This window comes from Peromyscus leucopus, chromosome 19 (assembly GCF_004664715.2).
Source record: "Peromyscus leucopus breed LL Stock chromosome 19, UCI_PerLeu_2.1, whole genome shotgun sequence".
In the NCBI taxonomy this organism is placed as follows: Eukaryota; Metazoa; Chordata; class Mammalia; order Rodentia; family Cricetidae; genus Peromyscus; species Peromyscus leucopus.
Window position 1 is genome coordinate 11524181 of NC_051079.1, and position 144179 is coordinate 11668359.

Below are 144179 nucleotides of genomic sequence, written 5' to 3' on the forward strand. Positions count from 1 at the left end.
CAAGTGTAATGGTGTCACAGTACTAGTAACTGGTAAGAATCACAAAGAACATGCCAGAGTGCTGTTTGAGAACTAACTGTGACGTGGCCGTATCCTTCATCGTTTGCTAGTGTTCGTTCATTCAGTATGATAGGGAACTGTTAAAAATCACCATACATACCGCCTCACCACATGGAGCCATGTGGCAAAATGTTAAAAACTTAGGCTATAAAAGTATATGTTCATAGCTAGTCGGACTATTGCTTGCTTCTCTCCCTCAGAAGTTTTCATGGTGCCATGAAAGCCAGCCCGCAGGGAGGAGGCTTTCAAGTCAGGTCCAGCTTGTGTCCTTTGGGTCCTGTGTCAGAAAAGCACGGTGTCTTCACTAATAGGACTCACCTACCACCTCTGGGTGGAACAGCAATAACATGCAGTATTTGGGGAGTCTTTTGGACAACCCTGACCAACAACTCAAAACAATGCTCATACCTGGTGTCAGGGCCTATGAACGACAGCAATGACCAGTGTGCCTTGTTAATGATAAGGGTGCAATAGTAGCAAGTATAATTCCTAACTACATATAAATATTTATTCTTTCTTGTTTTGTTTTTGTTTTACGAGACAGGGTTTCTCTGTGTAGTCTTTGGTGCTTGTCCTGCATCTCGCTCTGTAGACCAAACTGGCCTCGAACTCACACAGATCCGCCTGGCTCTGCCTCCCGAGTACTGGGATTACAGGTGTGCACCATCCCCACCCGGTTGAATATATTTATTCTTATACACGCAAATAAGTGCAGTTTTCACACCTTGTCAAAGAAACTTCTCTGTGCAATAGACAGGGGCCATTTCAGAAAACCATAACACATCAAAATGCAGATAACGAGAGACTATGTGGTGCTCAGTCCCAACAGAAAGAATTAAAACAAAGCCCTTGCACCTAAGGCTCAGGGATTGTTTCAGAAGGAGGGCGGGTGTGGCAGAAAGATCGTCAGAGCCAGTGGAACAGGCAATTTTCTGTGACCCTGTGTCTCCTAGAAATGTTAGCAAATCTCCACCTATGAATTCTGATCAATATGGCTACCTAAGCAAAACCTGAACAAGGATGAAGGCAATGGACATGCTAATGTGGGCGGGGAACACTCATGGGACTCAACTCCACAAAAAGAATTATAAACAACTGGAGAATGTTGAAAGTGGGAGAAATTGTCTCCTTCAGTGCAGATCCTCCCAATTGGTTATTCAATACCAACTGTTCAGCCTGAGATCATCTACATATAAGTAACATTGTATGAACTGAGCAGGTTGTATTTATGTATTTAGGAATATACATTTATGCACATGTATAAATGATGTGTGTAACAGCAATTAAAGTAAAAGAGAGCATGATTTTGAGAGAGAACAAAAGAGTCGCTTGGGAGGAGTTTGAGGGAGGAAAGGAAAGGGGGAAATGTAATTTTTATGATTTTTAAAAATAAAATTCTTATGAAAGTTTATTTTTAGTTGTTACAGATTTTATAAATAGATAAACGAAAAAGACCAGGGAGAGCCCAGACTCCAAACAATAAGAGCTAATTTGGATGGTGCATTATAATTTTCTTTTTTCCATTTGTTCTTGCCCACACTTACATAATTAAAGCAATATTAATAATTACTAAAATTTCACTTTCATTTAACAAATATCTTGCAGCTCATATACACATTACGTTTTATTACTAACTTCAAAGAACTCCAAATCTAGTAAGAGGGCAGACATATTGGACCTGGCAAATAGCATAGGATAGAGAAAGTCAGAGGGCCTTTTGGTTAAAAGAAAGTGGGACGAGAAATATTCACAGAAGGGCTGTGACCACAAAGACTTAGTGAAAACAGGAGAGTTTGAACTGGATCTTGAAGGACAGGCTTTCCGTAGATCATATTGGGCATGAAATGATGTTCTTTGTGGAGAAAATTCACAATTAAGGGAAAAGAGAAAGAAACACAGCAGTATTTGTGGAATGGCCAAAATCCACATTGTGATAAAGGAAACATGAGAGAGGCTGAGGGACAGACAGGAAGACATCTTGTTGCTGGGCTAAAAGGTGTGCTAAGTTGATGCACTGAATAGCTGGGGGATGCATTTTACAAGGTTCTTTACATCTGTTTCTTGAACAGTGTGTTTTCAGGAACACATGATCACTTATATACAAATGATATAATTTAGACTAAGAAAACATAACCTTCCAAGGTCAAAAAGCCAGTGTCCTCTCTGCCCTGCTATCCTTCCTAGGTTTTCATTCACACCACATTAGGCCTTGCTGTGTGTATTTTATTCTACTATACATACCATTTGTGGGGAGGGCGGAGTTCAAAACAGCCCCCAGCTAAATTCCGTGATAATCAAGTGACTGGTAGAAGATTTTTCTATAGGCAGCTGGGCGTGGTGGTTAGAAAACAACCTTAAAGTCTTGGTATTAATCCATGCTCTGCTCTTTACCAGGTGTTCAACCTTATCAAGATGTGTGGTCGGAAGTGTTCTTGCTTTCAATATGTCGGATGATAGAAGAAGGCTTTTGCCTGATGTCACCTCTTTGCTTCTTGACCTGTAGATCTGTGAGCTACTGTATTGCTGTGATAAACTACCTGACGAAGTCATCTCGAGGAAGGGAAGGTTTGTTTTGGTTCACAGTTTGAGTGGATTGTCTGTCCATTGCGATGGGAAGGCACTGAGGAGCAATGAAGGGAAGTTGTGCATACTGTGCCCATAGTCAGCAAACAGAGGCACACCAATGCTGCTGTTCATCTGACTTTCTTCTTTTCTTCATTTTTATTCAGTCATGGACCCAATCAATGGGATGGTGTCACTCACATGCCAGGTAGGCCTTCTTTCATCACTCAAACCTCCCTGGAAACACATTCACCGACATGCCCAGGAGTGTGTCTCCTAGGTGATTCTAAATCCAGTCAATTTGACGATAAACTACCACAGCCACTGATTCTGTTCACTGTATACCAATGTGCCTTGTTATGGCAACACCAGACAGACTGAATATTCACGAAGTAACCTCAACCAGTAATCAGTACCTCTTTGTTGTGCTGTTCAAATCTTCGCTCTATAGCTATGGCTACACAGAACGTGCTCTCAAGCTGAGTATTTTCCCACACTCACCTTTATCCTCTTCCCATTTTAGCTCCCACCAAAGTTTCAAGTGTTCCTGGCTGCTGTTGGTATGCCGTGCTAGTTTTATTTGTGCATGCACATCTGTGTGCTCGTTCTTAAATAAGATGGCCCTGGCTTTTGAGAGAGTGTAAAGGCAAGATGTGTTCAGACTTTTTATCTTATTTTTTTTCTTCAGATTAGTGATACGTGGTATAATTTTTTAAACGATGCTGGGCACTGGTAGTGAGCCATGGCTGTCATTGCCGTTAAGGTGATTTTCTACAATGGATTATATTGCGAGGGTGTTCAGTAAGGTAAATGAGACACACCTTCACATTACAATATTTTCAACCTTCAGTCCTTGCCAGGACATGACCACACCATCAGCCAAGAAGCACCTATATTTTGATATAAAGAATCAACTTTAATTGGAAGTGTGACATTCCTAACAATGCCCTCTGGGGTATCAGTAGTAAATACTCAATACTCACCATGTTGACAAGGTCCAGACACCTGGGGAAAAATCAGCTTGTAGAGAACAAATCTAGAGTTTAAGGTGACAGGCAACTTACTTAGTGAGAAATGCACTCCCTGTGCCTATTCCTTTGGCTTTCTCAGTTAGGAGACATATGCTTGGAAAGAATGTATTTTTTTCTCCAGAATATTTCTCCTTTTTTACCTCAGAATTGATCAAGCATTAGATAACTACACGTCAGAGTTAAACGATATAGCCTATGTGTGAACTCAAACTCGGAGGTTCCTTGAGATTAGGAAAAAGACAAGCATGTCCTTAACTGCCCATGAAAGTTGGTCTTGGGATGTTAGAAGAAGCCCTGCTTTTCTGCTTGGCTTACAAGGTGCCAGTGGAGGCTGCATTTGAGAGGGATTTTTGTTTTAAGTGTGCAGGAGAGGAGATGCATTGGAAGGAAAAAGAAATCCATTGCTCTTGCTCTCAGGAGATACTCTGGAAGGTTGTCAGTCCTTTGTGAACATAATCATGTGAACAATGTTCTAGGCAACGATTGAGTCAGTTCTCTCCAGCTTGCAGGCTTCAGATACTAGGTCCTGACTTTGCACAGTTCTTTGCCAGAAGAGTGGCTGTACTGGTTGGGTTTTTCAACTTGACACAAACCTAGACTTATCGGGGAAGAAGGTATTTTAATTGAGAAAATGCCTCCATAAGATTGGCCTGTAGGCAAGTCTGTAGGACATTTTCTTGATTAATGATTGATGCGGGAGGACCCAGTCCACTATAGGTAGTACCGCCCCGGTCAGGTGGTTATGGCATATGTAAGGAAGCAAAGGGGACAAGTCATGAGAAACAAGTGAGTAAATAGCATTCCTCCATGGCCTCTGCCTCAGTTCCCTTCTCCAGGTTCCTACCCGAATCTCCTGCCCTGACTTCCCTGGGGGACAGACTGCAATGTGGAAGAGTATGCCCAATAAACTCTATTGTACTACCTAAGCTGGTTTTGGTCAGTGTTTTATCATAGCGATAGAAAGCACACCTGGACCATGGTCCAGTTGCTCCTTTTAGCTGTGGGTCTGCTTTCTCCCTGTCTCACCCATAGACTCTCTAATTTCCATGCACAACTTCTTTGTCAGACTTGCTTTAAAGGAAAATCAACTTAACTACTTCGCATTTATATAATTGATTTAATTAAATATGGACTTCTGTTATCCTTTAGGAAGCATGGAGCTGTTTTAATACACATCTACATGCACTATTGGTTACTAAGGTATTTATAAGAATTCCCATATACATTCAGTTATTCAATCTTGGATAAGTTCCATCTTCTTGTAATGTACTTGTGATAGAAAACTTAGATTTACTCATATAATTTTCAACTCACAATCATTTTCTAGGAGCATTTCATAATTTTTTAAGTTGTCTATACCATATGCTTCTACATATGATGAGAAAGTGAAACAGACCTGCAAAGCATATCTGTAGAATAAAAATATTTAGGCATTTATATATTAAAAACCTTGAAACAATCCAATTTATACATGTGCTTTATAAGGAGGTGCATGAGAGACAGATAAATTCATACATAAAGTTTTTATTTAAATTTTCCCCCTTCCAAGCAAGCTTCATTTACATCCTAGTACTGTACAAAATTTACATTCTCTGTGACTTTATTCCCTTCTCACTTTCTAGAAATTTGTATCTCTCTGAAATACAGAAAGCTTTAGAGTTCTCATAAGTGCTTTTATTTAATTTGGCTAGTGATAAAAAATAAAGCAAAGAACAAATCTAAGGAAAGCTGAAACGCTTGTATAAACAACGACTTTTGGAAGAAACGGCGATGGCTGAGAATATGGTTTCTGAAACAGCACGTGCTCTTCAGGATGCCAGGGGGAGTTTCCCCCATTCTTATTGTCTTTCTTTAATATATTCATATGTTTTCAAGGAAAAAAAAGAAAGCTGATTGCACTGGTTATGTATATATATTCATATATATATATTTTTACAACGGATCCTTTGGATCTGAACATACAAATACATACAAAACAACAAAGATTGCACTTTTCTGTAGAAACGTTGTTGGATTCTGGTGTGCCCAGCCATCTTGAGGTGCTCACGAAAGCTTACCGTGAAGGCATTTGTTCTCATCTGTGGCTTCCTTTACTTGGTATTTTGAATATCACATTTGTTGAAGGGTTCACACTTCTTTGTGGTTAAAAAATAATATTTAGGCGCTTATAAGTGCCAGTTGTTGGTCAAACTCAGATGAGCTTGAAAGTCAAATTCATGTTCCTGTTAGTTTTGCTTTTCTGATTGGCCACAAAGAGACCATGTCATGCTCTCCTGATCTTTTTCAGTTCCTAAAGACAAGTATCAATTCTCACGCAACCGCATCCAGGCATCTCTGGTGATGAGCGGAGGAATAAGAGAATTGAGTGTCTAAAGCCAGCTAAAGGTGAGGAAGTATACTGTCAGGTGCTATGAATTTGCAAATTTTTTTATTAATTATTTTAAAATATTTACTTTTATTTTACATGTACAAGTGTTTTGTTTATAAGTATGTAAGTGCACTGCATGCGTACCTGGTGCGATGGATGCCCTGGAACTAGAGTTATGGAGGGTTGTAAACGCCATGTGGGTGCTGAGAACCAAACCCAGGTCCTGTGCCTGAGAAGCAAGTGCTCTTAACCACTGAGCAAGCTCTTCAGCTGTAAGTTATGTGTTTGAAGAACCAGAAAGATAATTGAGGTTGTACTCAAGAGAAGGTTTTCCTTGTGTGCCTGAATTCCTGAAAGTGATTTGTCAGCTTTGTTTTGGATTGAATTTGGGATAAATTGTTATCCAACAGAATTTCTGAAATATTCTAGGATGGAATTTGTTGGTCTTGTCTTTCGAGGTAAATTGTCCTTATGTTCACTACATAAAATGCTACAAGAAATGAGGAATCAGAAGCTTCTGGGAGCTGAAGAGCGACAGAGTGTACTTGGTTTTAATTTTCAAGGAGAATCAAAGACATGAAATTAAGACTCTGGCAGAGAACAATTGCTAAAGAGACCAACAACTTACTTTTCCCTAATCTCCTGTGAGCTGTAAGGAATACAAACTATGACTGTGTAGAAACAAAGATGCCCATCTTCCATCTTCTGTGGTTTTTGGTGAAGAAGCCAAGCGTGACAGATACAGAATCAAGTGGCAATTTCTGGAATGCAGGGTCAACATTCTGGTGGGTCGGATTTTGAATCATTCATGTACAAAATATCCTCCAAATGTCAACGTCTATCACATGCAGTTAGGACACAATGCACAATACGGATCTTAGGTCTCTGGGGCCAATCTTCTGGGGTTTATCGTTCTCTCTTTGAAAGTTCATCTCCTCATGACTTTGTGTAAAGGTGGAACAAGTTAACCAGTCTGATATGGAAGAGTCGCCACCACTGCAAGCTGAGTGTGATCTGAGTTGCAGACAACAGTCTCTGCTCAAGAGCAGGCCTCTTTCTTTTGTAGTTACTTGTGAGTCAGGAAGCAGAGGTGGCTTTTGGCCATGTACCCCTGGAATGCATGGTTCATGCAGGACGGCAGCCTCACCTGTCACCGCATCCTCGACGTGGCACTGTGCCAGGGTTTCCTGCTGTTATTTATTGTAGGGAACACAGGCTGGTAGGATGACTGTCGCACAGGCTGGGCCTGCCAGGGGTTCAGCCACATCACCTTCGAGTTCAGTCCAGGTTCCCTTTTCTGGACAATAGCAGATCGTAGATGACTTGTAGGCACCCTGGAACGGCAGAGCAGGGAGTACTTAGGGGAAGATACTCAGAGCAGCAACGGTCATGTGTCACTCTTCACAGCTTCTCTGGGAAGACCGACTCTCTGTTCAGCCTAAAACATTGCAACTGCGCTCAATGGGTTTTCAGCTGTTGTGTTCCAAGGAAATATTTGAAACTGACATTTCAAAATCTTGTAGGTGTGTGTGTGTGTGTGTGTGTGTGTGTGTGTGTGTGCGCGCGCGCGCGCACGCGTGTTCAGGAGCATGTGTATGTGTGCAAGTGAGCATGCTTGCATGTACATGTTTGTAGAGAACAGAGGCAAACTCCAGTGTTGCTTAGCTCAAGTGTCCACGTTTTCTTTTTAAGACAGGATTTCTCCTGGGCTTGGAACTTGCCAAGTAGGCTAGTGTCTGCCTCGTCCACCTCCACAATGCTTAAACTAAAGTCACAAGCCATCACATTTAGAGTTTTTGTTTTTATGGGACTCCTGGATACTAAACTGAGGTCCTCATGCAGGCAAAATGAGACTTTACTAACCAAGCCCCTCCCTAGTCCTTGTGGGGTATTTTTGACAGTCAGTGATCAAACTCAAATAAATACCTAGAACATCTTCAATGTTCAATGACCACTTTCCAACAACTGGCTCCCAAATGGGAGTTTTCCAGTAGGTTTAAATTAAAGAAAAAATAAGACACACATTATTATTTAAATGGTTGAAGTCAAGTGGATGTTAGATTGTTGCTTCATGTCTTTGTTTTTATTTTTATGTTTTACTGTGGAGAATGAGACTCAAAACAGCGAGGCATTTTTAAGTAGACTGAAAACATCTCCACATATTGACTTATTTATTTTCAAGAGGCCACACAGCAAATAACAACGGCTTTAATTGTGGTGCCTTTGTCAACTTCAATGCTAATGCTTGAGTAAAAATTTCCTTCCCAAATTAAATCATAGGAAACAAATAAAAACCCCAACAAAACTCATGCTATTTTCTGAACGTATATTCTTGATGTCTGCCTGAATGCATCTCTACTCTTGTAGTGAACAATTTGCTCCAGACAACAGGCACATGTGTGAAAACCCAGGTTTATAAGTCAACTTGTATTTGCCTTTATATAATTAACTTTTAAAAACTTTGTATCATAAACTTGTTGGATGCAAAATAAATAAAATGTTATTAAAACTCCAAATTGATCTTATAAAACTAGCATAGATAAAGAAGGCAATATCAAAATAGTCATCATTGTAAGAGTAATGAAATTGACTCCTAGGCCTGAGGTCTCTCCCGATTTGATGTAATCTAAACACATAGTCTCCTTTCCAAGATACTGTTTTTCTTTTCTTTTCTTTCTTTCTTCTTCTTTTTTTTTTTTTTTTACAAAAGATAGCATAAACAAAATAAAAATATGAATAAATAGTAAAAAGCTTGACCCTAATCAACTCCTGACTAACCTAATCAACTTCAGACTTCTAGTCTGAAGAACTATTTTAAACAACACAAGAAGGTTATTAGCATTCCCACAATGTGGGGTATTCTGGGTGACAGATGTGATTATTTTGTCAACAAGTCAGGGAACACAAAGTGGGACAGAGGTAATTAATGTTCTAAACCGAGAGGGGTCTATGGGACATAATAACCAAATACATGTGAGATCTTGATTTGAATGTTTTGATTTGAAAGATACAACTTTCTGTTTGTAAGCCAATAGGAAAAATTTGAATTTGGATTGGACATAAAGCTACACTTACAGGTTTTTTTTTGGGGGGGGGGGCTCTGATAACTGGTTATATAGAGAATATCTTTTTTTACACAAGAGAATAACTTTTTAAAAGATGAATACTGAGATCTCTAGGGTGAAATAGGACATTTGGGATTTGCTTCACATTTTTTTCAGTTAAACTTTAAAGGAAGGGTTTATTGATGGATGGCGACACTGATGATGGGGAAGGGAAGGTCTACCATCATTTCAGTGTGTGTTTATGTTTGTAAATTTTCATGACGGGAGGGGGAGCGAAAAGCAAGTTCATGTCCTAAATAGAATTCACAGACATTGAAGAACTAATTTCCATGTTTTGCTCCTTCTGGTCAGAAACTGTTCAGATTTTCCTATTCAGTTTCTACAGAACATTTGGAAAATCATTTCATTTTGGCTTGGAGTTGGAAACCAGAATTGCAAACACATGGGTACAGGAGCAAGTTGGAGATGTAACCCCTGCTGTGGGACAGTCGATGGGTAGCAAGCCATTTCTACTGCACCCATGCCGGTTCTGTCTACCTGCTCACAGTGCTGTGCCACCTCCACAAGATCCTGATGTTCTTGAAGGTCCATGTAGGATGAGAGCGGGGGAAATGAGCAGAAGTGAGCACACAGAGGAGCCGGAGAGAAACAGGCACGGAAGAGAGCACACACAGAAGGAGAAGAGAAACAGGGACAGAAGTGAGCACACACAGGAGGAGGAGAGAAACAGACACCTACCATACTCCAGCTGTAGCCCCCCACCAGGTAAATGCTGTCATCAAGCACCGCACAGCCAGGGCCACTTCGACCCTCCAGGATGGGGGTTTGGAGAATATTCCACTGGTCACCTTTTGGGTCATAGCACTCTACAAGCATGACGTCAAGGTGGGAGAAACCTAAGGGACAGGAAAAGGCAAACATGGAGGAAAATAGTGACTCCCACAGTCTATTTAAGGCTACAGCTTCTTTTTAAAGAACCAGAAAGGCTGGAGCTAAGAAGTAAACAATTGTGTCTTTGAAGACATAAATGCATAAATATTAGTGAAATTGAGAGACATGTCGGAAACTTCTAAAAAAAAAAAAACAAAAGACTTCAACAGACTTTGGGTATAACATTATTTTAAAAGATTTAAGAAAACAATTTTGTTTTTAACAGTGACATCTGTATACAGAGGGATGGGCATCAGAACTCAGACTTCTACAGGCTAAACTATATTGCTTTTCTTGACTATTTAACTCTCTTAAAATAGTTTAATCAATTAAAATTCATTTTTCAGGATCTTAAGCCTTTCCTAGAACCTGACTATGTATAAACAACCTCAATGATGAGCAGAGAATTTCTCAAGGGTCAAGGTTTGGAGCTGGGGCTCTAAGCTCTGAGGGTCTTCTTCCTCTCTGCTGTCTCCCTGCTCTCCTGTGTGTGTGTGTGTGTGTGTGTGTGTGTGTGTGTGTGTGTGAGAGAGAGAGAGAGAGAGAGAGAGAGAGAGAGAGAGAGGGAATGTATGTATGAGTGTATGTGTGTATGTTTGTGTGTGAGTGAGAGTGCTTGTGTGTGTGTGTGTGTGTGTGTGTGTGTGTGTGTGTGTGTGTGTATAGGCCAGAGGTTAACCTCAGATATCATTCTTTAGGTGCTACCCACTTTGTCTTTTGATACCATGAAGGTTCCTCTGAGGCTTTTTAATCCCTGAACTACAGGCAGGGCTCCTTCAGAAGAGCCCAGAAGCTATATTGTTCTTGGTGACCTTGTTACTAGCCCAGTGAAAAAAATCTTCTGAAAGGTAGAAGTAAGAGCACATGGCTGTAACCTCATCACCTGAGAGACTGAGATAGGATCATGGTTTCAAGGCCAGCCTGGGCTGCAGAGAAGAAAGAGGAGGCTATACAAATGATACTTTGTCTACTTAAATGCGTGCTATGGATATTTTCTAGCTGACAATCTATAAGCATACATTAACTAATATCCAGATTCTTTGATCATAGTTGAGAAAACAAGTTCCAAGGAAGAATTTCCATTCCTGAGAAAGCGGACAGGTTATTTCAGGCCACTAATTGCTTATACAAATAAACCAGACAGGCGGTGTTACAATGGAGCAATATGCCCACTGCGAATTTTCTATCTGCTTCAAATGAGCATATGGGGAGAATTCTAGATTCTGGGGTTCTAGGGCATCGTTTAGGGGCATGTCCACCTTCTTTGCCCCTCGTTCCATACATGCTATAGATGGTGAGTACCAGTCTCACAGAAGGATATGGTCAGTGTCCATCTTTTACAGATCTACTGTAATCTATGTCTTGAATGGGATGACACAACATTTAATTTATTTAGGATTCAAACCATAACCTTCCTTTGTCCTTATTTCTCCTGAAATTATATGTATATATAATTATTATTTATATTTATATGTAGATAATATAATATGCATACACACATATATGTGTATGTATGTATGTATGTATGTATGTATGTATGTATGTATTATGTATATGAGACAGGGTATATAGCCCAGACTGGCCTCAAATTTGGTATAGCCAATGATAATCCTAAATTTCTGATTCCCCTGCCTCTACCTCCTCAGTGCTGAGATTATAGGTATGAATCACCATGTCCATTTTCTGTGATGCTAGGCCTTGAGCCCAGGGCCTTATGAATGCTAGGCAAACACCACCAACTGAGCTACATCCTAAGCCGTTTACTTTTGATGCATGCATGTCCATTATTATGTGTGCACATTCACATTTTTGTTATTTAGAGTGTTACTATGTAATCTTTCTGTCCAATCATAATCTTGAATATAAAAGTCATTAAGAAATATAGATAATGCCTTTTGAAAATGAAAGGAGAAGAAGTCATGCTTGATTTTGAAAGCCACAGAATTAGTATAAAACATTGAGGTGAGGGAACAGAGTGTGCACTGAAATTGGAAGGAGCCGAAAGAATGGAACTGTGTGTAGTTGGAGACAGTCCTCTTCTATTTTGGGGGCGGGGTGGGCATGGAGATGAGCAGCAGGCACACACTAGAGCATCAGATTTTCAGTTGAACATGAATTCAAAATATAAATGTGAAAGTTAGCCTGTGTGATTTTTATTAAATTTAAGTGTAAATATGGATTAGAAAAACTTTCCACGTCTAACCTACTCTTGGATTCATACACTGCAGTAAGATGAGTGAGCACATTGGCTTGACTAGTAATAACACAGGTGTGCCTGTCACTGCGCTCAGCAGCTGGTGGAGAATTTAGAGTTCAGTTGAGACCAGTTTCTTAATTTTTGAGATGAGGAAACCGAGGCCCAAAGTAGGTCAGGTAAATTTCAGTACCATGGGTCTGTTTCCTACCAAATGTAGTGTGATGCACACCCACAAGTTTATAAAGTGTGCACAAACTGTAAAAGGTTGTAGTTATAAACATATACAGAGAAGGAGAGAAGGCAAGCAATGTCTTTTAAAAATGCCTTAAATTAAAAAAAAGCAATTCAACTTGAGAATCACAGATCACTTGATATTCAGTACTTAAAAGAAATAATTCTAAATTTAGACACCATGTTTTGCTTTAAGAAAAAAATCCATACATTAGCTCTGTGAACCTGTAAGTACAGTTCTTTATGACTGCAGCAAAAAACAATTTTCTGGAGGACAATTCATTATGACAACTTTGGAGATAAGGAATAATTTATTTCGCTGGCTTCACTGTTACAACAAATTGTGCTTTTTCAGATATTAATGGTCTTGTTTCTTTCCCTTAGACATCATTATTCATTTCTTTAATGTGCGTGGTAACTTAAACATAATCCTATCTGCAGAATTAAAACACAGTAAATGCTCGCTCCAGGGTACTGTTAATTTACACACAGTAGATTGTATTTAGTCAACATGTTTTTTTACGTAGTTAACTATGATTATCTAACAAGAAATTCCTAAACAAGGAGCATGCCATGCAAATGTTAATGGGGTAGGAACAAACAAAACAAAACCAACAAACAAACAAACAAACAAACAGGAAAACACCTTTCAAATGATTCCCTCCAATTGCATATAAGCGATCATTCATCACAGCCAGAGTGTGGATGGCACGTTTCGTGTTCATGTCTTGTTTGCGAGCCCAGACATCCATGACAGGGTCATAGCAGTACAACCATGGCACGTACTCTCCATTGTGCACACCCCCTGTGAAAGACAGACACATCTGGGTCAGGTAAGTGCCCCGGCCGATGAACTTTAGAAAGAAAAATGGGGGAACGGCTTGCCTGAAATATATATTTTCCCATTGTGCACTGCTCCTGCATGGGCTGCCAGCGGCTGAGGCAGAGAGGACACATAGCGCCACTCGTTCGTGTCCAGGTTGTAGCACTCCACACTGGACAGGTAGCCGGTTTCATTCCTCCCGCCAATCACGTATAAATGCTTGTCCAAGCGGCAAGCATAAAAACTGGCTCTCCTGCAATGAGAACAACAGCTCTCAGTAAATCTGTGGGATATCAGTTTTGCAATGGGGTAAGGGGTACTCAAACCGCCTGTGAAAGGGGGGTATGTCTCCATAGAGGGCTGCAAACCGATGACCATTACTGATCCGCCTTCTAAATCCAAGACTGTCTATGGCAATCCTATGCATTTACTCACCCAGTTAGCACTTCTGATGTTGAAATGCTAAGATAGGAGAAAACCACTAATGCATTGTGCTTGCTCTTTTCTTCCTGCTTTTTATACACTGCTAAAATGTTCATTAATGTTGGGGATGTTTGGTACTTTCTAAGGATATCATAGTTCAGTAAGACGAAGTGAAAAATGAGGTAGATAATGTAACAATAATAAATTATCTTGACATTCACTTTCTTTATGGTCCTTCAAGGGTCATTGTTCCCAATTTATTAGAAAACTGCATCATCAAAATTTCTCTTCAATTATCATTTTTCCCCTCCTAGTACGACTGCAAATAGAATAACTTTTGTGAACTCTGTATAGTGTTCCTATATATTTGACTTCTAACATATATATTTGGCTCTTCTAACACCAATTGCAGGAATTTCATCCAGGGAGCTTTTGGTATTGATTCTAATAAAGCTTCTGGATGACTTTAGTTCTCTGTTCAAGAGAGGCTACTGACAGTGTTTGCCTGCTACACTTTCAAAGGCAGAGTGTATGAAATTCATTGAAAGGAAAGGTGACCGATTGAAGGTAGGCCATGATTTAGGTAGGAGATATTGAGGAGCTGCATTTAGACTTTCAGTAGAAGTGGAAAGAAGTGAAATGAAAACTGTGTTAAAGGAGGTAGATGGAAGACATAACCAGTAAGACATGAAAAGTAAGACAGATGAACAGCTCAGAGGTCTAAGACATTCAGAGTTATGATGGCCAGACCTATGATGACCAGGATGGCATACGTGTGGTCCAGTACTGAATCAATATTATTGGTAAGTGCCAAGGCCCTGAAGGACATGATTTATACTGGATTAATTAATAGACTCTATGAAATTGATGCTAAGATTCTTGTGTAGCATCAATCACAGTATGGACAGTGCTAGAAATTTTTATCAGGTCAGGCATATTATTTTCAAGGTTTTCAAGGATTGTGTGTGTGTGTGTGTGGATTTTCAAGGTTGTGTGTGTGTGAAGTATTGAAACATCTGGGGGCAAGTGCGTGACACCTTGATGGACAATATGACTTACAAAACTAGACTGTCTGGTATGATTTACTAGGCATGTGACCTTTGACATGCTACATAACTCTCTCAGCCTCAGAGTGTTCTCCAGTAACATGGGGACAGTAAAGGAACCTTCCCATGGGGGTATGTGCAGATATGTTCACATGCTTGCATCAGTGTCCACTATTGTTTATTCTCAGAAACTGTCAGGCAATCTTTACCTCGATAAAAAGTTTTTAAAAGTTGGCTCTCATGAACTCTTCCTATATAGTCCAAGGCTCTCATATTAGTGCTCAGGGCCATAAATATATTGGATTTCAGGAATCTTTATATATATGTGTGTGTGTGTGTGTGTGTGTGTGTATACATATATACACACACATATATTTATTTATAAAGAAGATGGTAAAGGGACCCAAATCTAAACACAAAATGCATTTTGGTTTTATTCGAACTTTATACACTTCTCTTTCAGTCTTTAAACAAGTACTTACATGCACAAAATATTCTGTTTTATAGGATCCACTGAATCCAATTAGTGCATAGGTATGGGGCCGCCCACTGGAATACGGGCCACATGCCTAGAAAACGTGACTCTTCTTCTGGCTGACAACTACCAATAGCTCTTTAGCTAGGGTTGGGGCTTTGAAAACCCTCTCAATTCATGCTAGAATTTTAATTGGCTTGATCTTTTTCAGGTCTTAAGTAGACAAATACAGCTACTGTGAATTTGTATGTGCAACAGCCACTCCATGTTCAGAAGGCAGCATTTCATAGTACTCTTCCCCACCCTCTAGTTCTCAGAATCTTCTCTCTCAACCTTTAACATTTCCTGAGCTCTGATGGGAGGGGGTGATATAGATGTCATTTATACAGCTGGGCACACACAGTTCTTTATTCTTAGCACTTTTACCTGTTATGAGTGTCTATACTGGTGATTTTATACAATCTTTTCAATGTGCTTGTTTTATTGTGAACATGCCACCTGAAGTCACGTGTAAATCACATTGGATGAATTTCAGATTATCGATGATCAGCTTGTGATACTGAAGTGATGGCCGAAGTGTCATATTTGCTCAGGTGATTTATCACTAAGTGTAATACTTTTTGGGAGACGATACTGTGTTCAACTTTTGTGATAGTCTTAAATTGTCCTGACATTAGGCTGATATTTTGACCATGATTTCTTTTCTGCATTTCATCCATATTTTTTTTAAAGAAGTATGTGCTGTGAATTATTTGGAAGGTGATAAAGAACAGAAACAGTGGAAGGAATTAGAAGGAGAAAAGTGGGACAAAAAAATCAAAGGTAAGTCAGATTTCATAAAATGAAGACTACCTTTTGGGTTCTGAAACCTTGATACTGTGTGTGTGTGTGTGTGTGTGTGTGTGTGTGTGTGTGTGTGTATCTCATCTAAGTATAAAATTGGGATTTTGAAAGTTGCAAAATAAGGTTCACAGATCTGGTCCACTGACTTCTTCCACTTGAATAAACAGATTCTAATTGCTTTCTAATGAATATGATCTGTCAAAATTATTGAATGCTATTTTATTTTCAATTTAAAATCTTTCATTGAAAAAAATGACATGAGACTTCAAAAGACACACATCTCATTTCATTATGGACACAGAGAGGTCAGTGCACTTCTTCTAGATGGTTTTGTGATGGGTGTGGAGGTCTCTAAAAGGATCATTTACTGATTGCACTAAAGAGTCACTGGTGTAGAATTGAACTACTGATTGTAAGGAGGAAATGGTCAGTTCTCAGTACTGATCCAGAAAATGACAACTAATCATGATGGATGTTGAGATCGTGAAGAACAGAGGAGCACTCCCTTTGGTTGAGATCATGAAGAATGGGGGGGACACTCCCTTTGGTTGAGATTGTGAAGAACAGGGGAGCACTCCCTTTGGTTGAGATTGTGAAGAACAGGGGAGCACTCCCTTTGGCAGTCCGAAATTTACTTTTTTAGTCCTATTTCAGTTTCCCAGTTTTGCACTGACTTGGTTCCCTGCTCTCTGACACCAAGTCGGCCTGTCAGAACCGGTTTCTATTTCAGACAGTGTGACCCCCTCTGATGATCCACCTGTGCTCCCAGCCCCAGGCACACAGTGGACTTAGGGTCTAAATTGGAAAGAATCAGCAGGTTTCACTTCCTGACTCAAAATGCTATTTGTGGGTAGAAATTCCTACAGTGATGGTGGTGAGTCACCCCAGATTCCCTCTCATGGCCACCTTGTGTGTTCCTGAAATGCATTACGGAACAAGAGCTTGGTGTTCTGTCAACACTGAGTACCTGCTACAGGCTGAGATGACCAGACTAGATTTCCCCTCCACTCCATAGAAAGAAGACACTTGGGTTGTGCTTTTTTTTTTTAAAGTAAGCTCAAGACTATTAAATATTCCTTAGTGGAATCAAATGTTGTAAGTTCAAATTGTTCGTTCCTTCCTCCTCTCACTTCTCCCTGCTCTCACTTTGAGCCCCAGTATTTAGCAATGTTTTTGAGATAAGACTTAAAAAGCTGACTAATAACCTTTACAAATATACTCAAACTCTGCTTATTTTAAGATCTTTAAAAGTTCTTGCTAACCCCCAGGGTGATCTACCAATAAGCCATATCTATCTATCTATCTATCTATCTATCTATCTATCTATCTATCTATCTATTTATCTATCATCTTTCTATCTATCTATCTGTCTATCTATCTATCTATCTATCTATCTATCTATCATCTATCTATCTATCTATCTATCTATCTATCTATCTATCTATCTATCTATCTATCTATCTCTGTCATTTATATATCTGTCATCTATCAAATATCATTTTTCTATCACTTAATTTATTATTTACCTGTCTATCACCTATCTATTTATGTAGCTACATATTGATCATCTAGTTGCATTAAATGATATCTATGCTAAAGCATAAGACTGAATTGCTTAACTTAGTTTGAATTGTTGACTTACATCATCAAGTTAAAAACAACAGGTTTTTCAAGCTGAATATCGTCTCTCAGTTTCTCCAATAGTACTGAAGTTTGGGAGTATTTTGGGCGCATTACCTTCTAGCTTCTCACTCAGTGAAATAGATGACTATTGTTGCTCCTCAAACTGTTTCTGCTCCCACATTTTAGACTAGCTAGGGGTTAAAAATACTTCTTTATTACTAAATATGAAATGCCCATTTTACTTTAAAAATAGAAGTTACCAAAGCATTTCTCTTGTTCTAAGTTTTCCTCTCTTGCTGCAGAATCAAATCCTAAATCTAAGACCAAAATAGTCAATCAGCATTCATTTTGATTATTTGATTTGATTATTATAATTCTTATTAAATGTATCCCTTGACAATTTCATGGACGTGTATGATGGGAATGGTTACTCTTACCCTTACCCTCCCCTATCTCCCCTCTCCAACTCCTTCCTCCCTTCAAATCCCTTTCCCAACTTTACACCCTTTTGTTCTGTTTTGTGACCCATGGAGTTTAACTAGGACCCTCCATGTGAGGATGGGTTTGGAGCAGCTCACTGGAGCCTGACAGGCTCGAATGTGGGGACACCACTGGACCTGTCATCAGCTAAACACGATGATGAAGGGGCTTAGAAGACTTTATCCTCCTTTACTGAACTATTGACGAGTAGAGGATTCTGGGGGAAAGCAGTCATTGACTTCCATTGTGTGCATTTAACATTGTATTTCCATTCAATCCTTTGCTTGTAAATTCACAGCTGGAAAGCATGGAATTTATGAGCTCTTCCATGGTTGAAGTAAGAAGCTGAATGTCTAACTTTCTACTGGACAGAAAGGGCACTCAACAACTTGATTAGACTCCACTGGAAGATTTGATTAGGTGAAATAGCCTAGGAATCTATTCCCAGCTCTGTAAGGGTGATCTATACCTGAGATGACTTATAACACGTTTCTCTTATTCTCAATCAATCTGGTAACTTCTCAGCATAAAAATGCCTCAACAGTTTGGCAGGAGAATAATAGGAACAGGTAGATGAGGAACTTCTGGTTTGATTCATGATCTATGTCTTATAAAATTAACTTAAATGTTTCAATAAGTATCTCTGATCTTGAGTTCCTCATCTATCTTGGGTTTCTTCCTCCTATCTTTAACCATCACTTAGAGTACCGGTGGCCATTGGTATTTTGAATGGAAGCCTGGCAATGGTGAAGGCACACTTCATTTGAGTGATGGATCGCTGCCTGGGTCAGCCATCCTACAGGAGAGATGCGCTAGAAGGCCACTGGGTGAGATCTGTGTTTTCCTACTCAGCTTGGGAAGGAGTTATTTGCTGTATTGGCTTGATTGTTCTAAATCTTAAAACAAAAAAAGAAAGAAAGAAAAAAAAAGAAAGAAAGAAAACTTCTTTTACTGAGGACCTGACATGATATACCATAATGACTTCGAGAGAAACGCTAAACAGTCCATCCTGTCAACGGTGGCTGCCAGGCGGCGGCAGACCGTGGCAGGTCTTTCTGTCAGGTCAATGAGCTGCTAAAAATTGTCTAAGTAGGACCTTGCCATGATAGGCCACCCTGCCTCAGAGGAAGTCATTATAGACTATCAAGTAAACAATACACATTCTACAAAAAAATTACTAATTAGGTTTTGTAGCAATACTTTCCATCCTTAGGGGCTCTATAGTGAGATAATTGACCGCGACGTGAGTTATGCCTCCCAAGCTGGAGGCATGAAGGTTAATTATCATGGTGTACAGCCCCCAGCAAAGGGGACAGTGGTGACGAGAGATTGGCATCTCAAACGTGTTGACAATTCCTTTGTAAATAAAACTTTCTGGAAAATGAATTTGATTAGAGGCCAAAGTAAGACAGTTATAGTAACAATCACCAGAAACTCATCCCAAAAAGCAAGGGATGGAGTGTTCTGGAGAAAGACAGCAAGAGATTTGTGGCTCCTGAAGTTTCTTAGGATGTTGATTGACTTGGCAAAATTTCTTGAGGTACAGTGGAGAGAGTGAAGGGTTTTCTTAAATGAACCCATGGTGCTTAGCACACTGTTTGGACATTTCCAGCTTATAATGTGCAGTCTCCTCAAAGAGTCTTATTTTTTATCTTATTATTTTGGAGGGTTATTTGCATATTTGAGACAGGGTCTCACAGGACAGCCCAGGCTGGCCTCCAAGTCATGATTCTTCTGCATCAGGCTTCTGAGTGCTGGAATTGTGAACATATGCTTCTGTGCCCATCTAAGAGGGAGAGGGATCAAATTCATTTATGTGGGGTGGGAAGAAGTTGAGCTTCTTAATACATTTAAAAAGATTCGCCCTGTCTTGCTGTAGAAACACCCATTTTGGAATATATGCTATTTTCATGAAGATTGCTTTTAATGGGAAGTTTATGCTAAAGATATAATTTGATCTCACTGCAGTCTACTTGAATGATAAAATAGATGTGAAAGGAGTTCATTTTCTGAACAAGAAAGAAAAAAACATAGCCGATTGCTTCTTCTCTAATTCTTGATGATGATGAGGTAACAAGTTGTAGTTTATTATCATTATTTTATTGGACAATTTACTTGAAAGGAGGTCAAAAGAGTCAAGTGTTTAAACTCTTACATGCATATACATGATCATATGCATTCGAAGACATGGCATCATGACGGAATACAGCTAGGAGAAATAAAGTATCTATCCATACACTACCCATGTTGTCCTTTGATAGCTAAGAGACTAGGGCAAGACAAACATTGTGTATGAAAAAAATGGGATGGCAATTTTTTGTTTTGTTTTGGCCGACAGGATCTCATATAACTCCGACTGGCCTTGAGCTTTCTGATCATCTTGCCTCCATCTCCCAAGGCATGTGCCAGCATGGCCAGCTAGGATTTTTTTTTTAAACAAGCTGATAACCTATGACCTATGCTTGAAGAGGCACATACAAATGATTTGAATTCCTGCAATATTAAACTTAAATACCGATGTAAAAATTAAATCTCAGGTTTTAATGTCATATATTAAATCTAATATCAAATACTTCAACATTTACTATAAAGGCTTTTGTGTCGACATGCAGACCACTCTGAGGATGGCATTCTGTGTTTTGAGAACTCAGATACACTACCATTGATAGTAATCATATAACTAGTGGTTAAACAGTCTTTTCCAAAATATGATCACTGAAGTCAAAGAAGATAAGCTGCATAATTTTTTCTCCCTATGTTAGGACAGATAAATGACTTCTTCTCTTTTGTATTGAAAAGGTTAGCGATGTGACTTGGGAAAGCCATGGTTAGTACTCTGCCTCTGTGTCTTTCATGGACTCTGCTCAGCGTTCCTTATCACATAGCACCCATGCATCTGTGCAGCATTGCTACATGTCTCCAACAAAAGAAATCAACACTTACCTTTCTTGCATGGGTGGAAGTTGGATCCAACTATTAAATCGGGGATCATACCGGCTGACAAAATTTGTGCTGTGTTTTCCTGTAAAAACACATTTCAGACAATTAACACTTAGATCCCTTTATTGATTTGTACACTTCTATGTTTTTAAAATCTCTGTCATCAGATGTAACAAGCATGAATTGAGTCAAGGGACCCTCTAGCAGGGCGTGAGAGACCGGGAGGCATTTCCTCAAATGTGTTTCCTTTTTCCTCACTCTTTTTATTGTTGTGGGATGAGTCAACCCAGTCAACCATGCCACAAGCAAGTATGTTTGCTAAAATTCTTCTTTTTGATCAGAACATTAGTATAATTCTTCCTGGGTTTTGATATTTTTATGTTTTAAAAACAAGAAGCTATTGTCGTAAAAATTCTCCACTTTAGAGAATTCCTTGTGTGATATCTCCGGTTAGTCTCTCTCCCCCCCCCCCCTCTCTCTTTTTTAAATGACATCATAGTTTATTTTTCACCTATGTTTGAAAATTGTTTCTTTTTTGTATTATTTAAAATTTTTTTTATTATTAAGAGATTTTCTATTTGTTTTACATACCAACCACAGATTCCCCTGTCCTCCCTCCTCCCATTCCCCAGCCTTTCCCCCAACCTACCCCCTATTCCTACCTCCTCCAAGGCAAAATCTCCCATGGGGAGTCAGCAGAGCCTGGTACATTCAATTGAGGTCCAAGCCCCTCCTCCCTGCACCAAAGCTGCACACAGTGTCTCACTATAGGCACTAGGCTCCAAAAAGTCGGCTCATGCACTAGGGACAGGTCCCGATCCCACTGCCTGAGGGCAAGCTAAACATGCACCTGATCTCATCTTTTTTTTAAAATAAATTTTCTTCCTAAAAATATTAAAACCTATTTTTTTAGAAAAGTAATGATAACAGCAAACTTAAGAGAAAATTAAAAAAATATTTTCTATGTAAGTAAGCCCCATGCATGCCTAATTCTCCATTATTAGCATTTATTTTTACAGACCCAAGAACCCTACTGTAGTAGAGACATTTGTCTCTCCATGGAGATAACAGCAGCCATGACAATCAGTCTTGTATCATGCTTATCACAGAAGCTCTGTGTGTGCATTTGGGAGATGCACCATTGCTGTGACGTAAACACAAGAGCATTTGCTGCAACAGGAGCAAGCGTGAGTCTTCGGAGCTGCTTAGCCAGCTTATCCCCACATTAGTGCTTCCGAGGTATTAAAATGAATCTTATTTTGCATACATATTGACATCACAGTGAGAAATGGAAGTGAGAGAGCATGCTATACTTTCCATGTAGTGCTAGAGGTGGTAACCAACTCAACCTGAGGCCTCAACCCTAAATACTGCCTTTGCTCAAGGTTTGTAACTAGGCACCGAGTACCAGCTGTTACCCACAAAATAAACAGAATGTGCACACATGTGTGCTCACACGGCTGAGATATGGTCAAGTTTTAAATCTATTGTACATGCTCGGCCAAATACCTTCTCCTTTCGTGTAAGAGAAAGTGTGTCACTAAGGATGGCTGTCTGGGATCTAGCCTGAGGGATTAGCTGTTAGGTCACATACTTTATTGGACTGACAAAGACCAAGCAGGGTTTATTGAATAGAAACTCAGGTGAGAAGTTGTGAAGTCAGCTTTGTCCTTAACACAGAGAAGCCTACAGGATGTCTAAAAGAGGCTACTGCTAAGCTAGCGGCTGGGTAATGTTACCATTGCAAATTTGAGGAGGCATTAGTTCAGAGTTACTATTTAAATGGACAGGACTAGATGGAACCACTGAAGAAAAGAGGATAGAATGGGAAGAAAAGGGGTCGGGAAAAGCTAAGACAACAAAGGCAAGCACAGCATTTTGAAGGCCAAGTAGTGTTTCTGAAAGAAGGAAGGAAGTAGCTGAGACTAGGAAGAGTGTGTGTGGCCTTGACTGTAGCTAGAGTTTTCCTGCCTTGCCCACAGTCAGGACAAATGTTTGTCACCCACCAGTCCCACAGCCGCTCAGACCCAACCAAGTAAACACAGAGACTTATATTGCTTACAAACTGTATGGCCGTGGCAGGCTTCTTGCTAACTGTTCTTATAGCTTAAATTAACCCATTTCCATAAACCTATACCTTGCCACGTGGCTCATGGCTTACCAGCATCTTCACATGCTGCTTGTCTTGGCAGCAGCTGGCAGTGTCTCCCTCTGCCTTCCTGTTCTCTCTTTTCTCCTCTCTGCTAGTCCTGCCTACACTTCCTGCCTAGCCACCGGCCAATCAGTATTTTATTTATTAACCAATTAGAGCAGCACATTTGCCATACAGAACATCCCACAGCACTTGACAAGTGTTGCTTCAGTGAACTGATGGTGGGAAAGCCAGTGGGGACAACCCAGGAGAGACTAAGACATAAGGACAGAGGGGTAAGAGGTGCATAATGCTTCCCAGACGTCTAAAGCCTAATGGAAGGCTAAACTAGAAAACGCAGCATCAAGGGAGTGTTTTGGCTGCCGGGCAGTAGTGATGCACGCCTTTAATCCCAGGACTCAGGAGGCAGAGGCTGGTGGATGACTAAGTTTGAGGCCAGCCTGGTCTACAGAATGAGTTCCAGGACAGCCAAGGTTACACAGAGAAACCCTGTCTTGAAAGAAACCAAACCAAACCTAAGTGTGTGTGTATGTGTGTGTGTGTATGTGTGTGTGTGTGTGTGTGTGTGTGTGTGTGTGTGTGTGTAGGGGGGTTTTGGTGGTCATTTTCAATTTTTTTTAAGCTCAAAAATACTGAAAAGTTCTTGAGCTGGCAAGGGGGACCAAGGAAAAGACCTTAGATTTGTACAGAAAGGGCAACAAGAAGAAATTGGGTTGTGTAGTAGTACACTATCCTCAGAAGCTGGTGTGTTGAAGGCTCGGTCCCCAGTGGGCGGTGTTCTTGGGAGAAGACTGGATCTTACGGGTGCTAATGTCATCAGTGGATTATTCTAGTGACAAGCTCATCATTGAGTGGGTTAGTAGTATATGGAAGGAAGAAGCCAGGTCTCTACTGAAAGGGTGGCTGGGAAAGTGGTCTTTTCAAAGGCACCCTGGTTTTGAGTAGACAAGAAATTGATAAAGCCACTCAAAGGATTCTAGGGATTGTGTGAATGTGGTCAGGGGTTCTTTCCCATGTTGAAGTGTTGGTAGTTCAGGACAACTGTTGATAAATTGGATTTTATCTGGTGAGCCACAGAAAGATAAGAACGGTAAGGATGACCCAGACACTTCAAATAGGGAGGCTCTAACTCAAGTAGACCATGTCCAGAGCTGGTTTTTTGAGTGATTTGGGAGAAGGGATTAATTTGTCATAATTTCCCTGCAGGAAACGATATTATCTTTGGTACTAAAGTTTCAAGGTTAATTTTAAACTGCATCTGTAGACTAAAAATGCCCACAGGAGTCAGAACCCATCCACCGTGGTTAAGGCTATTTCTCTATGAAGTTTGGTTCAGAATTTCTGTTTGGAAGAAGGGATCTGCCACTTTTGGTAATGGGGCAGAGAAGTGGCTTCATGGGCTGAGCAGCAGTGGCACAATCTAGAAGTCTTCATTTCTGGTAGAATGGAAGTGGACTTGACTCAGAGAAAAGGCTCCAGAGAGCCTGGTTTGAAAGAGCTTGAGATGAGAGAGCATCTCCAAAGGAGGGAATGGAGGCATGAAAGGGGTACAGGTGGAGGCCTGGGAAGATAAGAAGGATGGAGTTCTAAGGGTGGCAGAGGAGATAATGAGCCTTAGAAAAACTGAATGTGAGTTGAAGTGGGCTTATTATTTACTTTCCTGGGTCTTACTGTTGAGACTCTTCTAGGGGCTGGAGAGGGTGGTGACATATAGTGGAATTTTATTTTAACTCCTCTCCTCTCTACTCTACTCTCTAGCTATCTTCCCCTCCCCTCTTTCATCCTTTCCTGTAAGTATTCATCTCCCCTCCCCTCCCCTCTCCTCCCCTCCCTCTCTTTTCCCTTCCCTCTTCCCTCCTCCTCTCCTCCTCTACCATTTCCTCCTTCCATTTCCAGTTCCTTTCCTTTTTATTCCCCCCCTTTCTTCCCCTCTATTCCTGTCCTTTCTACTCCCTTTCCTTTCCTCACTTTTTCCCATTTTCCTTCCTCCCCCGCCCCTCTTTCCCTTCATCTTCCATTCCAGCAGGGTCTCAGGAGCAGTCTAGACTGGCCTCAAACCCTGGATTCTTCTACCCCCTCTCTCTCTCAGTTCTGGGATTCCAGGCTTACCCCATCACATCAAGGTCTTTATTTTCTTTCTGACTCTTCCTTGGCTTCTCTTCTTGTGATGATGCCCCATCCCCAGACACCAGTGATGATTATTAGCATATGAAGAGATAAGTGAGGAAAATGGCGCACTTTCCAGTCAGTGGTGTGGAGGAACAGATTTGGGAAGGAAAACCCCCTCTAAGTTGTTTGGGGGAGTCAGTTTAAGTGGTAAATGGAAATCAAATATCTATATATTCTGATAGTATATATGCATATTAAGTGCATTCCTACTATTGGAATCTACTGTGGTTGACCAGATGAAAAGAATGTGTAGCTACATGCAAAGTATTTATGGAATTGTGGTAGACAGTTACAGTACATAGCCCAGGTCCCTTAGAAATAGATGCAGCCATTTCTTAGTTGTAATGCCGGCTGATCATGGCCACAGATGCAGCCCTCACTGAATAGCCTGCCTTATGTTCTCCTCTTTTCTCCCGCCTGGAGAAGATGGTAGCCAATGACTTTTTAGAGAGCTTCTTAATTATAATACTCTTTTAATTGACAAAGGGAACCAAAGGCTAGCTTACTTGCCTCTGTTATATCCAGTTCCTTTCTGTTTAAAGAAGCCAAATTTCCATCTGTAAGTTTCAAAGCTTATAAAAAGGAATATTATAGAAAGAGAGAGCTGCCAGGCCCGTAACTGGGATAACATTGAAAGTAACATACAATACATAAAGCTTTGCTAAAATTTTGTTCTGAGCTTCCTAGCAGATAAGACAGAGAAGAGACATTGATTGGCACAATCAGTGGTGCTGATCATGCACACACGAGCACACTATGTATGCCCTGGCACTCGGGGCCGACAAGAAACTGCCATGTGAGTCTGCATATGATGTGCACTGAGGTTCCAGTGAGTGACTCCAGCAATGAGTGTGATTGTGGATGAATAGCCTTTCTGCTACAGTGTGTTCATGCAGGATTTTAATCCTGGGTGCTGTTTGTTTCAGGTGTAGGTAGAGTAAAACCAGTATTTTCCAGTGGTGGTATATGGGTCTCTGAATTAATTTAGAGATAAAATCTTGATCCTCTTAACTAGAGATAGGAATATCCTCTAAATTCTCCCCAACTTCCAGCCTAGTTCTCTCAGATACATTTTTGATTTGAAGTTGAAAAGCAAACAGATAACAAGTTATATTTCCTGGCCATTGCTCATTGAACAGGTGTTGTGTGTGTGTTGTGTTGTGTGTGTGTGTGTGTGTGTGTGTGTGTGTGTGTGTTTCACGTGTGTGCACTTGCATGTGGATATCAAAGGACAACCTCAACTTATTCCCCTGGTACTGTCCACCTTAATCTTTCAGTAGAGTCTCTCACTGGTCTAGAATTTACCAGGTAGGCTACATTGACCAGCCAGGGACCCCTACGTATCTCCAGTCTCCTTACCCTGGTGCTGGGATTACAGCATTCCTACCTTTTTCCTAATTTTTTAATCTCATTTCTGGGGGTTTAATCAGGTTCTCGTGTTTGCATGGCAAACACTTCATGGACTGAGCTGTCTCCTCAGCCCTCTCCCGCTTTCTTACTAGTGGACAGTCTGGCTTGTTTTCCTTTAGGATTTTCTAGAGTGAGCAGATGTTATGATTTTTACACAATTTGCCTTGGTGCAGATGCTGAAAGAGAGCACTCACAATAAAATATATGCAGTATATGTAATTTCAGTGGGGTGTTCTGGGCGTTTAAAGTAAAAATGTGTACCTGCAAGCTGTTTTATGGTTTCTCACTCATAATTATCTCTCTAACACAGAAGGCTACAGCTGTGGCTCCTCCCTCACTTGCAAGCTTTCAAAACACATCACAGTCATTTTGCATATTCTGCAAGACACAGTGTTCTTGTATTTGGCTTGGGATGTGTGTCAAAAGGTTTAATTTCATTTAGGAAGGAATAACAGTTATGGGAAGAAGGGTGGACAACCTACAGGAGGCACACTTGTAAAAAGCTGCAGAGAAGACAGGAGGTGCACTGGGTTTTTGGTCCTTCCTGCTGCAAAAGAACTTGAACCAGAGTTCCATGCTGCATGAGTGAGAGAATGCTTATAGCAACCTTGTTCCCATATAGACAGAGTGGGAGGAGAGTAGTGGGTGAAGATCTGAACAGCTGTAGCTAACTCAACCTTCCCCTGGGAGTCCTTGCTTCTGCTTGTGGCATTTCTCAAGGGATGGATAAGGACAAGGGCTGGGCGTCACTGTGAAGCTAAGTCCCTGGAGAGTTGGCACTTGAATGCTCTGTTACATATGTCCTCAGCTAGCTCCATGAGTATTCTCCCTCTCTCCATCAGCTGACCTCATGACCTCTTCCCGTGTCGCACAGAAGTGTATTTTCAGCACTAAGTATAAAAGGGACGGAGAGCAATCCCTTTACATTGTGTACTGGTTCAGCACTGCTGAGCTCTAGTTGAGTGGTCCGCCCAAAGCTCATCTCCATGGTAAAGGTTTGTTTCACAAAATGACTGTATTAGCAGATGGGAGGTTTAAGAGGTAGAACTTTTGGGAGGTCCTAAGTTCTTCAGAGCCATGTCTTCAGATATTGTGAGATCCTGCCTATCCTCTCTCTTTTTCTGCCCCCATTGATGGTATAACTACTTTTTGCTCACTCCATCATAGTGGGCCATCATCCACTGACCCCATTAGAACTGAGTACACAGCTTTGTACCTCCCAAAATGTGAACTCGGTGAATCTTTTCTCTTTAAAGTGAGTTGCCTCAGGTATTTTGTTGTAGTAGCACAAAGCTGAGTTGTACAAAGCAGCTATGATTAAAACTGTTCAATAGTTACCATTTGGATTCCATTGGTCCTCTCCGCCCAACACGAACAGGAAGTTTTCTACCTCGACAACGCAGTGGTGGGCGCTGTTGTAAGGCATAACTGGAATCGAGAAAAAAGGACATATAAAGATTTCCAATACCAGCTTACCAGCTCTGTACTTCAGCAAAGTGTGCAAACCATGAGACTCCATCAACAGGCACCAGCACGGCTACCCACCACTCCTGTGAGCCGCACACATCCTGGCTCAGTGGTGTGTTCCCAGCAGTTTCAAGCCCAACCTCTTTTGATTAATTTTACATAATGTTATTCCACAGATTAGTCAAGAACAACCTGCGTGCGGCTTTCCATCCTTGAGCTCTCCTCATCTGCCCGATGGGGGATAGGTTTCTATGGCAATGACTGACACTCCCAAATGGTCAGGGCTGGCAGCTACTTCCTGAAAGAAGTAACTCTGAATAATGCGGAACCATTTGCTGGCAATCTTTCCCCAAACAGACCGGGGTGCTGGGTGGCTTTCTACTCCACAGCATTGAGCAGACTGAATTTCCATACAGTTTTAAGTTTTTAAATTAAGGTCCTGCTGATTTAATGCCTCCTCCAAATGTATACGCTTAATTTCCTGTACAATGTCATTAGCAGCACAATCACACATTTTCCATCTATCTGCATCAGAGCTCTTCTGTAACGAAGATGAGAACTGTCAGGAGCGTCGTGCATATCCGTTGTCTTCCACTCTCTATTTTTCCCCGGCACCTAGCTGCAGAGGCTGTGAAGAGGGATGTTATTCATAAACCCCCCAAAACCAGGTTTCTCTGTCATTTTGCATCTCCTTTGGAAAGTCATGCCGTACCAAGCAGGGTGTTGTGTAGTATTGGTCTCTGCTGGGATAATTTCACAGGGTGATTGTAGATGTATGCGGCATTAGTTATCATAGGACATGCGGTGGTTTGGGCCCAGTGACACCAGTAGGAAAAATGATGTCCTTGTTCAGCTCATCATATGGGCACCTTAAATCTAGGTGAGGACAAATGGGGAGGTGAAGTGCCTGTTCAGGCAGGGAACTTATTGCTTGACACGGATCAACAGAGCACTTGAGAAACCAGTGCAGTGGGAAATCAATATGAATCCCAGCCAATTCTTACTCTGAGCTCCTTTGCCAATGTGCAGAGTGAGGGGTGGGGGAAGAGAGAGAGAGAGAGAGAGAGAGAGAGAGAGAGAGAGAGAGAGAGAGAGAGAGAGAGAGAGAGAGAGAGAGGAGAGAGAACGAGAACCTATCTGATACCTGACTTACTTTGAGGGCTATACATGCATCTCTCGTGTCATTTTGCTTTAATTATCTCCTAGCTCTCTCAGAGATGACTTCTACTGGCTAATGTACAGACATAAAAACAGTGAGAACCAGGCTTGGCTTTGAGAATGAGAACTCAGGAAATAGTTCCATAAGCACATCTGTTAAGTTTCTAACTAAACTACCCAGAGGTTGTAGGAATTCTGATTCACTAGTTAATTAATATTTACTGTGAATATTAATGTCTTCTGAAGTTATTAGCCATGAGAGACAAAGAATTCGTATGGATATGCCTGATTTAGTGGTTGAAAAAAAATGGATCTGAAGTGGCTTGTGCAGTCTATGAGTCCATCAGGGACTTCATCATCTTAAGAACGTCCTTAGACTCCCAATCCTTTCTTTAATCTTTGGAGGATGCTCTCAGCTGATAGATCTTGTGGAGCCATGACTCTGAATTCCTTGGTGTAGGTCTACCTGTTAGGTTCACTGAGCAACTAAGTTTGATTATGTTTTGAAGCTGTGTTTTAAAGTCAAATAAATGAAACTGTTGCAGTTTGGATGATGAGGATACCTTTCGCAGCCCACCAGAAAGGAGACTGGGCTACCCTGGAGTACCCCATCATGTGCTGTGACCTACTGTCTCAGCTTGACATAATGCCCTCTGACTTGTGTGGACTTACACAGTATTAGCTGCCATCACATGCATCTAGTTACGTGCTGTGATACTGTGCAGAAGTAGAAGCCAGCAGCTCAGTTAACTCACTCCACGGTCAGCCACCATGCCTCATATGCTTTACTTTAATGTTTTGATTAGCTCGGTGTCCAATTCTTTTTTTTTTCAAAATGAAAAATTGGTATTTTCTTCTCTTTAACCATAGGCCAGTCTCATAATAAGACAAAAGCTCTGAAAACGTCCCCACACTTGTGTTTGCTCCTGCTCTGTTCTTGTTCCCATTCAGGCAAAAATTAAGTGAAGGAAACAATACACGATTAGTTCTTAAGCCTCTTTCTCATTTGATTACCCCCATTGTTCTGCTTCGTGCAAACAAACGAAGCTATAGCTTTAAGCTAACTACTGAACTCCTCAAAATCAGGACAAGGGAGTTCCTTCAAGGCCTGATGGAATGGGTTTGTGATGGTCTTCTTTTTTTCTCCACGTTTTTATTTTTGTTTGATAATCTTGCATATTAGATTTCTTGGTTGGGCATTTCAGTATTCACATTCTTGAATTATTATCCTTTCTGAATTCTCGCTGTGAAATGGAAGGCTATAAATAGACATAAATGACTCTTTGAGATTATCATTGAATGTAAAATGCCCTCAGATTTATTGCAAATCAAATATTTGATCCATCTTTGAATTTTGAAACAGTTCTAATTCCTTTGACTTCCGATTAAACCGGAAGAAAAGCAAGAGTAGGTAGGGCAAGGAACAAGAGCCAGCCTCCCACTGCACCCCGCACACGCCCATTCTTTTTAAGTCACCCCAAGGCCACCCCTTCCCCTTCCCAGCCTCCCACTGCACCCCCACATGCCCATTCTTTTTAAGTCACCCCAAGGCCACCCCTTCCCCTTCCCAGCCTCCCACTGCACCCCGCACACGCCCATTCTTTTTAAGTCACGCCAAGGCCACCCCTTCCCCTTCCCAGCCTCCCACTGCACCCCGCACATGCCCATTCTCTTTAAGTCACCCCAAGGCCACCCCTTCCCCTTCCCAGCCTCCCACTGCACCCCGCACATGCCCATTCTCTTTAAGTCACCCCAAGGCCACCCCTTCCCCTTCCCAGCCTTCTCTAGCGGTGGACACCTGTGAGTGTGCACAGGCAGGTGGTGGAGGAGGTTGGCCCTCCGCGTGTGTGCACAGCCCGCCCTGAGTTTTTAGCGTGTCAGTCAGTGAGTTAGAGGGAAAAGGGGCAGAGGAGCTAATCAGGATGAAATGAGATTAAAGGCTGTCTAATTTTACAGCAACTGTGATCCATCAGGCACTGTGAAAGTGACAGTGGAAATGAATGATGGAGACAGACAGGTGGGGCTGTACATTCCACTGATTTATCCTCAAATGCACTGGGCCTTATTTTATTGAGTGAACACGACCGCATTTATCAAGCCTGTCATCTGAAGCCACTTCCCTCCATTTAAAAAGGTCACTTTACTCTGAGGGAGCAGGAGAGAGGCACTTTCAAATCAGATTTAAAATCGAATAACACATGTTTATAAGGCCCTTCACGAGGAGTCTCAACTTTATCTCTCACAAACGAGTCGTGCTCGAAGGAAAAATGGGGTAGAAGCCAGAAAAATCACAGAAGAAAATGCTCTGGTCACCCGAGGGAGCACTTCGATGGGCCTCTAAATCTTAAGCAGTTTATATCATTTTTCCCCCTGCTCTTCCCATGCCAAGCACCTGAAGTTCTATTCTGATCTGAGGCATTCAATAAAACACTTGCTAATATTTAATATTTTAAATTAAACAAGTAGAAAGCAGTAGGGCGATACCATGAACTTGTAAACTCGGAGAGAGCTAGTCACAGTATTGACCCTGCAAATGACTGATCATCACACATTAAACAAATGTCAGCAGTTGCTACACGTGGGATCTCTGCTACAGTGAACTCCTATACCTGTTAATTGTTTTCCCACGATTTTAAAGCCATATAAATCTCAGCCACACAGGCTTCCCCCCCCCTCCCCTGGACCACTGCAATAAAATGCTTCAGGATGCTGTGCACAAAACTGTACCTGGTTGAGAAGTGAGTATTGGATCCTCTTTGTGTAATGTGTTGCTTTTTGTGATAATAACCACCATTGACCACTGACCATGCGCCACACGTTAAATTGAATACATAATTATGTTTGTGTGTTTACTGCCATTATATCTCTGAAAATACGTGTGTTTAGCCCTTGCTATTCATTTGTTCCCATTTAGGCAAAAAAAAAAAATCAGATGTGTTGACTGATTTATGATATTACAATGTATGGTAAAAATACACAGTAACAGATAATGTCTCTACCTATATTTATTTACATGTTTCATTTTATATGTTTAGCTGTGGGTCAGACATGACTCAACCACCTTATTTTTAAGAGAAATACTGAGGCCTTGGGAGGTTAAGTCACTTGTTGAAGGTCATACTCAGCTAATGAATACCACAGCTCTACTTCAAACATGGGAATGTCTGGACCCCGATCCACGCTCTTATGCATTTCACTCTACTGACTTTCAATAGGTGTGTTCAGCCAACCAGAAAATAATTACTGAGTACCTGAGTGTTCAATGATAGTGTCCCTGAAATTCATATATAATTTTTATACTGCATCATACTTTAAAATGCAAGTGCTACTTTAAATTATCTTCCATACATACAAATATTAAAGAGACTGGTTCTCTTAAAGTAACATTTTTTTTATTAGCATGTACTCACTGTACAAAGTAAAGGGTTTCATTGTGATGTTTAATCCATGAGTATAGTGTATTTTGATGCTAATTGTATCCTGTATTGTTTTAATTTTCTATCTCCCTCTCCCCCCATTTCCATTTGTATATCTTAAATACCCTGCCTTATACTCTAATGTCAATTCTTCCCTACCCTCTCTGTATTCCATATATGGGAGACAACACATAACAGCTGTTTTGTGAGTCTAGCCTCTTTCCCTTAACACAGTGACCCCCGGTTCTATGTTTTTTTTTTTGTTTTTTTTTTTTTTCCCAGCAGGTGACGCAGTCTGTTCCTTTTGAATGAATAAGATTCCACTGTGTATATACACTACATTTTCTTTACCCATTGTCTGCTGTTGGGTGCCCAGGAAATTCCATGACTTGGCTATCATTGCATCAGCAAATATGATTGGTACAAGTGGCTCTATTCCATGTTGCCTCTGATGATTTGAGGGTGAATATCTGTAAGTAGTTGGATCTTATGGACATTTCATGAATGAAATGTAGCACAAATTCCAATTGGTCTTAATAATTAAAAACCTGGAGTCAGATATCGGGGTAAATGCTGAAAGATCAGAGAAGTAAGGAACAGCCAAAGTCACCTCTCACCTCCACAACTCCTCAGACTGAAAGGGGGCTGAGTTCTTGTCTCTGACTGCCTTATATTCCTCTCTCTGCCCAGCCAGATCACTTCCTGTCTCCTCTCTATACAGACCTACAGACCTCTATGGTTAACTAATGGCTAGCTCCACACTCTGATCTCCAGGCAAGCTTTATTTGTTAGAGTACGGACGAAGTATCGCCACAATGAAGACCCACTACTGACTTCACAGTGGCTGGACTAAGTCACATCCTTATCAGTGGTATATCGTTATCCCTCCCACACCCCCAGCCCTTACTCTTGGCACCCTCCTCAACATTTGCTGTTTCTTGTCTGCTTAATGACAGTCACTCTGACTGGAGCAAGATAGAATCACAATTTCATTCTGACTCACATTTTCCTGATGGCTAAAGGTTGAACCATTTTAGAATCTGTTTAAATCTGCCACTGTATTTATTCATTCAAAAAGAGGCTATTCAATTAATTTGCCTACTAAAACTGAGTACAATTGCTTAGGGAGTCAAAACAACAACAACAACAACAACAACAACAGCAACAAAACATACCGGCCCAGGAAGATAGGTGGAATCTACTGACAATGGGTTATGACTATTTTTAAACAAGTAGTGCCTGTTTCAAGCTTGGATATCGATTCTGGAGTACCTGGGGCAAGGAATCCTCTCGTATTATAGCAAGTGTCTAGAGAGCTTGCTTCTGTCTATGAATGCCTTATTCTCCTAGAAATGCACATTAATCTGTCTCCTCCAGTGTTCTAGCTCTAGAAAATACAGGCACCTTCTAGTAGGAAGCACAGACATTGTTCAGAATTTACAACATTCGTGAACATCCAGTGAGAGGTTGCTTGGAGCCAAGCTGAGAATATGGGGTTCCCAGTTCAATGGGAATTGAAGGCTTGTTTGTTTAGATGTAACAGTTATGGGGGCCTTGATTTCCTTTTGGCTTCAGATAAATAAGCTTACAAACCTGTCCAAAATTGCATATTTTAAGTTTTTAGAAAATAAATTATGTACTAATATATATAGTTTTATTTACCATATGAATACATGATATATACCCATATATATGTATATATGCATATAGTAAATACAGTTATGTCTATTAGTGTATATATTTTAAATAACTACATTAAATATGCTATATTATATTGAATATATTAAATATGTGTGTTTTAAATAACTATGTGTTCCTGAACCCTCTCCATTTTTGGTTTTCTGTCATGGAGGGCATTACTGGAACTGTGTCCTTGGCTTTTGCTTTCAGAAAGATTGCACATATTAGGTTTATTTATTTGTATATTTATTTAGTGGTACTTGTTATTGAGCCTAGGCCAGGGTGCATGCTAGACAAACATTCTACCACCAGGCTATGTCCAAGCCATTTCTAGTTCTTACTTTTTGTTTTTAGGCAGGGTCTTACAAAGTTTCCCAAACTGCCCTTAAACTTGATAGCTTCCTGCCACCATCTCTCTGGTAGCTGAATCCCAGACCTGTGTCTGGGGCCATTTCCGCTATAAGAAACAGAAGCAACATCCTAAGATGCACTCCTCAGCATTTTGCCCTTTTGTGCTAAAGGCATGTCCATTCACTTGTCATGTGCCGTGTGTCTACTCCAGACCAGGCAGAGCTGTACCTGCTAGGAGTCCTGGGAACAGAAGATGTCCACTCGGAGAACACACAGCACACACAATAAAACAAGCTTTTTGTCTCCAAAGTTAAGTGCAGTGAAGATAAGGCGATCAAAGCTGGGGTGAGGGAATGAGGAAGGTGGGGAGTTCTGACAGAGGCTGGAAGATGACCTTTTTCTGAATGACCAAGTAGATGACCCCCAGGAAGATAAGGGACTGTAGTGAGTGAAGACACTGTGCAGGGAGCAGTAGCAGGAAGAGCAAGTGCAGAGGCCTTGGGGCACGGGCTGGAGATGTCTACAGAGCAATAGGACACCGGTGCATTGGAATGTGAGGCTAAGTCTAGGACACAGATGCAGAGCAGCTCACAGGATGCTGGAGGGCACAGCCAGAGGACAACACTATCCCTGTCTTCCCTGCATCTTTTGCTCATTACTGATGGCTGTTTATAATGTCTTCAGCAAACATTTAGTAAACATTCTTTATGTGAAGATACTTTCCTACTGATAATATGGCAAGGAGTGAAGGTCAAATACCCCTGCTCTCAGGGTTCATCATCCCTGTCTCACAGGGAGAAAGAACACAAACTAATGGAGACAGTCAAGACCAGCAGGGCAGATGAAGGTCTTTCTAGGCGAGTGATATTTAAAGTTTAATTTAAAGAGTCGGAAGAGGCTATCTGTCAAAATGCAAGGGAAGGGAGTTACAGAGGTTCAGACATAGGATGGGATTCATGGGTCTGAGAAATAGAGAGAACTATGGGTAGAGAGTGCCTAAGAGAAGGGATGATGTCAGCAGTCAGCTGAAGACTGGCATGGGGGTCATGAAGAATTAGGAAAAACTTTGTGGATCTTGTTCTAAGTAGGATAGGAAGACATTTGAGACATCATTTAGGTTCCAAAGCATCACCTTGGTTAGTATTGGTTAGAAAGAATAGAAAAGGAAAATCTTCCATGGCCCAGCTTGAATGGTGATGGAGACATGACCATGGATGCAGAGAAGGGATGTGTGTTGATAACTGCTTAGAATTGATGAAGGGACAGAACAACTGGGAACCATAACTTTCCAGGGACCTGGGGCAAAAGGTCAAAACCCAGCACAAGACTTTTAGTCCCATTCACTGCCATCTTTTGCTAGCATTTTCATTTTCCTCCTAACTGCAAGGTCCATGAAGGGAAGGACTATGGTGTTTTCTATTTTAAAAATAAGGTAATTGATACTAGCTGAGTTTGAAAATCACTACAATGTTATTGTGCATGTATCAGAAAGAGAATAAGTTCCAAAGAGGCCAAGAAAGGTGCAGGATACCCCACCTCGGAAGGAGAGAATCTGCAAGTCCCTTGCCTCGGTGTCTTATCCTGTTACTACACCATGTTGGCTTGGGAACTGCCTTTATATTACTTAGCTTTCTTATATGATGTCATATAGTGCTCTAGTGCACTGAATAAAACAACATAGTCATTCCATGCTGGTTGTGACATACACTGTATATATATATATATATATATATATATATATATATATATATATGTGTGTGTGTGTGTGTGTGTGTGTGTGTGTGTGTGTGTCTATACATATACTTGCTCCTATTATTTTATTGTGTGCTGTGAGTATACAGTATTATGCTGAGGGCTTTGTGCACACACACACACACACACACACACACACACACGAGAATTTAGATGTTGAATGAAAATTTTGAGCCAATGAACGAGTGCCTTTCACATGTGGACAAACCTGTCACACTGCACTCCATCACATGACCAGTTGGATGACAATGAGCATTTGGTATCTAGTTAAAATTCAAATCTGTATTCATTTTTTAAGGCAGAGAAAGAGAATATTGTCACACATTTAAAATCCATTTGTATTCTACACATTCTTCCATTTGGTTTAGATTTCCTGATATATTTTGTTTTATATATAAAGACATAATTTTTGTTTTTAAGGTGTCTTTTTCCCTAGGGAGTTATCTAAACAGGAAAAAATAAATGATATTTGGGAGCATGGTATTGCTAAAATATGTATTGTAAAATATTTACTCATTGAAGCAAATTCAAATAGCAATTACATGCTGTTGAAAACAAATGTAACTTGAAAGGAGGATGCCTCACTTTCACCATAGTGAATGAATAATCCTTGTTATCAAATCCCAAAGGGTTTAAAAAAAAAAAACCTCAATTCTTCATTTTATGGTAAACATAATTGAAAAACAAATGTTTTAAAATTTACTAGTTATTTTCATCTTACTATTCAATCTTTCTGAAAAGGTCTAGCAACTTGGCCAATGTTTCAGGAAGTAGAATGCATACACGGCAAAATGTTGTACTTTAGCAGGTATTTTATACATATTGTTGAATAACTAATATGTAATTATTTATATATTTTTAAATGTTGTATGTGGGGTGTGTGTATGTGTGGAGGTCAGAGGTGGATGTTGGCTTTGTTCTCAAACACTGTCTATTTTGTTCTTTACAGAAAGGTCTCTCTCATAGAATCTGGCACTCGTGATTGACTAGACCAGCTGGCTTGGCAAGCCCTCCATCCTCCAATCTCTACCTCCCAACACAGGGATTACAGCTGCACACCGATACCACCACATCTGGGTTTTTACATGGGTGTTGGGATCTGAACTCAGGTACTCTTGATGGCACAGGAAGCTCTTTCCACACCGAGTCACAGCCCAGCCGTGCTCTTCTGCTTCTTTATTCTGTTATGTTTAGCTTGTGCTACACCTGGACACTACAAATAAGGGGAAGAATTTTGCACATTTGTAATTAGTTACTGTGGACAGTCTGGAAAACCAGCCTTCTAGAAGATCCACATGGCCTGAATCTAGCAAATACTTGGGAGGTTCTCTAATTAGCCAGACATTTGCCAATACCATCTCTCTAAATCCCAATTTGTTTTGCAAATTGGGATTTTCAAATTTCCAATTTTGGGGATCTCACTTACTACAGTTTTATTTAAGTGGCTTCAAGATGCATAAATCTGACAAAAGCGTGTGTTAGGTTTGGGACACATGAGAACCAAGAGAGCTTTGTTCTCTATCACAGTTTAAGGTTATGTCTAAAGGCATCTTCCTGACTGTAGGGATTGCTTTATGATTCCCATACTCTAAGTATCATCATAAATGCATGCCATTACTGTAGCATTTCCTACATGATGATATAGGATATGAAATGTAGCTGTCTTTTGCTTGTCAAAGGACCTCTGGGCTCCTTGGAACCAGACTGTGTCATCCTAGTAACTTCATGATTAGCATAGAACCATGGGACATAGTACTGGATAAACCTCTGGAATCCCTCTAGCTGCTACACTTGACAAAATATTCAGAATATTAATGAATCAATAAATACCAGTGGCAAGAATGAGTGAATGTTTGTAATAAAGAAAGACTACGTGATTTACTTCTTTGGAAATTATACAAAAATGTGCTCTGGAGAGATGGCTCAGCAGTTAAGAATGCTTGCTGAGCTTCCAAAAGGCCTGAGTTCTGTTCCCAGAACCTATATCTAGTGACTTGTGACCACTTGTAACTACAGGTCCAAGGGACCTATCACTCTCTATCGGTCTCCACTGGCACCTGGACTCAACTGCGCACACACACATACTGACACATGCACATAATTAAAAATAAGGGAAAAGGTGATGTATCTCAGATAACTTGAAAGGAGAGAAGAACAGAAAAAGTGAGATGTGTCTTAGACCAGAATCCTGTGATTTCTAAGATAAACATACCTGTGGAGTACAAATGTTTGTTTTAAACAAAGGAGGCCCTGAAATTCTTCAATGTTTGGTCATAGGTTTCTTCTGAGAACTATCATGGCTCCTACTTATGGCTGGAGGTTTTCAATACATTCTTATTGCTGTGGTTTCACTCTGATTATTCATCTTGGGGAAGTGCTAGCAACCACAAGACTAAAGAAACTTCAAACAGGAAAATAGGGCCTCTTGTTTTCTTTGGTCACTACCGAGGACTGAACTTAGGGTCTCATGCATTTGGGCCAAGCACTCTATCACTGAGCTACATTCCCCAGCAATTTAAAGTAGGCTTTTGTTAATAATTTAAACAAAACTGGCTTTCAGAGTCATATATTTATGTTAGTTACAACACTTACATTAATAAGGTCCCAAATTTTAGTTGCATCATTACAACCTCAACTATCTTACTTTTGATACATCTTGCTGTGCTAGTTATGACTTAAATATATATTTGTTTAATAATTTATTTCACTTTATTTTTTATGTGTATGGTTGTTTTGCCTGTGTGTGTGTCTGCATCATGTGCATGTCTGTAGGGGCCAGAGGCGGCCATCAGATCCCCTAGAACTGGAGTTACAGATGGTTCTTAGCTACCACATGGGTGCTGGGGATCAAACTTGGGTTCTCTGCAAGAGCAGCAAGTACTCTTAATGGTTGAACCAACTCTTCAGCCCCACACTTTTATTTTTACATTTAGAGGGTAAAAACAAATCTCTGAGAAGGAAAACAGACATCCTTTTCAAAGATAAGTCTTATTTTTGCTTTGCTGTGCATCTCTCACCACATTTTTCAGAGACATGTTGAAGAAAAATTTAGTGCTTGGATGCCTGTGTTTTCCCCAGAATACTGGCTGGCTGGCCACATCTTCCTGGAGGAGTCAGGAATGGCAGCTTTATTTTCTCCACTTAAATACAATTAGTAAAATATTTCTACGAATGAAGTAGCAACATATTGTTTAAATGTTTGAAGCTACAGAGCTTGACAGAAAAGTTAAGAGAATAAGGTGTTTTCACTGTAGATAACAGGGCAACAGGCAAGCAAAAATGACTGTTTCAATTCTCTTCCTGAGGCAAGAGGAAGGGAAGGAGGCAGTCCATATAGCAGGCTTGTGATGACATCCTCTGATGATGACAGGGCCTCCGTGCTGGAAAGTGTTCACCAGTGGTTCATGTGGAAACCCATGAGGTAGCAGATGATGCTTCATTCATTCATCACACTCAAAAGTATTATTAACTATTGATCATTGTGCTGAGTTCTGAATGTGTACACCATTCCTGTACTTCAAAGCTCAGGGAGAGGGAGAGAGAGAGAGAGAGAGAGAGAGAGAGAGAGAGAGAGAGAGAGAGAGAGAGAGAGAGAGAGAACACAAGCCACAAGCTATATGCATATATTATGCTCAGGGGAAGAAGTGAAGAAATGTCCAGAGAGAAAGTGTTTTTAAGCCAAGTCACAGATTATTCCAGACAGTGATAGAAGAAAAAGTCATTATTAGGAAAGGTAACACTGCTTCAACAACTATTAATTTATTGTGCTCCTACCATGTACCAAGCTTGGGCTAAGCTATATCATGTGTGACTTTGTTTTTAATTGGGTCACTCCTAAAAAAAAAAAAATCACGATTAAAGTGAAATTCATTAAAACATTATCATATTGTAGTCATAATTTTCTACTGCTGTAGTAATAATGTAATTATAATATTAACCTTTATGGAGGGGTGAGAAAATGTGTTTGGAGAAAGGAGCAAATTAAAAGGATGGACTTTGTGCTGTTTTTGAAGACAGTGGTTCTTCTCCCCTACTCAAATTCTCTTCTGGAACAATGCAGCAGTCGTGGCCTCTGCACACTTCTCTTGATATGTAAAGAGAAACTGTATTCTTCCAGAGGTAGTTGGTACCACCATGGAAACTGTAATACTTTTATTCCTTTATGTTTACCTGTCACCTGCATTTTATTCTCATTCAGTGTGCTATTGGCGACTTTGCATTTATTTGATTTTTCAAGACATTTGCTTCAAGGCTCCAGAAGGATTGGTTCCACAGTCCTCTGTTGGCAATTTCATGGTGTGCACATGTGCATGTGAACACTAGAGCAGCTGGACCAGGAGGTCAAGGTTATATTGAGTCAACACCTTCTTCCCCACAAGGCACATGAGCTCCAGGTGCTGGCCATGGCTAGGTGACATAGAGATGCCTTGGGACTGTTCTATGATCTCTATGTCTGTGTACAGATCAGAGGACAGTAATATGGAGGCACTATGAGGAATCCTTGTTCTCAGTTTGCCATTGTTTTTTTTATTGCAAAACTAGATATCCATTGCATATTAAGTGATACTTGTTTATGAATAGTCATGAAGGTCTTCACATACTTTGCAGTTCTACCAAACTCTCTGTCTTTCTAGAAGTGTCCCCCAAACTGGTTTTGACTGGCACTGTGGTATGAGTGTGTGTATTCACGTGCATATGCATTAAGCTGATATATACAGTGCTATCAAAGACAATGAATTAGTCTTTTTTTAAGAGAGTGGCTGTGTGAAGTGGGGACATTGCTTTTTTTTTTTTCAAGAAGAAAAGAGAATGCTTCTCCTATCCTCCACCCAAAGATGAAGCAGATAATTATTGGACCAGGTGTTATGCTTCCTGGAACTTGGGAGGCAGGCATGAGGGGGAGATCTGGAGGCAAGAGAGTGGTGGGAACTGACTGTGGTGGGAGTGTGAAAGCAGAGCTAGGACAGAAGTGGCCTTTACATCTGTATTCAAAAGAGTGATGGTACCCGGGGCCTTCCTGTGGGCTAAGATTGTCATAGGGCCTGGGAGTTGTCTTAGAGGTTCCTGATGTGGTGAGATTTGTCAGAGTCGTGTCACCACAGCCTTTATTTCCTTGAGAAACTTACTTCTCTATTTGAAACACTGCCGCAGGCATACACAAGAGCATTTGGATACAGCAGTACAGTGGCACAGGGGTTTCATGTCAAAGAAATCTAGAGAAAAGAGAAGTCACTGGTGCGTGGCTTAGGTAGCGATGTGCCGTCTTCAGTCTGTCCCCAGCCATTACCTACTTCAGCTGCCCTCACTGGGTCCATTGCTTTAGTTTAAAAAACAAAACAAAATGGAAAAAAAAAAACCTTCTTCTTTCCTGCTGTCCTTTCTATCAATCGCTAGAGTGTCTCGTCCTGGGACCCAAAACCAGAGCCACATACACAGCAGTAGACATGGTAAGCAATGGCTTTGTGGATGGGGCCATTATCCAGCAGACACTTCCATGGGTTGGTCATGCCAGTGATGAAGGGAGAAGGTTTCCTTTCCTTTCCTTTCCTTTCCTTTCCTTTCCTTTCCTTTCCTTTCCTTTCCTTTCCTTTCCTTTCCTTTCCTTTCCTTTCCTTTCCTTTCCTTTCCTTCCCTTCCCTTCCCTTCCCTTCCCTTCCCTTCCCTTCCCTTCCCTTCCCTTCCCTTCCCTTCCCTTCTTCCCTTCCCTTCTTCCCTTCCCTTCCCTTCCCTTCCCTTCCCTTTTCCCTTCCCTTCCCTTCCCTTCCCTTCCCTTCTTCCCTTCCCTTCCCTTCCCTTCCCTTCCCTTCCCTTCCCTTCCCTTCCCTTCCCTTCCCTTCCCTTCCTTCCCTTCCCTTCCCTTCCCTTCTTCCCTTCCCTTCCCTTCCTTCCTTCCCTTCCCTTCCCTTCCCTTCCCTTCCCTTCCCTTCCCTTCCCATCTCATCCCTTTCCTATGTCCTGGCTATGTCTTGACAATGACCTGGACAAAGATGGAGCTCCTGTCAGGAGGAACAGTGAGACCCACAGAGAGAAAGGCCTGGTGGGAGTTTGAAATGCCTCTTTGTCATAAAGATCAGCACACACACACCCCATCCTCTTCTTTGATGCTTCTCCCTGAGGTGGGCTGTAGCCCTCTCTGGCTCTCCTTGCTTTTCGTGTCAGTTTGGTCTTATTCTTCATGAAGTACTTAGAATGGTCCTTATTTTTCCCTTTCATTCATATACCTTCACTGTACATTGTACTGGGCTACACACACATTTCCATACTAGAGTTTAATATCTTTTCATTTCCCTCGTGTTACCTTCCTTTCCTCCTCCCCTGAGCCCCCTTGTTAGTCCTCATCTTTAGGATTAAAAAAATCCATGTGTATATAAACTGCATTTCCTTGTGTACTGACAGACCCCTTAGGTGGGTTCCTTAATTTACCTCTGGTGCATAGTGCTGCAGCAGACATTGATGTGCATGTTTCTCTGTGATGTGTTGACAAGGACTCCCGCAGAAAAATATGAAGGAGTGTCACGTCTGTGTAGTATGGTAGATTTATTCTTAAATTTTTGAGGAAGCTTCTTACCACAGTTCTGGACTCATTTACATTTCTACCGGCAACATGTAAGGGCTGCCTTCTCTCTGCATCCTCGGTGTGTGATGGCTTCCCTCTCTCTGCATCCTCAATGTGTAAGGGTTCTCTTCTCTCTTCATTCTCAATGTGTGAGGGTTCCCTCTCTCTGAATCCTCAATGTGTGAGGGTTCCCTTCTCTCTGTATCCTCAATGTGCGAGGGTTCCCTTCTCTCTGCATTCTCAATGTGTGAGGGTTCTCTTCTCTCTGCATTCTCAGTGTGTGAGGGTTCTCTTCTCTCTGAATCCTCAGTGTGTGAGGGTTCTCTTCTCTCTGCATTCTCAATGTGTGAGGGTTCTCTTCTCTCTGCATCCTCAATGTATGAGGGTTCTCTTCTCTCTGCATTCTCAATGTGTGAGGGTTCTCTTCTCTCTGAATCCTCAGTGTGTGAGGGTTCCCTTCTCTCTGCATTCTCAATGTGTGAGGGTTCTCTTCTCTCTGCATCCTCAATGTGTGAGGGTTCTCTTCTCTCTGCATTCTCAATGTATGAGGGTTCCCTTCTCTCTGCATCCTCAATGTGTGAGGGTTCCCTTCTCTCTGCATTCTCAATGTATGAGGGTGTGGTGGTAATCTAATTGTACTGAAATGTGATTTTGATTGTATGTTAATAAATAAAGTTGTCCGGGGGTCAGAGCTATTAGAGCCATAGCAAGAGTGTGGCAGTGGTGGCACACGCCTTTAATCCCATAGATCTCTGTGTGTTCAGGGATATAGCCAGCATTGGAGACATATGCCTTTAAGACCTAGGGGGCTGTACATTCAGACAATGACGAGGCCGTCACATGTTTGGGTTTACAACCAATGAGAAGGCAGAACAATAATACTATAAAAAAAGGCGTACAGACAGGAAGTAGCCTTCTTTCGTGAAGCTGGGACAGCAGGAGGAAGGGTGAGATTTTAGCTCTGAGCTCTGACCTCTCGGCTTTCTCTTTTACATTGTTTCTGTGTTTCTTATTTAATAAGACAGTTGGTTACATCTATATGAGGGTTCTCTTCTCTCTGCATCCTCAATGTGTGAGGGTTCTCTTCTCTCTCCATTCTCAATGTATGAGGGTTCTCTTCTCTCTGCATCCTCAATGTGTGAGGATTCTCTTCTCTCTGCATTCTCAATGTATGAGGGTTTCCTTCTCTCTACATTCTCATTGTGCGAGGGTTCTCTTCTCTCTGCATTCTCAATGTGTGAGGGTTCCCTTCTCTCTGAATCCTTGGTTTGTGATGGTTTCCCTCTCTCTGCATCCTCAATGTATGAGGGTTCCCTTCTCTCTGTATTCTCAATGTGTGAGGGTTCTCTTCTCTCTGCATCCTTGGTTTGTGATGGTTTCCCTCTCTCTGCATCCTCAATGTATGAGGTTCTCTTCTCTCTGCATTCTCAATGTATGAGGGTTCCCTTCTTTCTGAATCCTCAATGTGTGAGGGTTCTCTTTTCTCTGCATCCTCAGTGTGTGAGGGTTCTCTTCTCTCTGCATCCTCAATGTGTGATGGTTCCCTTCTTTCTGAATCCTCAATGTGTGAGGGTTCCCCTTTCTCTGGGTCCCCAGTGTATGTGAGTTCCCCTTTCTCTACATCCCCACGGCATTTGTTGTTATTTGGTTTATTAATGACTGGAATTCTAACTGGCATCAAGTGGAATCTCAGTATAGTTTCACTTGCATTTTTATGATGGCTAGTGAAGTTGGACAGTTTTACATATGCTTATTATCTGTCTCCGAAGAACTCTCTGTTCATTTCATTGTCCTATTTGCTGTTTGGACTATTTGATTTCTCAATATTTCTTTTCTTTTCTTTTCTTTTCTTTTGTATACCTAACCCGAGTCAGTTGGTGACAAGCAATTCTATTCCCATAATTCCTTACTCCTCATAACTCTGGCATACACTTTAAAGTTTTAGAATGCCCTGTGTGGACCACATGGCATACCACTCCCTTGGCTGTCAGAGCTCCAGTGTTCAGGGTTCTATATTTTTGCCAACTCCTGGATTCCTTCCTATTTCAGAGACTTGGTAATTGTTTTTCTTGTATATCCCAATGGTTTGCTCTATCCCTTAATCCAAGTTTCTTCTAGAAAGAGACTGGCCCTCTAGAAGGGCCTCCCCTGTCATTGTTGCTTTGTGTTTTCTTAATGATACCCATAATTATACATGTGTTTCCCTTTTGTTACCTATTTCTACATTAGCCTATGCATTAATTGCTTTTCTATTGCTGTCATAAAACACTATGACCAAAGCAACATATAGAAGGAAGAGTTTATTTGAGCCTCTGGTTTCAGAGGGTTAGAAGCCATGAAAAAAGACATGCAGCAGGAGTAGAAAGCTGAAGGCTCACATAGTGAACTTCAAGCACCAAACAGGAACGAACTGTGACTGGTGTGTGGCTTTGAAACCTCAAAGTCTACCTCAGTGGCATACTTCCTCAGTGACACACAAGACCATGTGTTCTAAACCTACCAAACTGTGCAGTCACCTGGGAATGGAGTGTTCAGACATTGCATATCTCCTTCAACCACCATGGCTTGTGAACAGTGTGAGTAGAAGGGGGCTGTCTTCCTTACTGCTCAATCTCTGGTGCCTAGAAAAATACTCGGCCCTTGGGGAACCCTCAGGGAGCACTTGATAAGCTAGTGCACAATAGTTTTAGTATACTGATTAGAGTCTTGTTATGTAGAGCCAGTAAGTTAAAATTGCAAATCAAGTAAGCGATTTGGTTAAGATGAAATAGTAATTTGATTAAAACGCAGTTTTAGTATTTGTGGCTCAATATTTTTTATTATATTTTTGGGTTTTTTTTTGTTTTTGTTTTTGTTTTGAGACAGGGTTTCTCTGTGTAGTTTTGGAGCATTTCCTGGAACTTACTCTGTAGACAAGGCTGGCCTGGAACTCACAGAGATCTGCCTGCCTCTGTCTCCCAAGTGCTGGGATTAAAGGCATGCTCAATATTAAATATGTGTGTATATTTTGCTTTTAGTAATGGAAGGTGTGTGTGTGTGTGTGTGTGTGTGTGTGTGTGTGTGTGTTGCATGCTGAACATTAAACTCAAGACTTTAAACATGCTAAGCACATACTGAGGTACACTTCACTCCAAGATCACATTTTATATAATTTAACTGTGAGTTTAGGAGTCTTCATTTTCTTCATCAGTAAAATGTTGATTATTATATCCACCTCATGAGGCTATTGTGAGAATTCAATTAAATTGGGCAACTTATGTAAAGCACAAGGCTCATTACAGACAAACCATAAGAAGTGGCTCTTTTGTTGTCCTCTGTCTCTAGTTCCTCCACTAAATATTCTTACCTCATTTAATTTTATAAAGGAAAAACATCCCCAAACAAGCAAGAATATTTTACTAAAGATATTAAATATGTACTAAAGATACACAGTTATTCAACAGCAGGTTTGATATGTAACCATAGGTTTGGAGTAAAATTGAACAAAATACAGTATTTACTTATTGGAGCAAGAATAGAGTTTCCAGAAGGAGGTCACATCTGGATACGTGGGGAGGGTGAAATGATGCAGAGTCTCAATCTTCAAGAGTTACATTGACAATGTCAGGATAAAGTCATTTAATTCACCTCTTAATGTTCATTGCAAGAGAAGGAAGGGATTTCATTTAACTGAAATATATCGGACATTGACTGGGTATTGTATACGAAACAGAAAAGAGTCTATGTGTGGTACCTGATCATCGCGGTCTCTCATCTGATAGGAGGTCGCTGCAAGTGACATTAATGGTGCTATCAAAGTCCAATGTACAGAGAAAGACAAGGGACAGGACTAACTGTTTAGTTACTGTGGTGACTCAGCTGAGATGTCCCCATATTCTTCAGTCCCCAGTTTGTGGAGGCTTTGAAAGTATGACCTTGTTGGAGGAAGTATGTCATTGGGGGCAGGATTTGAGGTTTCAAAAGCCCATGCCATTCCCAGTCAGCTCTTTCTGCTTCCTGCTTGATGTTATGGATATGAGCTCTCAGCTTGCTGCTCCAGTCACCATGCCGGCCTGCTGCCTTGCTTTCCTGCCATGATGGTGATGGGTTCTTATCCCTCTGGAGCTGGAAGCCCATGTAAACGCCTCCTTCTCTAAGTTGCCTTGGTCCGTGGTGTTCTATCACAACATCCCCTAAGTAGTTATCTTGGAAAACAATGGCTAAAGTGGATTTGTGTTGAGTCCTTGAAGAGAGAATAACATGTTACAGAGAGGGGCTTGAGATTCTGGTTGCTGTCAATGTGCATGAGGGCTTTGTGTCTGGGGAAGTGCTAGCTAGCTTTTCAGGGTTTGAGTACAAATGATGGTTTGATGAGCAATGGAATGTAGGGTAGAAAGTAGCACCAGGCAGGTGGTGGAGGCCCCTCAGCACACAACACGCTGTTGCTGTCAGATTGATCTGGAAAGCATGAAGGAGTTGGAGGTGGAATAAAATGCAGCCATGTAAACAGGGCTTAGGTGCTTTCCTTAGATCTTGCTAACGTTCTTCCATCACTTGGGCATTGCTTCTGCTCAAATAAGAGTCACCATTTTGTAATTTAGAAATCCAGCAAAAGAGAGAAAGGCCTCTATGAGGAAAAGGATGAAGAGTGTGAAAAAAAAAACCCAACGAACTTTAGATGTTGGCCTGAAGAAAAACAGCCACATGCAAACACTAAGAGGTGAAGAAATGAGAGGGTGAGAGGTAGATGATAGGTGGATGGAGAGATAGATAGATAGATAGATAGATAGATACATATAAACATAAATGATAGACAGATAACATTAACATATAAGAATGGGTATATGTAATATTTCAGGAAAATAACAAGCAAAAATTTTCATGCAATTAAAAAAAAGTCTTGCTGATAACTAAGGAACCAGATATTAGGGTAAATAATGCCATTCCGACATCATTTCCAACTCCATTCCAAGTCTCACACTGACAAATGAGGAGTTACACCGTATCTCCTCTGCTATACGCATTGCCACCCGACAATGTATGAATCGCTACTTAGCATTTACTCTTTAATAAAACAACTAATGAACTGTCCTTTTTCCTCTGCGAAGTATCTAAGCATCAAGACGGCAGTGAAGCTCAGATCTATCAGGCCTGGCTCCTTTACGCTGTTGCTCACAGCTGAATTACCCCTCGTGCCCTTATTTGCCTCATAACTCAGCTTAGATTCCACAGCTTTTCTTTAGGGTAATTTTCTGGTGCACACTCTTCACCCTTGTGTCTCTTTCCATACTCTACACGGCTATATGACAAAATGAAATCACGTGCCTGCTCCCACACAGCTGGAAGCAGCTGGAGAAGGTTGCACTGATGTGATTGTTAATATTGATGGTCAGAGTGATTGGGTTGAAAGGTTCCCAGGGTACTAATAAAGCGTGGTGCTCGGTATGTGTGTGAAGCTGTTTCCAGAGAGCGTTGACTGAGATGGTAAAGCTTTTCTAGAATGTGGACTGTGCCATTCCAGAGTTGGGGGTGGGGGGTGGGCTGATGGACTGTACCATCTCATAGTCTGGGGGCGCTGGACTCTACCATTCCACAGGCTGGAGATGCTGGATGGAATGGAAAGAGGGGAACAAAAGAAAGCCTTTCAGCTCAGGCACTCTGCCCCTGCTTTCTGGGTGCCCGAAGGTCTTGGCTCCATCATGCCCTGCCATTCCAGACTGAAACTTCGGAAACTGTGAGCCCAAATAAGCTTTCTTATCATAAGCTGTTTTCCTCAAGTCTTCTGTCACAGTGATGAACAACGAACACAGTGTGAATGAATAACAGTTACGATTCGGGTGACCCACCACCCGTTTTTATAAATAAAGTTTTATTAGCTAAATGTCACACCCAATATCTTTTGTAGTCTATGAGTGTGTTTGTGCTACCATGGCAGAACTGAATAATTTCCATGCAGACTTAGTCTCTTACAAAGTCTGAAATATTTGCTACTGTTTGTTCTTTACAGAAAAAGTTTGCTCACTTTAATCTGGTTACCTTTCACATCTGTTTCTTTCTGCAACTCTGTAACATCGGCTGCCTGGTTTACTTCTCTCTGAGAACCTTGCTCTCTGTTTCACCAAAGGAGACAGACACATTTGAAAACACAGCAGCATAGGTTCCCAGCCTTACATTTACAGCTCTACCAGGGTCATTATACACTGCCTTATCTTTTGTTACCATGGATGGGCTGTCCATGTTTACCCCCAAAGTCAAGTCTTCTACTGTGCACTGAGCCCCACTTCTTCTCAGCCACTCAAGGGTATTTTTCCCACCATTTTTTTTTTATCACGTCTTGCATCATTAACTTCTCCCTCTATCAGCCCTCTCCTAGCAGCACAGAAGCATGCTGCTACAGCTCACCTCAAAGAAGGACGATTCCTCAATCAATACTCTTTTCTCCCTACTGATTTCGTTTCCCTTCTCTTTGTTACGTAAATCACAAAAGTTGTCTTTATCCAGAGCATCCAATTTCTCCCCTTTCAGCCCTTTCTAATGAGATGTTTAGCTCCATCATTCTACTGAAACAGTTGCTACTACATTAACCTCTAGGTTTCTAAATCTTCTGTGACCATCTCACGTGATCTGATGCACTAGACACAGCAGACTCTTTCCTTTGGACTTTCTCTGGATGTGCGTGTGTGTGTGTGTGTGTGTGTGTGTGTGTGTGTGTGTGTGTGTTGAGAAAGAGTTTCTCTTTGTAGCCCTGGCTATCCTGGAACTTGCTCTGTAGACCAGGCTGTACTGGAACTCAGGAATTCGCCTACCCCTGCCTCCTGTGTGCTCAGATTCAAGGCTTGTGCCACCACTGCCCGGCTTGTCTTTAAATTATTTTAAATTACAATTGTTTGTTTGTTTATTGTGTATGTGTATATGTACATATATGTGTACACATGTCATGATACATGTGTGGAGGTCAGAAGACGACTTTTGGGAGTTGACCCTCTCCTCCCACATGTGGACTCCAGGGATTGAACTCACGGGCATGGCAGCGAGTACCTTTACCCATTGAGACATCTTGCTGACTCTCCATCTCCATTTTACATATTACTGAGTGCTCTTTGTATTCTCAATTACTGAACTCTGGCTTGCCCTTAAGACTTTGCTTGCATTCATTGATCTTCCAGCCACATGGAATGAAAAATATCAACACAGATACTCGTGGCTGCCAGCTAATGGAGGGCTCTCCAACACACCTTCCCTCAAACATACCCTGAGTTTCCCATCCAAATGCTTTTCTGGTAGAAATAGGTCACTGCAGACCTTTTGTGCTTATTCAAAAATACCTAAAATGGATCATGTTACCTATGCTTTTGTTTTCTGTCACTATGGATACATGGTGAACTTTTATTTTAATAAATACAGATTTTCAGTAGCTTTGAATGGTGCGAGACTACCTTTTTTATGGTTAAACTTACGCTTATTCAGCAGTCTCATGAGAGTCAAACAAGGTAAGAGCAAAATCTTGCAGTTACAATCAATCCTGAGAAGATTATCTTGTAATACGTGAATAATTATTTCTCTAGTAATATCTCAAAGTGGGGTTGCAGAAATCAAAACCACTAAGGTCATTACATACTTTAAAATACACTGTTGTTGTATTTGCATATATGTTTAAATATTGATCAATACATTTTTGCACATTACAGGATGAAATTATGCAACAAGTAAATTATGGGTAGTTTAGAACTGGACTCTTACTAATAAGCAGGAGTCCAGCTTACGTGGAGACATTATATATTCAGTTTGTACAGCATGTGTCTTGAGCCTGTGGATCTAAGGAAACCCACTGTGTTTGTTCCATATTCCTGTAGGAGCTGACAGACAGGTAGCCACTGCTTTGGTGGTGAGGATTCGTAGAAGGAATCCACTTAGCACAGGATCACAAAAGAAACCCATTTTCTCTTTCATCCAAGTTCTTCACTGCATGATACAGCAAAGTGCTATAGTGGCAGCATTAATTTTGTTACTAGCAGACTTGTAAAAGGGTCTCATTAAGGCAGAGTAATTATAGATCCATGGTGGAAACGAAGTGGGATTTTAACTTCACTTCCTAGATTTCATCTTCCTGATATCCTGGAAATCATGGCAACTATCTTAGCTTTTCTCAGGTACCAGAAGAAATGCTGAAGTAGGAAGTAAGCTTGTTAATTGCCCCGTCTGCACACACCCATTCCTGCTTCCTGTTCAAATACACTTTCTTATTGCAGTTCCGGTCTGAGCCACTAGATGGTGGACACTGTTCTTCTCTTGCCCCCCAGGAAACAGAATCAAGAACTATGCTCAGACTCTTAAGACCACAGCCAACAACAAAAAGGGTGGAATTCACCGGTAAAGCAGAACTTAGGGGATGTATCAGAAAGTCTCCTGTCTACCTATTTTTATGTGTATTATGCTGAGTTGGAGAATACTGTTAAATATTATTTTCCTTATCTCCCTAAATAATTCCAAATATTTGAATAAAACCAAAATCTATCTCTGATTCTTTAGATATTCACAGCAACCTGCTTTTTTAATATCATAGTTCTGAAAGCAACACAAGACAGTTATTATTTTTTTTCAAAAGCTCATATGGACTGATCCTTGGCATGGGTGCCCTAAGGATAGATTTAAAAAAAAAAAATAGACCGCATTTCCCAATATCTTGGAAGATCTTAAGATTAAGTCCTGTGATATCTACATTGTAAAAATAAAATAAGCTAGAATTTAATGCTAGCATCCAGTCTATAAGCAACTTTGATCCATGTTTCAATATAAATCTGCTTTTCTGCATTGTATATAATGGTCTGAACAATGATTCTTTCATTGCCTTTAATTTGTTTGTTTGTTTATTTGCTTTCTTAGGAAATAATTCCATTCAAGAATTAAATTTCACTAAATACAATTTTTAAAATTTTACTTAAGAAATCAACATTTCAGGGCTACAGGATCTCCATGACACAGGGTAGCAATGGGATGTCCAGGAAGAGTCCCAGTGAGGGCCCAGTGTCAAAGATGCAGCAGAGACCAGGGGCCTCCAACCAGACCAAGGATTCTTTGTGATGAATGCCTGCCTGCATGTAAAGGTGTATGGATAAAAGGGTTTACTGTGTGACTCACTGTGTCACACTGCAGCTTCCATAACGAGATTTTCCCTTTCTTTCTCCCTTCCTTTTTATGTTAATTTTTATTTTGTTTTATTTTGGGGAGGAGGTTGCAGGGACAGAGAGTGGATGCAAGAGGATGAGAGATGGGTGGGATCGGGATGCATAATGTGAAAGACACAAAGAATAAATGAAAAAGGAAGTTAAAAATTAAAACTAAGATGCAAAAAAAGAAAAAAAAATCCACATTTCAGAAAGAATGACAGAACAAAGTCCTAGTCCTTGCCTTGAAGCATCTCTCTGATTTTATACATGCACAGACATTTACCTGCTGATACTATGTTTTAGTAACCTTAGGATTCATTTACTTTTACTGACTTCACGTTTTTATATGGTAAATTACAGATTTTTGGCATTTAAAGTGGCCATGTTTCTTTCTTTATCTAAAAGCATCCTCTCATAATTTTTACTATTTCATATATATTTAACCATGACATATTTTAAGATATCCTTTTATTATTATTTATTCATATGTGAGTCTCTATCATCTCGTCTCTGTCTCTGTCTCTCTCTATATGCTGGAACTGATGGAGGGTTTCAGGTCTGGAGCTGGAGTTGCAGGTGCTTCTGAACCATCCCACTTGGGGGCTGGGCACTGTATTCCAGTACTCTGAAAGAGTAACAAACACTCTTAAACACTGAGCAATCTCTTCAACCCTAATGTTTTTTTAATTAATTATTTTAAAGGTACATTTTACTCTTTATTGCCATCTCAGCCTAGATCCCTTATGGATTATTCCTCCTATCTGAAGCCACAACTAATTTTCTGAGCCTTTAACGGTCAGAGATGACTGTGGCAAATCTGTGTGCTCATTCTTCATGTAGAAAATCGTTCTCAAGCCAACCAGAGCATGTAGACCGACCAGAGATGCTCCAAGTCCGTCTTCAGTGCACACTGATGAGATGAGATGTGTTTCCTGTAGATGGACCTTCAATTGCAAAGATCTGAAAAGTCAGCAAGATTACTAAAAAGGCCGTAGTGGTGCTTCTGAAAGCAGACACTAATTTTATGTTTTCATCCTCTGAATTGCATTCATCTGACATTTAGACATCATTTTAAGGGGAATGCTTTCATTAAGTGGGAAACAGGATTTCTTATGGGATAATGATGAATGATGACTGTGTTTTAAAAATACAGTCAACTTATGGTTCGATGACCGACCAGTGGCCTGCTTCATCTATTCATCATTTATTAGTATTGCTTTTGCTGCCTCCTTCTGCCCTGTCCTTTGGTAATCTAATTTTTCCGAGAGTGGACAGAGGCAAAGGGCAGTGGTTAATGTGAATAACTTGGTCAGGTATCAACTATGACAAAATTTGGGTTTCTGTTTTGTGTGCAGAAAGAATGTAATGGTTAAGGTTAAAAATGTTATAAATTGTGGTTAGTTTTTTTTTTTAAATCTCACTTTACTTCGTCTCTTTATCTACCTTAGGAAAAAAATCAGTATTCATTCATTCCTTCATTCATACAGTCACAGACTTTGTGGATCCACTATTTACACCAAACAATGGACATACACAGTCCTGTTTTCTTAGAGGAGAGTCATTAGCTCTCCTTCTACCCAATTCCTTTTCCCAGACCCCAATGGTATTGTCTACTCACATGATGACTTCTGAATTTGTGTTTCTAGCCCTCTTTCCTTTGTTGAATAAATATATTTTCTAGACCTATTGGGAAAACTTCCTTCCAATATCTTTGTCAATATTTCTCTATTCCTTTATTGGTACATGAATAAAATATTTATTGAATGGCTTCCACAGTTCCAGGCACAAGGCTAATTATGATGGATATGTGTGTGTGTGTGTGTGTGTGTGTGTGTGTGTGTGTGTGTATAGGTAGATAAACAGATGATAGATAGATAGATAGATAGATAGATAGATAGATAGATGATAGATAGATAGATATCTTAATAAGTCTAATGTCAAACCCATTCTTCCTATCTCTGAACATGTCACATCTTGGTTTGCTTTTTGGCTCAATGGAATCAGCTCCATCTGGTCAACCAAAGCATCTTACCTTGTACTGCCTAGCAGTTAGCAAGTGATATTTAATTCCACTTATGAAATTAGCTTCATATTCTCTAGTCTTAGTTTCTGTAGCTATCACTGTAAATCAGGCCCTTATTAACCCCTGCCTGTGTTATGCAATAAATGGTTATCCTGGCTCCAATCTCTCCTCTTCCAATTCATCCCAAATTAGCTTCTTAAACATAAACTTAATTATGTTATTTTCCTGCTCAAAGATATTTGGTGGCTCCCTACTGACTGCAGTATAAGATCCAAATGGTTTTCATATAATCCATTACACCTGATCTCAACTCACCTTTTAACAGTTCCCAACTCTGCCATTTCCTAAATTGAAAATTCAATGTCACAAGCTGCCTCTGTTCAGGTTGTCCTCTCTTTGCTGGATACAGTAAGAATGCATCACACTTGTGGGACTCTTTCTTCCTCAGAATTTAATGCTGATAGAATGCACGATTCTGAATATGCAGATGACCTACCCAGCAAGCTAATCATACTGATAATTAGCAGGAAAGCCCAGAGACTAAATACCAGTAGACAGCAGAAATCAAACAAACCCAACCAAACTATCACCACCACCACCACCACCGGATGGGGATGAGGAAAATAGATTCAGAACACAGGTTTCCATCAATATTTAATATTACATATTTTTTTGAGACAGGGTTTCTCTCTGTAGTTTTGGTGCCTGTCCTGTATCTTGCTCTGTAGACCAGGCTGGCCTCAAACTCACAGAGATCCTCCTGGCTCTGCCTCCCAAGTGCTGGGACTAAAGGTGTGCGCTACCACTGCCTGGCAATATTACATATTTTAATCTAAGCAATTCTTTTATTACAAACAGTCAACTTTTAAGTTATATAATTTTATAAGGAGTTTGAAACATAATGTCAATGTTTCATTCATAGCCTATGTGATAATCTCCATCCAATTTTTACAGTTTAATAGTGACCTACTAAAAATAGTCACCCAATCTAGATTCCAAAATATTTTGTAAAAATAGTACCTACTAACTTCAAAATGCACCATATATAGCACTATAGTTTGATGGAAGGATGTACTATCAACAGCTGTTCAGTGCCTGCTCTGTGAAATGATGGTGAAAACCTAATGAAGGGTCCACAGGGACATTTCAAAGCCTACCCACAAGTTTCAAACTTGAACAACAAGTGTGTCTATATCTCATGAATCCCCCAATGAGTCAAAGATTAGGATGAACTTCTGATGTTTCTCTCACTGCTAACAACATTTTGAGCCTCTCTGTACAACATTTTATATAGATGAGACAATTCAATGTAAAATGCTCATGTACATTCATCACTGTGTAAATAGGATGCTGAGGTGAGATGACTTGGATGTCAGTTTATTGATTTCGAGGGTAGCTTAAGCTGGTCTTACTGCTTAGGGACTGTTTGTTCAGATTTTCAATAATTACTACATGCCCCTGACACAGAATGGCTGTAAGGAAAAGAAAGGTACAGTATCCTTGCCTTCTGTTCAAGAAGGGAGGCAGACACTTGAGTGACTGGGGCAGCAAACAGAGATCTTTCCAAGGTAAGCACAGGCAGGGGATGTGACTTAGGAATGTGACAAGACTGAGGAGGTGGAGATGCTGTTGGTAGAGGTGGTCAGGGTCCCCCTGGTACCTAGATAGAATGAAATGTAACACACGGACTTCCCTAACACCCTGCACCTACTTTAGCTTGGTGTTCTAGAAAACAAGTAAGTTGTCTGTGAAAATTGCAGAGATCGTAACCTGAAAATTAATAGACAAAATGTTCTACACAGAGAAGAAGCTGTGGACAGTGGTCCAGGGTATCAGGAGGGCTCCCTTGCAGTCATCAGTTTTTAGTTTGAAAAAACTGAAAGGAAATGATGTACAGGAGTCGGAACAGCAGAGAAGGATCCCATGGAAGTTGTTTGAGATGCCCTGATGAGGAGGTGGGTTTCATCTTGAGTGTCTTGACTCACTGATAGATTTCTGTTGGGCTTGACAGTGTGAATCGAGCTGAGACAGTGGATCAGAATGGATATGGAAGGTACCAGTGAGCACCTGTTGTTGGACTGCAGAAGGAGTTGGAGAAGAGGAGGCTTCGGGGATGACACAAATTTTCTGGATGAGGAGAAAATGTCATTTCCTTGATAGAGAACAGCAAAGACAGAGTGGAACTGAAGGCCTGGTACCAATATCAAGGCCAAATGGAAATGTTCAGGACAAATGTAGCAGTATGCCTCATGAGAGGGGGATTTGACAGAAAAATCATCACCAGCTATTACGATGCCTTGGCACTGACAGAGTATGCAGAGGGAAGAGGGGGCTGAGGATGGCATTTTGTTAAACATGGGAACTTTAAGCAGGAAAAGATACTAGAAAGATACTCTGGACCAGCGTCATGGCCACCTCACACACTGCTCCTCCTGGCTTCCAGGCAGGCCCACCATGCTTTCTCACATATGTTCAAAATGGCTGTTATTCTTCTTTTTCTCATGTTCTTCATTTAGTCCTCCGGAAACGTGAGGAATTTAAGACTGGGCATTTGGGCACCTGACAAGACGATGGACAAGGAAAATGCCAGCATAAGCGAAGCGGGTTCTGGATAGGGAGGCTTTCTGCCCTGTGAGTGAGGATGCACTGGTGCACTAAGATTGGCTGCTTTTGAGCTTCCCTGAAAACAGTACCATTGTTCCCAAATCTCTGGACACTTAAATTACACAAGCAGGTGGCGGACTACCAGATAACAAAAATCTGCCCCTGAAGTCCTGCCCCGAGGAATCCTGGGTATTTATGGTTGACTGAAGAGCAGTGTTATTTCTGGCCAGTGTGGGATCAGCTGGCAGCATGTGGAAGGGCTTCCCTGATGCCCTAGTGCCTGGTATCAGAAGAAAGCCTAACTGGTAAGGGTAAAGCCATCCAATGGGCACCATCTATTTCATAGGTACTTTCAGAAGCATGTGTAGTGTTGTATGCCTGTGATCTCAGCAGGAGGGAGGCTGAGCCAGGACAATCATTTGTCTGAGACCAGCCTGGGCTACATAGCAAGCTCCATGCCATCCTGAGCTATATAAAGAGACAAGGTCTCAGGACTTTGATATTTGATGTTATTACAGTTAACATGCATGTCAAAGTGATTTCATGTGAGCATTGACAACCCTGAACATCTGGTCATTTGTATTCTGTTCCCACAAGGGAGGTAACCCCCTTCATAACCTTGACACATTTCTTTTTGAAAGTCAAACAAAGCCAAAGTTCATTGTGGTGGTATTGTGTTCCCCAAAATATCGTGTACCTAAATAAACTTATCTGGGGTCAGAGAACAGAAAAGCCACTAGTTAGGCAGTGATAGCACACACCTTTAATCTTAGCATTCCAGAGATAGAAATCCCTCTGGATCTCTGTGAGTTCAAGACCACATTAGAAAAAGCCAAGCATGGTGACACACGCCTTTAATTCCAGAAAGCCAGCCTTTAATCCTAAGAGAGTGGTGGTAGAAAGCAGAAAGATATATAAGGCATGAGGACCAGAAACTAGAAGCATTTGGCTGGTTAAACATATGGCTGGTTAAGCTTCAGGCTTTCCAGCAGCAGTTCAGCTGAGAGCCATTGGGATGAGGACACAGAAGCTTCCAGTCTGAGGAAACAAGACCAGCTGAGAAGTTGACCAGGTGAGGTTAGCTGTGGCTTGTTCTGTCTCTCTGATCTACCAGCATGGACCCAATAACTCGCCTCGGGTTTGATTTTAATAAGAACTTAATAAGAACTTTTAAGATTCCTGCTACAGTTCATTCAGAGTGAAAGCCACAAGAAAAGAAGCAGATTCCTTGAGAAGGAGTAGGGAGGATCCAGACCTGGAGTCCCTTTTGGGGTACCAGATGGTACCAGAGAAATTGGAGTCCCCCTCTTGGAGTTCTTAGTTTCATAATAAAAGAATTTAAGAATGGGCTCAAACAGAAGTTGGAGGACAATTTTACTAGAGCTTAAAAGAAAAACTCGGGGGCAGGCAGACTGTAAATTTCAGCAGTTTCCCAGAGGAGGAGAACAAAGAAGAGGAAGAAAAAAAAATAGCTGTGAGTTTGAGTTCAAGCAGCAGGGAGGTCAATCACATGGAGGATGACTGATTAGATGCGATGGAGAATGTGATGGAGAGGGAAGATTTGGAGTATATGGTGGTTTGAATGAGGGTGGCCCCCATGGGATCATATGTGAAAGTATGTGAGAAGGATTAGGAGGTGTGGCCTTGCTGAAGTAAGAGTGGCCTTGTTGGAGGACGGTCTGTCACTGAGGGTCGACTTTGAGGTTTCAAAAACCCAAGCCAGGCCCAGTTTCTCTCTCTCTGACTGTAGATGAGGATGTAAAGCTCTTAGCTACTGCTCCAGCACCATGCCTGTCTGCTTCCTGCCATGAACTAAGCCTCTAAAACTGTAAGCAAGCCCCTAATTAAATGCTTTCTTTTATAAGAGTTGCCTTGATCATGGTGTCTCCTCACAACAACAGAACAGGAGCTAAGACTGTTGGAGTCCTCTTTCCCTCTTGGTTGGGTGGCTACCAGGTTGAGAGGGGAAAGAGGCAGAAGGGGCAACAGAGGGAGCTGGAGAGATGGCTCAGAGGTTAAGAACACTGACTGCTCTTCCAGAGGTCCTGAGTTCAATTCCCAGCAACCACATGGTGGCTCACAACCATCTGTAATGAGATCTGGCACGCTCTTCTGTATACATAATAAATAAATAAGTCTTTAAAAAAAAAAAAAAGGAGAAGGGGCAACAGAAAGTCTTGTACCCGGCCCATGAGCACAAACGGAGACAGCCCTCCAGGAGACAGATTCTGATGAATAAGCTCAATTCTATTCCAGAGGATAAGGAATATATAGGATTGGGGAGCCTGGGAACAAACTCTAATTTGCGTTAAGTGGCACACTCCTATCACAAGGCTTGGTGTGTGGCAGTAGGGTCCTACAGCAGAGCTCCTAGGACAGGTCTTCTCAGCAGCGATCTGTGCCAAAGGTCAGGCTAAAGATGAATCAGGCATCTGGTTTAGAGACAGGCATCTGGATTAGAGAAGCTTTTAGATAAGGTCAGTCCTCCAGGCCCAGGGACATTCTCCAGGTAAGGGCAGGGAGAGAGCAGGAAGCTTTGCTAGAGTGAGGGGCTCCACGTTGCGGAGCTTATTGAGATAAGCTGCCAAGCCACTGGGGGGGCTGAGACCTCTGACCAGCCAGAAATACCTTCCAACAATAAGACAGAGAAAGTGAAAAGAAAGGTCGTGCTCTGTTCAGCATGAGAGATAGAGAGAGAGAGAGAAGGAGAGAGAGAGAAAGAAAGAGAGAGAGAGAGAGAGAGAGAGAGAGAGAGAGAGAGAGAGAGAGAGAGAAAGTCATGCCCTTGTGAGTCAGGGACTGTCTCTAGGGTGGAAAAGAGCACTATCTCATTAAGGGGATAATTATTATGGCTACCTCTTTACCCTTGGCTTCTTGCAAGCCTGCTTTCCTAGTGGTGGTCTCTCCTTCCTGAAGAGTGGTCCCTTAGGCAGGTGACTGACTACGGAACTCTACGGAACTAACACTTATGGGTTGGGCTGATTAGAATGTTAGGTTTCCATCCAGGCCAGAGATTTCATCCCTTTGACCCTTTAATAGGCCTTTACTAGTGCTGTTGACACATTTATTTTGAATGGCTAATTAATCAAGCTTTTCTTTGAACTTTTCTTTTGCACATGACTGCATTTCCTCAGTTACCAATTGGAAAATCTCTATGTGGAAAAGGAGGCTCTCAATTCTCAATTCTCTAGGTAAACAAGACTGGGGCAATGTTGCCCAAAACCTTCTCACCTTTAGATAATAACCAGAGAACTGCTTGCTTACCTGTGGACATCCACAAATACTCATGTTACCAAAAATGTAGGTCCTGTGCCTCTCTCTGGGAATGACATGATACCCTAGTTTTTCCTTCAGTATTTGATAGTTATCACAAGCTCCCTGCTCCAGCCTGTTCCATCCCTCAGGTATGCTTGCTGCCTTCCTTTGGTCAGAGACAGTCTAGAGTCAAATTAATACAAGCAACAGTGAGAAGAGAACCTGGACCAATGGAGCTGTATGCTGGGTAGGCTGCGCTCTGCAAAATAGATGAGAGAGACGGATAGCTGTCTGCTGCTGCTGCAGGATGAAGTGCCTCAGGCTCACAGTAGACACAATGACATACTCTGTAAAGCTGAAGTGAACCACTGAGGTTTCAGTCCCTAGTTCTTAATGTGCACAAAGCACATGCTGTACTCTGGGTACCACCTTCCTTTTAGAAGGAAAAAAACATGGTGGAAGGGGGAAAAAAACTGTCCAACCCTGGTGGTCATTCTTGCTCCAGGGGATGGCCACAGGACAGACTGGTCACCCATCTTTTTGTGGACACAGTCACTTGTGCCGCCCTCCTGGGACTTGGTCTCTACCTCCTTCAATTCCAATTTGTAACTGGAGCAACTGGTCCCAAATACAAAAATCTAAAGCCGCTAAGATTTTCAGGAGCTTAAGTGAGCCAAACCGGACGACGCAGCTCCCAAGAACTGAAAATACACCTGTATTTTTACATTCACAGTTACTGACTGGGGCCTCTGACATAGGGTAGCAGTCACAAACAGTGTGCTGACTATCTGATTGCCCCCACAGACCCACACTCCCCTCGGTGACCTGAGCAGTGGAACTGAGCACATTCTGGTCTTGTGGCTGCTAGCTCACAGCTAGGTGCATTCTTAGACCGATGGAGTGATGAGGGAAAGGCAGAGTTTTCGTTCTCCTGGGGCCCTTCTCTAGGCTGCCCTCATCTGTGTGAATGGGGCCTCTCCACACTTGTGTCTTGTGTCCAGTCTGGAAGCTCGCCGCTTCACTCGCCTTTCAGAATGATGGTGGTTAACAGTACCCTGAGGTTACTAGCCCTGGATGGGGGAGGAGGGGCAGTGTGCCCCCCTCTGACCACAGCTCTCTAAGTAGCTCTTTTTCTACTACAGGATATTGTCTGTTTCCTGCTGGAAGCTGAGTTATAAACCACCAGGGGGCCTGAATTTTAATATAAGACTGTGCATGTTCACCTTGGCATTGGCAAGCTGGTGATGATTTCATTTTATGGTCGTTTGGAAACACAGTCCTATTATGTAGCTGTGGCTGGACTGGAACTCACTACCTAAGTAGACGAGTGTGGCCTTGATCTTGCAGGCATCCCCCGTCCCTGCTTCCCCAGTGCTAGGATGTTCAGTTTGCACCACAACACCTGGCTTGGATATGGTGATTTTATAACTTGTGATATAGAAATCGTTTTCTAAATAATCTGGTTGGAGAAAATTCATGTTAGAAAGAGATCAAATGGTGTCAGTTACAGGTCAAAGGATTCCTAATAAGGTTTTACAGAGCTGGTCTTAATAGAAAGAACATTGAACCAAATTAGGTCAGAAGCCAAGGGCTTGAGCCACAAATTCATCAGTTATTGTGTGACCTTGACAAGTCACTTAACCACTCTGAACTTTAGTTTCCACAAATGTCAAATAAGGGTAATAAATGGTGACCTGTTTATCTCATGGTTTATTAGGGAGTACCCATTGAGTAATAGCCCTGAAAGTGCTTTGCAACTGAGAAGATATAATAACATTACTTAGAGTTGTTATGAAGATTTACTTTATCCAATAAACAAACATGCACACTTCTTGAGGGTCCTTCATACCTGTCTACCCTCACCAGTAAAGTCCTAAGCAAGATCTGGTGAGAAGGTTCAGTGGATGAAGCTTCTAGTGGCCAGATCTGATGATACAAGTTCAGTCTGATGGCTGGGCCCCACATGGTATTGGAAGAGGAGTGACTCCTTTAGGTTGTCTTCTGACCACCACAACACACGGTACTGCAGCATGTGAGTAAATGAGCATGTATACATGTGTGCACACATACAAGAATGACAAAAAGAAACAATAGGACTTTCAAAGTCTTTACAAATCATAAATTCAATGTAAAAGTGTGTAGAGCGGAGGAAGGCTCGGGACCCAGCTGCCTGGGCTTCTCAGCTAGCTCACCATGAAACGGTGGTCCCTGTGGTACTTGACCCTAGTCTTCTCATCAGTAGGATGGAAGGGTAGTGCCACTGACCCCACAGTCTTGGTGAGACAGCACACAGAAGCAGCAAGCACAAGCCTTGTATATAAAGTCTTCTGTCTGCATTGCCAGGAGGCACTGGAAGGAGAGGGCACCCAGGAAGGGTGTTGTGTTGTGCAGGACTGAACGCGGGTTTCATGCCATCCCAGAACATGAATCCTACATGCGCTAAGTTTGGACAATTTATCGGGTGTCTCTATGTGCATGTTTTTTTCATGGACATCCTCCTATGAGCAGTAAATAGGAAGATGTTTACTACGTGTTTAATACAATACTGGACACGTAACTGTTCAGTTAAATGTTCGTTACCCATTTTGGTATTGCTAAAATAAAAGTTCTCCTTCCTTGATTTTTTCATCCCTTACTTCTTTTGCATACATAATTGTCAAATAGGCTTGGGTTATGTAATAGATATTTGCAAGTTCAAATGCATAAAGTAACTACACCCACTGAGCTGCTGCACACACTGTTTGAAGGCTGAAGCCTCATCACGACCTGTATTTGCCCTACTAGAAAACTCTATGAACTATGAACTGGTGTTTGCCTGCTTCTAGCACTTCTTAGAGCCCTGGCTCAGCGTGAAATCTAACCCTCTGATTCAGTGATGGGTGTGTACCAGCCAGTCATGGGGGAGTGAAGTCAGTCAGTGATAGATAGAGTATCTATCCTCAGATTGCTGGAAAAGAGAACATTTTTGTTTGTATTCAGAACAGTGTCTGCCTTTGAAGTTAAAGATGAAGGTCAAAAAATTGCTTCAGAGTCACTGGCCTGCATGGTTTATGGATTGAACTCTGGAACATTATGGCTGTGCTTCTGACTCACGGTGTTGGACAAGTTATTTGACTACTCTTTGCCCTGGAGTCTTCTCCCTCAAACAATGGGAGCCACTGAACTGACATCAGAGTGTGGTGTGAGCATTAAATGAATTAATACATGAAAAGGACTTGGGCAGTACAATAAATATTTATTATTAATATATTACAGTAATCATTGTTTCACTACCAAGTGGTATAATTTGTGAATAAATTGCTAGATTCTTAGTCTAGAGAGTAGTGACAAACTCCAGCCTGCTAGCTCAATCCTGCCCCTGCTCTGTTTTGCTGATAAAGTTTTACTGGAACACAGTTGTGCTTATTCATTGATTGTTCATGGCTGCTTTTGTGCTACAAGGACAAAGTTGAGTAGTTGCGACAGGGACCTTATGGCTGCAAAGCCCCAAATACTTACTAGATGGCTCTTTACAGAAAATCTTTGCTGACAACTGGATAAACAATGACTACAAACACGTTTTTCTCAGAAGGAAAAAGTTGGCGGAATTGTTTATCCCAGGAAATATGTTTATGTGCATGTATTTGCTATTTGCATTCTTTCAAGTGACATGTTGTATTCTGCAAACAAGGAAAACAGACGCCCTCGCAGAGCCCTGGACTCTCTCTGTCCCCATCAGTTCTGCTTAACAAATTAGCATGCATGAGGATGATGCTAGGGAGCCACTGTCACCCGAAGAGCAGTCCTGTTATTTTCCAGTGGCATTAATGGATTTGTGCCATTCTGTCCTGTCTCTCAGTAGACTGCAGCTCTCAACGGCCACATTTCCTGGTTGGGAGTACATATAGGAGCTGGTTGAGGTACACACAGCCTACAGCTTTGCAGGGTCTTTTCCTGTGCAGGAAACCAGCTGAGCTGAAAAAAGAACTGAACTCCCATCACTGGCTTTATGCAGTCCACCAGAGTCGGGCAACAGCTTTCATATTTATAAAAGACTAAATCAGAGTCAGTAGTAGGAACAAAAGCTGCTTCTTTAAAAATATGAATTTTGTTTCTGTTTTCTAAATTTATATTTCATTGACTTTCATAAATTGACTTTTGTGCATGTGTACAATGTATTTTGAGCATATTCCTTCAATAACCCTTTATCCTCTCCCATCTCAACCCTGCCCCACAACTGATAGAAAACACGCAATATTTCTCTTCCTGAGACTGACTTAATTTACTTAATATGATTATCTCATCACATCCCGTTTTAGCTCCATTTTTTTTAAATTAACAGAGTATAGGAAATCTAACCATTTCTAAAGGTCAACAAAAGTTATTGGACATAGAAAAGCAGTTTAGTAGTCCTAGCCTCCTGGCTTTGCACTGTACCTGTGTCTACTGATGACACTGTTAAGTCTGGGGCTGATGCTAACTGAAGGAAGGCATGGAGGATGGAGCTGCAATGCCGGATTCACAACTGAGCTGGACATTAGAGATTCAAGTCAATTATGAGAGCCAGCCTGGATTGTTGCCTGGATTATATTTAGAAACCCATTTGCATGTATTTGTGACAGTCACAATATGGCATATCAAACCTCTGTAAATTTCATGATATAATTGAAAGCAAACAAGCATTACACTTCCCCTTAGTTCACCTGCTCCTATCTTTTGATTATTGCTCAGGTGAGGAGAATGACTCGGGTTTTTGACAAGAATAAAGAATAAAAGGATGTCTTATTATTTAAAAACCCCGAAGACTCTAAAATGGAAGAAGGAATTTTATCCCATGAAATATTTACGCGCACATAAAAGCAGGTCCTGATACTTGGTAAAGTTAATGGTTACAGTAATAAAGAAACTTCAAACAAATTTGTGAATGAACACAAAGCAAAGGTCTGAAGTCTGCTAATATTTCACAGTCAAAGAGTATCTTTGTATCATTAGTACATCATGAGGCAGATTATATTTTTGTAACACAGGTTATTACTATACAACCCTGGCTGGCCTGGAACTCATATGTAGACCAGGCTGGGCTGGAACTCGTCTGTCTGTTTCTGCTTCCCAAATGCAGAGACTAAAGGTGTGTACCACCGTACTAGGCTGAAGCAGATTTTCTTTAGAGGTCTTGGTACACAGACCTTGAAGTTAGGATTTATTTTAAAGGGAGGAAGTCCACAAAGAAAAAGATGATGGAAACTTCCGGTGTTCTGGGAATAAAGAACTAAAATAACTTTCACCAGAAAATAACCCAAAAGCCCCCTTTTCCTTCCTTCCTCTTTCTTTTAAAGGTATTATATGATTTAACTTATTCTAGAGAAGCAATGAAATTATAACGTGTACAAATAAACAGAAGTAACTTATAACATTAGCAGAATAATTCAGAAAATTAGACAATAGATATCATCCAATAGATGGCCAAATCAAGAGGTATGGAAAAGGCATTTGCTAGAATTCATTGTTGTAGTCTTTTTTCAGTCTTCAATGAAAAACAAAGGTGAGCACGGAAGGTTCAGGAAGGAAGCCTGTCTACGATGTAGCGTACTCTATTCGTGCAGGGCATATTCAGTTTTATTCTGCAGGAAACGATCAAGGAGCCTGTCGACTGTTCTAGCTCTAATTCCTCTTACAGCATGTGCTCTGCTATTACCAGAGTAATGAGGAGCAGCAAGGGTGCGGGCTCTGGGGCTTTATTTGGTATACATTCTGGCTTTGCCATTTACCATCTGTGTGACCTTGAGCAAATCACTCCATGTCTCTGTGCCTCCATATAGACATCGGAAGCATAAATAAAACTAATGCCCGTTGCTGCGGAGGGCTATTGTGAGAGTTACATGGATAAATATGAGTGGAGTGATTAGTGACTTTTGTCTTTCCCTTAGATGTGTCATGATTTGGGTGCAGGAAGTTGATTGTGTCTCCAAGAAAAGAAAGGTCGAATTCTTCCACCAAGGAGCAGTAAATGTGACCTGAGTTGGAAACAGCATCTTTAACTTAAAGATCCAAGGCAGATGAGGTCATAATGGGTTAGGGTAGGCCCTAAACACAAAGACAGTTATGTTTATAAGAGAAGTTAGAAAAACTTCAGCTATGGAGGGTGGCACAGGGAGAAAAGGCATGGAAGAAGCAGACAGACACTGGATGGCGAGGCTGTGAGCTGCAGAACAGTGGCAAGGGAATACCAAAAGCTAAGCACTTTACCAGAGGTAAAGTAGCAATCGATTCTGCCTTAGAACCTTGGATCCCAGCATGGCTCCGCAGACACTCTAATGCTTCTAGCTTCCAAACAGTGAGAAAAATGTTTTCGTTGTCTTAGATACTTAGCGCGTTATCATGTCAGTCCTTGGAAACGAATACATTGTGCAGCCTAGTTCCTATGCTGACATCAAAAGGCTCTAAGGCGGTGGTTCTCAACCTGCGGATGGTGACCCCTTTGGGAATCAAAAGACCCTTTCACAGGGATCACATATCAGATACCCTGCATATTAGATATTTACTTTATGAGTCATAACAACAGCAAAATTACAGTTATGAAGTAGCAATGAAAATGATTTTATGGCTGAGGGTCGCCACAACATAAGGAACTGTATGAAAGGGTCACAGCGTTAGGATGGTTGAGAACCACTGCTCTAAGGCAAAACCAGTTCCTTCCTTGCTACCTGGCTTCTTAATCCATTTTTGTGAACTCCCATGAACTTGTCTATGGGCTTTTTTGGTTTGTCTTAAGGGATCCAGTACAATAATCATGACAGCTCTTGAAAATGAATGTATTAAGTACCTCAGATGAAAACACAAGGGTTCATGAAATTATCATGAGAAGCCAAAAAGAGAAGCCCTAGTACAGGGCCATGGATCACATGGGGTTATTCGTGCTTTTCAGTTTATACTATGTATACATGGAGCTCACTGGGATGGTTAGTTTTAAATTATCAACGCTCCTCAAACCACAATCATCTAAGAAGAGAGCATTGATGAAATAATTGTCTAGATCAGGTTTGTCTCTGGAATGCTTTGGGAGGCAGTCTTGATGGTTAATTGACTGATGCAGCCCAGCATGGGCAGGACCATCTTACAGTCTTGGCTCTGAAGTGTATTGGAGTAAAGGAAGCTGGATGAGAGCAAGCAAGGATGCATTTGTTTTCTCTTTGCTCTTGGCTGTGTATGTGATGTTCCTTCATTGACTCCCCCAAACAATGACCTGTAGCCTGGAATTAGTATAAGCTAAATAAACCCCTTCTTCCCAGAGTTACTTTCTGTCAGGACATTTCTTCATAGCAACAGAAATAAAACAACAACAGTCACTTTTCCCCCTCATTTCTTTTGGGGAATAGATTGGGTTGAGGTGGTGAGTGCCACCACCCAGCTTTCACCACCAAGGGCTGTGTTATTGATATGGAAGCCACTTGCTATAAGAAGGTAGCTTAAACCTAAATTCATTATGATAAAAATGAAAAAAGAAAATCAGTTTTTCAGTCATATTAGCCTCATTTAAGAGCCCAGAAGCCAGCTGTGGCTAGTAGCTACCGTGTGGGACTGCATAGATAGAGGAGTTGACTTTATCAAGTGCTCTTGGATGGGGCTGGATGATGTTCTCATTGGAACAGGATTTACTTGGGATACAAGTAAAATGAATGCACAGGCTGCGTAGAAAGAAGGAGGTGCTACACTCCTATTACAGACACATTTCCATCATTTATTAGGGAAAGAGGAAAATATGACTATGGTGGAACCTATCCCTCAATGGCTACTCACAAAGAAGGTCTCACTTGTTGAATGACCTATTGTTTCCTTCTTCAAATCACCCAAGTCCTTGCTTTATGTGAATTGGACAAACAATACCTATTTTATACAATTATTTTCTATGGGAAATCAATATGAGCAAAATTAGCCTCTATCTAAGCCAGAGCATCACCTGGAGATGCTCTCTTCCAATGTCCTTTGACCTGGTGACACGTACTCCTGGCATAGAACTAGTTAACACTGCTGTCTCCTTACACTGCGAAGGAGGTGAATGTTGCAGAGCTACGAACTCGATCAAGAAATCCATGCACTCCGATCTCTCTCCCTCCTCAGATCTCATCATACAGATGAATAAATTGCTATAAAAATACCCAAAATAAAACTAAAAACAATGACTGAATCATTTTTTTTAATCTCATGCACTGTGTGTTCAGGTAGCAAGAAATTTAATTCCAGTCGGACCAGTCTCCTGTGATTTTTTTCCCTTTCATCTAAGATATTTTTAATGCTCAGAGGCATTATAATGGAAACGCATGTATTTGTGCCTGGTTTATACCCATCATCCTTACCATTACAACAAGACAAAAGCATTAAAGTAAAATTAATCATGTCAGAAGATTTTAGCAAAAACAAGTGAGCCCATGCATAAAGCATCGCTTTGTCTAGTGTGAAGTCACGCTCTGATTAAAAACATATAATGAAAGTAAAAGTGATACATCATTGCCTTAGCAGTAGGGTTTTCTGAAAGTGCTTTAGCAGTTCTCAACATAGAAATGTGGCAACATTTTCATCTTTGAAGCTCACAATGATTTTCATTCTAGTTAAAGAACTAGAATTCAATCTTAATTTTCTTCTTTAATACATTAAGACTTTAATGACTAGGCAAGGATTAAGAATTAGAATACCTGGTGAGGAACAGTATGCTGCCTTGTTTGCTAATCATAGATGTAAGGACATGTCTGTCCCTCTTTTCATGAAAGCAATCTTTATGCCAGCTAAGGTCAATCTTCACACATCTATTTTATATGCAAACAACATGTATCACTGTAGACACAAATTATATAGACACACATGATTCTTAAGGCTCTTGCAGTATCACAGAAGTTTATATCATTCAAAACACTTCATGAGAGTGGAGGTGTGGTAACAGAGTAGCCATGCATTCCCAGGAATGGGAGTCAGTTTGCCTATGACACATAAAACCTCAAATTCTAACCAGTTGCGTTTTTATAACAGATATGTTTGATAAATGACATTGCCATAGGGTCATTTAATGGATTTGAAAAGCAACAGCATCCCTCTACGCACTTTGCTTTCATTACTTCTCACTGTGTAGCTCAGGCTGTCCTTGAACCCATGCAATCCTCCTGCCTCAGCCTGCAAAGTGCATTACAGGCATAAATCACCAGGTTCGGCACCTCTACCTTTTTTTATGGAGATATTTGCATGAAATATTCTTTGATCATCAAAACCATCTTTTTATTACTCTTAGTGGTTATTGTTAAAGTTATTTCCATTCATATTTTATTGGGGGGGGGTACAGGATCTCACTTTGTAGCCCATGCTGGCCACAAACTTTTAATCTTCCTGCCTCAGCTTATTGAGTGCTGGGATTACTGATGCATACCACCGTGCCTGGTGCCTGTTTAAATGAGACCTTCCTGATTCTTTAAGAATTGTGTATAACTGTGTAATTGGTATCTGCAGTTGTATGTACTTGTGTGACTATATTCTAGGTGCATATTTAGACATGATAAATAGTAAAAATAGAGGACTCTATATAAACTCAAACACATTTAAATTATTAGAAGGAAGTGAATATTCGAAAAGCTAGTTCCCAAAGCATTATACTATAATAATATTTGAAATGTACTTCTAAACTTTTTTTCTTTACTAGAGAGGCAGGTAATTTGGGGGCAATAGGCACCAGTCCTGACAACAGTCATTCTGAGCCAGGAAATGCAGAAAGAGCATGAGACAGCTATCTATTTTGACTAAAAAAATTTTTATTGAATGAGTTAGAATATTTTGCATGTGACAAGAAAAGTGAGCTCAATATTTGCAGAACATGGGATGCTTGGTCATAATGATTTGAGTTTGAAGATGGGTTGCTTCTTCCAAAGTTGATATGGAAAGTTAATCCCCATTGTGGGACATCAAGAATGTAGGGACTTAGTCCTACTATGGAACATCAAGAGTAGGAACCTTTGGAAAGTAATTGGGGTTGGGATAAGGCTGTCAGAGAGGGAGCCCCATGGTGACTCTATAGAGGGTGAAGGAGCCAGAGCACACTTGCAATGCTTTTTGTTGCTTTGGGACTTTGCCAGCAAGAAGTCCACCACCAAGTTCAGTCTTCTGACCTTGTATATGAACTGTGAGCGATACCCAATCTCTTTAGAACTCACCCAGTCTGAAGTATTGAGTTATTAGCAATAAACATAGATGAAGATAGGGTATTAAATATTATGGGGCTGCAGATATAGCCCAGGGGAGGTGCAATTGCCTAGGTGTGCAAAGCCCTATGCTTGATCTCCAGCACTTCAGAACAAACTAACAGTTGTACGCATGCAAACACACACACACACACACACACACACACACACACACACACACACATACACGCACACCCCAAATTAGATAAAAGTTGTATAGTGAGGAGGTGTGAAGAAGAATAATGATTGTCAATTTGACAGGATCTATCTAGAGTCACCTAGGAGAAAAACCTCTGGACACATCTATGAGAGACTATCTTGATTGAATAACTGAAGTGGAAAGATCACCCCACAGGTGAACAGTGCCATCCCTGGGCTTTGAACTTGGACAGCATAAGAAGGAGAGTCAATGGACACCAGTGATCACCACTTCTGTTCCTGAGTGTGGATTCACTGGTAACTAGGATGACTAAAACAGGGTACAGAAGAAACAAGATTAAAAACAAATATTTTGATCTTTCTGACACCTTGGGAGGACAGTCCTTCTTGATGCACTTTGGAGTTAGGTGTGGCCTTGTAATTTTGGGAAAACAATATGATATTTTGGAGGAGGGAGAAGCTTTAAGAATCAATATGAGATTTTCTTCTTCCCTGACACGTTAATTGTGATGAGGGGTTTCCAGCAATTTGTACATAAGAATAAGATGTAGAACAAGCCCCCATTTAACCTGCCATACATATGAGATAAGTAAAGAAATAAATCTTTATGTCCATGACTTGCTACAATTGTGAGGTTATTATGGAGCCTTAACTGACAAATGCAGGTGTGGATGCCAAGAGGCACATTGGCCAATGTTATAAAGGAGTTGATATGGGGTGATATAAAGATGGAAATACTTGCTGGTGTATGGAAACATCATTCAGTAAAATCTGCTCTTTGTTGGAAGGTGGATCAGTTATTTAACAAATCCCACCTTTAAGGTAGAGGTTGGAAACACAATGTTGGTCACATGCATTGGTTGCTGTCAGCTGTACTTGAAAACCTTGTTGAATCCTTAGTCATCAGGGAAATGCAAATAAAAATGACTCTGAGATACCATCATACACCTGTTAGAATTACTAAGATAAAAACACTGATAACAGCTTATGTTGGAGAGGATGTGGAGCAAGGGGAACACTCCACCATTGTTAGTGGGAGTATAAACTTGTACAGCCACTTTGTAAATCAGTTTCTCAGAAAATTGGGAATCAATCTTCCTCAAGACCCGGCTATACCACTCTTGGGCATATACCTAAGGAATCCTCAATCATACCACAAGGACACATGCTCAACTATGTTCATAGTAGCATTATTTGTAGTAGCCAAAACCTAGAAACAACCTAGATGCCCCTCAACCAAAGACTGGATAAAGAAAATGTGGTACATGTACACAATGCAGTATTACTCAGCAGTAAAAAACAATGACATCATGAAATTTGCAGGCAGGTGGATGGAACTAGAAAATACCTTCCTGACTGAGGTAACCCAGACTCAGAAGGACAAACATAGTATGCACTCACTCGTAAGTGGATACTAGATGTAAAGCAAAGGATAACCAGACTACAACCCACAGCTCCAGAGATACTAGCTAATAAGGAAGACCCAAAGAGGAACACATGGATTGTCCTAGGAAGGGGAAATAGATGAGATCTCCATGAGTAAACTGGGAAGGAGGGATGGGCAATGGAGGGTAGGGGATGGAGGATGAGAACATAAGGGAATGGGGTGGTCAAGCTGTAACAGGGATGGAGTGGAAGAGCGATGAAAGAGATACCATGATAGAGGAGACATCATGGAGATAGGGAGAAACTGAGTGCTAGGAAAGTTCCCAGGTATCCACAAGAATTACCTCAGCATAGACTACTAGCAATAGTAGAGAGGGTGCCTGAACTGGCTTACCCCAGTAATCAGAGCAGTGAATACCCTAACTGTCATCATAGAGCCTTTCTCCAGTAGCTGATGGAAGCAGATGCAGAGATCCACAGCCAAGTACCAGGCTGAGTTCTAGGAGTCCAGTCAAAGAGAGAGAAGAGGGATTCCATGAGCAAGGGACATCAGGATCATGATGGGAACTCATGAAATTTAGACCAACACCTATGGAGCCTCCAGGGACTGGACTAGGCCCTCTGCATACACCAGACAGTTGTGTAGCTTGATCTGCTTAAGGGGCCCCTGGCAGTGGGAACAGGATCCATCTCTGATGCATGAACAGGCTTTTTGGAGCCCACTACCTATGGTGGGACACCTTGCACAGTCATGATGCAGAGGGAAGTACTTGGACCTGCCTCAAATGAATGTACCAGGCTCTTCTGACTCCTCATGGGAAGCCTTACCTTTTTGTAGAAGGAAATGGGGCAAGGCTGGAGGGGTGGGAGGAGGGAAGAGAGGGATCTGTGATTAGTATGTAAAATGAATTAAAATTTTTCTTAATTAAAAAAGATTTTATATATATAACCTTGTTGAAAAAGGATCTCAGGAAATAATTTGCTCATTTCTAAACAGGACTGAAAGGAAACAGAACCCAGAAATCTCTGTCTCTGTCTCTCGCTGTGTGAGTGTGTGTGTGTGTGTGTATTTGTGTATTTGTGTGTGTGTTCATGAACATAGCTTTGGATGTCCCCCATCTGGTAAAAGATGAAACAGAGAAGAATTTTGAACAAACAGGTAAAAACTAAAGGTTGATTCATGAGAAATGCAAAATTAAAAGTGTATTTTTGACAGTAATTTCATCCAATTTGGCTGTCAGGAAGAAAGTTTCAATTAAGGGGATAGGCAAGATGGTTCAGGAGGTCCAGGCTCTTGCAGCTATCTGAGTTTGATCCCTGGAACCCATGGTGGAAGGAGCCAACCAAGTCCCAAAGTTGTCCTCTGACCTCCACACATTCACTGTGAATACACTCCATACACACTACACTCACTCCATCCCCAATACATACAAACATATACATATGCTACTAAAAATATTTTTGAAAAGAAAGTTTCAATTTAGAATGGTATACCCAGTAACTTGTACTCAAGAAACAGAGTGAAAAAGAAAGAAATATACAGAGAGCATTAGAAGGTATCATTAGAGGGAATGTGTGCATACACATGTGTATCTTTGTGAGAAAAGGAGGTAAATGGGGAAGAAAGAAAGAAAGAAAGAGAAGGAAAAAGATAAAAGTAACCTTAAAATACACCAGAAAAGAAATGTGGATAGTGTTGTAAATCATGGAGTGGACAGAAACATGAGACACCACTGGCATTTGCTAAAGGCTTAAAGTCCCCCAAATCTACCAACATGGTTCAAAGGAGCTGCTAAGAATTACATATTTAAAATTATAACTATCCCCATTTATTTGTTTGCTTATTTATTTATTTTGATTCTTTAAGACAGGGTCTCTATGTAGCCCTGGCTGCTCTGGAACTTACCATGTAGACCAGACTGGACTTGAACTCACAGAGATCCACCTGCCTCTGTGCTGGAACAAAAGTGTGAGCCGCCATGCCCAGCCCCCTAAGTTTTTATTGATGTTAAATGTACTCAGGAAATTATTTTGCTCTCAGGAAAGCACATTCCCAAAGCACATCCCTCAGCCTCACTTCAGGTATAACCAAGGAGGAGAATGGGAAGAAAAATTGATCTCTATGGAGTGAGGCCTCTGACTGCAAAGAACAAATAGTTGGAAGCTCAGTTGAGGTGGGCCCATTGGAAGAGTGCAGCCAGCCCTTGACGGATGCCCTTCAAAGCTCTATATGACTTTTCCTTTTATGTCCAGATCAAGAAGAATTACAAATAATCAAGAGGGTGAGTTGATCAACCATCACCCAGAGCTCTCCACATGAGGAGACTGGAGGACTGTGGTAATGTCTTCCCGGGGGAAGGAGAATTAGGCTTCTCTGAGCATAGTATGAAGGGCCTGAAAGATCACAGTTGGGACAATGCCTAGTTGGTCAAATTCTCTGGTTCTTTTCCCAAAACTTCATGAGGATTGCAGTGTCTTGAAGTATTGTAGTTGGTGATGGAGCAGAATTGATGAAACCTACCTCTACTTCACACAGGTCAAGGTGCCACGTCCTTTCCTCTATGTGTATCTGGAGCCCATGTGCCTGGACCCTAAGCAACCCTGTGGGGCAGAGGCTTGGAGCCAACCTGTGTTGGATGTGGAGTTTGAGTTAGGGGCTCATTTTTTTGCTATTCCCAGTCTCTGAAACGTTAGTCCTTCTCACCAGAGTGCAGCCAAGCCCACACGAGTGACACACAGCACTTCAAGGGATCCACTATGGTATGTCTTATTTCCCAAACCTTTGTGAACACAGGAACCAAATTCTTAATTTTCTTTTACTTGATTATTAAAGAATATAAATTTGGTTTGAGAAATGGTTCACTGGTTCAGAGCATTGGCTGCTCATCCAAAAGACCTGGGTTTGATTTCCAGAACACACATGAAGTCTCACATCTGTATCTTTAGTCCCAGGGGATCCAATGCTTTCTCCTGACATCCATGAGCATCAAGGACACACGTAGTGCACAGACATATATGCAGAAAAATCACTCATATATAAAAATATTTTTAATTTAAAGAATATAAGTTAAACTAAACTAGGGTAAAAATTGATTGAGAACAACTACAATCTACATATTGAACTTGGATATTTATTTGAATAGTTTGATTCTAGTAAGAATCCTGTGAAGTGAGTATAATTGGTTTCATTTTGCAAATGAGAAAAAAAATGATCAGAGAGTAAGAAATGCATGTTATAGGCAGCAAATGCTGGAGATATGTTTCACTTTAGATCTACCTGTTTCTCAAGATGTTACTCTGTGTGTGTGTATGTGTGCACATGTATGAGTGTTCACATGTGTGTGCATAACTTCCAAGATACAGACAAAGTGCATTGAATTAGAACTTGTCAGAGATCATGTATGTAAAACTGTGTGGCTCACACATCAGAATGTGCAATTTCCTTCACAAGCCTAGATTACATTCTTGAACCCTAGGCGTCAGTTGATTCGGTTCATTTAGCCTGTATCTGTTCTGTTTTACAAATGTGGTGCTATGCCAGGAACATTGGATCCATGTAGATTTTCATGGCTACAGTGGCTACATGGGCACAGATTAAATCTCATGTGCTTGGACTTGGGTGACTAATAGAACTTTGCAGTCAGATGTACTGAGGTACCATGGTTTGATGGAGACCCAGAGGACATTGTTCTCACTTCTGCTCTGCAGTGAATATGTGACTCTGTACATGACACCTCCTCTCTACATGTGATGTAAAGACTAAAATTGTGAGCCTAGCATAGAAGTTCCTGTGTGGCTGGATGCTGCTGTGTTCTTTAGCTTGATCTTTCCTGGCCCCTCAGCCTACTCTCTGAGTTTATCCATGCGTCTTCTTTCCCAAATGTTATTTATGTGTGTGTATGCATGGGTGCAGATGTGTGTTTGGGCTGTTACACACCTGTGTGTGCTGATAGGTGTTCACATGTATGTGCATGCATGTGGCGGCCAGAGATTAACCTCAAGTGCCCTTCCTCCTGTCTACCTTTGGAGGCAGGATATCTCACTGGGACTTGGGCCTTACCACTTTGTGGTTCGGCTGGCTGGCCGGTCAGTGAGTCCCAGGGATCTTTCTGTCTTGGTGATGAGATTGCAATGTGGACCACTTATGCATCTCTTTGACTCGTGTGCTCGGATGGAACTCCAGTCTTCCTGGCTGCACAGCGCACACTGTGTTGACTGAGCCATATCCTCAGTCTCACAACCCTTTTCTGGAAGGTTCTTTGTACTTACCATTAACTGTTTGAGCAATCTCTTTTCTCATCTTTACCTGGACCTCTGCCTGCCTTCAATTCTCTGTTCAAATGCCTCTTTCGGGGTGATATTCTCCACAAGTCCTAAATTGAACCAGGCCCCTCCATTCTGAGATCTTCTATTCTTCCTCCTCTAGGGCACTGTCTTTGTTAGGATACACTGATACCTTGGTTAATGCTGGTTTTTCTCACAAAAGTCTAGATTTGGTAAGGGCATGGCAATCTCTGTTTTGGCTCAGTGTAGCAGAGAAGACATGAATTATTTTGGGTAGGAGAATAAAGTTGGTTGGGTGAGGACTTCAGTAAGCCAGTGCTGACATTTAAGAAGTTCCCAGACTAGGTCTATAGTTTACTTACAAATGATACAGGCCACTTTTAAGGAGCCCTCATGACTCATACCTCTAAGCCACACTCAATAGCAAATGCCACAGCGTGTGTGTGAAGAAGGCGTTGGAATTATTTGTACACATGCTACTCTCTGGAGAAAAAGCAATTACTATATTTAAAGGAAGTATAAGCCAGGAATAAACAAGGAAGTCAAATCAAGCCCACTGGCTTTTTGAAGCACCCAGCTTACTTGAAACACAGGGATGGGAGTGACCACCACACATACATTAAAAAAAAAATCTATGAGAAATCCACTAATGCATTGGCGCGTGAATCTTCAGCAGCAAATAATTCAAGATATATAGCAATGCGCAGCCATGTATTTCAAATTAGAAGGAGCTCATTGAAGGTAAAATTAGATAGTAACGTATTTAAAAAGTCAGGGCACAATTCCTCCTCCTCTTTTTGCCCAAAGCCATAGGAACAGTTGCTTTATGACTTCAAATTCCAAGCTGTGAGACCAACGCCATGCTATGATAAAAATTCCTTAGATGACTATGTTTTCACTAACACCTAAATAAAAAATTTAGAAAGGTAGCCATACTCAAATTATTGCTTCCTTTTCATTTGTCCCTGTGGCGCTGGGGACCCAAGGGCAAGCTAGGCAAACATCGTTCCAGAGACCAAAATGCTTTTCCAGTCACCTCTTTGCTTAGTCAACTCTTACCCGTTTTCTCAAAATAAAAGGTCACTTTAAGAGAGCTTCCAGCCGGGTGGTGATGGCTCATACTTTTAATCCCAGCACCCGGGAGGCAGAGCCAGTGAATCTCTGTGAGTTCGAGGTCGAGGCCAGCCTGTTCTACAGAGTGAGATTCAGGACAGGCTCCAAAGCTACACAGAAAAACCCTGTCTCAAAAAGAGAGAGAGAGAAAGAGAGAGAGAGAGAGAGAGAGAGAGAGAGAGAGAGAGAGAGAGAGAGAGAGGAGAGAGAGAGAGAGAGGAGAGAGAGAGAGAGAGAGAGAGAGAGAGAGAGAGAGAGAGAGAGAGAGAGAGAGAGAGAGAGAGAGAGAGAGAGAGCTGTTCCATAACATCTCTGTTTAGGTGAGGGGCTTCCCATTTTGTGTTCCCAGAGTAACCTAGTGTTTCCTAATCCATTTTGTAGCTTACTGTATATTGTAGTGACCCCTCTTAGGTTACTGAGAGGAGAGATTGCATGTATGTTTCACCTGGTCATCCAAGACGGGTACTCAGTAACTTCTTGCTACGGGAGTGGGTGAAGGCTGCTAGTACGTCCAAATTCTTGCTGGGTATTTCCCAGAAGATTCTGGAAGCATCTCACTATTTTCTTAGTTTCTACTGAAATTCAGTGTTCACTATCCATGGATAATCCTCCTGTCTAGGGCTTTGATTATTTTAAATAATTTGTGGTTTTGGTTTTCTGGTAAGAAAGATACTATGAATAAAAGGAACCACAAATATAAAAAAACACAACACAATGGAACAACTGAGCTTACTTATTTCCTTGAAAATAGGTAATTGCAAGAAACAATGATTAGCTGGGTGGTGGTGGCACACACCTTTAATCCCAGCACTCAGGAGGCAGAGGCAGGTGGATCTCTGTGAGTTCAAGGCCAGCCTGGGCTACAGAGAGAGTTCCAGGACAGCCAGGGCTACACAAAGGAACCCTGTCTTGAAAAATCAAAAGAAAACAAACAAACAAACAAAAATGATTGGGGCTGGTGAGATGACTGAGCAGGTAAAGGTGATTGGTGCCAAGCCTCATAACCCGAGTTGGATCCTTGGGATCTACATGGTACAAGAGATCAGACTCCCACAAGGTGTATTCTGACCACACATGCTCTGTGGATTTTACACAGGTGAAAACACACACACATGCGCGCAAGCACACACACACACACACACACACACACACACACACACACACGATAAACAAATAAATAAAACCTAAAAAATTTTTAAAAAGAAGTGATTATTAGCTTTTTGACTAGCTTTATTCCCAATATACTCAAAGGACAAAGTTGACTGGACTCAAGAAATGGAATCAAGGGAAGAAGCCCCACTGGATGTGTTTGCACACAGGGTTGACGTTCCCCCAACAGAGCAGCATGTACACCAGTCTCCATCATCACCATTGCAGATGATTAAACCTTCGTTTATCTCTGAGAACCAAAGCTCAGTGTCTTATAAATAGCTCTTTAGTTTGTTTTCTTATTGCTAGTTGTTTGCTTCTTACAGAAAAGTGTGTGTGTATGTATGTATGTATGTATGTGTGTATATGTGTGTGTGCATGTGTGTGCATGTGTGTGTGTTATGTGTGTATGTGTGTATATGTGTGTGTGCATGAGTGTGTGTGTGTATGTTTGTATATGTGTGTGTGTGTGCATGTGTGGCATGAAAATGGAGAGGAGGCCATTTCATGGAGGAGATAGAGGGAGAGAGGGAGAAGGAGGAGGAGGAAAGGGGGACAGTGGGGTACTATGACATGACAGCAGAAGTCGCTGTTTGGAGGAGGGCAGGGTCCAGCAAGAGGAGAGGAAGGACACAGGAGAGCAGTGGGGGAGGGGGATGAAGAAGAGCAAAATGCAATGGGATATATGTAGGGAAGTGCATTAATAAAATCCATTACAATGAATGCTGAGGGGAAAATTCATTTAACATTTAAAAATTATAAAAAGAAGGAACAAGCCAGCCCAACTCCATTATTTTCATCCTCGTGCTACCAAGGGGGGACTCTGCTGGCACCTGCAAGCATAAAACTGTACTCTGACAACATTGTTTCTGTAATTGCAAGAAAAAAATATAATAAATAAGAGCTCTTGTCTGAAATGTAGGCAGAAGGGGGCATGCTGCTGGGAAGCACCTTCACCCATCAGCAAAGAAACCAGCCTGTTCAGACTATGAATGGAGCCCAGCTTTTCAGGGTTGGCCCCTGGAAAATGTTGAGGGTCTTCCACATGTGAAATTGTGTAAACTTGAGTGTGTACCAAAGACTGTTAGAAAGAGTGCACAGTGGCGGAGGAACTGATTGGTTTGATCTTTTTGACAAAGACTGAGGGCTTTCAGGGCGGGAGGCCTGCTTTTCTACATTGCCATTTTCATACCCATGGCCCCCGTACTGCTTTCTAAGAAGCCAAGGATGAATGGGAAGGTGCATGCAGGAGTGAGAGACGGAGGAAAGAACTCTGCAAAATAGAAATGAATAAAAGTTCATTTCAATTTCCCCTTCGTTCTTTTTTTTTTTAAAAATTTTACTAATTGATTTTATTTTTAGCTTTATCTATTTTGTGTATGTTTTGCCTGCATGTCTGTTCACCACATGTATGTCTGGCACCCATGGAGGCCAAAAGAAGGCATCAGCTCCTCTGTAACTGGAGTGAGCCACCATGTGGGCACTGGGACTCGAACCTGGCTCCTCTGGGAGAATAGCCAGTGGACCTACCTGCGGCACCTCTCTGGCCCCTCCCTTTTGTTCTTAATGTGCAAAAGAACCAACAATGCCCAGTTTTACTGTTATTACCCAACATGCCACAGTTACAAAGGGCTGCACAGTCCGTTTCAGATGTTGTTTCTAGGGGACAGAGGTGGGAGAGCTTTATCAGTGTTCTTAGACCTCAATTCTATAGTGTTACAATAAATAATTGTTCCAAATAGGAATAAAAGAGCAGTGTCTGCCAGCACGTTAGCAAGGCAGTCTTTTTGGGGAGGACAACTGTCCTTGTTGCTGTTTGGGTGGATCAAGGCCCTAGTTGGCTGTTTATTGCTTGCTCTTGCAGTGCTGGGGTTTGGATTGAGGGGCTTCTGCATTCTAGGCATGGGCTCAATCACTGAGACACACCTAGAGGGCTTGAAATTTTCTCTCAGGGTTGCACTGGTGCTCTTTCCCTCCTGCAACTCACCTGTGCTCTCCAGCTTATTATTTCTTAGGTAATGGTCCCTAAATCCTTTTACTTCCTCTTTGTTCTATAATGTATGCAAATGGCGTAGCTCCCACAAGGCAGCGTGTGTGTAGCTGGGTAGCAGTCTCTTTGGAAGAGGGGCATGTCTACAAGACACATTGAGAAATGCTTGCTCCAGCTAAGTGGGAAAAATACTCCAAGGCTCCAAAACTCCAGCTAATCCCAGGTGTCAGGAGCTTGCTGGTTGGTATGTAAGTTTGCATGAGAATAGTCTTTCAATTAACAAGCAGACCCTGAGCTAGGAGACTGTTTCCCACCCTCAACTGCCATCCTGCCCCTCTCTGAGAACCAGCTTAGCACTTCTAGGTCAAAAGAATGGCAGTGGGAAGTTCTACAATCCCTAATGTTTCATTGGACTTGGGGAGAATTTGAATATTTTTTTACTAGTGAGTGACCTTTTTTCATTTATAATTTCATATCCCAAATTACATGGACCCTGCAATGGTAATGACTTATTTTTTTCTGACTTGGATGAGTTTCAAATTTAGTTTAAAAAATAGAAACCAACAGAAATTATCCATACTAAAGTATCATCATTTCTTTAACAAATACTAAAGCCATGCTGTCACTTGGGGCCACAGGGTCCCAGACTGGCAGGGAATAGAGTGTATTTTTAATGCACAAATCCCAAGGACATGAAGAGTATCAGAAAAGCAGATTTTCATTTCAGAGCTCTGAGTGTGCCTTGGGATAGAAGGAAGATTCAAAATCCTTAAGCATGTTCTCACTGTAGGAACTTGTTTATGTCAGAATGTGAGTATCTTTATCTCATTTCAGATGAGTTGAGTAGATAGGTAACCATCTAATATTATTTCTTAGTCTGTAGATAATTCCATCTCACACATGAAAACTATGGAAAATAGGCTTCCTACTCCGGAGCAGCAGGTTGAACTGTTCTTTTTCTACTCTGTATGGAGAATGTCAGTGATCGACACACATCCGGTATAAAGACACAACTCTTGTGCTGATGTTGGTTGTAGTGTTAACAGTAGCTAGTGGTAGCACTTACAATTTATTGAGTACCTGCAGCATGCTAGATGATGTATGCATGCAAAGCTACTTTAAAACACTCAAGTGTCTGACAAGGAGAAACCAACCCAGACTGTTTGCAGGGCGTGGTCCAAGTGAGAGACCGTGTTCAAGTCCAGGTTTGAAAGTTCATGCTTTACAGCCATGAAAGTGGAGATTTGAGGCAATATGAAAGTTTTAAATCAGGGGACAGCTGTGCGTTGCAGCCTATGGCTATTGTCCAGGCATAACTAATAGATCCCTTTTCATGTTCAAAACTGTCCCAGCTTGGGTAAGAGACCTGATAGTCTATCTCTGAGCATGACTTAAAATGAAGATAAGAGGCTGACGAAATGGTTCAGTGGATAAAGGCATTTGCTGCCAAGCCTGGTGATCTGTTTGATCCCCAGAACCCACATGATCAAAGGAGAAAACTGATTCCTTCAAGTCGCCCACTGACCTGCACATGCACACTGCGGCAGGTCAATGGACACACACACACACACACACACACACACACACACACACACACACACACACACCAAACAACCAAGTGAATAAATGTAAAAAATTCAAGCACAAGGCCTTCTGGAGATGCTGTTTACGATCCTTTTCCCTGGCATGGAGGGTCTCAGTAAGTCCCAAACTGGGTGCCGTGTGGAGTGTTTGGGAAAGCAGGTGGGTTTATCAGTGCTTATCTTTTACTAGTGGAGTTGAAGATCTTGGTGTCTCTTATGCGCTGTTTGTGATTTTCTCTATGGAACTCTCTTGTCCTTTCTCCATCTGTCCTTTGAGTTGGCATGTCGTCTGTACAGGAGTTCTCTGTTGGTCAGGTCAGGTGGTCTCAGAACATTGCTTCTCTGATTCTACTCTAGCTGGCTTCTGATGCATCTTTGAAATACAGCTGGCTCACTCACAAAGATGTCTAAACCGTGGGAAATGGCATTTTCATCCAAAAGAGAATCAAAAGCCTTTTCAAGACCTCATTAACTTATTTTCTTCCTCCTCCTCTTCCTGCTTAATCTTGCTGTTTCTTGTCAGCCACTTCCTTACTACAACCATAGCATAGTGGCGTCCAGGGAGCCGTCTCGATGCAGTGCTTGGACATGCTACTGCAGGTCTTGGGGGCGGGCAGCTCCTAAGTCCCCACCTCATCTGTCTTCACTCTTATTCTGCTCTGAAGGGAAACTCTTTTCCTGCCTCTATTATTTTAAGGTCTTTCAGGAAGAGCCAAGGAAATGGTTTTACAAAAACAATCTGCTAAAATACACAAATGCTTGAAAGACATACAGAATAAGGAAGCTAACTTTCACTTTTGTTGGTTTTAAATGTATGGCTTTGATTCATGGATCAAAATTGCTCATTTATTATTTTATCTATACAGCTCTGGGCAATTTTGACAGTTAAAATTTAGTTTTATTGACCAGTGCAGCCACTGTGCCCACAAGGGGACTGGTGTGAGCAGCCTACTGCACTCAAGAAACGATGATTTTTGATTCCATGACTGCATCAGATCAGGAATCGTAACCGATACAACAATACGTTCCAAATCTCAGTGCCCAAGGCAAAAGTTCTGCTGTAAAACACAATCACCCTTTAAGGAGAGGAGAGGAGAGTCTTGGCTGGACGTTGGCAAGCACAGTTTAATGCAGCTGGGGGAAGCCGCGAATATGTCTGCCCATCAAGCTTTCGAGCAGCCTAAGGAGGCCATTTCTGGAAATACCTGGTCCTCCAGACTAAAGGTGGGCAAGGATGCTTACAGGGCAAATGGATGTTGGTTACAGAGATAATGAACTAAAACACCTACCATTTTGACATGTGAAAACTTACTAGTGTTCAGACTAAACAACCTTTCGATTTGTATCAACAACAAAAACTCTAACAAAAGCATTTCTAGGGGACGATTTCTGTTCCCTGCCCCACCCCCATCCATTCCAACACACACAGAAACACAAACCAGGCCAGCTTTAATTTAGGCCTGTTCCACTACTAAATTGGCCACCTAGGCAATGTTAATTTAGTCTTTTACTCTAAATCTCCCATGATATACAAACAAAACTCCAAAGGATACCAGATCAATACAGTGTCTGATTTGATTAACCACGTTTTTTTAATTCATCAAGACAACTCCAGTCTGAAACAAACAGCCTGGGAAATAAATAAGTACACTCACTTGTGAGTATTTTCCACGTCTTCTTTTCATCATCATAATACTGAACCAGATTGCTGGGGAGCCGGTCCGGTCCGGGAGGCAACCCTCCAACCAACAGCAGCATTTTCTTGTTAGAGCGAATTCTTCACCCAAAACAAAAGAGGAGATGAATAACCACATTATTGTAGAGTCTTAGGTGGCAACGGAATCATAACCATCAAAAGAATGGTCCTTGCTTGCACATTTCTGTTTCATTTTTTCCTTCCTTCTTCTCCCATTCATATCTCAACAATTCTTTCTGAACCAAGCAGAAAAAATGATCAGAAGAGCTTCATATCCCTATACTCATGGAATAATAAGCTTCCTTTATGCAATTTGTTAGAGGTTCATTCTAGAACGACCTTTCCCTTATATTAGGCCTTTAAATCATCACTCTTTACAGCTGAGTACACATGAAATGCTCTAGAGTTGTACTCAGGCTAAGCATTAAAGTTGCATGTCAAAAAATGTATTAGTCAAAATCATTATTATAAGCCATTCTCCACTCAAAGAACCTTGAAAAAATTAAGGTTATGCAGAGAGTCTGGGAGTCTACCTTTTAATCATCTAGGGAACTTCAAATACCAGTTTTGTACAATTAGCAAGTGGGCTAACTGGTCTGAACATGCATTTTTGTTTTGTTTGTTTGTTTAATTTAGCTTAGACTTCTGCCTCCCTCCCATCCCCCCACCTCCGCTCGCCCTCCCCTCTGCTCTCCCCCTGTGCTCCACTGGTAATACAGCAGCACCAATTGGTAAAAATGAGACTGTGATGTCGTTGTGAGCCTCCCCAGAGTGGAGCCCTGCCAATGCTTGCCACTGATCCAGCGGCATGAACCTGCTCAACTGTGCAAAGCCAGTCTAATTCCCTCCCTCTGTTTTTCTACCTTCTCCCCCAGGGGGCAACCACTGAAAGGAGTGACTACCCACCCATCAAGAGCTGGCAATTCGCTGCTATTAACCGTGACTGTGAGTCCCAGTCTGCCTGGCAGTTCCTGAGAACAGGCCTGCAACGTCTCATATGCGGTAAAAGCTATAAGATGCACCCTGGCCGGCCCACATGACCTGATGGATGTACAATCCTCAGGAACAGTAATGGATTGAGCGCACTCGCCACTGAAGCAGGGAGAGAAAGCCCAGACCCCCACAAGGGGCCTGCTGATTTAACACTCACTTTACATATAATTGAACTTCTCATTTACCTGAAAGACTCAAGGTGGCTGTCTGTGGGAGAAATGGAACATCCATGATTGAAGGGAAAGTCAACAGATACAAGAAGAGTTCCTCTTAAATCTAATCGAAACCCATGGCATGACTCAGATCTGTGATGCCTGGTGAAATGGGCCCTGTGGAGAAGCTTCGCGTGTTGGTTAGGAACCTAATACCCAGAGAGTTAACTTAATACGGTTAATGACATTTCCATATGAAGGAAGGGAACAAGAGGATTCCTTTAATGAAACTCCGGTGCCTTTGGATGCAGCGAGTGCATTGAGTATGCCTCAGTAGGAACAGTACCTTTTGGAGGGACTGCACTACTAGCCACCGATAGAGGGAGCTGGACCAATAGAGAAATGATCCATGCAATTAGCAGCTTGAAACACTCATTCCGCCCCCCCCCCCCCCAATCATGTGGATACAGTTGAACAAAATGAAAAACACTCAGAGTCAATTTCTTTAAAGTGAGTACACATTCAAACTGTGCCCTGATGTCTTCTAGACCACTAGCTGGTACATACAAACAGAAGGCAATAATGAAGATGTGGAGAATTTTAGTCGCCCACCACCGGTGAGACAAACCGATATCCACATCAAGCTTTTCTTCTTCTTTCTTTGGAAATAACACACGTGTAATTCCTGTGCCATGTAATTTTGCAAATGCGCGGTCACAGAATTGATAGACGGGTCTCTTTATCTTCTTTAAATTGCTATTTAAGGCTCAAATAACCAAGCATTCTATTTGTGTGAGAGAAGCCACGATGGAAACAGCTTGGTGTATGTAAATCTGTGAAGGAGGACTGGGCAGTGGAAGTCACAATTTTGTGGCTGTCCTAACATCATATGTATACATTCCATCCAAGTCCAGATGGGACAAGTTTACACATAACTGATGTGGAGGGAAGGGCTCTGGGAAGTGGGGTTTGCTAAAAAAAAAAAAAAAAGTAAAAGTAGTCATACTAAATATCTTTATATATCTATAAATATATATAATATATATTATTATTTTATTTATTTATTTATTTATTTATTTATTTATTTATTTATTTATTTATTTATTTATTTTCCGAGACAGGGTTTCTTTGTGTAACAGCTGTAACAGCCTTGGCTGTCCTGGAACTCTCTTTTTAGACCAGGCTGGCCTCAGACTCACAGAGGTCTGCCTCTGCTCCCTGAGTGCTGGGGTTAAAGGTGTGTGCCACCACACTTGGCTTAAGTACCTTATATTTATGTTTTAAAGAACTGCTTCAAATATGTTTAATAGATGACCAAATGAGTTGTATGCTTGGCTCATGTATTTTTGCTAAAGTCTTCTTATTCCCTGGTAAAGCCAGTTTCCCTGGACCAATCTTGCTTTTGTTTTTCCACAGTGGTGTTAATTTTGGTCCATGATTAAGGATGAGAAGAAGACCTGGAGTCTTTGTGGCATCTCTTCAAATGTCTATGTGTTCTCTAAGAACTGGACTTTCTTTCACCACAGGGGGTCTTGAACAGTTGGCAAATGGTCAAAGCCTTCAACCTTGTCAACAATGACACAACAGAATGGCTGGATAGCCAGTAACATGGAAAGACTCTACCCGAGTGAGACAGACACCCAACCCATTCGGGTCTCCATGGGAAATGCAGTGGAGAATTACATGGGAGAAAAGGGAATCCCCACTTCCTTGGTTATATGTTTTCTACCAGAGGACAGGACTTGGTTTTGTCATGTGGAGCTTTCTTGTATGACAAAGACACCGTTCAAACCTTTTGTACTACTGTGTTTATATGGTGTTCGTTCAACTCATTTCTAAAGCTTGTAACTCAGTTGTCCTACCCAGTACCAATAAGTTTTAATTCTAAATAATATTTAAAACTCTGCTCTGTCAATGTACATGACATACTTTAAAAGAATTATCTGTATGAAACTCCACACTCTGTACAATGAATATACACAATGAAAAAAATATATATCCTGTTATTTGCAAAACTGAAATTAGAGGAATTTGTATTGAGCTGAAGGATGTTTCAATTAATTTTTTTCCTGAATAATTCTAGCAGAGCTTTCAAGCTCAAATTTAGATCAGGCAAAATCTACAAGTTGCTGTCTTACTGCAAGAATTGGAACTCCTTACTAGGGCAACCTGCTACAAGTTTTATAAGCTCTTTAATGTAGTTTTCATTAGCACATTCAGTTTGTAGCTTTTATTCCTTAAAAATATTTCATTCATTACTCCCTTTAACATCACCAGGATCAAAGTACAGTATTTAAAAGATAAGAAATGAGAGAAATGTAAGCAAAAAGCCTGAGCAGGTCATGTCAACAGTATTTGGATGCCTTTAATTCTTGTATCCAAAAATATAAGGTGAAGAAGGTGATGGAATTTGAAGGTCTCCTTCATTCCGGCTCAGTGACCACCCAGCATTTACCATGTGTCACATTTGGGTGTGTGTGTATGTGTGCGTGTGCACTCTCTGGCATGCCTACTTTGGTTCAGGGGATGAATGATTGAAAGATGACCTAAAACCTCCTGTTGTAAACAAATTTTTCATCATACTGGTGTTCTGAGTGTGGTAAAGTCTCATTTATTTATATCTCAGTGATTTGGAACTTTCATAATTGGGAAACAGGCCAGATAAAGTGATCTGTTCCAGGATACATGGAAAAAAGTTCCTATTCCTGAGATTACAAGCAGAATTTTAATCTGTGAAAAAAAATCCAGCAGATTTATAGGCATTTGCACAAAATGCATTTCATAGATGCTATATAATTTTCATGTTTGTAAAACAAGGCATTTTGCAGTGTTGTACAAATGATTAAATCACGAAATTGGAAGAAAACATCAAGGCTATGGAGTTGAGTGACTCTCAAGTTTGACAGTTCCCAGGAATACCCAAGGGCTTAAACATTTTAGCTTCATAGTAGAGACTCTCAGTTTCTAATTCTTAGAGATCTCACTCTGTGGAATGAAGCCATTTTAAAAAATCAGTAATATAGGGCTGGAGAGATGGCTCAGCAGTTAAAAGCACTTGCTGCTCTTGCAAAGGACTCAGGTTCAGTTCCCAGTGCTCACATGTTGGCTTACAATTGTCTGTAACTCTGGTTCTAGAGGACCCAATGGCTTCTTTTGACCTCACAGGGCACCTGGCATGTGTGTGGTGCACATACGCATACAGGCAAACACTCATACACATGAAAAATCAATAATGTTTCTCAGTTGTGGTGGTTTGAATGCAAATGGCCTTCATGGGCTCATCTATTTTAATGCTTGGTCCCTAGTTAGTGGAACTATTTGCGAAGGATGAGGAGGTGTGGCCTTGTTGAAGGAGGCACATCATTGGGGATGGGCTTGGAAGGCTTCAAAAACCCAAACCATTTCATTTGGTTCCCTTCCTGCCTGGTGCTTGTCTCAACATGTAAACTCTCAGCTACTGCTCCAGTGCCATGCCTGCCTGTTTGCTGCCATGTTCCCCATCATGATGGTTATGCACTCATGCTCTGAAAATGTAAGCATGCCCCCAATATACCCTTTCTTTTTATAAGTTGCCTTGGTAATGGTGTCTCTTCACAGCAATAGAAAAATAACTAAGACATCAGCCTTTGTGAAGACCTTAACAGCTACACATCCAGACTTGATTTGGCTCTCACCATGATGCAGGAATGTATTTTTTAAAATATTATTCATTTCTGTTTTACATGTGTGATGTTTTGCCTGAATGCATGCATGTGCATCACATGGGCCTCTGATGCCTGCAGAGGCCAGAAGAGAGTGTCAGATTCATTGGAACTGTAGTTACTGTCAGATGCGAGCTGTCCCATGTGGATGCCGGCAACCGATCCCTGGTCCTCTGCAAAATAGTAAGCTCGCTTAACTACTGAGCCATCTCTCCAACTCTTACTTTTTTTTTTTTTTAAATACATGATCTTTCTTACCTATTTAGAAATTTATGGTGAAATAGACCTTACTTTTCAATCCACTGTCTGGTGGAAAGCAGTGGAAGTGTTAATTTCACACATTCCCCATGGTAAGTTGAATAAACCTCATAGATCTTCAAGAGTGCAACTTCTTCAAAAAAATTGGCAACAGTAAAAGACTTCTGAGTCTACAATGACCAAAAATTAATTCAAAATCAAATTCATAAAGAATCCCTGGTGTTGGGGCAGTGCTCGCCCATGTTGCATTGCATGACTTCACTGCAGCCCTGGTTCTGAACACTGGATATGTGCGCTGTGTACTGTGGATGCTGTGATGCCGCACAGTACCTGCCTGCATGCCTCAGCTCAGAGCTGATTGCTGGATGTTAAAAACTGCAGCATTTTCTCTCTATACACATTTTTATGTTTTTCTAGAAATGTTATGGCTTAATTATGGAAAGCATAGACTTTCTAATTGGTGTACCTTTGGATGGTATTGTTTTACAGTGTGTGATGTTGAAAATTGCTGTTTGAGTTGCTGGCTTGAATTTCATAAATAAATAGGTTAAATGAATTTTTACTTGGACGGAATTTTCAACAATTTATGAAATGGCCCAAAACTTACTTCTGACATTTGTACTACATATTTATTTATTTAGGCTTTTAAAGGCAGGTTCTCTTTACAAAGCCCTACCGGTCCTGAAACTCACTATGTGGACCAGGCTCTGGTCTCAAAATCACAGAAATGTGCTTGCCTCTGCTTCTAGAGTGCTGGGATTAAAGGTCTGTGCCAGGACACCCAGTTGTACTAAATATTTACACCAAGCAGTGTTTTGTGTCATTGACATAAACCATTCCTCTGTGTCTTCTGCATATTTGACATCTCCATCCAAATCAGCCTACTCAGAAGTGACAAGGCCTTGCATTCCCCTGGAGACCAAGTTTCCAGCTTCAGTTCTCAGCTTCTCCCTAATTTCAGGCAGGGTCCCGGTCTCTGCTGTTCACGGCTGACCTTCAAGCTCCTGGGGACTCTAAACTCTCTGCTTCCAGTTTTGCCATACAAACACCAGGATTACATGTGCACACTACTGTACCTGGGCTTTACATGGGTTCTGGGGATTTTAACTCAGTTCATTACTTTTGCTCAGCAAGCTATTTATTCACCCACTGAGTCAGTGTCTCAGCCCCATTTAGATTATTTTAATTGTTAGTAAATACTACTACAACTTATTAAATACTATTAAATTATTCTACTATGCCTTCTGAAATGCTATGTATTACTGAGAAGTTTGTTCTGTAATTCCTTGCATATAATATTTAGAAGTATGTGGGTTTTTTTTCTTTTTTTAGACAAAGATTTGATTTTAAAAAAAAGCATGACATTTTGAAGGGGCAGTCTAAATGAGAAGAGATAGTTACTATGCCATCTTTAAAGGGCTGAATTAAGTTTGAGTGAAGGATCGGTCCAATTTACATTTAGGTTCTCTTTCTGTGTGAGGTTTCTATCCCTGAGCTGACTCCTGGTCTTGAGTGTCACCTGTCTGCATACAGCAATGTTACAAGGGTTAGATGAAGTCATCCAGGTGTTATGAGACAGTAAATGATTGCTACTTGGAACAAAATGACACCCTGAAAAAGGAATGTCTTTGCCTTGTGAGGGGAGAAAACAAATCCAGTAATGAGAGGTTGGAAAAGATAGAAAGAACTTGTGACTTTTTCCCATGAACTTCAGATTTCAGTGGTTTTGACCATGCCCATTAGAGGCTGAGTATTTTATTAAAGCAGTTTCATGTCTGTAACTATGGCAGCAATGTATGGAAGGACTTGGTAGGGGCAGGAAAACACAAGCTCCCCAAACTCACAGATATGAGAATGGGTGTCTGAGTCAGTTCAGGCTGTGTAACAGAATTACCTCAAGATGAACAACAGAGCTTTATGTTTCAGTTTGGAGACTAAGACAATGGAAATATCAGCAGATTTGGCCAACCTTTTGTTCATTCCTCAGGAAGCAAGAGGAACTGGGGGTGGGAAGAGAAAATAATCTTTTTTTTTTTTTTTTTTAAGATTTATTTATTTATTATGTATACAGCATGTATGTCTGCAGGCCAGAAGAGGGCACCAGATCTCATTACAGGTGGTTGTAAGCCACCATGTGGTTGCTGGGAATTGAACTCAGGACCTCTGGAAGAGCAGTCAGTGCTCTTAACCTCTGAGCCATCTCTCCAGCCCGAGAAAATAATCTTTTTCCTGTCTCCTCTTTATAGTCCACTAATTACATCACACAATGCACACCCTTACAACTCAACTCACAGACCCCATACCGGAAAAAAATCATGATGGGAGATAACATTCACATAGGAATTTTGAAGGTACAGGGACACAAATGTTTAATCCACCTAATCCATTTCCACAAGCCATAATATTGAATGAGGTTTGTAGCAAATTTACCAAACCCAGGAAGCCTCTTAGCTAACATCTAGATTAAATACAAAAAATATTCATGTAGTTCCCTTGGTGAATTACATCACTTATCAATTGATAAGTGATGGCTGTCATTAGTGTGCATAATTTTTAACCTTACAAAGCACTAATGTGAAAACAGTGTCTTAAATTCTGGAGTTTTTATTGCTTAGAAGCCTTCATATACTATATATTGCACTATTTAGAATTAGACAAATAGTTAATAATCCCTAAGCAAGATAACAAAAATATAAAACCAATGGGCTTCTGACAGTGATGCTGACCTAGCTATTATTCATTATTCAGTCAACCCACTTTCTTAGCAGGCAACCCTCTCTGTAACGGTAGTCTAAGAGCCCCAGGATATCTAAGTCTCCACTTTTAAATTTGCCCAAGGCTCTTCTACTCACTTGCAGTATTCTATGGGTTTCACAGCTATAGTTTCTTTTGATTTTTTAAAAAAATTACATTCTGGCGCACGCCTTTAATCCTAGCACTCGGGAGGCAGAGCCAGGCGGATCTCTGTGAGTTCGAGGCCAGCCTGGGCTACCAAGTGAGCTCCAGGAAAGGCGCAAAGCTACACAGAGAAACCCTGTCTCGGAAAACCAAAAAGAAAAAAGAAAAAAAAAATTACATTCATTTATTTGTTTTGTATGTGTATGTGTGGGGGTGCCTTGCGATGATGTGCACTTGTAGGAATCTGTTCCCTCCTTCCACCAGTGGGGATCCAACCCAGGTCATGGGGTTTGACAGCAGGTACTGCTGTCTCCTGAGCCATCTCTCCAGTCTCTTTCCAGTGAACTACCATGACCCTGCTTCTCTCCCCGCCCCCCCCAGGGCTAAGGACTGAACCCAGAGCCTTGTGCTTGCTAGGCAAGTGCTCTACCACCCAGCTAAATCCAGCCCTTTCATTGTTTCCATAGCGTAGTGGTTATCGCGTTCACCTCCCACGACCCTGCTTCTATTGGAGTAGTTCTCTCACGCAAGTCAGAGCAGGGTCCCTTTTTCAGTTCCCACTCCTGACCCAGTATAATAATCCATAGTTTGTCAGTGTATCTTAGCACAGCTGGACACTGATGGTCGATTATTTCGACCCTCTTCTTTTAGAATTGTGTGTGTCACACGTGGTATGTGTGTATGAATGTCTGTGTTTCTGTGTGCGCAGGTGTGCACAGGGCACAGCGTGTGCGTGAAGCTTAGAAGGCAGTCTGTGCATCAGTGCTCTTCTTCGACCTCCTTTAGAGCCTAATCTCCTTGTTGTTTGCTGGGTGCGCTCAACCAGCTGCCTGGCAGACTCCCCTCTCATCTCTGCCTCCCATCTCACCACAGGGATGCTAGGATTACCAACAATGCCACCATGCCTGGCTTTTCATGGGTGCTTAGGATTAGAACTCAGGTCCTCACTTGAAACACAAAGGCTTTACACACCAGCTATTGTCCCAATTATGGTGATATTTTATTTGTACTGAAATGTGATTTTATTTGTATGTTAATAAATAAAGTTGCCTGGGGGGTCAGAGCTAATAGCAATCCATAACAGAGCAGGGCGTTGGTGGCCCACACCTTTAATCCCAGCACTTGGTAGGCAGAGCTAGGCAGATCTCTGTGTGTTCAAGGATACAGCCAGCATTGGAGACACACGCCTTTAATTTGAATACCAACCATAGAAGACCTGGAGGTCTGTACAGACAGGCAGTGACGAGGCAGTCATGTGGTTGGGTTTACAACCAATGAGAAGGCAGAACAGAAAATCTATATAAAGACAAACACACAGGAAGTAGGTCTCTTGGCTAAAGAGGACAGCTGCAACAGTGAAGGGTAGGGCTCTTAGCTCTGACCTCTTGGGCTTTCATCTTTGCATTGGCTCTGTGTTTCTTATTTAATAAGATGGTTACTTCTACACCCAATCCTCAGTCCTTTTCAAAACTACCTCAGATAATTTTGTCACCTGCCATCTATCTGTAAGGTGTATATTTTTCCATTGTGTTACAATATCTATGTATATCTATGTTTCCTATCCTGTAGGTCAATGCCTTGCTTGAAATCCATCTTTGATGTGAGAGACTTTGCTAGTCAAGATGTGAGAAAACAAAAAAAGTCAGACATGAAAAGGTAGCTTCAGATGGAAATCACTTAGCCTGTAGGGGAAGGCAGACAGAGGAAGATCCTGAGTCCTAGGGCAGGAGGGAGGCGTCAGAAGTCAGCTAGCTTTCCAGAAACATAAGGCTGTAATGGGACTCAGCGCTCCCCAAAGAGGAACTGCTACCCTTTCCTTAAAAATTTCCAGAGAAGTAAACTCCCTGGAGAATCGGTTCCAGCTGATTCGCTGTTGTATTTAGGTTTCTTTATCATAGCTGTTCTTGGTAATTACACAGCAGCTTTCATGGGAAGAGCCTTTAAATAGAGCTGATAATGTCTCTCTAAGGTAGGTAAACACAGTGTCATTATCCCCATTTAACAGACCAAAGAATAGAGGAAGGGGTGGGGCACCTCTTCCAGTGTCTCTGAGTGGCTTGGTTTTCTTCATCTCACTCAGGCAGGTCCCCAGGGTTTTCTCCCAATGCTCTCCTGTGACTCTGAGGTGACTGTGGTGTCTTAGCTTCCTACCCTCTGCTTTAAAGACACCCTTTCCCGTCACTATGAGTCTGGCTGTACCATGACTGGAGAAGCATCAGTCCTGTGCGTGATCTAGACTTCTTAGGGTGTAGGGAAGTGTGAGAGCTGGTCGATCCCACCATCATGACAGTGCAGGCTGAGAAAACTGCCGACTGCACGCAAAAGCAAAAAGGCTGCAGCACACAGAAGGTGCTCAATAAATGCTGTTGAGGGGATGAAGCCACCCTGTGATGAAGACAAAAATGGATGGGGCAAACAGAAGTCCCTTGCACAGTTTAAGTCAGAAACACATTAGGTTATATTATGTCTTTGGCTTTTCACCTGTTTTAGGATCGAGTGAGTGGAAAGCAAGGGAGGAGGGTCCAGAGGGCAAATAATAGGAAACCGGGGCGATTTGTTGAAGAAAGAAGGGTCTGTGTGTGAAATGTCGTTCAAAGGCCCAAGTGCGAAACACGTGGTCCCTTGCAGGAGCTGTTGGGAAGTTTGCAGTCTTCAGGAGGTGGGGTCTATCGGGAGGTTTTCGGTCATTGTGGGTGTGTTTTGACTGGGAACATAAGACACTGGTTTCTTCCTGTTTCATCAGGCAAGCAGTTGCTTTGGACATGTGTTTCTGGTTATGAAGGGCAGCCTCCCGGAGGAAAACAACAGGCTTATGTTATGGATGACTGAAGCGTACTGGGACCTCCAATAAGCCCTCCTTGTTTTAGGTTGACTGTCTCAGCAGAAAACTAGTAGTCATATTGATTGACTCCTGATCCAACCCAGTACCCTTATTACATACTGCCCTAAACTGTTCGTAATTTTCTTCCTACTAGAGAAGGAGCAAACAATTGCTGTTGTCACGATCATGCCTTACTGGTGTGTGTTTGTTTGTTTGAGCATTTGCCCTCTCTCCAGTGTTCTTTATTTTTGGGTTTTGGGGAGATTTTGTTGTTGTTAGTTTTGTTTTTTGACATTCAAAATGTAGCCCGGGCTAGCCTCAAACCCATTATTTAGACAAAGCCAGCCTCAAATCCCTGATCTCCTTCCTCCACCTGGGTACCAGGTGACAGGCATGCATCACTATCCCTACAATTCCTCTTGGTTACTTTGTCTCACAGAATGAGAGCTACTCATGACAGCACAAGACGGAGTAAACCTCAGTTAGCATCATCCAGGACACACATACTGTATACGTGGTATACTTATGTCATGTAAACACTACAGGATTTACTTAAAGTTGTTCATTTAAACGATGCTTTAAAACCATCCTCCTAGCCTGCCATAGCACTTCTCAGGGCAGGTTAGAACTTTTGGAAAACATCTAAGATGGGGGCATCTCATCCCTGCCGTAATGATCCAGGGTAGGACCCAAAGTCATTTTGTTGTTGTTGCTTGTTTGTTTTCATATAAAAATATGTTCCTGGGAGATCCCGGTATGCAGCCAGTAGTAAAGAAGTATTGTTTTGAGCAGTTGTGTTTATAAGATCACGGACTTGGACGTTAAACAGCATCAATACGCAATCTATTATGTTAGAAGGTTTCTCGCATACCACCCAGTTATCTCACTTCTCACCAGCAGCAGGATGAGTTAAAATCCAGAGTTCTGAAACCTGGCTGACTTCCAGCTCTGCACAGTACAATCACCAGAGCACCACTCTCTCTAGGATTTTGTTGTTTGTTTTTTGAGACAGGATCTCGTGTAGGCCAGGCAGGACTCACAGTTGCTGTGGAGCTGAGGATGAATTTGACCTGCTCCTCCTACCTCCACAGCCCCACTGCTGGGCTTATGGGCTTGCACTATCACGCCCAGTCCTATGCAATGCTGGGGGTTGAACCCAGGGCTATGCGTCTGCAAGGCAAGCACTGTACTGAGCCACAACTTCTGTTTCTTGTTTTATTTTTTGAGATAGGGCCTCACAATACAGTTTAGACTGGCCTCAATTCTGCCCTTGCCTCAGCCCCACCCCCACCCCAGAGCTGGGATTGCAGGTGTGCCTGGCTTAGATCAGCTCCTTATGGGCTGTAGCCTTGCACATGGCAAGTGTAGCTGACCACCCTCCCATGTTCCTTGACTCTTCACCTTGGCCACTTTTACCTCACAGGCATCGTCACCACTGTCCCGGACACATACTGTCCTGGACTGTGGCCTTCAGCGTGCCCATGGGGGGTGTTTCACTTCGGCCTTTACCACTTTCTTTTTGCACACCAAATCTGCACACTGGCTGATGGCAGTGGAGGTGGATGAGACAGGAAAGGCTTAGGGTCTTCATCTGAGTCTGTGAAGTGCAGTCCCTGCTCCTGACTTAAATCATAATTCTCAAGGTCAGGGAAGATCCACCTGGATAGAGCCTCAGATCCTGTTCTTGGTCTAACTTCCAGCAACTGATTTCTTATGCATTTGTACCCTCCTCCCCTTTTCCCAGAAAAAAAAATCCTTGTTTGATTTTTACATTTTATTATTTACTGATTGATTTATTTTTTAATTGTGTGTGTGTGTGTGTGTGTGTGTGTGTGTGTGTGTGTGTGTGCTCCCAACTGTGGAGGCTGGAAGACAACCTTGGGTGTCACCCTAAGGACCATGGTTCACCTCTTGTGAGACAGTTTCTCATTGGCTGGAAGCCCACCAATCAAGCTAATTGCAGTCAGTAAGCCTCAGGGATCCTCCTGAGGTGCTGTGATTACGAGCATGCCACCAAGTAGAGCATTCTTACAGGGGTTCTGGATCTGGGGATCAAACCCAGGTCCTTACGTTTGTAAGGCAAGCTTTTACGACGGAGCCATCCTCTCAGGCTTTTGTGAACCAGACACAGTTGAACATCTCCTTCACTTGGTAAACTATATCTCCTTGGTTCCAGTACCTCCTGCTTAGTGCTGAGCATCAGTTGCAACAGAAGCAACATCTCATTAATCCTCCCCACATCCCTGGGAGGAAGCTGCATGGCAAGTACTAGCTCTCAGCCCACGCCTCCCATTTCCAAGGCAAGGTCTCGATACTCATTGGCACACAACTGGCTACTAACATTCAACACCTATGCCAGAGGAGAGAGGTCTTGTCTGAGAGAAGAGGTTCTACACAGACTCATGAAGGAGCTATTCAAGCTCTTTGTAGCTTACAGACAAAAGGAGACAACAGGGCCCTCACCCTAGGGATGCACTCCTAAGTAATGCCTGAATTTAAAACTCAAAGAAAACCCAATGATTAATGTATGTGTCCTCCCAAGAACAAGTCTTGCTAGTGAGACTTCTTTCTTGCTCCCTTGCTCCTGTCTGTCTGTCTTGCAAAAGAAACATGAGTGACTTTCTGACCTGAAGAAAGTTTGGTACCTGGTGCACACGAAAAGACGCAGAAAGACACAAGATTATGTAATAATAAAGAGAAATCAAATTCAGGACGGAGTGTATCCCACTAACACAATGTCTCTGGGAGTCTGAGTAAAAAAAAAAAAAAAAAAAAAAAAATCAATGTTTTAACAAAATGATATGCTAAAGAAAGGCAGTCCACTGTTCAAAAGACCTTAAAGGAACAGTAATCGGATGGATCTCACTGTGTGATCTGGAGCCCAGTTTCCTCCATTACTGTAACTCCATTTCTCGTGAGGAAACTCTGAAGCTGTCTCGGAGGCACTGGAGCCAGCCTCCTGCCACACAGGCCCTTTCCAGCTGGAGAGTCACTGCTGGAGTGGCCTTGCAGGGAGACAGCGAGAAAAGTTAGTTAGGAACTGGCTATGTCGACTCCAGGCTTTCCCTGGAGTTCACAGCAAAGGCAGAGAGGTCTGTTTACCTGAAAAGGAGTTGGACTGATACTGTCTAAAGAGGCCCAGGGTGTGTTTCTCGGGTGGGAGGGGGTTCTGTTGCAACTATCCTAGGGCTAAAGTAAAGGAAGGTGGTGTTGTTATTTGAGGAAGATCTGTCACCAGGGAGTGAGTGGAGCTAGGGTGGGTGTGCTCCAGACACAATGAGGTGTGGCATTCTGGATCCAGCTCCGGGACACCCTGCTGCTGTGAGTGAAATAGAAATCTCTTATCTTCCTCTTTTCCTTTTTTTCCCTATGGGGAGCCAATTCTTTAGGGTCTTGGATGTTTCACCAACCCCAGAAGGGCGGTAGTGCCAAAGAGAACCCTATCTGCAAGACTGCTATCGAGGAGACCTACCCATGGACCCTGTGGGAAGGACATTCACAAGGGCCTCTGAGTCCCATTCACTCAGTCAATCCACTATAATAACCTTTCCAACCATCAGAACTCTGACTCCTTGAAACAAATTATGCTGACAAAGTTTACTACAGATCCTAAAACTGAATTGTGGACACTCTGCTGTGAGGCTTGAATTATTCCCCAAATGCTGGAGGGCAGTAGGTACCCAAATTTCATCACTAGGCAGTAAATTCCCTGAAGACCAATAATTTCAAAACTTTCCCCCTTTTTCCTCAAGTTAATAAGTCAGAATTTTAAGATGCAAATTCCATACAGATTTTCCCACACTTACCTTTCAATAAATGACTATTGTTACTTTCTTCTATCTTCTACAGATAGATGGAAAACAGAAACAAATTACTTCAGCCCTGTGGTTTTTTTCAGTGTGATTCAGTCTACTGGTAGCAAAAACCTCCTGAGGTTTTTATTAAAGGTCCCCATTCCAGGCAGCAACTTGTTTGGACTCTGGGGTGGGATTGGAGAAGATATATTTTACTATGGAAAGTTTGGGGTTGATTCTTAAGAGTGTGGTTCGTTCTGGGTTTTCTGGGCTGGATGAGAGGGCTTGCACTTCCCCCAATTTCTAAGTGTTGCGTTATTGGAGGGGATAGGAGACTTGGTGGGAACTGCTGCTGAGCTGGGTTACTTCCTCTCCTGTTTGCTATTTCTGTGTCTTAGTTTTGGCACTCGTGGTGAATTGGATTGTCTCCTCCAAATTCAGACATCCAAATCCTAAACCCAAATGTGACTCACTCATCTATCTTTAGGAAAGCAATCAGGTTGATTGAATGTCTTCTGAAGGGGAAGCCCTGATCTGACAGAACTAATTTTCTGATAAGAAAAACAAGAGGAGACTTCATAAAACACAGAGGAATGACCACATGAGGGATGGAGGAGACCTTTCAATTAGGGAGAGGCTCACCCCAAACTAGCCCTGGTGGCACTTGGCTCTGAACTTCCAGTCGCCCAGTCTGTGATGCTTGGTTATGACAGACCAAATGAACTTAATACAACCTTCCCTGAAGAATTGTCCCATCCACACAAAGGGCTGACATGGACAGGTGAATGAATCCCATCCTCAGTTTTGGTAAAAAAAAACATCTCAGAAGGGCCCTCCTGATGAAACATGTATGGCTGCCTCCAGAAAAGTTCCTGATTTCACACACAATCACCACCTTATGGCCCTGTGACGTGTTACCTGCACTGTGCAGGGAGCGTCCAGAACATGCAAAGGCATGGTCCTGAAGCTGTATGTACGTGATGAGTCTTCATGGCATTGTTGTGATGAAGGAGAGGAAAGCCGGGGGAACAGATAAAAAGCTTCTGTGGTAGAATTTTAGTTCCTATGAAATTATACACATGAATTTCTTTGAGCTTTCAGAAATTTAAAATGATTCTTAAACCCTAACTGTGGCCGAAATTTCCTTGAAAAAAAAGATCAAAGCACTCTCTAGAAAAATTCTTTCTGTAATATTCTAGAAGATTCTTTAAAGGATACAATTGTTTTCTGGCCCCCCGGACTATAGCTTGGTCACACTGATGGAAGGTGCCAGGGCTCTTTTCTTTTTTTATTATTAATTATTATTATTATTCTCTCATACATTACGTCCTGACTGCAGTTTCAACTCTCTCTGTTCACCCTATTCCTCTCCTTCCCTCTTCTCCAGATCCACTTCCCCTCCATTTCCCTTCAGAAAAGAGCAGGCCTCCCAGGGACATCACCTGAACACAACATAACAAGTTACAGTAAGACTAGGCACAAGCCCTCATGTCAAGGCTGGGTGCGGCAGAAAAGGTTCCTAAGAGAGATGAAAGAGTCAGAAGCACACCCACTCCCGCTGCTAGGAGTCCCACAAGAACACCAAGCCAGCCACCATAGCACACATGCAGAGGACCTAGCACAGACCCAGGCAGGTTCCATGGTGGCCACTTCAGTCTCTGGGAGCCCTTGCGAGCAGGCCTCTTTTCTGCATAGGGGGATTCCCCCTTACTAGGAATCCAGTTTCATTAATCTACTTCCTACTACCTCTGCTTGTCACCCCCTAGTTCCGGAGAAATCCCAGTCCTGAATTTCTTCAAATGCGTTAAAGGTGGCATTAAAATGTTTTTGTTTTCTAGCATTTGCTTTCTCCTTTTCTCTGTTTTCAATCTGAGAAGGCCTGAGTGCCGATTAAGGCTTTTGTGATTCTAAGTGTTCTATCTGGAATTGGTCATCTTCTCTATAACTTCTGTCCAGGGTGGACCATGTTCTCTACAGTCTGAACAACTAACCCAGTCCCTCAAATCAACCACAAAACCATAACAATAACAAAACCTCAATGACTTGCAGGTTGTTTGCTTCCTTAGCATATGTAGGTAATATATTTAAAAAACCATGTCATCATTTACTTTTAATTAATACTCTATTCCCTTGAATGTCCAGATTAAGCATTTTTTATTTTAAATTGTAACCCCTCAACATCCCAAACTCAGAACTATGAAAGTAGCCTAACATACTTTTATTTATTTTTATTATTTTATTGATTTATTTATTTACTTATTTTGAGGCAGGGTTTCATGGAGCCCAGGCTAGCCTTAAACATTTTATTTTTGTAGGTAGTAGAGAATGACCTTGGAATTCTGATCTTCCTGCCTCTACTTTCCAAGTCCTTGGATTACAGATGTGTGGGACCATGCCTGGTTTATGCAGCTCTGGGGGCCAAACCCATGCATACAGGCAAGTACTCTACAAACTAATCAACATCCTCCCACTCTTACAATGTAAGAGTGTGTATTTTAACAGAAAGCAAAATCATTTGTTCAGAATAGCATCATCAAAACAGAAATTGTTCTGTCTAGAAATATTAGCATTAAATCTCCAAAATTCCTTCCCCGTGTGCTCACAGACTCTAATCACAGCGGCACAGCAGTACCTCAGGTATCCAGAGCAGTAGAAGTCACTCCTTTTTAAAATCTACAGATTCCTTCGTCCCCGCAGAAATCTGTAGAGACTCTACCCAAGAGGAAGCCACCAAGATATTGTGATGGTGAACTTAGCTTTTCTAGCTCGGCTTCTGCCTGGGTGGACAGGACAATGGTGAATTCTGCAGGAGTGTTGACCACCATTAAAGTCTAACGCCTTGCTTCTGCCCTGCTGGTACCCACAAGGAATGCTTCTGCATCTCTGTTAAACTCAGAAAATCTGGTTTAGTTTTGTTTTATTTTGATGTTATTTCTTCTCAACCTTGAGTAATTCTTATAAGTCTTAGTGGTCAAAGAATTGCACTCCATTTCCCTAGAATAATGATTCCACAAATATTGTTGGAATAAATACTTGTGTGCCTTTAAGGGCATGAAGTAAATGATTTGTGTGATAAATAATCTATTTTTCAATTAAAGACTTGCTTAGCTAGATTAGCACTTGAGAAATACAATGGCCGAATCCACAAAGCCAAAATAGCCACACAAAGATGACAGCAAACAATACCAACATCAGTCATGAATGCCTTTTGTGGTCCCACTGAACACCAATATTTTTAACAGTAGTCATCTGTGCCAAAGAGGACTGACTACACAGGATAACTTCCTCAGTGTTTCTACATGAATTTTCTTGTCAACTTTTGTCAGCAACAACTCCCAATTCCTGCCAAAAGCTGCCTCAGCTGCTTCTTAGGAGCTGTAAGTGGCTTTCCTAAAAACTGAAAGGACACTCAGAGCTCAGTATTAAGAAGACAAATAACACAAGCCCCCCCCCCAAAAAAAAACAACAACAAACAAACAAACAAAAAACGCCCAAAGGATTTGGATAGACATTTCTCAAAAAGACTATATGAGCAATATGCAAATGAAAAGGTGTTCAGTATGTTAGCCAGTAAGGAAATACCAACCACAGTGACTCAGCGTTTCACACTCGCCAGGGCATCCATAACAAAAGATGCAAGGGTGGCTGAGACAAACTGGAATGTCACACACTGCTGATCACATGCAAAATGGCGCACAGTCCCTCCAAAGACCCAGGTTGGTTTGGGTAGCTGAGGTACTCTATGAGATAGCAGCAAATCTACTCATGACTGAATAAAAACATAGGTCCAGAGCCTATGGTTAAGAGCCTATGGTTAAGAACTCAGGTTCCCCACAGGGCAGCTCAAAGTCGTCTGTTAGCTCCATTTCCAGGAAACTCAGCGCCTCTTCTGACAATCACAGGCTCCTGCATGCATGTGGTGCACATGCATACACTCAGAGACTCGTACATACACATAAAGTAAAACAAACATTAAAAACAAAACAAAAAACCCAACAACATAGCTCCATAAAAGTATGTCAATGGGAGCATATAGCTGTGTAATTCATAATCACAAAAGGCAGAAACAGCCCAAATGTCCAACAACTAACCTAAAAAAAGAACCTGGCACATTCATGTAACAGATTACTGCTCAGCTATAAAAAGGACCAATGTATAACAACTGTACATTGCAGGTATGTGTATATGGTATACCACATTAAAGAAGCTGGTCAAAGAAGACTACGTATTTCCCCACTTTTCTTACATGAAATGTCAGAACTGGCAAATCCATGAAAACAAAAGTTAGCTTGGTGGTTACACACTATAATTATTCACAGCCAGGTTTTAGAGGTGATATTCATACAGTATTTGAATGCTCACATTGCTGTAGGGAGGGGAGATGGCGGTGGTGAGGAATGAGGACCGATTGCAAACCGGTATGAGATTCGTCGAGAAGGAGTGAGAGGGAATGATTAAAATGTCCTGAAGTTAGCTATGGTGATGACTTCTAACACAAGATACCCATTCAATGATATGCTTTGGATGGGCAAATTGTACAGTGTGTAAGTTACAACTTAATAAACCCTCTCTGTATGAAGCTGCCATGGTTTGTCCAACTTTTCTGACTGCTGACATTGATCAAGAGGACAAATTGACTGCAGGATGAACCAGGGCACTGCTGGCAACTCAAAGGTGGATGAAATGAACATCATGTAAATCAAGAGACAATGTGTGCAATGGGCGATGCTCCGCAGAGGCATCTTGCCGTCAGCACAGTGATGGGAGTGAGGCTATGCTTTCTATGCTAGACTGGTTATGTGTCCTACCTAAAAGTGAAAAGAAACTCAAATAAATAAATAAATAAGTAAATAAATAAATAAGTAAATAAATAAATAAGTAAATAAATAAATAAATAAATAAATAAATATGCACATATATAGAGAGCTACTTCCATAAGATAAAACCCACTGATGGCTCAAGACTTCTTGGCCAGGCCTCACAGGCCAAGATGCCTACATTGTGCATCCAGAGCCTAACACCCAGAATCAAAACAAGGTGTACTATGTGTATTTTGTAGGTGGAGAATCTGAAAACAGGTTAAGTAAATTACCCGAAGTAGAGACAGCTTATAAGAGACTGAGGTGGGATTTGAACTCACGTCTGTCTGACTTTTAGATCTCACGGAGTATACAACAAAACTGTTTAGGATATTAACATTATCAACTTGACCTTTCCTGTGCCTCTCCTGTCACATCCCTCTGTTTCTCCCTTTTGTCATTTGGAACGGATGCTTGTGGAAGTCTTAAAAGAGGGAGATTACAGAAATTGCCACTGACAGTGATGGTACAGTTGCTATAGTAACCAATCCACCAAATTGGTCTGCGCTACTAGGCACACACTTCTGCCTCTGCAATACTCCAGTGCTGACTAGAATGCTTCACGGCCCCAGCAAACCCCTGTGAAAGCACAGGAAATGGATCGAGCTGAGGGTCAACTGCGTGTGTGCAGCATGAACGTTCCTTCTAAAGTTTCCCCTCCCCACTCCCTCATTTTATCTCCTCTCTTGCAGTCCTCTCATTTTACACAGTATGTTTGTGGTACTTGGTTTTAAGGGATGCTGAACATCAGGGTTAAACTGCAGTCTATTGCTTTGTTCTAAGAGGGATTTTATAAATAAGACCATTTTCTTTTGGGCAACAAATTGACTCTCCCAACCCAATAATTCCCTGACTCTATGACAGACTAGGAATGGACCAGCACCTCATGTCCAACACATAAACAAAGCAACCATCTATTTGGTTTTCTTATGAAGTCATAGAAGATACTGTACGGAAACCAGAAGCCGGCAAACAACACTAGTTGTGGGCACAGAGGAACACACGCATACATCCACCTGTCCACATTTTTCTACAATGTTTCTGTGTTTTCAAGGACTCCTTTTCTGATACTGATGCTTTCTCTCTTCCTCCCTCTCTCCGTTTCACTGGCCTTGCCTGTCTTCAGAGGCACCTGAAGGGACATAAGGCAGGGAAGTGAAACCGACTGTAATTCTCCAGTTCACTTCTCTGCAGCCTCCAGTGAGCCAGGCTCCAGACGGTGGCCCAGCTGAGCTCTGAGAAGTTCAGAGTCCTTGCACAGGTGCGGTTTTCCAGCCCTGCTCACAGGCACTCTGGGAAGAGAGGACCAGACATGGGGATGTGGGGGGAGCCTGAAGTTGAAGTGTGGGAGACTAAAGGAAGACAAGTCTTTCCTATGAAATGGAAACTCTTGTGTCTCAGAAGGTCACTATTCCCCTCTGATGGACCGAGTACAGGTGCCGCAGTCACCAGGAATTCTAATCCTCTCACTTGCTCATGTCCTTGGTTTCACCTTTTGGTCTCTTCTACTTCCTTCTCCTGATCTTAACATGTCACGCTGTGGATGAAATTACAAATACCTCCCTGAGTCATCCTGACAAGCAAATGTGCATTCAGGAAAATGTGGGTTCTTGAGGCTTTAAAAATTAGTTATAAATATATTTTAAGTAGCATTTTGTGTATATGTCTTATTTTCCTTCCTTTCTTCTTTCTTTCCCTTCTTTATCTGTTGCTACTCTGTATTTTTATTAACTGGCTGCTCTAAACCAGAACGCTGGGAAATCAAACTATATTACAAGCCCACTTTATGGATGCAGGGCTCAGCTAAAGTGGAACTCTAGCTAAATTAAAATTTAGCTCTAGGAATTCAAAGGCAACAGCATTTGCATCATTGTTTGCCTGTTTTCCCAATTCAACTCAAAAGCATACTGACATTCCACTGGGGAATGTCCCTCTGTGGTGGCTGCTCCTATGTAGGGGCTGCATCTTTCTCTGTGAGGAGACAGTCTCATCTACAGCCTCTGACACATGTATTCATTTTTGGATCCTAGAAGGGTCAACGCTTCTCGGCCTGGGGGCTTTGCATGTATTTGCCTTGCTTTGCCTTACTCAGATTCATACCCCTAGCTTTCCCCATACCTGTGACCATGTTACCCTTGGATAGCTCATCCATCATTCAAGGCTCATCTTAACCTTCTCTACAGAGAAAGTCTTCTTTGACTAGCCAGACAAGGTAATGACCCTCTATTCCATGATGTCCTCCTAAGAAGGTATTTGCTATGTGTTTATCTAGCACCAGTTTGATTAACCCTTGTTCCCCCATTCCCATCCCACCCCCGACACCTCTTTCTCTTTTTCTCTTTACTGTAAGCTACACAAGTCTAGGAATGTGTCCATCGTGTCACGCTCTGTATCTTGGAACTCAGCATGGAATTGGGCCTGTGCATATGTCTACTGCAAATGCACAGATATTCCACAGCACAGCTTTTTGTTAGGGACAGGCTGCAGTGCCTTACTCAAAACTCCCTTTGTGGGTGTGACCCATTCGTACACGTAAATTTAGAGAAGGTGGTGAATGTCACCTAGCTTTTCAGGTCAAAGGATGTTGGGACTTGAGACAGTTTTGCATAAAATACACTTTTGTTTTCATCTTCTATATTTGACAAAGCTGTCTGTCACCTTCGATCTCTGATACTTCTAAAATGACTGCATTATGAAGCACAAGAACAAAGGTTTGCTTTTTAAAATGACATATCTTAGTCACTCAGGCTTTTAATGACATAACACCTAGTAGACAGCTATAATTATTGAACTGAATCAAATCACAGAGGATAAGATAGCGTGGCAGACTTTTCTTTGTAAACATTATCTTTTTGCTGTTTTAAGGAATAATAGTTCTTTGCTTTACAGTGGATTTTGTTGGTAACTTTAAGATATGTAAGATTAAGTGTGTAGGGACTCAAATGTTTCTTGAGTTGTATTTAGCTGCCTAACACCAAATCCTTATAATCTAGAGTTTCCTTGCATAATTTGTCTCTTAATGACTTCTCTGATTCTCTGTATTTTTTGTATTTTTCTCTCTACTTCTTATTATTTTCACCCGTTCCCATGACTTCTTTCCCTCTCCCCTCTACTGTCAACTTTCTATCTAACTGTCTGCTTTTCTTCCGACACTGCAAACCATTTTAACCCATTTCCATTCACAGTATTTGTGAAGAGATAAAACCCTCTGGTATTTACAGCACAAATCCCTATATTCTGTATGTCATATATAGTGAGACTAACAGTTCTTTCTTTATATCAAAATATCACTGCTTTTCTTTCTTTCTTTTTTAAAAAAAAAGAGATTAACACTAGGAATTTAAGCATCATGAAATATCTTGGAAGTTAATGCAAAGGACATAGAAAATGAATATTTCTTGAAATTCTAGAATGATGGAAAACACAAACAGTTATGCCAAAACAATTCTGGCTTGTTGTACCTATTGAATACAGCTCCTTGAAAAATGATTCACATGAATAGAATTCTGCTGCACATCCCCCTTCCCCAAACAAAGCTGCCTCCCTAGTGCTCTAGTCCACAGCGGTCCTGAGAAAGTGATTTTTGGTTCAAGCTTTAGCTATGCAGTTTTGTTGTATTTTCTTTCTTTCTTTTTTTTTTTGTCTTGTTTTGTTGCTTGCTTGTTTGTTTTAGAGACAGGAAACAGGGTTCTTCTGTGTAGCCCGGGCTGTCCTGGAACTCCCTCTGTAGACCAGTCTGGTCTTGAACTCACAGAGATCCATCCATCTGCCTCTGCCTCCCAAGTGCTGGGATTAAAGGAATGCACCACCACTGCCAGGGGGTTGCTGTTTTTTCAATATTATTTTTCAAACTCAGACTGAAAGTTCTCATATGTGTTTGAAATGCAATGGCTCATCTACTTTCTTGCTTTCGTACTCTCAGGACTAATAGTTAAAATGTGGTAGACCAGTAGGCTGGAATTCTGGCTTCCTAACGTGTTTTCTTGCTTTTTCCTTGCCTGGACAGCTGCAAAGGTTAAAAGATGCAAACTTCAGTCACTGTTGTGGTATGGTGAAGCCAATGTGTAGAAGGTAGAGATTAGCATTTGATTTTAGCCATGTCGACAACACACATTCACGATGACTGGGTATCCTCCCCACACTGAATATTCACAAATCAATACTATTCAGATGATTGACAAATCATGCTTTAATTTCCCAGCCTCTGAAAAGGTTGAAAGAATTCTTTATATGTGAACAATAGAAATAATATGTAAAGCTCCTAGTGGGTGTTCAATTAGTGGTGGTTACTATTTGAACTGGGGGTGGGGTGGAGGAGAGACCGAGAGACACACAGAGAGAGAGGGAAACAGAGAGGGAGGAAAAGAGGGAGAGTACACCTTTTGCAGGTTCTGGATCCCATATACTTGAAAAAGATGAGTAACTTACTCATACTGTAGCTATCTAGGATTGCTACTAGGTTCTTAAGTTTTACCGTGGAAACATGAAATTCTAACCTGGCATGATAGAATTAGTCACAAAACCCTTCTAAATGGAAGGCAGAGGACTAATAGGGAATCTTCCCATTAGAATAAGGTCATTTATTTGTTTGGTTTGCTTTGTTTTATGTTGTTTAGACAGGGTCTTACTATATAGGTCTGGTTAGCCTGGTACTCTCTACTCTCTCAGACTGGTCCAAAACAACATGTAGCAATCCTCCTGCTTCTGCCTCCTGAATGCTGGGATCACAGGAGTGTGTCAGCATGTCTGTTGGTGTTTATCTATGTTGGTCACTGGTATATCCTGAGTGCCTATGACAGAGATTGACAAACCATGGCCCAATGAGTAAGGTGAGCCTACTTCCTAGTTTTATGAAGCTTCGAAACTGAGGATGGTTTGCATGCTTTTAAATGGTTGAAAATAATGACATGAGAACTAATGGAAGCTCATTATCTTCCAAGGCAGTTTTATTGTTGCATACCTGTGCTCAGTTATACCGATTCACTGTCTGTGCCACTCTTTACCGTGAGAGTAGGATTGTTGTGATGCAGGAATTATGACCACAGAGCCGAAAAAAATTGTCTTTCACTTTTTATAGAAAAAGAGTTGCTAACAACAGGAAAGATACTTCTCTTTGAGTTTGTGTGTGTGTTCTACGCATGTGTACTATTCGTGTGTTTGTGCCCGTATGTGTACTCATGTGCATTGTGTGCACATACATGTGCAGGCCATGGACCAATGTCTTCCTCAGTCATCCTTTCCATTTTTAAAACAATATCTCTCACTGAACTTGGAGTTCACCAATTCAGGTAGCCTGGCTGGGAAGCAGAAGCCTCTCTCTCTCTCTCTCTCTCTCTCTCTCTCTCTCTCTCTCTCTCTTTCTGACTTTCTGGTGTTAGGATTACAAGCACTCACTGCCACATTCAGCTTTTATGTGGGTGCTGGGGATCAAACTCAGACACTCATGTGCGTGCTACAAGCTACCTCCTCCATCCTTCCTAAGAGTCAGATGCATTGATGTTTGACCCTTCCCAAAAGAAAGCATTAAGTCTAGATGTGAGTCCAAGGTCAGCCACAGAATAGCATAGGAATATATGATACATAGGATATATATATATATATATATATATATATATATATATATATATATATAGGATATAGTAAGAAGTGCACAGTGTATGGAAGAAAACAGACTCAGCTGCCACGCTGCCTGACCTCACTGTGCAAGCCTGGCATTCAGGCTTAAGGTCTCTGGGCATCAACTATTTCATCTATAAAATCAGGCTAATGATGAGAAAATAAAAGCTAATGTTTGTGAAGTGTTTAGAACAGCACATGGTATAAGTAGCTACAGTTTGTTTATTTATTTATTTATTTATTTATGCATTTATTTTGGGATGAGGTATTGCCCTATAGCTCTAGCTGGCCTTAAATTCACCATCCTCCTGCCTCTACCTCCTAAGTGTTTGACTACAGGCATGAGCCATCACACTTAACTATGGTAATACAATTTTAACTTTGTTTTTCTGTTAAGAAATTTCAGATACTTAATAAATTAGCCAAGTAAATGAGTGAATCTCAATGTGCTTGTACACAGGAAGAAACCCAAGCATGAAATAAAATTTGAAGATGTCCATTTTTGTCAGCAAGTCATCTATGTGTAGAAAACAAACACATCAGTATGTACTCTAATTGCCTTTGGATTGTAGGAACGAACTGTTGGCCTCTCATACCTGTGATATAATTTTGTAATCAATGCCTCTGTTTCAGATAATAAACAAATTGTATTGTAAATGGTTGAGTAACTTCTGATACAAAATCTAACTACCTAACGACTTCTAATCTGGGGGTATCAAATTGGCATAAAGGGAAACAACGATTTAGAGAATGCAGATTGGTTGCTTTGCTGAGGCTGTCACTCTGTCCTTAGGAAGAGAGCCAATAAAGCCACTGTCCTGCAGTCAGCGTGTGGGTATCCAGGCCAGGAACCACACTTGCATATTAGCTAATGCCACTGCTTTCCAGCATTGTAAGACATTTTGGGAATTGATACTTAGGACTCATGGGGTTGGGGATTTAGCTCAGTGGTAGAGCGCTTGCTTAGCAAGTGCAAGGCCCTGGGTTCGGCTCTCAGCTCCAGAAAAAAAAAAAGATACTTAGGACTCTAAATCTAAATCTTTAAATAGACCCTGATAGGTGGAAAGTAAAGGCTTCATATGGTTGCTTTCTGTCTTTTATGTAACAGAATTGCTTGAAGATACTCTTCAGTATGGGCTGTCTAAAGGACAATACATTAGCTGCATCATTATCTTCATGCCTATTTTCACTACAGTTGCTGTCTGTGTGGTATCTGCAGTAACTATAGCCTGACTGACACACTGATGAAGTGGGACACACCTCCTTTCTTATTTCATAATCTTAGTTCATTCAAATGTCAAAAAGCAAAACACTCATTTGGCTTAGACTGTGGAAGCTGCAATGAAAATGTGGACAAACGTTAACTACTCCAGTCCAATCTGAGGTCATTACTAAATTGTGCATTACAATTAAAAACTACAAAGAGAAAAGAAACTTTTGGTGACTTAAGCGAATCTAGGCCTTCGGTATTGTACGCGGACCTGTAACTGATGTATGCTCCACTAGTCTCCACATCTTCCCAGCCTCTCTTCAGCTCCAACTTCATCCCAGGGAATGTTCGAGCTTTAGGAGACTTCAGTAGTGACTTCCCTAGCAACTTTCCCAGAGCTGAGTTCATACTTTCCTTCAAATGAAGAGAGACATTCTCACCTCTTAATAAACCCAAAGAAAACAGTCAAGACATCAGACTTAAAATGTTTTATGGGTATCCAAGTCCTGTCACCTTCAAAAATTAAAAGAAAAGACCCTGATAAAAATAAGAAAGATGTGTATCTTGGGGCATAATTTGATATTTTGATATACGTATATAATGTCCAAAGACTAAGTTAAGCTATGTAATGTGTTAATTACCTGACTACCTGTCACCTCTTTATAAGACTGCTAAGTGTCTAACCTAACTTAGCAATACGTCATTATTAACTGCACTCACTCTGCTAAGCAATAAACCACTAGGACTTATTTCTTGTGTCTACAATTTCATAGCCTTTGTCAAGTCTTGTCATTTTAAATTACTAATTACTTGAAGATGGGGCCGCAAGCTTCTTATTTCTTTTATTGAACTAATGCTTACTTTATTAAAACAGAATATGAACCTGAGTTCATATGACATACTCAGAAAAATTGAGCAACTAGAGAAAAATGTAAAATTGATTCCAGTTTTTTCTGTAAAGTCTTCCTTGGCTGCTCATTTTTCCAGATAATACAAATTCAGAATTATTTAGTCATCTTTAAAGTCATGTTTTATTTTATTATATTAAAATCTTTACTTTCTACAGACACAATATATAATTTCAACATGTGAATTCTTTCACCTACTTTATTGGCTTGTATTTTATATTCATTCTGATCAACTGGTCAATTTTCATTCCCCTTTACCCTCTCTAAATTTGAGATGTGTCTTCATATTTGGGATCTAAAAATTACAGGTAGAAGGAAAGTAGTAAATAAAATGCCCTTCTGTTCAGTTGTCTTCAATGAAAGTGATGTGATCTCAAAAACAATACGGTGACATATCTAACCTCCTGTTGACCTCCGCACAAGGCTGAGAAAACAGTTTTCTATCATACTGGCTATAACACAGGGCCCATTTAGTACTAAAGGGTTTTAACCTAGAACACTTCTGTCTACACTCAAGTTAAAATTCTTCGTTCTTCTGTGAATGCAAATTAGAATAATGTGATTGGTCCCTAAAATGGAAAATGCTACAGCTACTAATAATGGAATGGAGTTGAAATTATATTACTGAGATTGCCAATAGGTTTGGTAAACTATTTTCTTTTCTATTTTCCTCTTTTAAGGGAAAATACAGTTTTCCTCCTACTGCAGAAGTATCAGATTCCTGCAGCATCCGTGACACTTGTAAGCATTCAGTGGTCAGACACCACTACATAGCCTTCAAATGATGTGGCCCAGTGAAGCTGGGAGGTGCTGTCACGGAGCCGGGCAGCCTGGTATCTTAGCCATCCACCAGGACAGAGCCAGCAGGGCCCAGCTGGTGTGCTGATTCCAGGCTAAGGTAGGGGTTTGACTAAGGTTTTGCATTTTGAATGTGAACTCCCCTGACATTGAATCCTAGGGCATATTTACATATAGCAGTGCATTGAGCATGCCAGAAATTATTTACTAGATCTAATGTACAAATCTTACTTGCCCAAATTACTCTTAGGACAAGTTCAATTTTAAATTTATTATCCCCTTTAGGTTTCTGGTTTATCCTAAATTTATTCTAAATTATGTTTTTTTTAAATGTAAAAAGCAGTCTCAAGAGTTTAACTATATGATCTGAATTCTTGACCATGTAGGGTGTGTGCTAAATGAATATAGTTATAGATCAGTCAGAAATGAAAAATGTAACACAGTGGACTGTTACCAATACCCTTTGGATTGTTACTCGACAATACCCTTTGGCATGGCAACATCTGCCCATCACAGTGAGCTCGTCATTTTGATCTTTAGACATATGAAACACACATAAGAAAACCCATTTTCTATTTTGTTCTGACTTGGACTTGTGTGCTCATTGTTGACATAAGGGGGTTTGTATTGCTGCTTCTGGTATAGACATCTTTTGACACCATGGTACACAAACTTGTCTCCCACAGCTATTCAAAAAGTCAATCTACAGGATTTGTTACAAGTTCAGGATTTCTCTCCCTCCAGTCGCCCTGAACTTAACAGTAGCGCTGCCCAGACAGCTGTAGTTAATAGGCTGTGTTCCTTTAAATTTCTTTTTCCTCAGACTGGTAGAAACATCATGAAAAAAGAATCCAAACATCTACTCTCCTAAGGCTGCCCAGAGTGCTCCCCATGCCCCAGGCATCTATCTGTATGGGACTATGGCTGGGCAGATTGTCAAGCCATGCCCTTTTGTTATGTACTACTTGAAGGTTTACACTGGTCTCAGTGGCCTGGCATCAGAAATCCGGATGCCTAATCATGAAAAGCAGGGGATACCGTGCTCTTCTCCAAAACCAGAAAGGAGCCCTTTGCTAGGGCTCCTTTAGAAGGGTTTTTAAATGGGAGCCAATCAAACATGATTGCCAGTTTCTGCAGTCTTTGCATCTGCGGCACCTTCCAAAAGCATCATTTCTCTCTCTTTGGACATGAAATGCTGTTTGCAGCACAGACAGACACTTTCTAAATGGCAAGGGCAGACAGCATCAACAGTTCCCTAACTTCTCTGTGACTCCCGCTAGGCACACAGATCAACTGGAGGTGCAGGACTCTGCTCCCAGCCCTTCTCCACCACCAACTGTCAATCCCCTCTTCTTGGGATCAAGAGTTAGCAGGCAAGGCTCACCCCACCACCCTGAAATGGTTAGCTTTGCTCTCCTTTACAAAGTGAAGAGGGAGAGCTTTCAGCAGGATAGAAAAGTTTGCTTGGCCACAGGATGCCTAGCGTTGCAACCAGCAACAGGAATGGACAAAGCCTTTCGGGAGTTCCCGGCTACACAGAGAGCAGACCCCAGTCACAGACAGAGCCAAAACAAACAATAAAAACTTGAGTGCATGGCAGAAACACTGTGAAGTTCTCTCTCTTTGGCTGGCACTGCCTGGGAGTTCCTGCTGGCCCAAAGCAGGAAAGAGAAAGGTCGTCACCACAGGCTCCCTCTCCTTGAGCAAGTCCACCTTGAAGTGCAATGAGACCTGCCTGGCCAATGTGTCCAGAGCTGCTCTTCTGAACTGCCCAGGCCTTTGGGCCCCACCTACTTGCTCAGCTTCAACCCCAGTCTGCAACCTTCAACGTCTCCTGACCTGAAGATTTGGGAACCTGGGCATTCAAGCGCTCAGGGATGCCGTTAGGCCAGGTTCCTGTTGTCCATTCTGACACTCTAAAATCAACTTTCCTCACACCAGCTGAATTGTTTGAGATGGTTTTTTTCAGTGTGCAGGAGCCTCCGGCCCAGCCCACCCAGTTCTCCCCTCCTCTCTGCCCCGTCCCCTCCCTCCGGCCTCTCCAGCTCTCCCCCACCCCCCAATCCCACCCCGCCTTCCTCTTTGTTGTCTCCTACCTGCTGGCCAGGCTCTGCCTGCAGTGCTGTCTGAAGGGCATCAGGTGGTAGTTCATGGCGTCCAGCAGCAGCTTCTGGCAGACCGGGTCGGTGCGCATGAAATCCACCGACTGGACCCGCTCTACCAGCTCCGGGGCGGGGATGAGCGCGAAGCGGAGGCGCTTCATGAGGTCAGGCGCGTACTGCATGCGGGTCTCGCGGTCGTGCTCCAGCCACAGCACGGACATCTGGAAAAGTGCCAGCTCCGACTCCACGGGGGGCGGCAGCGAGTCCAGCAGGGCACGCATCTCCTCGAAGTTAAGCAACAGCACATCCTCCACCAGGTACTTGTTGGCCAGCTTCTTGGTCTCCTCCAGGCCGTGCAGGGCGGCGATCTTGCACACCTGCTTGTAGTTCTGCACCGAGATCTGGTCGTTGAGGAACTGAACGCAGAGCTTGGTGACCTGAGGGATATGCAGGATCTTGCTGACCGACAGCACCTCCTCCACGGTGTCCAGGGAGAGGGTCACGTTGGCCGTGTAGAGGTATTCGAGCACTAGGCGCAGCCCGATGGACGAGCAGCCCTGCAGCACGAGGTTGTTGATGGCTCGGGGACTGGTCAGCAGCTTGTCGTCGGGGGAGGAGGAAGGAGTCCCGGGCTCCTCCTGTGGCGGTGGCTGCTGCTGCTGTGGAGGCTGCTGCTGCGGCTGCTGCTGCTGCTGCTGCTGGTCCTTGGGGGCCCCCAGGCCGTCCTGGCCGCCGACCCCTCCCCCGAGAGGGGGGTGGCTGGAGAAGAGTGATCGGAAGTACTGCGAGCAGGAGGCCAGCACGGCCTTGTGGCAGTGGAACTGTTGGCCCTGGGCCGTCAGGGTCACGTCGCAAAATAGCTGCTTCCTCCACAGCAGGTTGAGGCCGTGCAGCAGGTTGTCACTGTGGCTGGGGTCGAAGGTGGAGGTCCTGTCCCCGGATCTGGACATGGCGAGCTGACTCGGCGCACCTGGCTTTAAACCCTCCTCCAACCTGGCAGACAGGGGTGGGGGATGGGAGGGGGAGTAGGGTGGTGTAGGGGGGTGGGGTGTGGCCGGGGTGGGGAAGGGTGTGGAGGGGAGAGAGGAACAACAATCAAAGCCCCGCTTGGCTCCCTCTCTGTGCGCTCAGGACCCGACCCTAAGAGGAAGGTGTGAAGGCGCGGGATCCTGAGCGCCTTCTGAAGGGTCCTGGTCTGGGGTCGGGACGCCGGTTCTGCTCCCTGCTACCTCTTACACACTTCACCCCTCACTTTCCTAAAAGCACCCAGGCTCCTCTCTTGGCAGAGACAGCGGTGACAGCAGCGGCGGCAAAAGTGGAGGCTGAGGCCGTGACACCTCGTGGGCTCTTGTCCATGCCCGGCTGGATGAAGGGAAAGGCCGGGAGTGGGGAGTCAGGGGGTGCCCCGAGAGCTCAGAAGCGACCGACGGCGGCGGTTCCAGGTCAACTGGTGCTGGAAGCTTTGCTTTTCTTAGTTGGCCCAGTTTGGGGGTGGGGTGGGAAAAGGGGGGTAACACAGGCGTGCGAGTGGGCGATTCTTAGCTCTCTGAAAGCTGGGGACACCTTCGATTATCCGCGCTGCCCCGAAAAAGTCCTAGGCTCACAGTCTGAGGGAGGAGATAAAGCCCTTTCTTCTCCCGGGGAAGTGCAGCGGAGCGCGATGGGGACCCGCTCAGTGGACTCGGCAGAGGCGGGAGCTGTCCTTATCAATTCTAGCTCATTTCGCTCAGCCCGGCCCTGCCCGCTTCCCCGCTTCGCAAACTGTTGGTTTCCCTCGCCGCCACCCCGTTTTGCTAATTTTCCAGAGACGCCTTTAAACCTGGCCAGAGAATCCTTCCACCCACACCGCCCACCCTCCTACCCCTGACCCCCTTCTCCCTGCACCTTTGCTATTTCAGAGCACGGAAGTTCAGACATCTAGTTCCCCTTCCAGTGCGGGGCGGCACCGGGGATGACTGGGGGGGCAAGTTGGGGTGCCAGGCTGGATTTAGAGCAGGAGACTAGAGGCCAGGAAGGATTGGTGTGGACCGGTCTCCCTCTCGAGCACCGGGAGCAGTCGCTTTAACTGGAGGAACTATGAGAAGTTCAAGTTAGAAGGCAGGTGTTGGGGGAGGGGCGGCGGCCGTGGAGTGGGGGTGGGGTGGGGGCGCGGTCCGGTGCGGGGGGTCTCTGCTCCGCACCCAAAAGGATTTTGGGTAGGCACAGCATCCCCGCGACCCCCGGGGTTCAGCTCCAGAGGTCCCCCACTCGGGCACCCCCACTCCCCCAGCCCTGGAAGTACTTCTGTAAAAAGTCTGAGCCGCCCGCTTCTAGGTGCTAGGAGGCCGGGGAGGGGGAGGCCAGGTGAAATCCACACGCCGAGTCCTTAATGTGTAATTGCACCTTTCAGGGCTGAACGGGAAGGGACCCTCTGCCCGCGTCCCGCCGCGCGCCCGCCGGGACCACCGCCGCCGCCGCCGCCGCCGCCGCCCGGCTCCGAGGGACCCGCCAGACCTGCCCCTTCCGCTGCGGCTCACTCTGCCTTGCCCGGCGCCGCTTCTGGATCGCCGGCTTCTCGTTCCAACCAGACTCGGCTCCTCTGCACTCACTTTCCCATCCTGTTCCAGGTGGACCCTAACCTCCCTCCCCCCCGGCAGCAGCCCCCTCCCCCAAAGCTCCGGCTGGCGGGGGAAACACTTGAGTCCTCCCTGGAAGTGGCCCTGGTCATACCTCTCTCCAGCTCGCCCCGCTTCGTTGTCTCGCCCCCCCCCCCATCTTTTCCTAGTCTTTTTCCTTCTTGTTCTCCTCCTTTGCTTCCAACCCCCCCCATCTGCTTATTTCTTGCAATGGGAGTTTTATTCTTTATAAGCGTTTGCCACAACCCCCCCCATAAGTCTCCCCCCACCCCACAACAACCCAAAAGACAAGGAAAATACAGGCAAGGTAGACCCAAGGCCAGAAACTTACCTGCTGTCAGCCAGCTGCAAAGTCAGGGCTCACTTAAGCTCCCCCCAAAATCAATTGTCCTTCCTTTTTAAAGGTTTGCTCTCTCCTTGGGAGGGGAATACACCTTCTGGCTCCCAACTCCAGGCAGTCACTCTGTACAATTTATTTTGTCGTACATCATTTGATCACCATGAATTAGCAACAGCAAGAAAATATAGGAGGAGAGGGAGAAAAGAGAGAAAGAGAGAGGGAGAGAGAGAGGAGAGAGAGGGAGAGAGAGAGAGGGAGCAGAGCTTTCTGCAAGAGAAGAAGAAGAAAAAATGTACGTGTGACAAATTATGCTACCAAGAAACAACACATCATTATCCTTGGGCCTGGGGCTCAGTGAGTCGTAACGAGAGTAATAGGAAATCCACGGTTGGGGAGAGAAATGGTCGTGCTTGGCCAGTAGAGAGAGACCATACAGGGGGATGGATGCTGGAGAGACTCGCAAAATTATGGCTCAAGGCTATTGTAAAAATTGTCGAGCGTAAATGACTGCGATTTCAAACATCTTTGGAAGAAAGAAGGGGAAAAAGCGAGCCCCCCCTCCCTCCCTCTCCCTCTCTCTCCCTCTCTCTTCTCTTCTCTCTATAAAGAACCGTCAAGTTTTAGTGCGCATTGCTAATTAGTCAATTTCTCTCTGCCTTCACAGGCTGGCGACTTCGCTGCTGAGCTGAAACTGCTAATTTCTGTGACCAGCTTTTTTCTTAGCTGTGATCTGGATGAATGAGTAGCTGTCTCACAGAGATGACAAAAATAAACTCTAATCCCCCCCAAAATTTCCACTACATCTTTCTCATGCATAGATTTATGATCTTCAAGCGCTCTGTGCAATATGCAAACTTTTTTTGTGTCTGTGTATACGCTGTTGTTTGCAGCTTCCACAACATCGGTATGCTGGGTTTTCCCTCCCACCCCCAGCCCCCACACACTCTCAAATGCAGAAGCTGCCTGATCTCAAAGTATGCTAGGATGCCACTTTAGCCTGTCTTGGTATCTAGGGTGTGGGACTGACTTGGAAGATACCAGTCCTCACCCTAGGAGGGCTGAGGACACATACCAGGGGTGGGGGAAGTCGAGCTGGGAGAACAGAGGACAGGCCTTGGATTTTTTTCCTCTCTGTACTATTCAAGCTTTATGATCTTGTTGGAAAACATATTTTTCTCTTATTATTTTTGTCTGGTTAAACAACCTCTTTTGAAGTTCTCTGTCAGCTTTTGACACATAAGAGTACAGAAACCATGCTTTTTATTAACACATTATCATATTGTCAGATTTGTATTTCAATTAAGAGTCTTTGGTTAGCAGGAGCTAGTATTAACTGTTAGGGGACCCAGCTGTAATTTCACAAATGTAACCTTTCAACTTCAGAGTTCACTTGATAAATAAGGGCCATCCCATAGGGCTCACATTGTTGACCCTGCTTAGCATTCAGAATGAACCTCAGTCTTAGGACTTCAGCTGCATCAGAAAGGCATGAGCATTCCAGTAGAGGATATGTCCTCCAGACTTATCTCATCACATATGGTCCCCTCATTTAAGTTATCAATGAGAGATGGAGGTGTCCAAGAAACACACACACACACACACACACACACACACAGAACACAGAACACACATGCACATTGGGGGGGGGCAGAAAATGAAAGGTATGCCCTTGAATAAAATGAATATAAAACTGGATATGAATTAACATGAGTTTTGTCAATAAATATAGAATGATTCACTATAATGTACTCTGGGTAGTAAACTTATTAAAATATATCACCCAAGCATTGTCTTTTTATACCCCCCCTTGATTTGTGAGAGATGGAAAGACACCTGCTTAAGTGTGTATGTGTGTGTGTGGGGGGGGGGTTTAACATTTGAGGCTTAGAAACAGGGGACTTCCCAGCTAGAATGATAACATTAACATGCATATGGGATACTTACTCAAATAAATGAAGGGGAAGGAGCCAAAGTCCCTACAAAGGCCCTTCGCTGCCCAGGTCCCTGGGTTATCTGAGAGAAGGACTTCTTTATTCCGATCTAGCTGAGGTCCTGCATCCTCCTCTCACACTTAACAATAAAACCAAACTCACAGTAAGACAAAAGACAGGTTCTTTTTGTTATTGTCATTGTTCTTTAGGACCAAGGACAGAAGGAAAACAGATTCAAGTTGTCTGGTCCTACCATTTCCAAAGTTCTTTTCATTTTTGAACTTCTATTATGTGGACTTTGCTAAGGAAGACCACATGACTGTAACACAGTGCTTTTGGGGGGTTTTATGTCATTAAGAGTTAAAGGTACTATGTGGGTGTTAACCAAATTCTCATGCATGCAGAGTGCATGCTCACCTTATTTTTTTTTTTTTTTTTGGACTTTTATGGACTTCCAGTAGATATTTGGAACTCAACTCAACAATGAATAATGACAGATAATTTAAATTACAGCCTTCTTCCCATTGCATCACAGAGGAACTAAAGTCTATTTTGTGAGGATCAAATTCCTTTCGAATTTCTGAATACTTTTTTTTTCTTCTTTTTACTACTAATATAGATAGGTCACTAATTATGAGTGTTAGAGTCTTCATGCTTCCCAGCAGCATAAAAAGCACATTTTAAGAATTTGTGTCTATCTGTTATTTTGTTTATCTAGTGTCTAGCTGGAAGAGAGAGGAAGCAGAGGTGGGGATGTCTCACTGGGAAGCAGGGGTTGAGATGAAGTGCTTGGCGCATTTTCTCCTGCATCTTAAAGTTACCACATTTGATGAAGTTTAAACTTTCAGAGGCAAAATAATAACTACAGCTCTTCTGTAAGCAACCGAGAATGCCCAACCCAAAAAACTCCTCTCGTACTCTGTGCACAAATTAACATGTATATCATGTAAACCTCATACCTCTAATGTCTTGCATAGGCTTTGACTGCAATGGTTGCTGGACCCACAAATGCTACAACACTGTTTACAATAAATCCTGTTATGAAAGATTCAATTTACAGCAATCAGATGGTAGCTTCTAAGCGATTGTAAGTATTTGAATTTTATCCTACTTCACTGTTCAACATACAGAAATTGCATCTGTGTGTTTGATCTATCCTGCTGAGCACTATCAGCGGCTGGCAACTCTGCCACCATTGTTTTTAAAATGGCAGGAAGGACGATGTGACTCTTCAAGAGCACTCAGCAGGATAGATTTTTCATGGCAGAAGAGGAGCAAGAATTGTCTTTGAAAGAAAACGACCACAATAACAACAAACATCCAATCATATAGTCATCTAATCTCCGCAGTCTTCACACTTTGGCAGAATTATCAAAATTCTTCATCAGAGATTCTGCATTAAATTATGTACAGTGAAAAGATCCGGAAATACCCACCACTGACTTCTTAAGAGAGCTGTCACAGCTCTGAGCACTTTGGTCAGTCTTTGAGGTGGCAGAGATCCAGGCTTATGGGATCTCCAGTTGCCCACAGCTATTTTGTTGGACTGGAAGGACAAGGAATATCTGTAAAGCGATTCTAGCCATGTTTGGGTGCCTAGCATGAGGGGCTGCTGCGCTGAAACTATTTTCCTGCCTCTTGACTTTTCTAATTCAGATTCTTGAGTGATCCTCAAGTTGTATAAACATCAGCGCCTGGCCTCCTCTGTGTCTGTTAGTAATGAATACTGCTTCATGAGATCTGGTCCTAGAGATTGCTGCCATGTGGAATGTGTGAAAAAATGGGGAAATGATGTTCCATGTTACAGTTGGAACAAAATTCAGTAAAAGAAGGACCACACAGCTCTCTCCAAATGAAAGGAGAAATCAAACACAATTCATAACTTTCTAGGCTTTAAAAATTTTAAATCTCGGTTAGACATGATCTGAGATATCCCAAGGTCATCAGCAACATGCGGTGTACTGAAGAGCAAAGAGCTCCTGAGATACAGTAAAATCAATGGTGCTGTTGGCTAGCATTTCCCCAAAAGCCAAAGGTTTACTGTTGCTCCAAGGACTTGGCTCTAGACATTCTAGTTCTAGGTATGGATGCAGTTCTAGCTCCTCTGGGGACGTTGCTCACTGCTAGCTGCTCTTTGTACACTCTGGACTCACGTGTAAAGCACCTATGGCTAGGTTTTGTTCTTAGAAGAGGATTTAAGTCCTCCATGTAGAACTCTCAACTATCTCTCCTTTTTGAAGGCAGCTTTAAGTAGTAACAACCAGTATTGCTTATTGAGTTTGTGATCTGTGTGATGGACACTGTTATGCATCCTTCAGTTTCTTAATCCTCTGGCTAATCCTGAGTTTGGTAGCTTGCAAAAGCATCCCTGCTTTCATGAGGACTGGATCTATTTCCCATTCCTTGAATATGAGATGCCTTTGTTATTTGCTTAGACCAATTGAATGTGCTAGAAGTGACTTTGTGCTGAGTCTAGGCCTTAAGAGACATTATATGCTTATAACTCTCTCTAGTTCGACACTTTGGCTCTAACAGCTGCCATGTGAAAAAGTCCAGTCTAGCTTGGTTGGAAGGGGAGACCCTACACGGGCCAAACATTCTCCAGCTCATCCAGTAACTGAACACAGATGCACAAAAGAGCCAGGGTAAAGCAATAGACTTAGGATGGCCTGGAATGTTTAACCATATAACCCTTAGCTAAATAGTGTCATGTCGTTTCAAGTCATTACTATTTAGGGTGATTTGTTCATAGTGAGATCAGCAGATAGGGACAGATACCATTATCATTTTAATGATGATAATCCAAGATGGAGAAAACAGATAAAAATTTCAGAATCTTCTATTTTCAAAGGTAGACTTGAGATTATAACCAATACATCCTGATTTGATAGGTTAGCCAATCTACTACATTGAACACTGCCCCACGGACATTCATTATTTATTTTCTTTTGGTCTTTCATCTATCAAGTATAGATCAAAGATTTATTATATACCAAATAACATACCAAATACTGAATATAGAATAATGAATAAAACTGATTCTTGTTCTCAAGGAGTTAACATTCTAGTAAAGGAAACGGGGAGAAAAGATAAAAGTAAGTGAATAACTGAAATTAATAATTAATGTATGTATAAGAAACTGGGGTAGCAGAGAAAAGAAAGTCTGTAACTTCTTCTTAGTGCTATCTGTGTATTTTTTCTATTTATTATTTACTTATTTGTTAGTTACTTATTTAGGGAAATCTATTTTACCATAACAAGTAAACTACAATCTTCAAAATAAAAAGTATCATAATTGGCAAAAACTTCCACAGTTCATAGCTCTGTATTATATGCAAAATAGTTATCCAATAAACATGTTACTGGATTATTAAAAGTGAGCTTTCAAATTTATCAGAAAGAAATAGCATGTGGGTAACATTTTACAGTTGAAGAGGTTGGTTAGGGCATCTGACCAGAGTGGCATTAGTCAAACTCTTGACTATATTGATCTGTTGTCTTACAGCTAAAAAATAGTTTATTATCTCATGAAACTTTTGCTTACAGCATGTGCAGAGGCACCTGATGGGACCTTCAAGAATCTTTCAATCACCGAGCAAACACTCTGAGATTTTAGGGAACAGTTACTTCAAAGACTTAACTCAGTGCTACATTCCGAGAAGGTTTTGAACCCTCAGATTTGAGCCTTGGGTCTGGCACTTTGCATGTATAATTTAGCATTTAAACATCCTCAGGAAGAGGATTGTCTCAGTGCCTACCTCAAAAGATTTTATGATGTTGGGCTTTTGCAAGGATGTACTATATAGAACAGACACTTGCTTGGAGAGTGCCATATGGGTGATTGCTAAATAAGTAAACAACAACATCAACAAAAATCCAAAATAAATACAACAAAACCCAGGCACAGCTAGGGAATTCTGTCTTGGTTTTCCTTTTACTTCTTTTCTGCCTTGTGTTCAATCATTACTAGGTAGAAAATACAATACTTCTATCTGCTTTTCCTTGGGTAGCAATAATTTATGATTCTATTCCAAGGGTGACTGATCCCTTTAGCAAAAGTATCATTATTTTTTGACTTTGCTCTTCAATAGCATATGTTTTACATGTTTATTGTATGTCTAGAGTCATCACTCCTTTACCTTTGACAACAGTGATGGCTCATATTTGCCTTAAGTAATTCAGCTTTTTAAAAATTAAGGCTATTTATCATTAATGGTGGGATGATGAGCCTATTCCTGACTCTGAAAAGCAGCCTGTTGCCAATTCATCTTTGTGCCAGTAACCACGGCGGGAGAGAATGTGATGCCTTCCGGCTTCTGGCTCTCATGTCACTTGTGACTCTACACACGTCATTTTCCTGTTCCAGGGCTTGCCTCAGTTTCCCTGCATGTGGGGCTACGTAGAGCACTCCCTTTATCTAACTGCTACTCTTGGGCTCAACTGAAGAAAAGTGGCTATACAAAACAAGACAATAAAAAACAAAATAGTCCCCAAAGGTCAGTTGGGACCTTGCTTAGTAAAATAAGCTGAAAGTTTAGGCTGAGGGAGAGGGAAAAGTATATTCATTCTCTCTTGAAAATAGTGTGGAGGCTGGAGGCCAGAGGGATTCACCCAGTCACCACTTTAGAATTAGGTCATATTCAGACAGCAGATCGAGGATGTGGGAGTATTCTGAGTGTATTAACAGAAATCATATATTTTCCAAATTTGTTTTACATAAATCAAAAGTTTTCAAAGATTGTAGAATATATTACTGTAGGTATGTCAAATTCTGAATGCTCATTAAAAAGCATGGAATGTTCCCCTCATACCCAGGACAACATATTTTTATCATAAAGAATTATCACCCAAAGTTGCAAATTATTCTAATCAACTTCTCCACCCTCAAATTTTTCTTTTTACTTGTGACAATATTTTCCCTCCTTTACTCATTTTTAAAAAATGAAGATGTGTGTCCCTCTGTCAGAATATCCACTAATAATTTTTTTGTAGTTCATAGAAAGTAATCATCTAAGTTTTTTAGTGAAATGGTTTTGAGGCTAATAATCAAATAACATTACAGAGTTAATCACTCTCATTGGGACACTACATCCAAGGAGACCTGTTTATATCTTAGATTCTTGTCTGTGTTCATGGTTCCTTTCATGTTAATGTAAACTTCTTCCACCTTCCATTTTCATAATATCTGGTTTCTTCTGTCTCTTCATTATATCTTTCTTAGCTATCTATTCCACCCCTACTCTACCATTGGTTTCATAATGGCACACTCATAATACTTTATTTAAGCTATTCAAATTCTATATTTAGTAGTGTCATGCTGTAGAAGTATTATCTGAAAGCAGGTATACACTTTAAGTATTAGTGGATTGAGTTAATAAGGAATTAAGTTGAGTATCCCATTTGATTTTTTAAAAGGCAATACATGAACTAAATGTTGCTTTTTTTTTTTTAAATTAAAATCCCACAGTAACATTCAGTCATGGCTAATACAACATGATGGATATGTATTTTCATTTTGTTTTGATATTGAACAAAGCTCAATTATAGAAATAAATGTGGTTGTGTTAAGGACAGTCACATGAAGCCAGCTACTTCTTTGACCCTCTTTGTCTTCTTTCCTCACCCTTGACCCTGTCCCCTTCCCTCCCCTTTGCCTCTCATACAAATGATCTATTCTGACTTACCACTGTTGGGACTTGCCCACTCACACATCATCAAGATCAGAAAGTGTAGGACAGGGAGCTGTTTGTTCTGACATGATTGTTTACAGCTATTGCAAAAGCCCATGAAGAATATGGAGGTATTTAAGATGCTTCCCCACCCCTGAAAATTTGAAATCTCACAGTTCACATGGGAAGAAAGTATTTTCAAATACATCATGTTAGTGATGAGAAACTGAGAGAAATGTTCCAAACTATCAATAATAAAAATATTAATATTAAAAATAAATGCTCCAAAGTATTAATAATAAAAATAGATGAATCATGTCAGAAGAAAAATAAACTTATTTATGTTTTATTTTCTCCTGGGAAATGGCATGACCGAGTTTTGAGTAATCAAAGAAGACAGAGTCAAATTGAAAGACAAGACTATTGTTGACCTGCATCAGGTAGTTAACTGGTTGACCTTATGCTACTTTCCTGGTTTTTGTGATGCTCGCTGTAATATTAGCTCTTTAATATTTTTAAATTATTAAGTAACAGAGACTATGTATCTGTCCATGTGTCTATGGCACATTGTCTCTTTGAGAAGACTACCAAGTCTCTCACAAGTACCCATGGAAATAGATGGATCTTTCAGATGCATAAAGAAATAGGACTGAATATCAATTTTCTTTTGAACTCTATAGTTCAGGAACATTCTCTTATGAAGTATGAATTTGGTTCTCTTGGAGTTGTTCTTTCAGAGGTTTCCTCTTCTTTGGGGTCTTGCTTCTGTTCTTTTTACTTCCTTTTGTTTGCAAATCTCCTTCCCTGTCTGGCCTGGAAAATGTTGTGGCTTGCAACGGTCCAACTTACTTGTTGGAGCCACTTGGGAAGTGAACCTGTCACTGCTGGGACAGGAAAATTGGATTTGCTTTTCCAATTGGGCTGATACATAAAGATTCTCCAACACACTTGTTCATCAAGAATATTCAATGTGTGTTACATAATTCAGGTGATCATAGATTGATCATAGAAGGAATGCTTTGACTTTTGTACACTGGAAGAGTATGTGGTGTTATGAGGCTTAATCACTGAGACTCATCATTCAGTATGGCTCAGAGATTCATAGAAATTCAGATACTCTTCTGGTGTGGGAATTCCTAGCCTGTTTCCTAAAATCCACAGATTGATGATTGGCAATCAGTTACTTTCTCTCCATATTGCTCTATTGTGATGGCCCAGTGACATCAACCCCCAGAGTGTGTAACATGAACCTTCTGGTAAAAAGGAATTTATTACAATATATGGATATGTACAAATAGTGAAAAAATACATATTTATGAGACTACTTGATGTGTATTCTCATATATGTACTATGTGGAATTAACATGTACATGAAATTTGTAAAACTTAAGTTGTGCTTTACCCATCTTTGGTGAGTGACATCAGTTAAAATATAATTTTTAACACCATGTAGCAGTTTTATTGAAGCAAACAATATCACATATATCCTATGACCTGTGCAGATTCTCCCATTTAAGCACATACACCCTTGCTTTCTCCAGGGCTTTGTAATTTTCCAAAGAGTGTAGCAGTGGGTAGAAGATTCCAATATTAACACAAAGCATCTGCAGTGTGTTACCCCCTAAGTATTTCAGAGAGAGCAGCAACTATCCAATGAATAAGAATTCCTGTCCTGTGAGTGGACGGAACACACTGTAGACAAAGGGCCTTGAAACCTGACTCCAGTGTGAGGCAAATAGTCCAGCAGCAGAGCTGATGAACGTGATTTGATAATCTTACAGTCCAATAATTGCAGACAGTACACAGCTCTTATCACAATAGCCAGTCAACAACCAAGTGTTTGCCCGCATATGTACGTCCACACCTGTTATCATCCACTTCTATGAACTCTACTTCTGGGATTCTCTGCTGCTGGTATCCTCTACAGGTTGGGGGGGGGGCGGTTACTCTCACTCTTCCACACTCTACTGAGAAGAAATGCAGTTCTGCTCTAAAGGCTCAAGGGTAGTTTAAATAATTTCTGAAGTTATAGCTTACTGTAAGCCTCATGCACTTTGCTGAAGAAATAAATTTACTACATGGAATCATAGTCCCCTGAAAAATCTCTGAATCTCCCTAACCTACAGACATGTAACAAGCAGATGAGGAGTTATTGACGTTGATCTATTAAGCCATTTTCCTAAAATACCTACAGTCTTTTCATATGAAACAGAAAAAAAGTCATTAAAGCTATGGTTTGCCAGACAATTACTTTGTCAAATCTCAAGAAATTGCATAATAAATTGTATACATGCATCAAACATGAACAGCAGAGGACTATAACAAGCCATGTGTTTCCAGTCCACTTACTCTTTCAGCTAAACAGTAGCTTTTGTTTTTCAGGAAAACTACATCTTTCTGGAAGGTTTTGTAAAAATACTGCTATATATTTATCTATCTATCTATGTACAAATAATTGAAATACTTAATATGCACAGTAATAAGGAAATGCATGAATAACCTCATTATTAATGTCTATTGATTATGTACATTTTTGAGTAGACAAGTGGATCTGCTCGGATTCTTATCATGTAAATCTATATGTGTGTTTTTGTTTTACCTGTTTATTAGAGAATTTACAATCTACATTACGGACACTTTTATTGCTTTTCACACTTATTTGATGTGTGTATAAGCCAGGTCAGCTTACAGAGTGACTGGTGTTTACTCGATTTGATTACTATGTTACATTTCTGGACTTATTTTCCCTTTGGAAAATTAAATGTACAAGGAAGCCTAGTAAATCTTTACTTAAAAATTCCAAATTTTAGATTGATTTCAGCAGTGAGTTTGTATTGATCTCAGAAGCTTTGCGTTCCTAACTAAAAACTAATCTTTATTTCACCCTTTAGTGACTGCAGCCATAAATATGCTCACTCCTACCAGAAAAGAGTGGATTAATGGTTATTGGAGATTGGGGCTTCCAACTGGGCCTGGGGCACCCTAACCTTTGGAGGACAACATGAAGGCTTTTCCCCCTGTCAGATATGATCCCTGGGTGCGTTTTTGACATTTACCTGAGTGTTAAAGAGGAGGCCGAGCAGGGTCTTGGAGGAAAGCGCTGGGGACCCCACTTGGCCGTTAATCACTCACTGTTAGATTGACTGAGGTACCTGACCCGGGCTGTTTCTAGCCACTGGAGTCACAGAAGGCTTGGACCCAACCTGGAGCTCAGGTTCGCTCCTCCTGGGGGAAGTTTGCTATTGCCTGCCTTCAAAGAAGGACTTAAGCACATTCCTAAAATTCTTCTATCATGGATCTAACTTCTCTGTATCAATGAAACAAGCACTTGAGGGAGTGAGACAATGCCCATCTGCCAGAAATAATTATGGAGAGTAAAAGACTTAAAGAGGAACAAAGCAAGTGGGTTTTTTTTTTTGTTGTTGTTGTCGTTCTTTGTTTTTAAATAGGGGATGATCAACAATATGCCGCCTAAGTTGTAGAGCCCCTCAGGCAGTGGTCTCCACAGCCCCTCAGTCACAAGCACCACCTGGAGTGCTAAATTGGAGTCCCAGGGTACCAGGTCTCTGAATTTTCCCTTCCTGTGGAGCTATTGTGTTCCACAAACAGTGAGACTCTGTGCTCTGTGATATTGCTGTGTAATGGGGGGGGGGGGGGTGCTTCAATCACTTTCTATGGTGGAAAGTAAGAATTTTAATTTCTAGCCGGGCGGTGTGGCGCACGCCTTTAATCCCAGCACTCGGGAGGCAGAGGCAGGCAGATCTCTGTGCATTCAAGGCCAGCCTGGTCTACAGAGTTCCAGGAAAGGTGCAAAGCTACACAGAGAAACCCTGTCTTGAAAAACCAGAAAAAAGAAAATTAATTTCTTTGTATCTGTTGGTATCTAATATTGTCTTCCCTTTACTAACAGAATTTTAATTTTTGCTTGGGTTTCTCGCTGAAAGTTAACATTCCCTAAGCTTCCCAACAGCTGAGTTCAAGAGAGGCTTCTGTGGGAGACATAGGAAGTCTCCTTAAGACAGTCCTAGGAACACACCCTTTGTCCCGTCTTCCAATGTGCTCTAGAGAGTGCCTCTCATCAGCTGGTGCTCAGCAGCAGCAGCACAATCAAGATCACAAACACAGACCTGATACTTGTGATGGTCAGTCGTGAAGCTGGAAGGGATCTGGGCTCCTGATGAGTTCAGAAACCACTGCCCTAGTTCTGGACTGCCCAATTGGACCTCTTTTACCTAACAAATTGAACTTAAAAATTTTTCTTTCTTTCTTTCTTTCTTTTTTTTTTTTTTTTGGTTTTTCGAGACAGGGTTTCTCTGTGTAGTTTTGCACCTTTCCTGGAACTCGCTTTGTAGACCAGGCTGGCCTCAAACTCACAGAGATCTGCCTGCCTCTGCCTCCTGAGTGCTGGGATTAAAGGCGTGTGCCACCACCACCCGGCTGGAGAGATGGTTCAGCCGTTAAAGGCTAGGTTCACAACCAAAAAAACTTTATTTCTTATCAGGATGAATTTTGTTTGTTGTAATCCATAGCTGAAAAAGATCTCTGACTGATCAAGAGCTCATTTAGGGATTGTATCAGCCAACATTGCCTTTCCCCAGGTGTTACTGACTGTGGTTGTGAGAGGTGTGTCTGAACACTAGGACTGATTGTAAGTTTCTGTGCTGGTAGGAATTAGAGTAACTTCGGTATCACTTCCAGTTTCAGAAAGAGAGTGTACATCCTGCCATTACTTACAGACAGCAGATGTGTTTGCGTGGCTAGCTGGACAAAGATATCTAGGAGGGCTGCAGCCCCAAGGACAGCTGGGCAGGCACGGATCTAGACTATCTCTTCCAGCAATTGATCACTTAGTGATGTCGTCTATGCTCCATGAAGCTAACCTTTATCAGACTTAAGCTTAGGACTATTACACATGGGTAAAAGGCAGGGCAGTGTCTTAAAGTTCTTCAAAGCTTATCCAAAGCCTTTTTAGCTTGGGGAAGAAGAGCCCCCCCCCCTCTCTCTCTCTCTCTCTCTCTCTCAGGCTGTGTGTGGTGTATGCATCTGTGTACATAGGTGCCTGGATATAAGCAGGTACCTATGCACATGTGTGTACATGTATGTGTGGAGGCTAGAGATCAATGCCAGGTGCCATCCTCGATCACTTTCCACCCTTTTTGAGACAGTCTCACACTGAGTCTGGGGCTCACTGATTTGGCTGGACTGTGAACACTGGGCGTCTCTGTCTCAGCCTCTGTAGTGCTGGGATTATAGATGTCTGCTATTGCATCCAGTTTTATACATGGCTTCCTGGGGAACTGAACTCAGCTCCTCACGTTTCCTCTGCAAGCGCCTTCAAACTTAGGTGTGACCTCAGCTTTCATGTTTCTTTCATTCTGTCAGTATTTTTTTATTTCCTCTACATCCAAATCTGACGCCATGAAGACATGTGCAGGGATGACACTCTGACACTCATCCTCATGACCGTAAGAGATAATGTGCAAACACAATGAGCTGATGGAGATCTTCTCTTTCTGCTTCTTGTGTTTGATCCATTATTGAAGCCATTTTATAGAGGTTTTCATCCCTCTTTTCTTCTTCCCTCAATTCTGCTGTAGGTACAAGTACCTTCACTGCTACACTTACTAATGTTTTGGTAACAGTTCACTTGAATAAGTGATGCATTATGAAATTTTGCAACTCAACGTCTAGTATGATTTTTGTTATATTAGAATAGAGATGATCAAAGTGTCCTCCACACTGGACCATCAGTGATAGGATCATCCCCAACACTGTAGAAATGTAGATTCTTGGACTCTCTCCCACATCTACTGAGTTAAAAACTCTGGAAGAGGTGGAGGGCAACTATTTACGTCTTTAAAACCATCTAGGTAAATGTGATGATGCTTCATATCTGAGAACCAGTGTTCTAGAAGGAGTCCAGTCACATCTTCAGATCAGCACACTAAGAATGCTTGAAAGTTACTATTCCTTAATGTACTCACCCAAGTGAAATACTAGCGAGGTTTCCAGATGTTGGCAATTGAACATTTAGGTATGTAACTTTTATCTCATGCTTCTTTAGATAGATGCAGATAACTGGGTCAGCTACCATCATGGCTCAGTCTTAGCAGTAATAATCATACCTGTTTTCACTCTTCAAAGTGCTGACACCTAAAACCTGCTTTGATTAGGCAGTAGATTCAAATGTCCCATGTGAGTGAATGCAAGCTAACTGTAAGAACAGGGCAATAGACACAAACACTCGCCAAATTGTGTTTTATTGTTTTCTTTGCCTCTATATTGCTGCTTATCTTACATCAAAAACTATAGTTGGCAAAAGAAATAGTTAATAAATGAATGCTTAAGTGAATAATATTTTAAATGTGATTTATCAATGATGTTGGGATAAAATCAACAGTTTTAATTCAAACTCATTTCCACAGAGAAAGGAGTTTATTTAAAAAATGTTTCAACTTTCTGACTATAAATTTGACACCAAGACATTTGACAAAGGTTAATACTGACCTACAGATACACTGCAAGGATTGATTTGTCTTCATTTTAATAAAACACATGAACCCAGAGAGTTATTGGATCACAATTACAAGGCCAATATTCTTTCTACGTCACTATTAAATATCAACAGAAGGAGAATAGATTTTTTCCAAGAATACAGCTATAGTCTTTACAAATTTACTTAAAAAATTCTTGAAGACATTTTTTATTATGCTTGTGATATGAATCAGGATATTAGATTTCAGTAGTTTACTAAATACAGCTTGAGTAATATTTTGAATAGACTATATGAAAATAAAAATAAAAATATTTTTGGGTTATAAGGAACAATAAATCTAAGCATCTTTCAGTAGCCTAGCACCTAGTCCAGAGCTCAGCTTATTAAAGGCATCAACCAAGCAGTTTTTCAGGGTTGTCACTCTCACCGAATATTTCAGGGTTTGATGACACTTTCTTTGAGCTCTGAGACTCTTAAAAAAATAACATCAATCCTAAGACTCTTAATCTTTTCGTAAGCTTTCCAAAAACAGCAAATCGCAAACCACAGTGTTTCGAGGCAAACTTCTGATAAAGAATTTGGAGTATTTTCAATAAGAAGAATAAAAATTAAATTTCCAAGAGTGTGCTGTAGTGGAAAATACTCAAACTTTGGAGTTAGAAAACTATGCTCAAGTCCCACCTCTGTGACTTACTGCTACACGGCCAGGTTATGTGTCCCTGCTAGGTCTCAGTCCCCTCATCTGTAAGTGGGGAGTGAGGACACTTACAAGTTTTTGTTAACATCAGATGGAATTGTGTTGGTTCCCTAGCCCAATGACTGGCAAAGAAGTTCCCTAGAAACAGGAGTTATCATGATTATAAAAGGGAATAAAAGTTTGTATAAAATAATTTATAAAACACACAAAGGTGTGTAAATACTGGATGGTGTATTAGTTTTCACCTGAAATAAAGAAAACCAACTTATAGTTGAAGAATTTTGTAAAGGCATCTGTTTAGGTGAATTTAAATCAGTTTGATCACATGACTTTATTTAGTTCATGCAGCTGAAGACATATGAAAGTTGAAATAATTCCCAGGTCAATCGATATGTGGGAAGTCCCTTACAGGTTTCTGGTGACTCAAAGGCAAGCCCTTGACTTCAATGTAGTAAGAGAATAGGAATAGGAAGAGTATTCATAAAGCCCATATGTCTCTCAATATGAGGAGTGTGGTAGTACGTCTTTAAAGAGAAATAAAGTCAGTAAAGTAAGTGGATGGTGGTCTCTGCAAGTAACCCAATTTGTGGCTCTGAGATTTCTTCCCACTAGCTTCCAGTGTTCTCCCTAAAACAGCAACGGCAATAACAAAATGAAGATGAACTTTGTTCAGAAGTTCAGTTTTTTGGAAGCCAACACTTCTCTAATTATTTACTTCATTAAACCTGCCCTGTCTGCTGTGATAGGATTTTGATGAATGAGACACAGATTTTGCTCTGGGACAGTTCAGTAATCTAACTTTGCTGGACACAAGAGGACAGATAAGAACTTAAGTAATTATTGGCTAAGGACCTAAAACCAGGCAGGGACAGCCGCCGACAGACAAAACAGTGCTACATAACTTCCCCAGCAACACATAAAGCACGCATGCCGTGTACGTGGCAGCACAGACGACACAAGGAGAAAAGACTTAAACGCAAGGAGTCAGAGCTTTTGCTGCTGGGTCCTACTGTTTCTGAAGTGGGATTGTTCTTACAGAGCTCTGGCTCTCAATCCATAGGCTATTGATACCTAGAAGTACTTGAAATCTTATCAGGGATTCGTGAGATCAAACTTTTTATAAAAACAGTGTAAGGGTTTTCTTTGCCTTTTCACTGGGTTTACATTCGTATTGATTGTGGAAAAGCAATGATGGAAAAATTGCTGGCCACTTGTGCAGTGGGAGATTTGTTTGGTTGCCGCTCCCAGACTGCCAATGGAGTAAGACCTGGAGTCGGAGGGCGTAGTCCACACTAAGGTGCCCAGAGTGGACCATAGAGTTTTCTGTCCCACTCAGAGGAAGCTAGAGAGACACACAGGAGGAATAAGGAGGGGCCTAAGGAGATGAGCAGACTTTTTGATTAGGGAAGGTGGAGCAGAGAGCAGGTGATCCAATAAACCTGGATCTCTCAGGTTTATTCCCTAATATTTAACTTCCGAGTTTTATTTTTTAATAAAGCAATAAAAGAAGTTGCAATAGACTTGCTGGGAAAGTACAGCAATGTCACTCACCAAGTGAGTATTCATTGTATTCTTTAGTGTTGTGCTGTGCATTTGCAATGTAAAGAAACTGTCAGTTGCACACTAGGAAGTTAAGTATTAATTATTCACTTTGTTAAATTTTAACCTTTAATAAATAACTTTTTAATTGTATGTGTGGAAAAATATAAGAAGTTTTACTGCATACTGACATTTAGTCGTTGTCTGGTTAAAAACAAAGCCAAAAATAGTTGTGCTTTTGGAGTTGCAAGCTAAACTAACCACTCTTCACAGAGGATGATTTTGTTTGATTTTATGACCGAAAGCTATTCAGACTATTTTCTCCCACAAATGAACCTGCCACTGTAAGGATAACACTAACAGCTTTATTACCAATGATACATAAAATCCCAGAAAACTTGTATTTCACAATGAATTTTATTTAAGTATTTTCTAATGAGATTGAGGACATTATTAATGGGTAATTTTTTTATGTTGTATAAAAATGCATGTCAGTATTAGGACCTTTGCACTGATTAGTGAAGAAATCCTCCCTCCCCCCATGTAATAGTAGGGATTCCTGTATGTTAGGTAAGTGCTCTATACTCAATAATATCCCAGTCTTTTCTAAAAATGAGTACTTGATTTTACAGACACAGCCTCTCTCTCTCCTCTCTCTCTCTCTCTCTCTCTCTCTCTCTCTCTCTCTCTCTCTCTCTCTCCCTCTCTCCCTCTCTCTCTCTTCCTCTCTCTCACACACATCATATTACATAATGGCAAAAGAATCATGAAAAGCAAGGCCAAGTATTAACATAAGAGTATAAAGTATTAATTAATACTATGATTTCACATTACACATGATGTGGGGTATCCAGGAGGTAGGTGATGACATAATGACTTTTGGAGCTGTATCAAAAAGATATCTAAAATTTTTGACATGGCTATTAAAGTGGCCTTTCCATTTCTATGTGTCTTTATGTGCTCCTACTATAGTAACATATTAAAATGAATATAAAAATGAACATGAAAATCCAGTACAGTTACCATCTATTTGGTCAGATGAAAACAATACCATGATTCTGATTAACTGCTTCTGGTAGTGTAATTACTTTTCATAGAAGTGTAATTTATTTTAACATATAGTAGGGTTATTACCTTTAAAGAATTTATTTTTAAAATATCTTCCTTCTATTTCTAGTAAACATCAGTAAGCATCTAATTAAATTACTCTGAAACACTCAGTCTGTGTTTTGTTTTCTTTCTGAGACAGAGCCTCACTGTGTGGTACCGGCTAGTCTAGAGCTCAAGGAGATCTGCCTTCCCAAGTGTTGAGATCAAAGGCATGCGCCGTCACACCCAGACTCCCAGCATCTTCTGAATGTAAAAGTATCTTGAAGCAAAAGGAAGGAAAAGCAGTAGTGTGGAGTACAGGAAAATGACTGTTGGTAACAGTTTGAATCCCCTTTTATATCTCGTGTATATGTAGGCCAGGCTGACCTCCAATTCTCTTTATGCAGGCAGGGGAGAAGATGCTCCACCTCCCCGGTGCTAGAATCCTAGTGTACCACCATAGCTGGTTTATACTGTGCTGGGGATGGAACCAGAGCTTCCTGTATTTTAGAAAAAAAAAAAAAAAAAAAAAAAAAAAAAAAAAACAAAAAACCAAAAAAAAAACAAAAACAAAAAAAAAAAAAAACCACCGAACTGAACTACTACACCCCCAGGTCACATTTAGATTTCCCAACCTTCTCTTCACAGAATTGCAACGTGTTGGATCAATGTCATGGAGAAGCCTGCCAGGGCTGTGCTGAATATCAGGATCCCTCTGGGGCGGTGATGGAAATCACCAATGGGCTTCATGTGGATCCCCAGGAAGTGACTGTCTTATGGGCAAGTGCCTCTGGGAAACTCCTCGGGCCATTTATTCTCTGAAGGCCGAAATAGCCCTACCGCTGGAGCGTGAGGTGCTTTGATTTTGCGATACCTCAGGATGTAAAAACTACCTCCAGGGATGATTATAAAAAAGTTAGTGTCAAGGAACTTTAATTTACTTCAATTTTAAAAATATTTATCAACATTGAACTTATGGTTTCATTTTAGACGTGTGTGTGTGTGTGTGTGTGTGTGTGTGTGTGTGTGTGTGTGTATACCCACCTACATATGGTGTATAGAATATACTAGCTGTCATAATGTAGATTTTATGACATGGAAAGGTTGCAGGAGCTTTAGTTATGATAGGAGCTAATGACTACTGAAGTGGACTTGTTACACTTTTCCTTCAACTCTCTACTTTTTTGTTTTGTTTTTCTTCTCCCTTTCCCGTGAAGTTCTAGCTCAGTACCTTTATTGCAACTGACTCCCCCAGGCTCTGTCCACTTTTATTAAGCACCAAAATGTCAGCTAGTTAGCCAAAAGATGTTGCTGAAGTCTGCGCGGTTCATTGCACACCCGTATTTAAAGGTACATATGCACTAGGGATATCTTGTGCAGAGCCGGGCATGGCTCAAAGAGCAGGGAAATCTCTCTCCTCCAGAGTTCCCCCTTGTGCCCCCCAGGCCCTTCACCTTAAGGCTGGACACTTGGGGGAAATCCAAATACCTACAAAGCAGTAACATAAAATGTAGTACCTTGCTGGGAGGGAAGAAATCCAGGATCTGCTCTGTAGGGATCTGAAAAGCAGGGAGGCAGAACTTGAAGGTGGCTCAGAGGTAGAGGAAGGAAAGCTGGGAGGGTGTGAGGGTCAGAGATGGCTGTGGTGGTTTCTCCAGGAGCCCCGGTGTTGAGCTGGTGAGAGCATGGGCATCCGGCAACTGGACTGAGCTTGAACCTCTGTTTCCCTCCTCGCTTCCCAGCTGAGTGACTTGAGGCGATCTGTTTAATCTCAGTGAGCATCAGCCTCCTCACGTAGCAAATGAGGACAATCATATCTACCTTACAGGGCTGAGTGGAGATTCAATGAGAGTAAGTGTATGGCATGCCTAGAACACAGGAGGTGTCCAGGAAAGTGTCCGTTTCCATTTTCTATTTGGAAGGTTACAGACATCTTGACATGTGTTATATTTTGAATGGGCAAATGGACCCCATTTAATTTAAGTTTTTCTTCAAGAAATGATCCAACATTTTCTAACCTCTTCACTACACCTTAATGAGTTTACCTGTCTTAAAACTTTGTGTAATATTTAATGCATGCTATCATCAAATACTTTCCCACAAAAGCACATTCAGAGGATAGAGTGCTCATTGTTTTCTGCTGGTCACCATGGTCAGTCCTGTCTTCCAGAAATTCCAAGAAGCTGGTGGGGTGTGACCCTCCTCCTTCCCTTTGCCTTTCTTTTTTGTAAAGCTTGCCGGCAATCTTTGAACATGCTGTGATTTCCTAAACGTCACCAGCTCAGCTTTGGAAAGAGTCGAGAGTTAACCAGCAGACACCTCAGTCTCTGATCAGTGATTTTCCGGGGGTTCTTGGACCCCCTCCCTGAGACGGTTTCACCACTTTCTCTTGGTAGTCCTGTGGTCTACAGAAGCGTTTCCTTTTGCTATGACTTCCAATACAAAGTCACACCTAACTACCATATATTTTGATTTTGTCCTGGTATTTTTGTTTGCTGGAGTAGTTAGCATGCAAAGCATCTTACAATATTTTTTTCTAAAGAGGGTCTGGAGAGATGGCTGAACAGTTAAGAGCACTTTCTGCTATCGTAGAGGACCTGGGTTCAGTTCTTAGCACGCATGTTGGGCAGCTCACAACTGTCTGAAACTCCAGCTTTAGGGGATCCTACGCTACCCTCCTCTGGTCTATGCCCACATCTACACACACATGGACATACATATCCACACATGAATGCAAAATAAAATCAATATTTTTAATAAAGAAGTAGAAATGTCCACCGTCCACAGTTAGAGGAGTGGCTTTACAGATCACCGAGATCCCACCTGACAAAAATTACTTTGACCAACAATTTGCTATGTGAAATGAGAAGCTTTGGAAGGGAAGAAGATTAATAAAAGAGAAAATACAATACAAATTAAGTAAGACTGACAATATAGAGTGCTCTCAGCATTAATAAAGACTATGCTGCTAACCTATCTTCCCAGTGTCGGAAACTGCTCAGGCAGTCTCTCTGATGGAGAAGTGTACAATTAAGAGAGTCGAGCTGAGTCAAATGCAACAGACAAGGCCAAGACAAAACTGCCTTACAGCCAACAGCACAAGTCCAAAGGCGAGAACTGCTATGGAGATATGAATAAGCCTCAGGAAAGCACTTGCTTCAGATATGGGCGCACTGCTGTGAGCCTAGCTTCTTTGATGTGGCTGCGATGGTACCTTGGGAGATGTTGCAGGAAGACGAGACAGAGTTGGAAAGGGCAAGTTTGGGGAGTAATATGGGAAAGTCAACATCAGCATAAGTACAGCAGTCTCAGAGATGAATGGAAGTGAGAGGTGGCAAAACACCCCTTTACAAGCTCTCCATTTCAACTGCAATCTTTCCATTGTTGGTAAACAAATTTAGGGTGTGTGTGTGTGTGTGTGTGTGTGTGTGTGTGTGTGTGTGTGTGTGTAAGTGTATGTGTGTGTGTGTGTGTAAGTGTATGTGTGTCTATGTATAAGTGTATGTGTATGTGTGTAAGTGTGTGTGTGTATGTGTGTGTGTTTGTGTGTCTGTGTATAAGTGTATATGTCTGTGTGTAAGTGTATGTGTGTGTGTGTATGTATGTATGTGTGTGTATGTGTGTATGTGTCTGTGTGTAAGTGTATGTGTGTGTGTGTGTATGTATGTGTGTGTGTAAGACCTCTGGTGTCATTGTTTTTTGAGACAGGGTTTCTTCCTGGGACCTGGGCCTCACAAATCGGGCTGTCAAGCCCCAGGCATCTGCTTGTCTCTGGCTTCCCAGCTCTGGGGTTTCCGAGCAAACATCAGCCAGGTTTTTAACTTGCGTTCTGTGGTTGAACTTGGGTCTTCTTGAGTGCCTGCACAGTGAGCACTTTACCAATAAGAACAAAACCTAAGTTGCATGTGATTATGGTCAATGTCTGATCACTGATGTGGCCAGGCCTTTGGACCTCCTCTTGCTGTACTATCTGCCTTAGATACTGCCTTACATCCTGCTCAGATCTTCAGTACATGTGGTGGACATTCTTCTGAAGCTGCCCTTGTCATTACTTCCCTCTGTATAGGTCACATGCTTCCTTTACCCTGTAAAAATTAGGTCTGGCACTTTTGAGGTGGGCTATGAAAAGTGCAGTGGGAGCAGGGCCTGCTTCATGCCGTCCCATGGGCTGCGCGCAAAATGAACCACAAGGAACTGCCGCTTCACATCACGGGTGAGCTTGCCATTTCTTTTCTTCTTCTTCAGGTGAATGGAAATGATAAGCTGACTAAGATCATGGTCATTTCAGATCAGGTTTTGGCCACCTGCAAAGGCCCGCCACAGACCTCAGCTAGCTGCCACTGGGCACATATCAAATACCATGCCCTCCCCCATCACTGTCCCGGTACTGAAAAGCATATTAAGTTGGCATTGTTCGGGGAGTCGTTCAAGTGAACAGAGTGGAATTCTACCTGTTCCTCAAGGTAGAGTATCTGCTAAGCTGCTGCAAAGTCTGTCAGGCCCCCACGGCTCCTTCTACGTGCAAAGAGCTCTTGGTCAGGAGACCAAGTTAAATGAAAACCCTGGTTGAAAGCTAAGTAACTTCCTGTGCTTGTCTGAAGTCATGCACAAATCAAGTCCGTGTGCAAAACAGAGCTCAGCAAATATATTCCTCTTTTACAGTTTTTTTTTTTTTAAAAAAAACTTTTTATTTACTTATCTTCAACAAGAGGAGAGATGCCCTGAAAACAGATAGCAAGACAGGGAGCTGAAAACTTTACAATAATTCCATCCACAGAGTTTCATAAGTGATAGCATAAAGGTTGTTTTAAACATTAGTTGTAATTTCTACCCAGTGTCACAACCCAGTGAACCATTCAGACTGAACCGGTTCAGTGAACCGAGCTGAACTAACAGATGGAATTCCACCCCTCCCATGCTTGAAAGGCTCTGTGAACAATATAAGTCTTCTTTTAAGTCCCCCATCTAAGCCCCCTACCTCACTTAGGCATACATCAGGGACTCTCAAAGATGCATGTGTCCCCATATCTCTTTGGTGGTCAGGTGCCACTGTTTAGGCAGAGGAAAGCTAGTCTATCTTGAAGTGCTCAGGGGCAGCCTCGTCCTTTGCCAAGCTCAGTGCTGTTTCTCATTCATTCTTAAAGGCATATTACAACTGAGAATGTTCTTTGCTCTTTTCTTGGTCCCATGAGTTGTAATTCACTTTTACCTGCCCAGATACAGCTGGAAAGACTGTCATAATATTGCTTAAACAATACGGACAACTGTCCTTATTCTCTCTATCTGTCTTTAGGTTATTATTTATTTTTTCCCTTGGCAGAAGTCTCGATGACTGTCAGACCCCAAGACAATCATTTTCAGTCCTTGACAAGGTTCTAAAACTCAGAAGGCACAGAGACAGACAATGTTTGTTTATAGAAGGCAACAGGTATTCAATACTTACCTGTTTATGGGCGGGGTGAAGAGGACCCGGGGTGAAAAGCCCACTTGTCAGCTGCTCCAGCGTTAGTCAGTTACCTCAACTACTTTAGTAAATGCTGAGGGTGAATGACCAGGCTCTGTGCTGAGTGTTGTGCAGATTCTAAGATGGAGAGACGCACAGATCTCTGTTAAAGAGCTTAGGAATTATAAGCCAGACACAGACAACTTTGACAGTGTGAGGCATCCAAGGGGCCCGGTGCTCCCCCCCCCCCCCCACTCCCTTCCTCTTGATCTCACGACATGATCTGTGTACCTGGAATCAGCACATCACCATCTTCACTCGGGGAGTTCAGCACATGTTGTAAAAAGCTTCACACTGATTTGGGGCCTTTGAAAAGTCAACCCAGTTCTTCAAAGCCTTGGAGACAATGGACCAGAGATAAAGCCAAGGAGCCAAAGACTGGGAGCTATTGCTTCAGCACAAAAGGTCCTGGCAGGTGGATCCCTGATTGATTCCAGTGAGGCCTGCTAAGGAGAGATTAGCAAGGACAGAGCCTGGAATCCAGGGAGACAAGGACCAGAGTCAGACAATGGGGTTAGGATTCCGAACACACAAGTTCACAGGGTACAAAAGAGGGGTCTTTTGCCACATGGGTTCATGGGTCCAAGTCAGAACCCACCCTCTTACACACACAGGAGCACACATACACAACAACAACAACATTAACAATAACAACATACACACACACACCCGCCAACACACATCAAAAGATTAGGAGTCAATAATGATATCTGAACATAGAAAGCAAACAGAATGCATGAGTTTGATGTCGTGTGACTCTCAGCTCTGAACTAAGCCTGGAAGGAAGGTTTTCTCTGAGTACACAAGTAGACAGCTTGTGAGAGAATCGGACAGAGAACTGGGGGTTTGGGAAGAGCACTAAAATGTTTTATTTGGAAGCAGTCTGCAAACTTATATTTCCAAGTGTACATTATTACCTGTTTCTATCAGACAGTAAGTACAATACTGGAACCTGACCTTAAAATGTGCTGATTTGAGTCTGAGTCCATGTTATGTTATTTCTTAGCTGCACTGTGGGGCGTTTACTCACCACCCCCACAGTTCTCCAGAGTTTTCTTGAGTGCGAGCAGCAGGAAATATTAGATAGAAGGATTTATAGCAGAGAATCTTGCGGAGATAAACAGATAGAAAATAAAGGATAGCCTCGAGAGGGCCTGGAACCTATTCTAACGGCCCCCGACTGTCTCTGGCCCAGGGTTTTTATAGAGACACCAAGGGGTGGAGCAAAAGACCTCCTCCCCCAGCACAGCCAAGTGCAGACCATCTCAGACACCTGCACTCAAGCCTGTGGTCCTGATCATCCTCTATTCGGACCTGCTGGGTAAAGCCACGAGGAACCCGAGAACGGGCTCCCACACTGCACGTACTCAGAAAAGGCACCCAACCTTCCAAATGCATGGTTTCTTCAAAACAGAAATGAGGACAATACCTCTTTCAAAGTACAAACTACTCAACATTTCAAAATAACAGATGAAAATCATTAGTTGTAGAATTATTATAATTCTCATTACAAACCTGGGTTTTTCTTTTTAGTTAGGCATTTCATCCCCTAATACCTTCCCTTTGAGAATGCAAAGAGTATCTCTCTTATAATATTAACAGCTTGGGTACTACATTGATGCATTTTTTTTTTTTTAGAATAGAACACTTAATCTCTTTTGTTTGTTTTACTTATTAGACCTGATCGGCTACAATAACACAGGTTCATGAAAAATATACTTAAACATCCTGTAGACACCATCTCTAGGCTTACATTTTGAGAAGTGTGCCCATGTAGTAACCTGTGTTGAGGCGGCAACAGACTGAATGTCTAGGGACAGAAATACCTAGGTCTTTGTTTATCTTGTTTAAAGCATGACTTGTGATGGAATAAAAATATTACACCACGACTACACTCAAAACTACAAAAAAGTGCCTGTCTGAGTTGTTGGATTCCCTATATGAAAATCAAGTTAATAACACTTATTTTGGGTGTACTCAGCTTCAGGTTCAGTGAGAGATCCTATCTCAAAAGATACAGGTGAAAATTGACTGAGGAAAGATGCTCAACTTCAACCTCTGACTTACACGCCCCCCCACACACATGTGTTCACTTGTAAACACACACAAATACATACCCACACTAACAAGTACATGCACCACATGCACACACATGCATGGATACACACACCCACATTAACTGGTATATAAATCACACACATACACGCGACAGGCATACTACACAACACAACACACAAAGACACACACAAAAAAGGTACTCAACTATTTTTTTCATTTAGTTACTATCATAATAACCCTCCTGTGCTACAATTGAAAATATAGTTATAACTGGAGACTGGGGCAGAAACTGATGGATGCCGCTATAAAAATAAAATCCATTTTCTTCCCCCACCCTCACATTAGTCTTCTACAACACTATTAAAAACGTGAAAACAGCGTCAACTAAAGAATAAAATTCCACTTTCCAGTCTAGGCCTGAACCCATGATGTGCCTTTGAGAACTGCTTTTGAAGGGCCATTTCCCTCATCCCAGCCACCATACCTGCCTTCTGACGCTGCCTTCTTGGTCTGCTGGCTTGACCTCCAGTTCTTCAGCTCCACTTCTAATCCTAGCTCATGGGTTGCCTGTATGTTGGCATCGACCACAGTGTGGAATCAACTGGGATGCTGGGAGACAGAGGACCGGCCTAATCAGTCTGTGGCTGGTTCCAGGATGGATGAAAATTCTTTCACGTATGGATTATACAGACCATCTTAGGAATTTAAACATAAGCGAGGGTGGGCCTTGGACTATGGATGCACGGAGCAGGTCACACGAATGTGTTCTCGGAGGCTGATGTGAAATGGATAATACTTTCGCTGGTGTAGATCCCCCGTGGACAGAGGGCTGGGAACCCTCAGGTCCACACTCAGGTTCTAGGTCACTCACTCTGAGACTCCTAAGAAAGAAGGAACTGATGGTGCCATGTGACAGCCACCCTGCGCTCAACATGCTTTACAAACTCTTTGCTGGGTTCTCTGGACGTCCATTTAGGACCCCTCATTTGTCTCCCAAGTTCGCAGGTCTCCGCCCCCCCCCCACTTTGTGACACTTTCCTACAGACCCATTTGCTCCAGCCCTGCGTGAATTGGGCTGTGCATTTCTCTGTACTCCCATAGCAGTTAGTTATGAATCTTTCTCCTTCATCCATCCGTGAACCTCTTCACAGGAGGTTCTATCTAATCTTATTCATCTTTGGAAGGCAGAGTAAGTTAGTTGTGAAGAATATGGACTCTGGGGTTGGAAGCTTTGGGGGAAAATCTCTGCTTTTTTCACCTGTCCGAGCTTAGGGGAGATTTTTAACCACTCCGAGCAATCGTTATCTCTGAGAAGTTACTTTGAGAGTTAAAAGAAAAATTTACAACACAACAACAACCTGCATGTTGTAGACCTTCCATAATGTGGCTGTCTTCGTGTTTCATACGTCCAGTGCCTATCTTACTGTCTTGTACATAGTGGCTGGCACCCCACTGGGCCTCAGAACAAGTTTCGTTTCACCTCTCTGTGCTACCCTTTCAAGCTACACAGCATAAAAATACTGAATTTTTTAATTTTGTATTTTGTAATTCAAAAGGCAGCTTATCGCCAGGTGTGCTCCAGAGGGTAAGGAAGGAAGACTGCAAGTCTGAGGCTAGCCTGGATACCATGTGTCAGAAGCAAAGGGATAAGGATGGACCTCAGCAGGAGAGTGCTTATATATCTGTTGTAAGGTCTTGGATTTGATCTCCAGTGCTGAAAAAGTCTCTCTCTCTCTCTCTCTCTCTCTCTCTCTCTCTCTCTCTCTCTCTCTCTCTCCTCTCGCTGCTTGTGCGTGCGTGTGTGCATGTGTGTGCGTGTGTGTGTGTGTGTGTGTGTGTGTGTGTGTGTGTGTGTGTGTGTGTGTATTTTTTAAACTGTAGGATGGAGGACATCAGGGCAGAGCTGTTCTGTGAAAGACAGTTGAAGGGAGATGAGATCAGAAACACTCAAACTGAATTCCTATTTAACACTGCCAGGAACTTAACAAGGTAAGAGATTAGAGTTATACATGCTCAGTTCCAGCTTTTGGATGGCTCTTGGATCTTTGGCTGCATCCAGAAATGTTCTCTCCCCACCCTCCTTCTCTCTCTCTCTCTCTCTCTCTCTCTCTCTCTCTCTCTCTCTCTCTCTCTCTCTCCTCTCTCTCTCTCCTTCCCTCTCTCTCTGCTTGCCTCCTTACCTTACTTTCTCCGTCTGCAAAGCCTGTGTCAATGTCTCCTCTAGATGAAAAGCAAACAGCACCAGAGCAGCACTCACCTGCTTTTACAGTAACCCTTCTGCTTTTACAGCAGGGAAACTGAGACACAAGTGTGGAGACTTGATCAAGGTCACAGTCAGTG

The 144179-nt window shown here is 41.8% G+C and overlaps 1 protein-coding gene across 1 annotated transcript; it reads right to left on the bottom strand.

The window, feature by feature from the left end:
- Positions 1 to 5157: 5157 nt before the first annotated feature.
- On the bottom strand, positions 5158 to 114903 carry Klhl14 (kelch like family member 14). Its single transcript, XM_028887718.2, has 8 exons — positions 113897 to 114903; positions 83752 to 83873; positions 28167 to 28256; positions 21101 to 21179; positions 13330 to 13520; positions 13091 to 13249; positions 9825 to 9982; positions 5158 to 7355 (listed from the first exon to the last, which is right to left on the bottom strand). The coding sequence occupies exons 1-8, from the start codon at positions 114850 to 114852 to the stop codon at positions 7215 to 7217; spliced, it is 1896 nt and encodes a 631-aa protein (XP_028743551.1). The 5' UTR covers positions 114853 to 114903; the 3' UTR covers positions 5158 to 7214.
- Between the last annotated feature and the right edge of the window lie 29276 nt (positions 114904 to 144179).

Excerpts from the sequence above, each read along its gene's own strand:
- Klhl14 (XM_028887718.2), bottom strand. The coding sequence starts at position 114,852 with ATGTCCAGATCCGGGGACAGGACCTCCACCTTCGACCCCAGCCACAGT. Across the intron at positions 21,180-28,166 it reads GGACCAATGGAATCCAAATG|GAAAACACAGCACAAATTTT; the intron begins GTAACTATTGAA and ends GTGTTTTTACAG. Across the intron at positions 9,983-13,090 it reads TGGAGGGAATCATTTGAAAG|GTTTCTCCCACCTTGACGTC; the intron begins GTGTTTTCCTGT and ends CCTGTCCCTTAG.